The sequence below is a fragment of the Cryptotermes secundus genome, unplaced genomic scaffold, assembly GCF_002891405.2.
Source record: "Cryptotermes secundus unplaced genomic scaffold, Csec_1.0 scaffold116, whole genome shotgun sequence".
Lineage (NCBI taxonomy): Eukaryota > Metazoa > Arthropoda > Insecta > Blattodea > Kalotermitidae > Cryptotermes > Cryptotermes secundus.
In genome coordinates, this window is record NW_019732857.1 from 856,883 (window position 1) to 1,001,061 (window position 144,179).

Genomic DNA, 144,179 nt, shown 5'->3' on the forward strand with positions numbered 1-144,179 from the left:
AGGGGGGGTCTGGGAGAGGGGACCAGTGGGAACACTGAACAGCGATTAAGGCCATATATTGTCCGGGGGGGGAAGGGGGTGGGAAACCGGGCAGTGAATCCAGGCAACTTGGAGGTCAATGACACGGAGGTGGCGGGTAAACAAGAAGAACCGGTTGGCTGGGGACAGGCTGCTGGCGGTCAATGACTTCCGAACAACATGAACAAGGAAACAGGGTTTTGTCTCAACAAGTCATGGAAATCTCCCATCTCTTCCCTCAAGAGAACTCCACACAGCCACCCAAGTTCTTCATGTCACTGACCGCCAGCAGCCTGTCCCCAGCCAACCGGTTCTTCTTGTTTACCCGCCACCTCCGTGTCATTGACCTCCAAGTTGCCTGGATTCACTGCCCGGTTTCCCACCCCCTTCCCCCCCCGGACAATATATGGCCTTAATCGCTGTTCAGTGTTCCCACTGGTCCNCTTTTTAGCTCTTTTCTTTCTAAGAGAAAATTCAGAGTTTCGGTCGGAGGTGAAATATTTACGCCAAGGGATATACAAACAGGGGATCCACCAGGTTCCGTCCTGTCCCCCACTAATGCGCCCCAAACACTTGGTTTCTATCTAGGTCTCTTTGCTGACGACACCTGTATATATATGTCACAGAGAGCAAAGAGGTTTATACCCTCAGAAAGCTGCAGCGACGTCTCAGTGCTATTGAGACGTGTTATGAGCGATGGAATATAAAACTCAGGCCATCTACATTTCCCATAGACTTAGGCCCTATGAGGCTCAACTTATATTGAAGGGACGGAATATCCGCTTTGTCAATCATGTAAAATATCTGGGTGTAATTTTCGATAAAAAATTACATGGCGACTGTACATAGAAATGATTGAAGCCAAGGAATTCGGAGCATGTATCAGAATCTACTCCTTATTCAAAAGTGAGCGTTTAAGCGCCAATATTAAACTAAACCTCCATAAGGCACCGATCAGATCAGTAATGATTTAACGCCTGGGAATTAGCAGCAGACACCTACCTCTTAATATTGTAGCGTTTGCAAAACAAGGTTCTCCGCACCACTGGAAACATTACAAGATGCACACCACACCGCGATTTGCAAGTGGCTTTCAACCTTCCATTAGTATACCATTATATAACGAAATTGTGCAGGCAACAAGCAGAAGTCATATTATATCATGGGAATGTACATGTTCGCAGTATGGGATAAGGCGAAGAGACTAAAACTTGGCGATAGTCAAGCTTATGACTGTTCAAGCGAATAAGCTGCCTTTGCGGCATGACATACGTAAGATAGGCATAAGCTGTTTTGCAAAGTCTATATAGTGACAGTGGATTTTTATATTGTAGCGAGTAGAGCCATTGCTGTGCGACGACCGCAAAGTAGGCGAACTTACCAGAGACGTTTCTAGGCAACGACTCGGTAAACACGAAGAATCGACGCGCAACAATAGAGGTACTGTTGGAAACAGGACGTATCTACGTGACCCATGCCGAGGAGTTATCTTGAAGAAAACTGGGGTGACCGAGTCAGTTCAGTGGGTTCTGTACAGGAGTCTGGAAAGAGAAGACATGAGCAGTTGAAGCTGAAGAACCTCCACTGTTTGAAACCGTTGTCAGGGAACGGCTTGTGAAGACACAGCAGGCTGGAAAATGCTTAGCAGATGTGGTGATTTCTGAATTGTAGAGATTAGGGATGGCGCTGTAATTGCTTGTAGCTCCGAGTCGTGTGAGTCAGTCATGAAGAGATCTATTCATCAATTTAAATGCCGGTGAGAGTCATACATAACACGTGACAATACAGTGCAAAAAGAAGAATTTTCAATAACACGCTGTACGTGTATGTGCTATACGTACATTTGACGAAAGGCCAAACACATTCATAAGATACACACCCATTTTCTTGTCAGGTAGGATATTACATAAGGACTACGACCGCAACGGTTCAGTTAAAAAAAATCTGTGGTCGTGAGTCTCAAGGGGCTTGGCGCCCAAACTAAATTGTTTGCGATAAACCGCCAGTCGTAAATTAACTTCGACTTTGACTTGTTGCAGTTAGAAGGCTGGAGAGTGGTGAGGAGCAGTTGCAGTTGGAGAAGCGGCGAGGGAGAACGAGTAGATTAGAGAATAAATTAGAGTTTTATAGAATTTGTTGAGTATTAATCTTTAGCATCACATAGAAATACAACTTGCACAGAAGGCATCAAGTAGGTGGGGGCCTAAAGCGTGTTGTGTTTGAGAGAGATGGCTCTTGCTGCACTAACGCAGTGTGAGACACACTGGCCGGCGCTGCTCGCCTCGTTCGATGAGAGATATAAAATATTAACAGCGGACCATCAGGACGCGAAAAGGGAAATTAATTTAGTGCAAGCTTCTATAGATAAAATAGGGCAGCTTGTTCAAAATTTGCCCAGAATGGATGGAAATGGCGCAAAGTGGAAACAACAAGCGGATAGAGCTGAGGCCGACAGGTTCTACCTCTGCAAGTTTAAAGAAAGACAGGTTCTGTTTACCGGCTTATTTCACATCTGTAATTTTAAAATAATTATGGTGAATGCGAAATAATGACAACAGTAATAAAACTTACATAATTTTTTCTCAGATATTCATTAGGAATTTTAGACATCGGGTATTTTGAGAGTTCGGGAATGACTACATTTTCTATAAATAGTTGAGAGTTAAAAATATAAATCATCATCAAAATCTACATTACACAAAAGTGTGTATTACTATTATGGATATGTATGAATATATAGATAGCCTTCAGTTGGATAATTTCATACATATCCATCAACATCAGGCAGAACAATCCTTCTGGAGCCATGTCCTTCCTTAGAAGATTAAACCATCAGTTTTTCACTTCTTTGGATTTCGCAACATTTTTCTTACAGGGTAAGGTAGTTAGCCTTGCTTCCAAATCCTGGCTTGAAAAACCATGTCCTTGTATTTATGTTCCCCAGTGATAGTGTGGCCCAGTTATAACAAGCATTGGGTTTCTCTTTTGTCGCCTTCTGCGACTCGCAGAACTACGGTGGAAATATTGTAACCCGCCTCGTCAAGGGGGTTTATACATGTTCACTGAAATATATTACAAGCATATAAATATATTCAGCAGTTCCTCAGCTTCAATAACAGAGAGCACTCATACGTAGGTACTGCAGTGCCTAGAGAGAAGAATCAATAACTTTGACAGAAACATTATTTGGAAAAATAAATAAAATTGGCAGCACAAGGTAAAATAAAAAAGTAAAGTAAAGCTATTCCTGTACCAGGCCGTGAAGGCCCACAGGGTTGTGAGACGTTAAGGGTCCCACATTACCTCGACAATCGGCTCAGAGATGGCGGTAAGGTTGTCAGCCTTACGCGCCGGCCACGCTTTACTTCCCAGGAATATTCCTGGTACTCATTTCTGTTAGAGGCTGAGTAAACCCCAGGGCCTAGTGCGGCCGGAAGGATTAGGCCAATTGAAAAAATTCCAGTGACCTCATCGTGGCAGCACAAGGTGAATCTTGAAAAAGAACTAAGGTCAACAAGTACAATTATGATTGTTTACTGGTCAGCCAGTTTTCAGGGCAAACTGATAACTGCTTCACTATATAAATGAGAGCGTGTTTGTGTGTGTGTGGCAATACGGGAAAGTAAGACAATTATAACAGTTGGATTTCTTATTGGAGTCACAGTTTTTAAAAGCGAAATATGAGTGCGATATTGTTATGTTTTGTGATCTCTTTGCTAAGATATTTCTTTTTGTGTTCCTGCGACAGTATTGTTGACGGCAATGACAGATCTGGCTTACTGAAGAAACCAGATTATAAGTTATCAACAGTAAGTGTAGTGCTAACAGATTCTTTTTAATGGGACCAGGGTTAATTTGTCGCATAGTTGGCATGTGAGAAAGCAATTTTGAATAAGTATTTTACACGCTTGATAACATTTAAGCATATTATATGGATCTCCTCACCAGTTTTACATTACATGTATGAAAGTTAATAAAAGACGTTTCGACTTAGGTTCTTAACAATCCTTTAGCCTAAGCCAACATCTTCTCTAACTGTGATGCTTTCACTAACGCCTTCATGCAATAGAAATCTTTATATATCTATGACTGATATCTGAGGCCAAAAGAAACTACGGCTTAATTTAATTCCTGTTTTTCTTTCGTAAATATTAGGACCTGGTGTAGCGTCAGTGATTGCTATTTATCTGTGTAATAGTGAAGGTAATGTAAGTAAATATCACAGATCATGGTATGTGTTAAACTTAACAATGTAAGAAGTGACGCTAGTGTGGATTTCTGGAAAAAATGATAGAGTACCTTATCTGAAAGACCTTGAAGAAAGCAATAAAAAAGATTAGAAACTTGTACAGGTGTATGAAAGCTGAGCCGTTAGTATCTGATCCTAGCCCTTCTGAGGTTGAAAGTGCTATTGCGAAGTTGAAAAGGTATAAATCGCCAGGTAGTGATCAAATTCTGGCAGAACTTATTCAAGCAGGTGGCGAAATATTACGTTCTAAGATCCACAATCTAATTACTTCTATTTAGCATAAGAAAAAATTGCCTGATCAGTGGAAGGAGTCTATTATTGTACCAGTTCACAAGAACGGTGATAGAACTGACTGTAGTAATTATCGGGGGATATCACTGCTATCAACTTCATACAAAATTTTATCCAGTGTTCTTCTCTCAAAATTAAGTCCATATATAGATGAAATTATTGGGGATCATCAGTGTGGGTTTCGACGTAACAGATCAACTACACATCAGATCTTTTGCATTCGTCAGATACTGGGGAAAAAATGGGAGTACGATGAGACAGTACATCAACTATTCATAGACTTCAAGAAAGCCTATGATTAAGTTAGGAGGGAAGTATTGTACAATATTCTCATAGAGTTTGGGGTACCCATGAAACTGGTTACGCCGATTAAAATGTGTTTAAACGAACCGCATGGTAAAGACGGTATAGGTAAACATTTGTCTGATAATTTTCGTATTCAGAATGGTTTAAAACAAGGAGATGCTTTATCGCCACTGCTATTCGACTTTGCTTTAGAATATGCAATTAGGAAGGCCCAAGAAAACCAGGTGGGACTGAAATTAAATGGGACACATCAGCCTCTAATAGAAATGAGTACCAGGAATCTTCCTCAGGGTAAAAGGCGGCCGGTGCTTAAGGCCGACAACTTCACCGATATCTGTGAGTCGACTGTCTAGAAATGTCGGCGTCTCAATGTCTCACAACCCTATGGGTCTCCACGACCTGTTACAGGGATAGCTTTACCTTTTATTCATAATAATTGACTGTTAACAACCCACGATTTCATGTTAAATATGTATAATACATTGCCAGATTTTTCAATATTTCTATTTAAAGCATTCACACATTTTTTAAAAATATAAAATTATATACATCTCCCCCCCCCCGAACCAGCTAGTTCCACCGCCTCCTGTTCTTCAGTGTTTAAACAATGGTTTATGGTACTTATTTCAGCCTGAAATGGTAATGAAGAACGGATACCCTGTAGAAATTCATGAAGCAACTACTAAGGATGGGTACATCCTCAGCATGCATCGTATTCCATATAGCCCCAAGTCTAATAATTCAAGGACAAATCGACCAGTGGTTTTCTTACAACATGGCCTTTTCTGCAGTTCAATAGACTGGGTGATACTTGGACCCGGTAAAGCACTAGGTAATATTGACGGAAATGTTGAAGAGTATGAAATCCTTCCCTGTCATTGCCAAGATTCGTAAGCTTAAGTAACGAACCCTCACATCAATAGAGAATAAAACTACATTGTCCTTGAATATTGGGAGCCGTGACAGCTCAATCTTTATAGCGACAGGCTACGGGCGGGGAGGCTGAAGAATTTCTCTTGACAGCATTCAGACCAGCTTAGAGGCCCACCCAGCTTGCTAGCCAATGTATACTGGTGCGCTCTTTGGGGGTGAGTTAGGCGGCCGGGGTCTTAAAGTGGCCACCCGCCTTCATATAGTGTCGAGGTTAAGAATATGTGGATCTATACCTCCACTCCTCAGTGTGTCACGGTATGGTGCTTACTTAATTAAGCACACAGACGACTTTATCTTGAAAAATTCTGCCATAACATTGCATACCTATTTCATTTAAAGCAAATGATAAAGAATGTATGGCACAAACTCCGTCCTAAGTGCAACAATTTATTGTAGTTCTTTTGTCTTCTTTTCTTCTACACTACATGTTTCGGCCGTAAATGGCCATCATCAGGTGTATACTCTCACGTAGCTGTTACACCACAGGTAGTTTAAAATTAAAAAAAAAAAAACAGCTTTCTTAATTGTTCAATCCTCAGTTGTTAATAGGTCCCGATATATCAGGATCCCCTTGCTGATATTTGTCAGATATGTATAAAATCTTTGTTAATTTACATACGTCAATTTGATTTCTGAATTTTGGTATTTTTAACAGGATGCTTAAATATAATATTGCAAATGATAAAGAACTAGGCAAAGTTGTCCTTGAGCTTAATTAATTAAGCACCACATCATGAAGATATATGGGGAAGTGGAGGTATAACTCCACCATTCTTGACCTCGGAACTAGATGTAGGTGAGCGATCAGCTACACGGCCCGGCCGCTTTAGCCCAGGGGTAAGAGTCCCCGGTACCCATTGGATAGGAGGCCGAGTAGGCTCCGGAGCCGTCTGGACAGAAAAATCTCCCCTGCCGGGAACCGAACCCTGGCCGTCCAGCCCGTAGCCTGTCACTGTACCGATTGAGCTGTAAACAAGATCAGTATCAAGGAAAAGGGACTATAGTACTTTGTGTTCATGAGTTCAAGCCCTGGACCAGTGATATTTAATAACATAGTATTGATATCAAATTTCATGTGATTTATCCCTTGGATCGGAAGTATCGTAGACGGATCTAATTGGGATCTAGAATTAACTGAAACATTTACCATATGTTAATGCAGCCTGTCCGGCTCTAAATGACACTAAAGTAAGATATACAGTCTGGCCAGTGAATGTAAGGAAAATCTGATACCTTTTGAATCACTGCACCTCGCAAAGTTTCTTATGACCCAGAATATCTTAGTAAGGGGACCATTCGTGACATGACACACTTAACGCGATATTCAGCTCCTCGTCAAGTATCGGCAATCATCTCATTCGAGGTTTGAGATTAACCGACATACAAATAAAAATTTCTCGTTTTTATTTCTAATTTAACATTACATGTTTCGACCACAAAACAGCTGTCATCAGGTGGTACAAAAATAGTAAAAACGTCTATACTGTAAGGCAAAAATTATAAAAATACATAAAACATAAAAAAGCAGCCAGGTCGATCTTATTTAATTTTTACATCGGTATGTATATTAAAACCGAAATTAACGGCGGTGAAGATTCCTTATGCTGACCACGCGACACCCTCTATCGGCTAAAGTTGGCACTAACTTCGCAGACAAGCGGCGGTCGCTCGATCGGTATTGTTCACTTGCGGACTAAAGCCACGGCGTTTTTATGTATATTAACAGACAGTGCCTGTCACACTACACGCAGTCAATGTCATTCCCAAATTCACTGGATGTCTATTAAGTTTATAGCTCACGTCCCACTGTATAATTTTCTGCACTTTATACTCTCACGGTATACATTTACTTCTCTCCTACGCACTCTCCCCGTTATACTAACAATTTACAATTCCACGTTGTACGTTAATTTTAAGTTGGAGTGACCTTTCGACATTTTGCTGAATAGCTGAGGGGGGTTCTGAATTTTTTTAAAGAGGGGATTCATATTCGGCGAGTATATATTAATTTAAATTTTGGCGGTGGAGAATGTAATTTTACTTACAAGTGTATGTTACAGAAATAGGATGATGGAGGTTATGCGCTGGATTCGTCTTGTTCAGGATAGGAAACAGTGGCAGGCTCTTGTGAACACGGTAATGAACCTTCGGGTTCCGTATCGTGTTTCCAACTGGGCCAAAACGGGACGGAGCGGAGCTTCTCCGCATTCGCATAGAAGGTGACTTGCCCAAGCAGGTTACAAGACAAGACACTACATGAATTGTAGAGTTATGTACCAGAAAAAAAAAGTCTTCATAACCACCTCTGTGAGAACCTAAGTTCCTATAGACCTATACATGAAAATGTCCGCAGCTTATGTCTGTTTTCAATTCACATATATAATATTTCATTGGCTTTAGGGACGGACATTCTAAATTTAGCAACATACAAATGAACGACATCAAGTTTTATCTACTTATGGTTTACTGAATGCTGTCAGCAGTTTAGATTATATAGCATTGCAAGACTACATGATTAGTGAGTAACAAATTTGAAATTGTGTGAAAGCCAGTGAGCATGGGCTCATTTCATCACTTGCAACGTGAACTAAGGAAAATCACGAAGAATCTCGGTTAGAATCGTCGAAATTCAACTTGGGCATTTCCTAAGCACAAGCCAGAAGAGCTGCTTCCACTTGGCTAATCTGTTCGGTAACTGGGGTGAAGTCTATGGCGCGACTAGGCTGCCGATGTTAGAATCGTATATGCAATAACATCTAAGCGGATGAAGTATGCAAAATAGGAAAGAATTTCAAAAATATGCCCCGTGTTTGCATTCTAGCATATTCATTCATTCATCAGTTGTCTGTCAGACGACAGGTCCACAGTCTCTTCCAAAATAATTCCTCCACCTAATGCGATCACAAGCTTTCTCCTTCAAATGAAAATATCCTCTTCTATCCCAAAGTCTTCTTCCTCGTCTTCTGGTCACTTCTATCCGCCCTTCCGATTTGTTTTGCCTCCAGTGGAAACATCTCGCATACATGGTATCTCTGTTTTTGGAAAGAGACTATCCAGGAAAAGTGATAATGTGGTAGTTTTTCCATTTGCTTTCCACATCGCAGTACAGCAGCCGTTCAAACCACTCTGGTCACGCCTGTTGCTATACGAACTTGAACCATCTCGAGCATCATTTGCTCTGTGCTTCAAGTCGCTACTGATGACGCTGCTTCCGGCATCAGTTTCTGGTTTTTGATCTCTCTCTTCGTCTGATGCCTACCCTATATATATATAAGCCCGAAAATCGTCTATGTCAATATAAAAAAATTCGAATGACTTCAGTTCTATATCCTCTATACAGTGTGGTCCATACCGCTACAAGTACAGTACCCCTAACAAAGAGTACTGTTAATGACTTAATGCACTCATCATATGTTAATAAATGTAATCATGAAGACTTGTATGTGGACTCTTACAGTGTGCCATATTATGTATCAAAAGAGCTGTACTGGACAACTACTACTACAATAAGACACTCTTCCCATGAATTAATATTGTATGTCTGTTTTCAGCGTATTTATTGGCTGACGAAGGCTATGACGTATGGCTAGGTAATGCACGAGGCAACGTATATTCCCTCAAACACACAACCTTGACACCTCAACAAAAAGATTTTTGGAATTTCAGGTATCATTATGTTTTCGCATTGTAAACGCAAGCATTTAAACTTAGATTATTTGTCACAATAAGTATTTTAAAAGTTAAGTCAACATAGTAACTAGGCCATGGGCTGGGGGACCGGATTTTACATTCTGGTTGGAACAGAACATCTTCCTCTGCATCGCATACCTGGGGCTCTCTCCCTAGGGGTAAAGCATCAGAGTGAGTAGCTGACCATGCAGCTACATGTACATCTAGTGCTGCGATTGTGAAGGAATGGAGCATTACTTTAACTCCTGCATGTGTCTTCACAGCGTGGTGTTTACTTAGGCAAAGGGACACCTTTAACCTCACCTTTGAGTGAATAGAATCTAATAACATCCTAATAATGATGATCTGATCTGCATCTGATTATGACTCACCCTCAAAGATGTTTTGGAGAGAGTAACAGCCACTCTAGCACTAAAAGTATATCCTCCTGCTAGCATAAATATTCAGCAAAGTGTTAGAGGCTCATGAAAAGTTTCATCTATATGAAGTTATTTATGTGTTCCAAATACCTACATTTTTTAACCACAAAGTTCTCAATCACTAGATTGAGACTAGCTCTTTCTAACGGGCCCAACTGGGTAGGTCTATCCTGCCCCATCCGCCTGAGGACGGAGACAGATCCAGTCTCTGAAACGTTGTGGTTTTTTGTCTTATATACTAGACAATGGATAGAGTCCAAAATAAGCCTAATAGTTCTGTACAGATTTTCATAACTGTGGTGAAATTTATCACAACTTACACTGGAACCTTTCACTCTACATTCCAGTTTATACTTTCTCCTGTAACATAAAAATCAATGTCAAAAAAGTATTTTTACAATGTATCCTTAACTTACATTCGAATTTCCTGTGTTATTTCAACTGGAAATACTACTAACAAACACCATTGAGAATATTCATTCTTAGGCCGCGCCATAGCTCAAGTGGTTAGTCGCTGGCTTCCCACCTCGGTGGCCCGGGTTTGAGCCTGGGTCTGATCAAGTGGGATTTGTGGTGGACAAAGTGGCGCTGCGGCAGGTTTTCTCCGAATACTTCAGTTTCCCCTGACAATCTTCATTCCACCAAAATCCCCATCATAATAACCTGGGCAGGTATAATAGGCCAATCAGTTGCCAATGTGCCAAGTGGATCCAGCTCGACTCCACCCCCCACCCCCCATGCGAATATAGAATCTGCCAATCATGAAGCGTGAAGGCTCAGTACCATTCTCAGAGCCCACAAGTCAAACTACCATGCAGAACAAACAGGGATATAAAATACTAGATATAAATGCAGTCAGTCAACTGCAAGTGGTATGTAAAGGGCATGGAAACAAAGATTTAATTCTGTACATTGTTTCAGAGTTGAAATTTATGCAGTATATCTGCATACAATTCTGTTAAGTCTTAGAAACCAGAAAACCTGAGAGACAATAGAAAAGGTAAAGGTTAAGTTTCCCCTGTGCTTAACTAGTTAAGCACTATGCCTTGAAGGCTTATGGGGGAGTTGATGTATAGATCTGCATATTTTTGACCACTTAGCACTATTTGCGAGTGGTCAGTTTCACGTCTCAGCTGCTTTACCCCTGGGGAAAAAGCCCCTGGTACCCATTGGATAGGAGACTGGGTGAGCCCCAGAAATGGTCTCGGCGTGGAGAAAATTCTTGACCCTACCGGGACTTGAATTTCAACCCCTCTGCCTTCCAGCCTGTAGTAAGTTGCTATACCGACTGCGCTAACCCATAGAGAATAATATTAAAATTGGGGGGGGGGGGTTGGAGGAAAGTGGACTAAATTGGCCCAAATAAGGGGCCACTGCTAGGGTTTTTTAGTATTTGTAACAGGATATTTCTTGAATAGTGATAAATGATTTGGTAGGAGCCTACATAAGGAATTTAGTCAATTATTCCTTGTTTCATAATGAAACCACATGATTTGGTTGGCATCACACTGTATAATACTTCATGGAAAGAAGTTATCGTACCATCAACCCAATGATAAAACTACAAACCTACGATTCAACTATGCAGCAGTTTCAGAATTTGACTACTGGAATAAGGATGTGTTTGCAGCTGGCATGAGATGGGTACTTATGACCTACCTGCTGTCATTGACTATATACTGGCCAGGACAAGGCAACAAGATGTGTACTATATTGGACACTCCATGGGCACTACTATGTTTTTTGTGTTAACATCCCTCAAGCCAGAATACAACACCAAGTTTCGACTCACGATTGCCTTTGCACCTGTTGTTTTCATGTCAGATGTGAAGAGTGACATCTCAAAGCTCGCTGCTTTTAGTAGAACAGGGGTAAGTTTTCATATTTATGAGTCATGCTGAAATAATAAATGCATGGTGTTCCACAGGGATCAATTTTGGGCCCCTTGCTTTTTCTCCTCTACATAAATGATCTATCAAAAACCATCAATAATAAATCTAAACCAATTCTATTTGCAGATGTCACTAGTATAATATTTAAGAACTCTAAAACTGAAGACTTCAAAAATGATACAAATTTTGTATTTGAAGCTTTAAATAGATGGTTCGAAGCCAATAAACTCTCAATAAATTTTGATAAAACCCATTACATACCATTCTTAACTAAATACAGCCACCAAATTGATCTGGTCATCAGTTATGCCAACAAATTAATCTGTAAAGCACCTGATACAAAATTCCTTGGAATACATGTAGACAGTACAGTCTTGGAAAATACATATAGAACAAACTATACCTAAATTAAGTGCAGCTTGCTATGCAATGAGATCAATTAAGCCCTTTATGCCACAGGAAACACTGAAGATGATTTACCATGCCTACTTTCATTATATTATGAACAATGGATTAATATTCTGGGGGAACTCTTCACATAGTGTAAACATTTTTAAGATACAAAAGAATATAATTAGAATCATTACAGGGCGTAGAAGTAGAGATTCATGTAGAGATTTATTTAAGAAATTAAAAATTCTATCTCTTCAATCACAATATATACTATCGCTTCTCTTATTTGTTGTGTACAACAAAAATAAATTTGAATTAAATTCCAATATCCATAACATGAATACTAGACAAAAATATAACTTCCATCTACCTTAATCAAACTTATCACTATATCAAAAAGGAGTCTACTTTTCTGGCATAAAAGTGTACAATAGTCTCCCACAAAGTATCAAAAACTTGAGTAATGATACTAAACATTTTAAATCAGAGCTAAAGAAATATCTGCATGCTCATTCCTTCTACTCTGTAGACGAATACCTCAATGTAAATAGAGAATAATGTAGAATTAAGCTATATTAGTTTAAGATAAAATTACTTGTACCAGTAGGTATTATTTTAACTTGTTCTATATCCAGAGGTATTAACCTACTTAGGATCTATGGAATGCAAATAAATTCAATTCAGTTCAACAATTCCCACAGTTACCTCCAGACTCTACTGTTGCATGGGCTTACTATAAAATAACTTCCCACACTTCCGAACATAAAGTCTCATTCAATTTCCTTCTTTCCACATCACATTCCCTCGCAATTGAAACATCCAATATATTGTTGCTATGCCTCCACATTTGGTCAACTTCTCAACCTCTGACCACCTCAGCAATGGTAAATCTATTTATAATTTATTTAAAAATTCTGAGAATAGTTCAGACTATAAAGCATTGAATGGAAGGACAATTAATGAATGATGAATTGGAGAGAATGTGGAAGAAAGCAGTCATTGCCCATTTCAAGGTAGTGAGCCAGAATTTGTCTAAGGAGACTGAAGAGAACCATAAAAACAGTCAGGAAAGATGTCCCAGCCAAGATTCAGGATAATTTCTGAATGTAAGCCAAAGGCGTTGCTGCTTGAGCTAACTGGCTCGATCAGAGAAAGTCCACTTCTGAGGTAGAGTCTATTGCCCTTGGTGGCAGTGGCAGTATACGGATAAGAATTATGTTCAGCTAATGAAATATTCTTCATAATGGAAAGTAGTGTTTCAAACAGGGAATGCTTGAAGAAAGCAGTCTTCTGGGATTTGGCACCGTGTATATGTGGTGTTAACTGACGTTTCGTTTCTCACGGTGTTGTCGCTTGCAGATTTCTTATACTTTTTCTTCTACCCTGAAGATGGGGGCGATACGTTCCTCCGAAACGTCGGTTAACACCACATATACACGGTGCCAAATCCCAGAAGACTGCTTTCTTCATAGTCACCGCCGTGAAAGCCTCAAATCTTACATAGTGTTCCTCTATGGGGAGGCTACTCAACGACACATTCGACGACTCGAGACGCTACGTTGTCTGCTTTACCGTTTCTCACGGTGTTGTCGCTTGCAGATTTCTTATACTTTTTCTTCTACCCTGAAGATGGGGGCGATACGTTCCTCCGAAACGTCGGTTAACACCACATATACACGGTGCCAAATCCCAGAAGACTGCTTTCTTCATAGTCACCGCCGTGAAAGCCTCAAATCTTACATAGGGAATGCTTGACTACACATTGCTCATTAGTACGATTCTAAAGAAGGAACAGAATCCCAGGTATATTGTGCAGACACTAGTGTACCACTTCATAATTCTTTAAAAACTTAAAATAAATAATGTTATTAATATTGTAAAATGCCTGCTCAAAGCCATAATTGTGGAGTCAGAAGAGACAGCCATTGTTAGGGAATGGCCGGTAAACACATTTCCGTGGCACCGAATACATGAATGCAACAATGAATAAATTAATGGAGCTGTGTTTTCTAATAGGTATATGCAGAGGCTATATAAGGACAGCCATTCCTAGGCAACAATCAGTGAAGACATAGCAAACTGTGAAGTCTTAGTGTGTGCCATGGAAAAATGCATAAATCAGTGAGAGTACTATAATTACTTGCAATTACAAATCATAAGTGTTCAATACATCCAATTACTAATCCACACCATGTGTCTAGACAACAAGTACTGAATATTAAACACTAAATACACAACTTTGTTTTCTTAGTTGATTTAATGTTTTGTTAACTTTTTAGTGATGGAAAATGTTACAGAAGCAAGCTGATCAACTTTACAACAGTGGTATTTTCTTTCCACCAAGAACATGGGCTGAACACATTCAGGTGGCTTGTAACAACAGGACCTTCACCCTATGCAGTACCCTGATCTTTCTGGTTGCAGGTTTTGATCCACAAGAACTTGATCCGGTAAAGGACCAATAATAAACTTTTACGTCCATTCATGATAACAGAACAACACAGGAAATAATGAAACTGAGTTTCTTTTCAGAGATGAGGAGGCCTAATAAATCATTTTTTCTTTGAATCAAACTTCCTTATGTTTTGTCTATTATTTTTGTTATTCACTCTCAGCTTGATAAGTTCTGGAAAAGTACATCAGTATAATTTGATGATTTAGTGATTATTAATGCATGATGTGCATGTGAGTGTCAGTGTGACTAAAGTGAAAAAAGTGAAGTAATCATTAGCCTTTTTTTTCTCTCTCTCTCTCTCTTCTTTTCCAACATGCGTGAAGAGCAGACATCTCAGCTATGACTTTTCATGTTTGTATGTCTCTAAATAATAGAAACAATTCTTATAGTACAGGGTCTGATTAAAAAGTTGAAATTATCCAGTTCATCAAAAGATATTTTGATGGTTATTCAGTCTATGACAAAATTTCTTCCCTTTATGGAATCTGAGGTTCATTACCTTGTTCAGAAATGTCTGCCAGTGGGTCCTATTCTGAGCCAATTTAGTCTGATCTCCACATTTAAATCATATTACATAAAATAATTTTATTATCATTCTCCTATATTTGCTTAGGTTCCATAACCAAACTTCTTTATACATGTTGTACTTCCCCCATTGTGTCCTACATGTTCCGCCCATCACAACATCCTTGATTTCATTCCCCTAACAGCATTAGGTGAAGAGTAACACTATGAAGTTCCTCATTATGCAAATTTTCATCCTACCATTACATCCAATTCCCTAGGTACAAATATTTTCAGCCCTTCTCACATCCACATAAATCAACAGGTCAAATTATACACCTTGTGTATTTTATTGTTTAAGAGTTTTAGAAAGGAGATGCGAAAACAAAAGATTCTGAACCAAATGGCAATAACCATTATCCAGATTCACTCTGATCTTAATTTCAGTTCACTTGCATTTGTTATAGTTCTCAGCATTTGATCTTTGCTATATTTTCACATGATTTTTAGCTCTCTTAATATCACGATTTTCCTCTATTCTGGCAATGGGACATGAATACATACATTTCTTGGTTTTATATGCATTTATTTCTACACCACCTTCTTACTAGCTTCTAAGAGAGTTTGTGTTTTTCTCTTTATGTCATTAAAGTTCTTGCCCAGTAAATTTACATCAATACCTCTATACTGTCTTGGACTTTCCTATGGTCTGTCCTGAAAGATGAAACTCAACAGTATTATAGCATCTGCACAGAATCCACTAGAGTAAGAAGCACAATATATAATATTTACAAATACATACAGAGATTTTCTTTGGCTTGCACAGATACAAGAGTGTTCCTTTAAAGATACATATACTGTATACATGCAAATTTCTTCTTGCAGAAACTCCTTCCAGTGATACTAGCCCATTATCCTGCTGGATCCTCCATGAAGGCCTTGGTGCATTATGGTCAACTAATGAGAACAGGTATTAATTTCAGAACTGTCACCCATTAGAATATATTATAATTGCTGGGTTACACCAAACCATTCATTAAAATTTATATGAAAATTTCTCTGGGAACTGGCCATAAAACTTTAGAAGCTGAGGATTCATGAAAATCCAGTGATCACCCTGATTAAAAATTATATGTTTTCATAAGTAACATGGTTAAATTGAATAACCGTGTGCTTCAGCCACAAGAAAATCTGGAAAGACACTCTAATTCACTGCACTAAGATTATTGACATGTGATTGTTGCAAAAGTATAATAATCATTCTCCTTGTCACCTTACTTATAATTTCCCTGACTGGTATGACTAACATAACATTGCACATAACCGCTCACATGCTAACATTCTTATCATCTTGGGTGACTTTTCTACAAACTAAATACATAATAAAATAACAAAAAATTTCTCCTGGTAATGACAGAATAAAGACTGACCTCCTGAAATACGCACCAGTATAAATTAAAATAAGATATTTAATAATAATTAACATATGTTGTAGAATGCAGATGAATAGAAAGTGGCATACTTTGCCCTATTTTCAAAAAGGTCCAGTGATTGAGACTAGCTCTTTCTAACAGGCCCAACTGAGTAGGTTTATCCTTCCCCACCCGCCTGAAGACGGAGACAGATCCAGTCTCCGAAACGTCATGGTCTTTTGTCTTTTACATACCAGACGATAGATGAAGTCCAAAACAAGCCAAAAGAAGTACAGTATACACCATCGTCACAATCCTTTCAAGTCTAACAACAGATAAGACTTCCAACAATATTACTAAATTAAATTATAAACCCAGAGGACACTGAAGTATTGGACAACCCATAGCTAGATGGGACGATATATTCTCATGAAGCCACAAACAGGCCAATGACCTATATCCTGGAGGGAGGAGTAGAAGGGTGAAGAGGAGAAGAGTTTCTTACACTCCAGCCCCCTTTACTTTCAGTACTTAGAGAAAAGATTCATAAAAAAATACAAAATTTAACTAATAAATTCATGGCATATGCAGTATGAACTGAGAATTAAAACAGAGATAAACTACAAATTCTAACTAACGTTTAGTCTATTTTCTCCACCTTCCATGAACAGATGGTTTTATGGTATTATGTGCACACATGCCTGTAGGCATGTCCTAGTAATTGATTTTCATGAATCTTCAAATGAATATCATGCCATTGCTAACTAATCCATTTTCATATATTTTAATCAAACTATTTAAGTCACATTCCATATAATAATTATATGCACTTCTGCCTGACTACACTATGCAAGAGGGCCAAGATAATAATACAAAACAGCAAATAAATCCCTTCAATACTGCACTTGATCACACTGTTGATGTATGTAAATTAGAGACCTGTGTCCTGTATACCTGATACCTGTCTATAGCAGTTATGGTATCTATCATCCTTCTTTTTCAACTTACACCAAGGGCAATTCAGAACCTCATCCTGGTCAACATGGATCACTTGCTTTCCACTTCAAAAGGTCAAAATGTTAATGACATTATAATATCTTGATCTGGATTTACTGAATACATATTAAAGAGAAAAAGAAAGAGATGAGCAGAGAAATGTAGTAACATTCTTTCCTGTTATTGCAGGCAAATTCCAACAGTATGACCATGGCAGAGCTCTAAACATTATGTATTATGGAACTCTTGAACCTCCACCATATAACTTATCTGCTGTGACAGCTCCTGTCAGCTTATACAATGGTAAAAATGACTGGTTATCATCTATAAAGGTAAGAATACAAAAGATTGTAAACAGTTTCCATGTTCTTCCCTTCCATCTTTGCCTTGTGAATGCTCCTAACAGCTACAGATCAATTTCATGAACATGTTAACAATATACACTGACATTTTCCTTGACCTATTCATTTTAGAAAAGTGTTCCCATAAAATACTATGTCTAGGGCTCAAATTTCCTGCTGCTTGCAATTTTAGATATTATTACTGGTGGTTGTGGTAGCAGCAGCAATAATAGCAGTAGCAAATGTAAAATAGTAGTAGTGGTGGTGGTGGTAGGAGTGGCAGCAGCAGTGGCAGCAGCAAGTAGTCATAGTAATGGAAGAATGTTATTATTTTTTTTGTTTGGAAGGATCTTCAAATTTGCTGCAGATAACACCAAAGATTAACATCATCACCATGGTTCTGTACTTACTTACTTACTAATGGAGCTGAGCCCTTCTTGAGGAGCCACCAATTCTGCGGCTACTCAAGAATTTCCCAGCATTTTATGGAACCCGAAGGTTCATTATTGTGTTCACAAGAGCCCTCCACTAGTCCCTTTCCTGAGCCACATCAATCCAATCCATAGCATCGCATCCTATCTCTCTAAGATCCATTTTAATATTGTCCACCCACCTGTGCCTTGGTCTTCCAAGGGTTTACTTCCTTCTGGCTTTCCCACCAATATCCTATTTGCACTCCTCGTCTCCCCCATTCATGCTACATGCCCTACCCACCTCATCTTCCTTGACTTGATCATTCTAATTATAAGTACAAGTTATGAAGCTCCTCATTATGCAGTTTTCTCCAATCTCCTGTCACTTCATCTCTCTTCGGTTGAAATATTCTCCTCAACAGCCTGTTCTCAAACATCATAAGTCTATGTTCCTCCCTTAACATCAGAGACCAAGTTTCACACCCATACAGAAACACTGGCAAAATTACTTTTGTATATTATAATTTTTATGTTTTTGGACAGCAGGCGAGAAGACAAAAGTTTCTGGACTGAACGGTAGCAAGCATTGCCTGAGTTCACTCTCCTCTTAATTTCCTCCTGAATCAGGTTCCTTTTGGCTTTGTAAAAATATTTAACAATATGAAGTACTGTGTGTCATGAACCTCACTACCAAATTCCATTGAGTCCAGCAGTTCATTTGTTACCACCATCAAACAGAAAGATAAATATTTCATTCAACCATCACTTTGTCTTGTTTTACAAAAAAGAAAAACTGCATGTATTTCAAACATGTCACTATAGAAAATTTTAGGACTATATATTATTTGGCACTAATGTCACTCCCACCTCACAAGTTCATACATCCATCACATTAGAAGTACAAATTGCAGTAAATTAAGATTATGATTTTGGGGTAGATTGTAATGTCATATTGTTCATATTAAATTTCATTAAAACCTATCCAATAGTTTTTCAGTTGAAATGTATGGCCATACATGACCAATCCTAGACGCCTTAATTTTGTGCACATCATGCTAAGAATGTATTAGTGTAAAAGGGGATGTTCCAGTTGTCAGAACTTCCTAAAAATTTATGAATTAGTTAAGTATTTGCCAAAACAGCACTTAATTTAAAATTTTGGGCATATCAAATACTCGTAGTAGCTAAATACATTTTTGAGAATTATTTCACAATTTGGCATTCCTTGAGGCAATGCCATTACTATCATAATGATTGAAGTAGTCATCGTCGTCATCATCATGTCACATCCTAGCTTGAAGGCAGAAATTGTAGTAAACAGTATATAATTTCATTATTTTTCCAGACAAAATTGTTAAGTACAATACAAGCATAATTAATTTCAACGTCCCTTCATAATGACTTGTTTTCTGTTCAAAGAATGCTTTTTTGCTCAAATGTGCAGTTAGCAATTTTTGTTTGTTTCTCTTTCGTTACCACACATTGGACCCCAAAATAGTTTTCTCAGTGCTGCACAACTATTAGTTCTGTCTGCATATCTGATACTCAGTCAATTTAAAACTAACTTTCCCTTGCTCTTATGGGAAACAGCAGAGGTGGCCCAGATATCAATCCCAACCCAGCTTTGGACTAAAATTAAAATTGAGGAAAAGAAAATAAACTAAATATTAATAATAAAAATTAATAAAAGTATCTGTAAAAAAATTATTCTTGTCCTAAATACTCTAAAGCAATCCATAAAAACATTCTTAAAAGTTTGTAAGGAAAGTTTCTGGCTTCTCCCCCACCACCCAAAAAAATCCCACCAGCACCCATGCTTGCTGCTATTGTTCCCTACAGGGCACAAATAGCCAACAATATATATCAAGGGTCTCCAAACTACGGCCCGCCGGCCATGTCCAGCCTGCGAAAGAATTGTGCAGAAATGCGCCAATTGAACTAATTTTCCAATGAGTACTGGTAAAAAAATACTTGTTCATATATTTCAAATTCATTAATTAAGACTGTGTTTAAAATATATTGATATTCCATATTATGTTAATATTAATATTATTCACAATTTTACTAATTCTGGACCGTACTCTGCGCGGTATTTCTTCGTACTTGTTCGGCCTCGATCCACAGTGTCACTTCGTGGCAATGTAGGTAGCACGAGCAGAGTTTCCTTCCTCATTTGCAAATTTAGTCATTTCAGATTTGAAAGAACAATTTCGGAAGCGATTTGCTGATTTGGATGCCAGTGCTCAGGAAATTAGATTGTTTCGAAATCCGTTTGACTGTGATGCTGCAGATGTCCCAAGTCAAATTCAAATGGAAATTATTGTACTTCAGGAAAATTATCATATTAAAGACAAATACAAGGAATGAAATTTGATCAAATTTTATAAATTTCTGAACTCTGAGCAATTTCCAAACTTAAAAGAAATTTGCTTGTAAATTTATCTCAATTTTTGGGATGACATATCTGTGTGAACAAACTTTTTCCCAGATGAAGTACATCAGGTCGAAATACAGGGCAAATTTATCCGATGAACATTTAAAGTCGCTACTTGTGATCAGCTTTTCAAAATTTGAACCTCAATTTAATCAGATTTTAAGAATGCAAAAAGAGTTCCATCATTCACATTAATTGTTTTATTATAATTTGTGATGAAAATATGAGCATTTGCTGCTACTGTCTGTTGTCATTAATATATGATAATTTATTCTCACATACTTTGTATTTAGTTTATGAAATTCTGTGCTTTCAATAAAACTCATATACCTAGAGTTATTAATTTCTCATTTTATCTGGCCCGTTGAAAGTGCTGAATTACCTAATGTGGCCCGCATTTCGAAAAGTTTGGAGACCCTTGCTATACATGAAACCAAAGACAAAAATTGACTGAAGTGTTAACTGTCTCAGAAAGATTTACATGGCAGCCATTTTGGAATCATTGAACAGTGTTTGGATGATTTCCAGTGTCATGATTTTGCTACCAAAATCAACCTATCCCTGTAACAGGCCGTTGAGGCCTATAGTGTTTTGAGACAACAAGGCTCCAACTTTTTTTTAATGCTAGTGGGATGGGACTAAGTCCCTTGTACTGCGGCCACTTCTGGCCTATTGTACCAGAAGGCTCCCACATTTTTTAAACAATCGGATGATAGATGGTGGTCAGGTTGCCAGGCTTACACATCTGCCATCCTTAAAGCCCAGGGAGATTCCTGGTACTCATTTCTGCTAGAAGCTGAGACAACCCCAGGGCCATAGTGCAGCTGGAAGGGTTAGATAAAAGTAAAAGATAAAGTTTTCCTTGTGCTTAACTAATTAAGCACTTTGCCACGACGGTGTATGGTGAGTGGATGTATAGATCCATGGCTGGAAGGGTTAGGTCAACTGAAAGATCCAATGACATCACTGTGTACTGAACCCACAACCTTCCAGCTTCTAGCATGAATAACCTTGTTAAAAGTATCAAGAAGGGAACACAGTCACACATAAACATGATTTTACCTGTTTTTCACTTTCAAACGCTTAAGAAAGTGCTAACAAGTACATGTCTGAAAAGTAAAACTTAAAACTGCTTTCCTTTACAGGACACAGAAAAATTATATTCAAAACTGCCGAACATTGTTGGAATGAATCAGGTTCCATTGGATACTTTCAACCATGCTGACTTCCAATGGGCTAAAAATGCAAAGACATTACTCTACAATGATGTCATCAAGTTCATGAAAAATTACTGAATTTCATGACTCATATGTCAGTTCTAATGGGAATGTTCCAACTCCGGGCTCCACAGGGTGAGTTTATGTCAGTATTACGTAGGTGTTTCTATTTAATAATTACCATGACTAGAATTTATTTTCAGTTACCATCCACCATACAACCATATGACACTGCACACTTGATAGGCAACAGGTACACCAAAAACAGATTACACATAAAAATGAATAATACATCAAATATCTTCAGCTGCCGTATTTTTAACTTGGTTCCACAGTTTCAGGCTCAATATTAAGTTAGGCTCCGATTTTACACAATATCTGTTGGGGTAATACACAGTGTTGCCATGGAAGCTGAGAAGGCCAAACAGGAACCCTCCAAATGGCTCTGGTAAAGCCATGCTTTTTGTGTGCTTGTTTATTATTTAACAATGCTGTATCAAGCCTATATGGAATCAATGATAGGATGACTAATGACCAAGTCAGTGACATGAGAAATGACACAGGAAACCAGAGTACTCGAAAAAAAAAAAAATACCTGCCCAGAGCCACTTTGTCCACCATAAATCCCACATGACCTCACCTGTAATCAAACCCAGAACATTGCAATGGGAAGCTGGAAACTAACCACCTGAGCTATGGCACAGCCAGGTAAAGCTATGACAGGTCCAGCAAGTCAACAGTGGATTCAAGAACACTTCCAAAATGATGATCTGATTTGTATTTCTATTAAATCATCATTATAAGCAATAAGGTATTAAAGATGTTAATCCAACTACAATCTTGATAAATGTTATATTTAATTTTCAGTACAAAGGTGAACAGATTCTGAAAGTAAAACTAGAATAACATTCTTCACAAAGGTCATACAGAACACAAGGACAGATGTGATACTTATATGGATATGTTTATTATGTGGAGACCTTCAAACATTACCAATCACTTCCCATCTTCTTCACGTTTCTTTTCTTTTTCACTTTCAGCCTGTAACACCTCCTGGTACTGTGTAACCCAGTTTTTTGGATCACAACCATAAACCTGTAATAAACACATTTTTTCCACTGAATTCTTTCTTAGGTTTTTAATAACACTTTCTCAATTGTACAGGATGAGTCATACATGCATAAATGTGGAAGTAGCAAAGACATGAATAGTGGTCCCCATTTCACCATGACAGAAAACTGCACAATAGAGTCAGGGTGCTCTGAAAGTATACGAGGGGGTACCCAAAAGAAACCGAACTTATTTTTTTTAAACTTATTTATTCAAATTTTAAGCACAAACCTTCAATCCCCTTCAAAGTACTCTCCACTTACACTAATACACTTGTCTAGTCTTTTATTCCATTTTTCAAAACATTGTCTAAATTCATCTTTTGAGATGCTTGACAGCGCCTCCGTCGTTTTTTCCTTTCATGTCTCTTTTCATTCGAGGAAACAAAAAAAAGTCGCACGGGGCAAGGTCGGGTGAGTATGGAGGGTGAGGAACAGGGGTCATACCATTTTTGGTCAAGAATTATCGTACAGACAGGGCTGTGTGAGCAGGGGCATTGTCATGATGGAAAAACCAGTCACCCAACTGACACAAATCTGGCTGCTGAGCTCCAAGTCACTCCCGACAGCTCCACAATTTCTTCAATGGTCCGTCGTCGATCTTCCTTGATGATTTCACGAATTTTTTCAACATTTTCATGTGTTCGGGCCGTGGAAGAAAGACCAGAACGAGGTTTGTCATCAATCGACATTTCACCATTTTTGAAACGGGAAAACCACTCAAACACTTGAGTTTTCCCCATAGCATCGTCCTTGTACGCCGTTTTTAACATTTCAGGAGTTTCTGTTCCACTTTTCCCGAGCAAAAAGCAGAATTTCACTGCCGCACGCTGTTCACGAAAATCAGCCATTGCAAAAACGACGATCACACAAAACAGTTGTCACTATAAACTCTACTGAAACTAGTCCTTACCTTCTGAAGCAACGGTAGTCGGCCTATCGACTCAGGAATGTTAGGTCTATGCGCTCATAGCGGCAAAACGCGGTACTACAAAAGCTATGCCCACAAAAAAATTAGTTCGGTTTCTTTTGGGTACCCCATCGTACATGTGACACTTTTCACCCATCACAGGCTTTTGCTCTGCCATCTGAAGCCATTTTGTCCCTACTTTAATACCACAGTTCATGTAGTGTTTTTACAGGATACGGTTCAATTTGTCCTGTGCGGAAAACTGGTAGAACTGCTGAAGTGCAGCAGCATCCTGTAGCCAATGTGTTGTACAAAGCCTGGAGTTGAGAAGTGATGACACAAATTCCATATTCCTTGCATGTATCCCTGTGTGGCTATTTTGTGTTTGATATTTGGGAAAGATTTAAACAGACAAATTACATTAACAAGGATGTCACAGCATCACTATACTGTCTTGACACAAACAATTACAGCAACATCACTGACTGTATAATCGATGTTAGAAATCACCTTAGTGGTGATTTCACTGAGAAGAAGATAAATGCAAATGTATTGTGACACATTCTATTTATTCACTATGGCTTTAACATGGACAGTTGCATATAAGAAACTTCTGAAATGGTCCATGTAGTCTTAAATTCATAATGAGTATCATTTCTACTTATTACTATTGTTCCGTAGTACTCAGACATTGTTACACTTCAAAGGATTTAACATCAAATATAAAACAACAATAATAGTAGTAGTAGTAGTGGTAGTAAGTAACAGTAACATATAAATATGTGAGTCAAAGTTCCCCCCCAGAAAAGTCCATGACCTTCAACTTCTTGCATGTAGTTAATTGAAGTTAAGGTGTTATAATGACCAACTACTAATGTTACCACAGTATGAAACCCATAGGCAGTAGTTACTATAGGATTCTGACGATGGTGTATAACACACTGATATGTTGGGATTTTGGACTTTATCCATCGTCCTGGTTTTTAAGATAACAAATAAAAACACAACATTTCGGAAACTNCATAGGCAGTGCTCAACTAAACTTCCAGATATATGAATTGGAGGAAACTGCATATTTATGAAGAAAATGTTTACAGTGACAGATGTTCTGCAAATTTTATGAACGATAGTTATTTCTGCAGTGCCTGTCACAGCAGGTTTTGTGAGCACTGTATAGAACTTTCTCCATAAAGATCAGCTGAATCACAATCTGCAGATAAAGAAAGAATTAATTTGTTCATCTAAAACTGTTAGAACAGTCATTAAAATAAAATCAAAGAATGGATCCTAAATTAATGTAACTAAAACCTGCATGTGAAATCTGACATGTAGCAATATATGACTGGAACCAAAATCCGAGTAAGAGTGTAACTTATTTACTCACTAACATAACATTCACTGGAACTGACAAAAGAAAACATAATTTAATGAACAATGACTATGTACAATTACAAGTACATACTAACTGCTGAGTATCTATTCACCTGATCCCGTTCATCCATTTCACAGGGATGAGCCCTGAGTTGATCTGTGTAAGATAATTAGACTAACTCTGAATTATGGGTGCGCCAATCCTTGGCTAGATTTCAACACTGTAAAGACTTCTTTAAACAGTATTCTCACTGCTCTTGCTGCTATATTTAAATTGTGTCCAGCAACCAGCTTCTTACAGGTCAGTGTGGGGGGAATACATATAATTTAACTTCATACAGTTGCATCCATTGGAAATCACACCACATAAGGCAACAGTCTAATCTTACTGTTAAATGCACCATAATCTATCATCAAAGTGCTTAAACAATGTTCTGTTGCTGTCCAAAAACTATTATACTGAGTTACCACCATTATTTTATGTCCCATGTATAAAATTTGGTGGCAAAACGTATTCAGTGCTCCTGAGTAAAATTCAACTGTAGTAACAGATTTCAGTGTGTTCTGTCTGTTGTGCAGTCATTCCTCTCTCAGCTAAAAGTCCCTACATGGTCTTGTCTACAGCATGGAAAATTCAAATGTTCTTCAGAAGTAGACAGAGATTGCAGTAACTTACCAAACTCACAAAATTAAGGAGTTCACGCCGAGATACTTCTCCTTTGGCTCGATGGCCCCACCGAAACTCATACTTTGGGGGGTTCGACTCAGGAATACGAACATATTCTACATACATTTGACGCACAAATTCCTAATGGAATAAATTAAGACTTTTATTATAAACATAATATTTTTATATTTAAGAGATTCAATTGAAAATACATTCTTTAGCAATATTGTCCACTTCTCTACATAAGTTACTATTAATATTTAAGCCTGGTCAACCGCTTCATATTCTAGAGGTTCCAAGTTCAAATCTAAGCCCATAAAACTTCTATCTTGATTGAGGTTTTATGTGGTTCCCTTCAGTCTCTCTAAGCAAATGCAAGGACAGTACCTTACAACATGCCACAACTATGTCCTTCTATACCCTTTCCAATTCCTTATTCACTAAATATCCTTTCACTCAATACATATTATCTTAGCAAATGAAAATGCCATTAAACAAACTAAGAATAAGCAAATAAACAAATACTGTGGCATGCAGACCTGTTGCTAGGCAATGACCTCAACATAAGCACTCATGCAACAGCCACTGCTCAGTAATGTCTGTAAACAATAACCTTGTCAGGCAATGGCTGAGTAGCAATCATGTGTGCATCCCAAAAGATACAAACACAACAAGGATACAGAAATAGGAACAGTGTTTTCTGGTCTGTCTGATATGTTATAAGTAGGACAGCTGAGGCAATGAGTTAGTTGTGGGACAGTAGCCAGCCAGTAATAACATAATCACAGAAGCAGAGAACATTGTTGGGATCCATCACCAGGCAATAACTGGTGAATACACAGCAGACTGGGAACACATAGTACGTGCTGTAGAGAACTGCAGAGTGTGTGAATTAATCTCTGTCAGTTTACTTAAAACCATACTTCAAGCAAAAAGAACAAAAACAAAGATTTTAAAAATCTGTCGGTATATTAAGAACCAGTCACATGAAGATGAGAGTAGAGCAAACTTTCAATATATCTTACATACTACATATACTATTAGGGCTATGATATAAAACCCGAAAACCATTAGTTGTATACAATATTTTAAATTGTTACATATATTACCTTTACCCTGTCTGTATATATATCAAATTCTAGTTTACATAAAAACCAATTTCAGTGTTTTCATAACCAATTCAGGAATACACTCACACAATACGAGGAGAAAAGAGGACTTGTTCATAGTGCCATGTAATACGAGTCTATAAAAAAACAATTTCAATAATATTGGACTTACGTTAAATCAGCTGCCACAATATATTCAACAGATACCAGTACTATACAAGTTTATAAAGACTTTGAAAACATTCCTACTTGATCATAGTTTCTCTTGTTTGGGGGCAAATCCTAGTCCTAATCACTTGTAAACATATATTTCAAGAATAATTAACTTGTAGATTTCAATACTAGTAATGTTACAGGAATGCCTACTGCCATATTCTGTATTTTTTCTTACAGGAACGAGATCGAGGATACCAGGGTATTTTGTGCCGGGAGAGAAGGATAGGGGCCTTGAGGCGTACAGCAGTGTCATGTGTTAAAAGATTATATTAGTTCTATTATTAGAATCATCATTGTACTATCTTAGTACATCATTATATAATTTATTATATTATTATTCTTATTTCTTATTGTAAAGTATTTGACTTGTCCATGGATATGAAGTAAATAAATAAAAATAAACATAACAAAGACTTGGCAAAGCAATTACCAAGGCCTGACCATGTGTTTTCTGCAAGGTAAAAACCACTGGCATGATTTTCAGACAATTCTAACCACTGCAGTCATACAATCAGCCAAAACAATGAAATTAATAAGCAACCAGTAAATCTCTTTATTATCATTTACTATTAAGAGAAATGTATTTCTATTAACAATACATAATGTATAGCAGTTAGCATATCAGACATCTTGAACAGCTACAGCAATCTTTTAGTTATAAACTTTTGGACCTCTATCAGAACAGAGCAATTTTCAGAACACTTCAAAGCATCAGATGTAGAATGTAAACCTCCTTTACAGTTCTAACTAATTTACATGTGGTGAAGTGAACTAGTTCTAAATTTAAAAAGCAATTTATGTAAGTTTTATAAGTATCCTCCTAAACACAATTATCTGAATCTCTGGCAGGCGGCAGCTTTCATATAAGCTTGTTCAGAAGCACTTAACATTTGTGAACAAGCTTTCTCAATAATCAGCTAAATAAATCTACACAGTGAAACATGCAGAAAGATAGAAATCTTACATCAATTCTTCGACTGACTATAACAAACATCACACCTGACTTGGAAGCTTGGCATATACAGTGCAGGCTCAATGGTTACATTAATAATGGCATATACAGTGGACATGTGCCATGTCACAATATAATATATTTTATGGGACCACGAAAACCTGCTACAATATACTGAAGCCAGAATGTTGTTAGTATCTACAGATGCTAAATGTGTGTTACAGGACCTTTTAAGAAAAGAAAAATACATGTAACTCACCACAGTTAACAACTTCCACACGTCACCAAAGTATTCATGAGACTTTCTGCCATTCATAATACCCAGCCTAGTTAGGAAACTCGACATAACTTCTGAAAAGATAAAATGTATACTGCATATGACACAAGCAGCATGTAATTAATGACATTTTATCACAATTTAAGTTTCACCTTTAAAATTGTCTTGTATAAACAATTCAATCTATAATAAAATAAAATAAAACAGGTAGTGTCACATCTGAAAACTGTGAACATTAGTGTTGTCTGGAATGTGACATCATGCAATCAGATACATATTACAAGGCTTTTTGGAGCAATGTTCTGCCTCCAGCTTCAGGACAGAAGAATAAACTAAGTGTGAAAAAACAGATATAGCAAGGGAGACAGTTGACATAGGAGCTCAGAATAAGTTAAATGAACTAAGTAGGGCAGCACTTGTAAGGCCTATTTTACCAGAGTAGAAAAATGGGAAAATTAATGGCTCTGAGTGAGTAATGGGTTACTCTTACTGCTATACACAGTTTAGTTTCCTTTTGAACATATGTTTATACATTTTGTTGTTACTGTTACAAATTCAACTTTTCATTACATTTTTCTTTTTATGAAACAAAGAAATAAACATGCTCATGCAAGTGCATGTGTCTTTGTGCAGGCATGTACATGCTTAGAGGGGTGTCAGCTTCTAAAACCTGTATAGTAAAAAGGTAAAGTTTTCATTTTGCTCAACTAATTAGTACTACACCATGAAGATGTATGGGGATAGATGTATTGACATGCATAATCTTGACCTCAGTACTGGCAGGACGTAAGTGGTCAGCTTCACATCCTAGCTGCTTTATCCCCGAGGAACGAGTCTGTGGTACCCACTGAACAGGAGGGTGGGTGGGCCCCAGAACCAGTCTGGGTGTAATGGAGGAGAAAAATCCTGCACTTACCAGGACGTGAACTCCAGCCCATAGCCAGTCACAATACCAACTGTGCTAACCTGATTCTAAAACCTGTGCCTATTTAAAAATGAAGCTAAGAAAACAGGTATGTACTAGGGGTAAACATAACACGACTGCCCACCACAACACAAAGCTACATAGCCCATCAGACAGCCATTAACACACCTGAGGGACCCATCATCCCAGTCTCCTGGGTAATCTTCCTCCCCTACGACAGAAACTGCATACACTCCTGACCCACCAGTGGTACAATGCACCAGATGGAACTGCCACTCTGGGCCCAACAGCAGTCTTTCAGTCTCAACACTGCCTCACACCCACTAAGCCACTTGGCACATATTTCAGATACCATAATCATAGAATTACAAGCATTGTGAGAATTAATCCACATGAAATTGGTTTAAGCAATTTCAGAAAACCCACACGATGAAAGCAGGAGCCTAGTAAAATTTTACTAGTCTTCAAAATGCACATATCTCAATTCTGATGAACAATTCATATGGATTTCTATGCCATAAGAAACAAAAATGAACCTATCCACTTTCTGAATCCTACACCTCAAGTCCAGTCTCAGAACAACTATCCAGACCATATAAAATGTGGAAGAGGAAAAAAATCCTCTTCACAAAATGGCCAAAAAATCGATTTTGTAAGCTTGCCTTTAACTTATTTATATTGTCACATGTATTAGTGACTACAGACTGCATTTTGATTGGTGAATAGATTTACTGACCACTTAAAGGTTGTAACTACACATAACTATAACACTACTGCTGATTTTCACACTACAAATCACTCCACACAAGTCTTCTCAGTCTACTCGGCAACAGCTCCTAACAATGGTTATTTCTCTGCAGTGTTTTCACTAGACATTTCCTTGTAACAAATCTTAGCAATGGAGATTCTTCAGTTTCTGTTGCCCACTGGTTAACACTCCATAACTGCATTGCACTCACTCTCTCAACTCCTCCACTGAACAGCCTCCACCTACTTCATATGACTTCACTCACCTGATTCAACCGGACTCAGTCGATTGAGTCATATAGCCTTGGAGCAGACCCACAGACAATGCCGCTTGCAACATCTCTTCTACTGTTGCGTGACGTCACTGTGTAAATGTATGCTGTGAGCGTTACGTAGCAACAACCACTGTTTACAGAGTCACTGCTAAGCAACTGGTCTATACACAACAATATTTTCGAAAATTTTCTTTGCTGTAACACAAATATGATACTTCCTGATGATTTTCCTTTGCTCTACTTTGATTTTAGAGCTGAGAAAAAATCAAAATAAATCTGCAGTCTTGCGACACACACACACACACATCAGTGCTCCAGTTTTACTAGTACACATGATTGTTTATTACTCTATCTCAACAGCCCACCTCAGACTTAAACTAATTATGTAAGGAAAAAGTTACTGTTACACACACAGAAAGATTTCATGTTGTACAGCATCATCATCACAGAGTGGACTGTTTATATTATAAATGAAGTGTGAGAACACAAAAAGTAAAACACAAAACAGAAAATTATAGCAAACATGAAATAAATACATACATACACCAAGCTTTTGACATTCTCTGTTCTGATTACTAATTCATATACAGTAGAACTTGGTTATAACGTCATCAAAGGGACCTAAAAATAGTGTCGTTATAAACAAATGTCATTGTAACCGAAATGGGCACTTCCACAGTAGCCTTATGTTAGTCACGTAAAAATCTACCAAAAACCGAGTTAAAAGTTGCATTTTTTAGTGAAATACGTAGTTAAGTACAGACTAACGTAACATTAACGTGGAATTAATATGGATTCTCCATATCGTTTGTACTGTAGAATTCACCAAACCAAATTCGAGGCATACATCAGCTTTTTTCCTTCCATTTTCTATTTCACGAATCACTTTAACTTTCTCTTCAATGCTTAAAACTTTCCTTTTCGTTGCCATGTTTTCACTACTGCGCTTCTCTGAGTTTAGGCAGGAACACTATAGAGTAAGTAGACAATGTGAGGTCCTGTTAGACGAGATTCTAGGAAAGGAATGCAGTTAACAACCTGCCGCGTCCTCTTGCACTATTCACGCAGTCCCACCCCACATCCTTGTTTTCGCATAAAACCCACGCTCCTCTTGCAGCCCGCGGTCGAATTCTTATAGGACAGTCACGTCAGCAAGTAGAGAAAGTGAGGGTGGGCAGACACATCGAACTTTCCCACGATATCAGAGAAATTCAGGAATGAAAATGACGTTACATACGAGGTTGATGCATTTGTGCATGTCGTACTAAGCAAGGTATAAAAACAGTTGCTTTATGAGGAATTAGTTCGTACCATTGAATATTTGACGCAATAGACAAGGTGTCGCAGAAACCGATGTTGCTATAACCAAGTTTTACTGTATTTTAAATAAAAACTTTTGATCATTGCAAAATATCATATCAAAATTAACACACAACACTTTGTTTTCATCAGAACTGTCCTCCTTGGTATATATTTACTGCACAAAATTTAACTTCTACGGTAAACTTTCACATATTAAGTTCTTCAAATAATTAATTAAATGGTAAAAACATGCTGATGAGCAACATTAAGTGCTCCCAGTACACATCAGATATAGAACGACAAGTATAATTTTGATGATCTTCATGAAGTTACTTGTTTCTTTCTACAGTTTACTGCTACATGCTTCTGTGAGCAGGTAATGGTTCAGTTCATATGTTTATGATTTGTCAATTCGACAGTGGCAATTTGTGGACAATATTTCAGATCTCTGGATGGGAATCTCCATAAATTGTACAGATGGAACAGTCAGGAACAGAGGTTTCTCAGAATTTCTGAAGCAGTCCTATATGTACAGGACAGGGTTCTTAGGCAGATAAATGTCCAGAACCTTACATTCTGATGAACTTTAATTCAAAATTTGCATACAGCCTGTTTAAATTTCAATGGAGAACTGTTAAAGAAACATGCTTCATCAAAAATGCTTAACTTCAGTAACTTTTAAAGTTCTGGAAAAACAGCTACATTCATACTCAGGTACTAAGCTTGCCAGAATAACAATTTGTGACTCCTATCAAGATATGTTTTCAGCATAGCCCATTTACAATGGCGAACTTCATTAAAAATATTATAGCATGTAGAGACCCATTGTTAGGTAGTGACCACAGAACAGACAAACATCTGCTGCAAGGGAACAAATTTTTAATAAGCAACAACTTAACTACAACAGTGGATCAGTTTTTTCTATGTGGCCAGTGCTGAGATTTTCATGCGGGACAGTTGGAGCAGTGAGTCAGTTGTGGAGTATTAACCAGCAGACAACAATGTGAGAACAAAAGCTGAAGACTCTATTGTTAAGATCTGTTACCAGGAAATGAATAGTGAAAGCAGTGAAGTCGGGGGCCTTTTGAATGTGTTCAATTGATCAGATTTTTAAATGATAATTATGACATGAGGATACTTAGCACGAAAATCTTTTAAGATCAAATTATAATCAGAGCCAGGGAATTAACACTGTGATCACTATTCCTACACACTAAATCTAGCTTCATTTTCATACCTTCTTTCACTACACCACCACTCATGAAAATTAACGACAGCAACAGCATTAGAAGCACTTGCTGTGCTTCCACCTCTTCTGGCCACTTCAAATCACTCACATCTCTCAAAAACTGTTCATTGTTTACAAGAATATATTGCTTCATATTTGAGCTGTGCTCAATCTCCACCAACTTCATTCCAAAAATCTGTAAATGTGTCACAATTATTACTATTAACTACTATTAAACACCCTGGGGCAGTGCAATAGAATTTTTGAGGCCATTATTAGGCTTCATTAAATTAGTCCACCAAAGTAATTCCGACATCAGAGAAAGAGTGATAATTACAAATGTAGTTGAAGAGACATAAGGACAGAAACAAAACTGTAAAATACCACTTGGAAAGACATGGCCTTCCACAACTGGCATTCCATTACTGACAGAAGTGGTGATGAGACTTTGGATAACCAAAATGATGGTGGAGAAACCATCATCATTATCTTGGAGTTCACAGGACCTAACAGACCTTACCATATAGAATGTTCATGAAGTGCTAATAATGACTATGTTTGTTGTTGTTGTTGTTGGTAAAAAGTAAGTAAAGTTGTCCCTGTGCTTAACTAATTAAGCACTACGCCATGAAGGCAAATGGGGTGGGGTGGGAGGATGTATCGATCCACATTCTCTTGACCTTGGCACTATCCAGAGGTGAGTGCTGTTGTTGTTCTTATCATTATCATAAACATTTCTGCTATGCAGCATGGGGCTGCATCATGACAATTCTTGGAAGACAACAGCTGCCATATAACATCAAAATGTCAAGGACATGTTAAGAAACGTATGAATATGCAAGTATAATTTTTATAACTTTTGGCTAGCGAGACTGTAACGAAACTAGTACTAATGACAAAATTCTGACCAAGCAGATCAATTATTTACAAAAATCCATAAGTGGATAAAACAGGAGACTCAGACTCAATCAGATATTCAGGCAGAGCAAGCAAGTCTAAGCATTGGTTCCAGCTAATGGCAGATAACCCTCTGCAATTTGCTGGTGCATACACTCCAAGCTTGTCTAGCCGTTAAGATAACCTAGACATTTTTCACTATTTAGACAGAAATGTAAAGTTACGTTAACATTGAATGAAACAGCACATTCAAAGAGTGGTAGGCTAGTGAATGACAGATGGAACATGAAACTACTTAGTTGGATTTTAGAGAAGAAACTACTTAGTTGGATTTTAGAGAAATGTCTTATGGATTGTAACACCATGTAGTTTGGAGACCTGAACTACATGGCATGACAAACTCAGAAGGCCACATTCTCCATGAAAACTGCTTGCATACAGGCTCTCGCAAAACACAGTAACGTACCTCTGGGTTCTATAAAAAGTAGGAATTTCCTTCAGTAGGTGAGCAATAAGGGCTCTGATCTAGGAAGAGCAATTCGTCTTTTTCTTAACATCCATATTCTCCAATTTTGAATAAATGCATATTGTGCTTCCTTCTTTCAAACTGTGGTGTTACGAGTCTTGAGACCACAGTCTGGTAAGTGGTCACCATTTCAGAGGAACATATTTGTCCATTTTTTAGAGCAGAAGTGAGTGAAGTAATTTCAAAAGAAGCCTATCTGATTATCATGGACTTGAACTCTCAGTAAACAGTCTTAAAAATAAATTACTGAAACTGAAGAATTTCATCTTTAATTAGTACGTTACTTGAATATGGATAAATGTTAACAATGCTATTGCCTTTTATTGTGTTTAGCAAAGGAACAGGTATCTTATTTTTGCTCTGACGAGCCCCAACATTAACTGCAATTCCCTAACTCCTAACTACGCTTATGGTCATAACCTAGCCAACTGCAGTGTTCTTCAGAAACTTAATGCCCATGAGTGGCATGGAATTGCTGTATTTAAGTTCTCTTCAATCATTTTTAGGCAATCAGGGCATCAAGTGTTTAAACACTCCTGTTTTCACTCTTGAAATAAAAACTTACCTCTGTCAGTACATGTGCTGCTTCATTCATAATATGTTTGTAGTGTCTTCCGTGAGTTTTCAGAACATTTTTTACAATGTCCTGTCGCTTGATAGGATACTTGGTATGATCCTGAGATAAGATGTACAGCACTATATCACTGATCAGAGCACTCTGCTCTTGACTTGAAAGTTTACTCCCTTGAGAAGACTGGGATGCCATTCTTTACCTACAAACAGGAAACAAATTATATAATATATATATCCTAATGAGCTCGCTCAATCCATGGCATATGATCCTCCTTCAACAAGTAACACATATTAAGTTGTTCAGGAAACTGTTATTATGTAACCTGAAGGTTGGTTACTGTCACCACAAAATGTTAAAATTATGTTACATGTCCGATAGCTGGACAAAACCGAAGTAATACATACAACTGCACTGCTTAACATGATAATCACACATGTGGTCATTGCATGTGACCACGCATTTATTGCAAACAAAAAACTACATTGCTTTAAATGATCCTGGAAGATGTTCTAATTTGCAATCATTTCCACTGTGCTGCTGCAAACATAATCAGATGGGAATCTGCACCACTGGAAAACCACGTCCATAAACAGAGAGTTAACTGTATAATTATACTGATCTGCAATGCATCTGTTGTCTGGTGATCACTCACTCATGGAGCTGAGCCCTTTTTGTGAAGCTGCCAGTTATGCAGCCACTCAAGAACTTCCCAACATTTTATGGAACATGAACGTTCATTACCATGTTCACAAAAGCCTTCCACTGGCCCCTATCCTGAGCCAGATCAATCCAGTCCATACCATCCCATCCTCTCTCTCTAAGATCCATTTTAATCTTCTCCACCCAACTACATATTGGTCTTCCTAGAGAACTCTCTTCTTCTGGCTTACCCACCAATATCCTACATGTATTCCTCTTCTCCCCCATTCATGCTACATACCCTTTCCATCTCATCCTCCTTGACTTGATTATTCTAATTATATTTGGAGAAGAGTACAAGTTATGAAGCTCCTCATTATGCAGTTTTCTCCAACCTCCTGTCACTTCATCTCTCTTCGGTCCAAATATTCTCCTCAGCACCCTGTTCTCAAATACCCTCAGTCCATGTTCCTCCCTTAATGTCAGAGACCAACCTTCACACCCCTATAGAACCACAGGCAAAATTACAAAAGGTTCTGGAATGAATGGTAGTAAGCATTATCTGAATTCAATTCCCTTTAATTTCCTCCTGAATCAGGTTTCGATTTGTTATAGTCATTCCGAAATATCTAAATTGTGCCATATTTTCAAAACATCTGTTAGCCATCTTTATGTCATGATTTTGTCCTGTGTTTTCATGACTAGACAGCAACATATACTTAGTTTCCCGTGTTTACTTCTAGACAAACCTCCTTACTACCATCAATAAAAGCTTCTGTGATTTTGTTTATAGTGTTTATGTTATCTCCCAGCAGATTCACGTCATCAGCATAGGCCAGGAGCTGATGTGTCCCATTTAATTTCAGTCCCACCTGGCTTTCCTGGACCTTCCTAATGGCATATTCTACATTTCTTCTGCCACTGCCCTGAGCAAACTTGCTCTATACATACTTCTAACATTCCAAGTACCAAATCTCATGTCCATTTTCTTTTGCTTAGGTTGTTTATCCAAAGAATCCATCTGGGTCTGAGGTTCCTTGTGATCTTTCATAGCAAGCTTATTTTTTTATAGTGAAGAGTTGTTAGCCCCATCCCCAACCCCCAAACTGAAGGACCACCTCATGTCGGCTGTCCACGACCACTTATTCAATATATTCACCGCTACCCTCCATGTGTGGAGGCCGTCTCCATCCACAATCTGAGGATGCACTATGCCATGGTGACAAGGTATCCACCTAACATGGGTTGTCTGGAAATACTTGTACACTCTCATTTTGACTCCAAAAATTGCATCCACTGGCATTTTGCCCACCAAGTACAGTTCAAGATTCAGGTATGAAATTCTGTAAAGAATGTAAGCAGAAAGGCACTGTTTAAAAATAATTACACCGACATGTCTACACTATGGTCACTGTGTTAATGGTGTGGTTAATAACCGCCCAGTTATCTATTTTGCAGTTCACGTTTGTCTGTAACTTCACTATGTGAGAACCCACGGACGTCCTACAAAGACATCTGGCTGAATATTAAACACAATAAAACGAATACCTACTATTTTTGTAGAAAAAAAGTTTTCTAAGAAGCTTATAGTTTACATTGAGTAACACTGAAACTGAAACTACTATATAGAAAACCTGTGTGAACAAGGTAACAAGCAGGGCCTGCTTCACACTCGTTTCTTGTTTGACTTATTCTTCATTCCTCATGATGGAGGTGACATTTTCCCAAAGAATGTCGATTGACTTTAAACGTACTATATGGCGTCATATTCCAGAAGACAGAACTCTTCATAACTACCGCAGTGAGAACATCAAATCCTCCATTCTCTTCGTGTTCCCTCAGCTTCTTCAAAAGTTGAATTCACGAATTGTGCCTACAGTACGCAATCAGTGCAATTTTCCTGTGGTATACAGCATACGGTCTACATACCTCAGAAACTATTACATGCACCATGAAACACACATCAAATATAAAAGAAGCAAATAAAATTACTTTTCTGCTGTCCTGAATCCTTAAAATAAATTAATAACGCCGATAACGCCAGCCAATACGCTACCCACACGAAACAAACTACCAAACTTACCCGCGAATTACAACATGCGAAAAAACTAACTACTACTAATAATAATAGTGACCTCTAGGGACAGTAACACAACACAACGCCGCGCATAACCAACATAAACTGGGAAGGCGAAAATTCCCGCTGCTCAGCAAGAAACCCGCGTAAGAGGTTTTCGTTGTAAACGTTGGTACTGAAATCGGCAGGACGGATTGGGCGGATTTTCGCGGATTGCGCAGTTGTCGCCAAAGGAGACTTGGAATTCAAACCTGATATGTCCCAGAGCGTAGAGTCCCAAATACCGATCAGAGAGCCGCTTCCAACAACATACACAGGAAGAAAGCAGTCTTCTGGGATTTGGCACCGTGTATATGTGGTGTTAACCGACGTTTCGGAGGAACGTATCGCCCCCATCTTCAGGGTAGAAGAAAAAGTATAAGAATTCTGCAAGCGACAACACCGTGAGAAACTACCGAAACGTCGGTTAACACCACATATACACGGTGCCAAATCCCAGAAGACTGCTTTCTTCATAGTCACCACTGTGAAAGCCTCAAATCTTACAACATACACAGGAGATGTGCAAGCACGCCCAACAGCCTGTAATTAGTACAACGAAGCAGTAAAAATACTCTCCTAGAAAAAGGGTGACTGTAGTCTCGACTGCTGGCCTGAGAAGGAACACAGACCCCTTCCACAAATGAAAGAAAATGATAAGTAGGGGCAAAGCGTGTTTATGAAAGGATGCCTCATCAGCTGAAGTGGGATGATGAAAGCCAGAGTCAAGCCCACCTTTCCATAATTTGGGCCCCTTAGCACGGATGAACTTGAGCCAAAAAATGGCAAGCTGATAGCTGGAGCCAAGTCCATGTTTCCATGTGTTGGAAGCCTTGGTGTGGATACCACAGTTACAGGCATGCTTCCTCATGGAGAATGGGAGAGAGGGATTAATTATGTGCAAAGTACTGGTGAGAGAAAGAATGACCAAGCAGGAGCACTGGTGTACAGAATATTCCAGTTTTATTAACTATTGAAACCAGTGGCTTGAAATGGCTCTTCAGAACTAGATAGGTGCCCCTTATCAGTGGAAGAACATAGGTAATGACCAATACATGTTACAAAGGAAATTATTAAAGTGTAGGTTCAGGAATTCATTCCTACATGCACAGTTACTGGGAGCAATAGGTCATCTTCAGGCACTGTAAATAGATCTGTTAAAGAAATGTACTATGCTACAAGCTGGAAGGTCACGGGTTCAAGTCCCAATGAGGTCATTGGATTTTTTTCAATTGACCTAATCCTTCCGGCCGCACTGGGCCCTGGGGTTTACTCAGCCTCTAACAGAAATGAGTACCAGGAATTAATTAAATAATTTTCTTGGGGAGTGAAGCGCAGCGGGCGCGTATTAGGTATTCAGGTATTAAATCCAAACTGATATAGAAGTGGGAACATAATACTCACTGTTTTCAATAATTTATTGTCAAATAAAAATAATTTTACATAAGATAATCATGGACACAAACATAATGCACTCACACAGCCGCTTGGCTATTGTACATCCTCTGTAACCATTTCACTGTTAGATTCCTTAAATGACAAACAGCTTGCTCATTATCACTGCCTAAGCCACATTCAGAGCTGCCTCCTTGAGTTGCTGGTGCAAACTTACAACCATATGCCAACAAATCCTCACAATCTGAAACTGAACCCAAGATGGCTTTGCTTCGTTGAACAATTTCAAACATCTTTTGTGTGCTTATTAAACTGCAGGTTGCTCTAGAATTTTCAAATGATATTACAGCTTGCATCATATGCAGGTACTTTCTAAGGTCAGACACTGCCAACTTTGAACCAAGTTTTGGCAAAAGATCTAACATCAAAAGCAATATGTGATGCGGAAGGTGCTGAATCATGGATGATTTCTTTTTAACTTTCTTGCCATCTTTCAATTCAGATGAATTAAGCAGAATAGTCTGAAAAGAGGATATGATATCAATTGTTGTGCTGATGAGAATTGTGTCATCCTGTGAAAACTGTCTGATTGTTTGGTGCAACCAGGATAAGAGACCATATGTGGTCACAAGCAGTTCAGCTGGAGTGGGAATCTTCACAGTTGATTCAATTACTTCCAGAATCAATTTCTGGAACAGCATAAAGCATAAATATAAGATTCCATGAATTCTGAAATCTTACTTCATATTTTAAATACATATCACATATAAATAAAGAGCAAAACAATGAATTTAAAAATATCATCAGTAAATAGAGTAATTGAACGTTACATATACGAGGGGGGACCCAAAAATAACCGGAAACGACCTGTTGTGCGCGCATGCTTTGTGAGTTGTGCTGCTAGATGGTGTTAGCTGGGGGTCTCCCACGACTGTTAGTGAGCTGGCGTCAGTCTGAGTTAAGTGGTTTGTCTGTGGTGCTCTGTTGTGTGCGTTCCTGTTTCAACCCTTTGGCGATTAGTGAGATGGCCGACCAGAAGGAACAAAGAGTGTGCGTGAAATTGATGAAGATGGTCGAAAGACCATTGACCAACTTTCTGAGGAAACGAACATCTCATGGGCACGGTCCAGCAAATTTTAACTGAAGGTTTGCACATGAGACGGTTGTCTGCAAAATTTGTTCCTTGCTTGCTCGGAGATGACCAAAGAGAAAACCGCATGAATGTTTGCCGCGACTTGAAGAGTGAAGTGCAGTTTTCCCTAACAGAAAGCAAAATTTCATGCACACTCTTTGTTCCTTCCGGTTGGCGATCTCATTAATCGCCAAAGGGTTGAAACAGGAACGCACACAACAGAGCACCACAGACAAACCACTTAACTCAGACTGANCAGCAGCATTCAACATTCGGTTAAACTTGCAGCATTTATTTCATTACACTCTATTTACTGACATTAATTATAATTTATTTGCATTATATTGTCATGTTCTTACACGTGCAAAGCACTGTCAACAAACAATGTAATGAGGGTGACCACTTTTTGTTTGTGTGTGCTAAAACCTTTACAAGTATGTGTAGCAATCAAAGATAGAGTAACCACAGAGCATTACTGTTCATTTGGAATCATCAAACAGCTAGGGAGAGAAATTACATTATTTACCCCAAGTAGTTCTACATACAGGTATGGAAAATAAGTGCTTAAGTGATCACTTCCCTGAGTATGAGACCAAAGCTGTAGAACTTCATTTTTTATTTGTGCCTGTAAGTCATCACATAACATCCTGTGTTTTTTAAACAGCAAACATTCAAATCTTAATGGTGAAAATCATATTCAAAAGGTCAGAGTAATGAACCTACAGATATGCAATAACTACATTTTTTTTTCTTTGGCCTAGGCCTACCTCCATGAACTTTCGGTTTTTCTAGATCTTACACATTCGGTAGAACTCCTTGGGCAGGTGATCAGCTCATTGCAAGGCCTCTACCTGTACACAAACACAGAAAAATGCACACACACAAACTAATCATCCATGTCCTGAGTGGGATTCGAACCCACGATCCCAGTTTCCAAGTGAGTGAAGACAGTACATGCCTTAGACTGCTCGGCTACCGTGAACGGCTAACTACATATTACCCTAATATAATTTACCAACCTTGGTATCATCATCAGCAAGGACAGATGAATAGAAGCTCAGTAATAGCTTGAACACCACACATCTCTGGCTTATTTGGAAATCCAAATCACTCTTCATACCATCTCGAATTATCTGCAGTATCCAAAGGCGATACATCCTACAAATGGAAGTACAGCAGAATAAGATCTTCAACAAAATAAAAATCCTGCTTGATTTCTTTCTAACTGTACTGTGTCTATATTCAAAATAAATAAACATTAAGACTGGATAAACAAAAGTATCTTTTGAATCTTTTAGGAATATCATTTGAAATTGATGGGAACATGTATAATTAAGCTATGAAGAGATGAGGAAAGATAACATTAATGAAAGAAGAAGATGGACATTTATTAACCCTTCATTCTACAGATCAGGCCGTGCCTTTGAACCTTTCCTGCAGGTGGTAACGTAGTGTGATTAATGACTGAGAAAAAAAAATTTGCACTTAATCTTGTGATTACAAGTTTTCCTTCAGGTGATAAATACGCAACAAGCAAAAGAAGAAATTTACAACTTCCAGAATCCACAGAACTTACATAAAAAGAAAGAGAACTGGATTTGCTAGAAGAAAGCTATGTTTAGAGTATGAAGGAAACAATGGAAAGAAAACTTTAGACTATGGTGTGGTGGAAAACATTCCTTGTGGGACACAGCAAATATTTCTGTGGAACCCCTACTTAATATTCCTAGATTCTAAGTCTTCCTGCATTTTAAAATTCAATGTCAGCAATCTCATCTCAATAATCAGGGCATGTGGTAATGCAGTTGGTTGAGGCACAATGCCACAAGCTGGAAGGTCACACGTTTAATTCCTAATGCGGTAACTGGATTTTTTCAATTGACCTAATCCTTCCAGCTGCACTATGGCACTGGGTTTGACTCAGCCTCTGATAGAAATGAGTACCAGGAATCTTCCTGGGGCCAGCACATAAGGCTGACAACCTAACCACCATCTGTAAGCCAATTCTCTAGAAAATGTTGGGAGCCTTGACATCTCACAGCCCTATGGGCCTACACAGCCTGTTACAGGGATGGATTTACCTTTTATCTTTTTACATGTCAATAACCCCGGCATTACATACCCTCCATTTTAGGTTTTCCACAGTTCAGTGTTCAAAACTGCTGCTTCTTGGGAAAAGTGAAAAAAGGAGTTTCACTGTTATGTAGTTGTATTCGGGGGGTGGGAATTTAGATATTACAATAACTCTCATACATGTGGTAAAGCAGAAATTACACAGCATTAAATCCATTTTTAATTCATTTTTGGGGGAACAGCTCTTCTTAAATTGCATCAAGGTATTCACTAAATGGCAGTTATACAAAATTATACCAAGAAAATGTTCATTTTCTTATAAAACTACTGTATATAACTATAAAATAATTAATTATATAACTGGGTAAACTGCTGCTACAAAAAAAAATAATAAAACATATAATAATATCAAATCACTTTCTAAAATAATGAAATATCAAAACAACACTGAGAAAACCTCAGTCGAGAATCAAAGCAACTATGATCACATGCAGCAGGACACTCTGACAGAAAGAAAACGTACCAATTGCTATTTTTACCACAAATTCCATTAAATCAAGGCAGGGTTCTGGAAGATCAAAGACTTCTTACACTAAATGAAGATTATTTATTAAATTGAAATTCACAAAATATGGAAAAATAATACAGTGTCCCAGGACGAAAGATCAGTATTCTGGGAGGTCATGGTATCTGTCATTTGAAGCAAAAAAAAGTGTATACCTACATGTATCCTATTCCAAATGGTTTCTGAGATAAAGTTATTTCAGGAGATATTACGTACTGTTTCTGATTAGATAAAGTTGTCCCTGAGATTAACGAATTAAGCACTATGCCATGAAGGCGCATGGGAGAGTGAATGTATAGACCCATGTTTTCTTGACCTCGGCAGTAGCTGGAGGTGAATGGTCAGCTTCACACCCTGGCTGCTTTAACCCTGGGGAAAGAGGCCCCAGTATTCACGGAACAGGAGGTTGGGTGGACCCCAGAGCCAGTCTGGAAGAGATCAAAAAGTAAAAATTCTTGACCCCACTGGGACTCTAACTTCAACCCCTCGATCATCCAGGCCACAGCCAATTGCTAAACGAACTGCACTATCCCGGCTCTTTGCTGTTTCTGATACTGGTATTTATTGTTCAAGTGACAAAGTTGGTACAGTTTACCTAACATAATACTGTCATGTGTAGGGAGGCGCATGTGACGATAATGATGGGTTCTAGTTGAGATGATTGGATTTATTAGCACCTTGGTTATAAGTTCTTTCTTAATTACAATTTGTGCAGCGCTATCGCTGTTTCTGCACTTTATAGTTCACTGTTACACACACATTACACCTCTCCTGGTAATGCAATTAAAACATAGGAACTAGCGCTTCAAATCACTCCAAATATTACAGGTATATAAAGTCTTCTAATTACACTTCAAGTCTTTACAGGTCGATTTCAACTACGATTTTCCCGTGGCCGTCTCCTACTGAGAACTCAGAACTGACTTGTAGCGCTGTTCATCTGTAAGATAACTCCTTTCTACAGACCCCACGGAAAACACCATCTCCCATTGTTGTGGATGCAAGTTTTCCACTGCATTGCCTGGTAAAGGAAACATTTTGCCAAGAATTTGCCTTCGCAGGAACATGTTTACCTAGCTGTTCCCTAGCAATGGATAAGCATGTCACAATATATTTCTGAAAATTCTACCATCAACATCGATGCATTTTGCAACTTGAGTGAAGACATGTATGTTGCTCATTTGAGTGCATCTTGACGTTCCTTTATGCAGGTGATAACATTCATTATGTGACTGAGCAGTTTGTCTCATGTATCCACCTTTTTCTATACACTTCATAGTATACTCTTCATCCAATCCCATAAACAAAAATCTAATGGTGTTAAATGTGGAGATCTTGGTGGCCAGTTAGTGATAATGCCACAACCGATGCACTGATTGGAGAAAGTGTCATTGAGATGCTGCATCACCAGTTGTGTGTAATGAGAAGGGGCTTCCATCACGCTGAAAGTGTGTAGCAATCTGTGTAGCCAAAGGAACATCCTATAGTTGTTCCAATAATCCATTTTTCAGGAAGTCTAAGTAATTATGTCCTGTCATAATATCGTCTAAAATAACAGGACTAATCAACATGTCATCAATCACACTGATAGAGAAATAACACTAAAAAGTTGTTTCCACAGTACCATTTGCATCATTGTGACACCATCGATGGCAGTTATGTATGTTGTTGGTTGAATTACATGTGAAAGTAGTTTCATCAGTGAATAGTATTAATGGAAGCAATTGTGATTAGTATGTAACCAATGACAAAATTGTAGATACATGGCACTGTCCCCTGGATGTAGATTGTGCACACACACTGTGGGTGAAATGAGTACAAGCCATCATCATGCAGTGTGGCCACACATGTGATCCTGTTCCACCACATGTTGCTGATGTGCTTGTTCAGATGAAACATGAGCAGTGGGAAAGGTACCACATTCATGCAATGTATTGAACACCTTGGAAAACACTCTACAATTTGGATTTCTGAGCAGAGGAAACAGCCAATGGTATTCAACAGCACCAGTGGTACTACCATCGCAGAAGCCATAAACATACAGCATATCAGTATATTCAGCATTTTTCACAACACTCCTACAATGTCACTATCAACAGTCACAACAGACACCTGACACTTCACACCGATTCACATGCTTCAGACAGTTGCGCAGTATGGCAGGAGGGAAGGACAATATTGGGTACCAAATCCAAGGAAACCATTTGGAATAAGACACATGTACAAATACACTTTTTTGCTTAGAATGACCGATATTATAATCTACCAGAATATTGACCTTTCTTCCTGGGACACCCTGAATATTATTTATACTGGGCCTGACAGGGATCAGAAAGAATACTAACTACATACAGGCTTTCCTTAAGTGTGGGAACAACAGACTGGGATTTCACTGAATATGAAGAGAAGCGGAGGAAATATAATGACGTAATGACTCTATATGCTCATGTTTCTGAAGTCTAGATTTGGTCCACTAACACAGAGAAGACTATCTCAATGCTATTCTAACAAACTAAGGAATGAGTCTGACCTCCTGTTCACAGACTAAGTGGAATTCACATCTGAAGTCTCAGTAATCAAGCCACTCAATTTCATGACACCTAGTCACATCATTCTACAATGAATAGTGTGACGTGTCGCGCTAGCTGGACCCCACCCCCCGGGATCTAATGCGCCGAGCGGAGCCGAGGTTAGCCGAGTCCCCGCATCCTGGTAGCTATGCAACGCGAGTCAACAGCGGTGACGTCACCAAGGGGTACCGCGGTTGCTAGGCAGCGCGGGTAAACAGTGATTGCGAGAGACGACAGTAGTAACAGTGGTACACAGCGTTTCTAGCACGATGGCACCAGACATAGTGGTGCTTATTACGTGGCCGTTTTCTGTATTGTCCGATCGAGGCTACATAAGGAGCAGCGAAGGCTATTCACAGTTAGTCCTCGAGCTACCTCCGAGTTAGTTCCGAGTTAGCCAGCAACCAGCCAGTTGTATTCTGGCATTTGGAGTATAGTATTTGTGATACTGCAGATAGCAGTAATTGTGAATCTGTAATTTGGGTGATTGTAAGTGCGAATGTGAAATAAAATTCGCTATATCAAATACGGTGTGAAGTTATTTGTCGCGTTATACGCCCAATACGTGACAATAGTAACAGAGGGCTGATAATGTATGCAATGGACCTGGAACACATACACATGAAGTACACTAAACGTGTTTGAGAAAGAAATCAAATTCACCTGAATTCAACTTCTGAGCTATGGAAGAATGTGAAGAACTCAGGTACAGTATTCAGATTAAGTGATAATTTGGCTATAATGAAATTCTGCAATGGAATGTACATCGCATGATGCGTCTGTGGCAGAATCAGCGAAGTTCTAGCAAGAAATGTAGCTATGATGCAAGCAAGTTGTGGGTTTGGCGTCTTGTTCTTCAAGGAAACCACTCCATTACGCAGAGCATCTAAAAACTGCAGACCCAGCAATCTTTCTTTGACATTTCTGTAACAAAGTAACAACATTAAATGGTATAAATATCTCTAAATCTTCCAAACCCCTGTTTATATTTGGGATAATACTGTCTTTCTGACAAACTGTACTTAAAAATAAATATTTTTTATAAAGGGAACCATATTTATGTCAGCAGCATAACTGATTTATGAATCATGCTTTTCAGTTACTGATTTTCCTAAACATCTCCAGAAATGAAATCCTAGGTACCACGTGTTACTGTCCAGAGCAAGAAAACTATAAGGATGGGTCTTCCTTAGCTTTCTTTAGGAAATATTTAAGGCATATATTCCCATTATAAATAACAATAAGACTTACCTACATGCTTCTACATGGAAGTACAATCTTGCTATGACATGATATGCAGCAGCTCGAGTATCCTCACATGTAGAACATAACGCTGCTAAAGTAACAGCCAATCCACCTGAACTTATGAACTTGTGGGTATGTACAACTGCTTCAGGAGCCAGCAAGTGACTGAAGAGCGGCAGCAAGAAGGCTGGGTCATACACTTTATGCTCATACTTGGCACATTCAGGAGCCTGCAGACATGGCAAGTAAAGTCTCACTTATGCTAAGTATCACACTTCCACACAAGTAAAAATGCATGTGGGGGCTCGGACATAGAGCCCCACCTACTGTGGACCTTGGGACTACAGAAATGAGTGATCATCACCACATTTTGCTTCCTTTACTCCCAAGAAGATGGCTCCTATAACCCACTATACTAGATGCTGGATGGACCAGGGAGATTTTCTTTACATTGTGGTGAGGAGAAAAATACCAGCAAAGAAACCCCAACCATCCAGCCCACAATCAGTGATCTTGCCAACTAAGAAGCTATCCTTGTTCAACTATATGAAATTAATACAAGATCTAATGCTGAACATTGAGAAGTTGCAACTGTTACTTGAGAAAAAGTACACATAACTAATTATGGCTGGATTAATTGGCTATCATTATTACTAAAAGCAAAAGGTTATGTAAAATAAGACAGCCAAGAAGAATGCAGAAGATTCTTGCTCATCATATGAATAACACATATACAATAATACACAGCTTGGCAATACCATAGCTCAGACAGTTAGTCACAGGATTCCCATTGCAGCCTGGGTTAGATCATGGGTCAGGTCATGTGGGATTTGTGGTGGACAAAATGGCACTGGGGAAGGTTTTCTCTGAGTACTTTGGTTTACCCTACAAATCCTCATTCCATAAAATGCTCCATACTCATCTGTCATCTGGGGCTGGTATAATAGGCCAATTAGTGGCTGACATAGTCTCATGCCACTATAAGAAATTAAACAAAAAAATAAAAACGTTTCTTGTCACAATGTGGATTCAAATATACCATGAAAGCATGAAAATAAATTTTACAGTTTAAGATGAGATAAAGATGAGAATCTTGTAAAATCTGGGGACTCAAGATTAGAATGAGAACTTTCTCTAGCAGACCAATTTTTCACTGCAACTGCAATATGTATCAGTACCCACTTTTCAAAATGCACTAAAATGTACTTCTTATCCCTTCTGACACCAAATATTTCTTCAATAAAAAACTGTCATAAAGTACTGTATTAAGAAAACCAATTCTATAGCCATGTCCTTTTTCACCATGGGCATAATAAATGACAGAGAGCCAGACTGTGTTGAAAAGTTGATTTGCGCTAACAGTGGATCAGTTAATTTGTTCTACTGTGTAAAGAAAAGAGTTATCTGAAAATTCTTGAAGTCTGAGACTGAAAATCAGTGTTCAAATCACAAGACTTTTTATCCAAAGCCTGAAGAAAAAAGTTCACCTTTGAGACCTAATCATAAATGCTGTGTAATATTAAAATCAATACTACAGAAGGGCATGAACTTGATTCAGATACATGAGGATTGGTATTGTGGTGGCTCTCATTAACACAGAATAAAAAAGAAACAGGAAATTTCTAGAAAGACTAGGCAACTATAACTTTCCAAAGAAAAGTCTGTACCATGGACTGAGCTGGTTAATTAGTCAGCAATATCTTATGACCCACTTTGACTAGGCATGTTCAGTTTGGTACAGTGAAAAGTGAAGAAACATAACCACAAAATTTTATATAATGTTTCTTTGTATTTAAAATATCAAACAGGCAACAGCAGGAACCTTTGATATTAAGTTGTTTAAATACTGATACTCCTGAAAATTCCACATGAAGATACAATAATATGTTGTACATTTATTAACCCATAGATTCTACTGGCCCCTCTGAGCAAATTAAAAAAAATGAGCACAAAAACTGCTTCCCAAAACGTTTTGTTAATGTAATACATATACCAGGTATTCATGTTACAATGCATCAGGTTATCTAAAAAAAAAGATCAAACACATAAATGCTTCATAATTTGATGAATATCCAGAGTTCTCCTTTGAATAACATACTGCACTTATTTTAAAATAAAAAATTAATAATTTTCACCAATATGCTCCAAGCTACATGAAAGGCGTAAGTACTACAAAAAACCTACAGGAACAATGATAAAAGATAAAACGTGCTCAACTGTAGGGGTACCTTACTACATCCTATTGCATAATACAATTAATTCAAAACAAGTAATACTTAAGTGCTCACGTTTAAACCTCTGCTGAGGGGAAAGTTCTTTATGGTTTCTAATATACAATCCTCATCAAGAAGCTCCAAAACTTGGTTTGCTTGTGGCTGTCTCCACAGGGACATTCCCATATCAGATTTTACACTGTAGTAGCTGACTGCTGCTTCACCCCAAAGATATGGCCGACACTCGTACAAGCTTACTCCTCCAGCCTCATACATCTGCAGTAGCTGTAATCAGTTACATTAAATTAATTACAAATGCAGTACACAATGCAGATTTTTATACTAAACACAGTGTAAATTCTGATGCTGATGGAAATAAAAACCATGAAGGAGCAGCATCTGGAAACCAATTATGAAGAAATGAGAGTTTTTCCATGTATCAGTCTCCTTTTCTCAATGAAACAGGCTCAAAAATCACACTGAAACACCAATACTTGTAGTAATTCAGAGTTTGTGGCAAAGAGAAAAGTTCCTGCACCTTGCATGAATTCAACCATGACCACCCAGCTTGTACACACCTGAGTTCACAGAGTGGGAAGAACGGGTACAAGAAAGAACATGAGCTATGTGAAACTCATGAATGAGAGTAAGGTTACCATAATAGTGTCATAATGCACAATGATCATGAAAAATCTCATATCTGAAGGATCAGTGAAGTTTGCATTATATGTGAAGAAGCTGGTCTCCCTATATAAGAGCAACAAAATTTGAAAATTATAATATAACAAACAAAATTATTTTTTATGGTCAAGTATCTTAGAAAACATTTCTAATTAACATTCCCTCCAGATTATTGTTCAATTCTATTGCTTCAAAAGAAGCAATTGAAGAATTTCAGTATACTACAAAAGCGGTCTGAGAAATGGATCCATGATGATTTTTAAAATAACTGATATCCAATTACTAAGGACTTCTTAACAGCAAGACTTACTTGGAGAACAAGCTGATCAGTCATCTCCAGTGTTGCATTGTATGAGCCCAAAAGAACTGGAATGTGGGAAGATAACATTACTGATGGATCCTTCTTCACAAGCAAAAGTAGTAGTTCTGTAAGTTTACCTGAAATCCAACAGATAATAAACAATGAGAAAAGTCTATCAAACAATATTTGTGAGTAGAGGTTCCAAACAACTATAATTTCGATGAGGAAGAATCATGATAATTAACAAATGCAATCAGATTTAATTCCAACTAGTGATTTTAACATTTTGACAGCAGAGGAAACTATATTAAATGACCAAGTGAACTCCAGTTATGTCATTAAACACAATATCTTCCATTCATGACATAATGAAATAGCGAGTTAAATACATTACTGTATAAACATCTAGTTGCATTTTTTTTTCTCCTGAAAAGTGATGTTTCGTTATTTAATTATGATTTTCCACATCATTACAGAATTACACATAAATGACCATTTGAAAATGTTTAAAAATGCATCTGGGTATAACAATGACAAATAGAAATGAGATTCAATACAAAATTAGGAGAATTCAAGAAATACTATTATTAATTTCAAAAGCTGTTATCATCCTATCTGCTTTCCAAAGTGCTAAAATGCCATAATTTCTTTCTGGTTGTTCTATATGGCAGTGAAACATGATCTCTTATCCTTAGAGGAAGACATAAATTGCAAGCACTTGGAACAAAACTGCTTAGGACAATATTTTAATGTAAGGTGAATTAAGTGACACACTTAGGACAATACACAACATGAAGCTCTCTGATTCATGCATTTACCTAGCATTCTCTGACTTGTGAAACAACGGCTATGATAGGTTGTACATTGCTTAGCTGTGAAACAAATGCAGATGGAGTTTTTTCTTTAAGCTTTTTTATTTAATGATGCTGCCAGTATCAAGACCATAGTGTGTCAATGATAGGATGATTAATGAATATGGAGCAGTTGGCAGAATGGGAATTAAACAGGGAAAGTGAAATACTCTTGAGAAAACCTGCCCCAGTGCCACTTTGTCTACCAAAAATGCATACAGAATTTTGGTCCATAAACATCAGGCAAATTAGCCATTTGGAAGACCAAGGAGAAATGCAAATAATATTACACTGAACCTTAGGGAAACAGGTTATGAGGATACAATACATATAAAATTCTCTCAGATTAGTGATCAATCATGGGATTTGGTATTTACAGTACCAAGCCTTCAGACTCCTATTGCCATTTAGTTAATGTGTTGTCAGTGTCATACAGTATCTTCATCTTGCATAAACAGAAGTATGAATAAACAAAACAAGGAATGAATAAATAAATTTTATATAAGTCATGAAGAGCTGTGGCAAGGTTGCAATAAAACTTTACAATTACCAAGACATCAGCAGTTAATAAGTTAGCAATGGTTCTAAACTGAGTGGCTCAGATTAAAATTCCACTACCTGCAAGAAGGCAAGGGGCCAGAATGATCCCTTATGCCACTTCTACATTAATCTGATCTTACCATGGCAGGATATGCCATGCTTTCACAAGTGAGATCCTGGAAACTGTCAGGGCAGTATAACTGACCACTCATTGCAGTATGGCAGAAATGCTGTGATTATATATTATTACTATTAGATTCAAGATCAGCTGTTTTAAATAATACCTATAACTACTGTCACATAATTAACTCTAACTATATCAGCCATTTCCAATCCCTTGGGATTGATTTCCTTTCAGCAACTATAGCTCACAGCACCTTTCGTCAGACTTAAGCCTGAAGCAAGTCCATGTATGAAACCAATCATTCACTTCCTTCTATGTCAAGGCCTAGGAGTATGCCAAGTTGCACATATTTTGACAATTTAATTTATGAATAAAAGATTCTACTTGAAAGTTATTTGAAGACATTTTGTAGGAGTTGCTTTCAGATGTAATTCAAGTCCAATATGATGAATTTACACATCATACAATGACATGCAAATTATAATAAACTGCTGAGTAAATAAGTAAATATATAAAGGCAGAAAAAAGAATCAACAGTAATGCAAATATTAATTTAATATCAAGAACCAAAGGTTAAATTTTTCATATAATCTTTAAAAACTTACATTTTTTTGGTGTTTTCCCAAGCATAACATTGAGAAATTCTGAATGTGACAATGTCCACTGATATACTTCATTTATTTGTGGTTCTTCAGCATTATTTTCATAAATTATGTCACACAGCATAGCCAGAGTACCAAGTAACTTGCCACTGGTATCTTGGTGGGGCTGTAGACCAAACTTCAGTGACATCTTAATGAAAGACAGCCATACAGTGCTCTTCTTCATAGGTGCTGAGATGCCCTGTTTTCCATCAATTAACACCACACAGTCTTGTAATGCTTGACACATATTTTCCATCTGCTTCTCATCTAATACATTTTCTGTTGGCAAACTGACCAACATCTCAAGTATCAATAACATAAAATCAATCTGACACATTTCACTGTCATTTGGATTTGTTGCCATTTTTGTAAACAAGCATTTAACAATATTTATGTAGAAATTCTCGTATCTGTCCACCTTTGCAGCAGTTGACTTCATTTTATGATAAAGGTCTTTACACACATCAAAATCTGAAATTAACACGTCATGACTGTAATAAACACAAATATTTTTGCTGACAGGTTATTCAACTAACTGATTAAAATACTTTCATAATGCCTTTACTGCATTTCAGTTCTACAAAGATATGGGTTAGCATCTACATGTCACAGTCTTGAACCTCTGCACTATCTACATGTCACTGTCTCGAACTTCTGCACTAACTGATTAAAGCAGCAGTCTCTAGACTACACTCTACAGGCAATTAAGTGATAAGAACTAACTGCATAGGTAAACAGTCACTCAGGAAGTCAAGAATTTCCCCATCTTCAATACAACCAGAAGGTTACTCATCATGTTCACAATCTACATGAAAGCAGCAACATCCTCACATCCTGTTTTCTTTAACATCTATTTTAATATTATTCCATTAGCCTTCCATCTAGATTTTTTAACTTAAATTTAGTACACATTTCCTATCTTCCCATGCATGCTACATGTCCTGTCAATCAGATCCTTCTTAATTTCATTACCCTAATACTATCAAGTGAACCGACTGAACAGTGTACCGACTGGCTATGGACTGGACGACCTAGGGGATGGAGTTTGAGTCCTGGTAGGGTCAAGAATTTTCTCTTCTCCATCTTGTCCAGACTGGCTCTCAGGATCACCGGCCAAGGCGTGAAGTTGAACACTCACCTCCAGCTAGTGTCAAGTTCAAGAAAATATGGATCTATACATCCACTCTCTTACGTGCCTTCATGGCATAGCGCTTAAGTGGCGAGTTGAAGAAAATGAGGATCTATACATCCACTCCCTTCTCCCTTACATGCCTTCATGGCATAGTGCTTAACTAGTTAGCACACAGACAACTTACTTGAAATACCATCTGGCAAAGAACACAAAACATAAAGCTCCTCATCAGGTAATTTTCTTCAGCCTCCTGTTACTTCATCATAGATCTAAATATTCCCACAGCACCATGTTCTCAGGCTTTACAGGGAGGGACCAAGTTCCACACCCATACAGAACAACAGATATTAGAATCATGTCAGAGAACAGTATGAACAATGGCAATATGCGAACCATCCAAAATGGATAGTTCAGCTAGGTGAGAGAAGATAAAAACTGGTTTCTGCACTGCAGCAGACATTTCCAGACACTGCTATACACAAACATTTCTCAGAGTCATTGGGGCATGTATCTTGCCACTGCAGGTAGACCTCAATTGTCACTGTTGGCATATTAGAGTGTGCATGAGGTACTGTAGAAGCAACTGCTAAATTGTGAACCCTGTGGAACAGTTGAAAATGTAAAAAAAAAAAATATATATATATATGCCAACAATAAAACAGAAGCCTGACTTAACTGCGAAATCTGAAAACAGTGGACTTGATGACAAGTTATGTATGGACTATACATGAAATAAAGAACATGTCTAAGTTCACAATATTGGCAAGAAACTGTGCTAATAATGTTGGACATTCTGTATGTATGATTATGAAAGACTGGTGGGAAGCCAGAAGAAAAGAAGTAACTAGGAAGCCCAAAAGGTAGGTTATATTAATATGGATCCTAGAGAGACACGATGGGGTGGTATGGACTTGATTGGTTTGGCTCAGGATAGGGACCACTGGAAGGCTCTTGTGAACATGGTACTGAACCTTCAGGTTTCATAAAATATTCAGCAGTTGTTTAGTAGCTGCACAACTAGCAACTTCTCAATAAGTACTCAGCTCCATGAAGATAGTTAGTGATGATTATGAAAGAAGCATCATACAAAGAACTGGATGCTGTACTTTTACTGTAGTTCATACAGAAATTATTTCATTCCATTTGCATAGTATTTCACAAATTTGTGCTAGAAGCAAATCTGAACATGCACACTCCTAATGAGTGTGGATTATGTTGAAAAGGCATTCCCATAAGAACACCTGCTTTTGAAAAAGAAAGGCATCTGCCCAGGCATAAGTCACATAAAGCACATCTTATGATCATGTGCTGTGCAAATGCAACTGGAAACCTACAATAAAACTTGTAACTGGCAAAGCCAAAACCTATAATTACTTACAGACACAAAATCAAGGACTATCTGTTCAATTACAGTCAGAAAGAATAGAGACATTTCTGAAAATTGGTTCCATAAGATGTCTGTACCAGGAATTCACATTTCCTGAAAGAAAAAGCATTTCCTCAGAAAATAGTTTTGCTGCTCAGACAGTGCCCTTCTCATCCCAGCTCACTGCCTTCAGACAATGACCTCATCATTGTAAAGTTCTCTGCCTCAAAATGAGAATCATAATGCAGCCTACAGATCAAGATTTCATTGCATCAATGAAATGATACTACCAGGATGGCTTTTTCAGAATTCTTGTCAAGAAAGATGACATTATGACAATCTGGTAAAAGGTGACAGTGATACATGGTGTGACTGGTATCTCAAGTATTATCTTTAGTAGAAGAGTTAACACTTGCATAATCATAGAGGAAACAACTTCCATATCCAGAAGAAGACAATTTTCAAGGTTTTTTAAATTACTGATTAACTGAATGCTCTGCAAGGGTATGAAAACGGTGATGAATTAAACTTTGATGAATGGCTGCAAAGTTACACATATGAATCTAATTTCTAGTACATGACCAATACAGGTATCGTCTCAGAATTCTAAAAGAACAAGAACAAATACATATTACTAATTTGTCTGTCAAAATAAGAAACAATTGTACAGATCTAGTATATAAATAGTGAGTAAGTGATTCATGATATGCTATAAGAAAACAAAATATCTTTGATTATCAGTGGTTTTCACTTATTCATAGAACTTATCTCCTTCATTTATCTGCTTAATTGGGATCTGACAGTATTTTGTTGAATAACAGAAGAAAGCAAAATAAGTTATTAAAATTCTATTTGCATTAGGAACAAAACTTTATGGCACTGCCAGTAATGATTCATCAAAGACATGGTTCTAGCCAATTTGTGTTCAATTCATTGGTTTTAAATTCACTTTGAATTAACAGATTCTTCATTTGTTTTTATATGATACATTTCCAATTATTATTTTTTGAAGCTTACATTGCAGGGCTAGTGCTGAAAAACATGTTATATGCAACACACAGTAACAGTTCACAAGATGTACAATAATGAGTAAATTTCTTCTGTAGTTCTGTATAAATGACAAATATATGAAGGCTCTTTCTTCTTTTATAAATGCATGAATAAATGCAATTCAAAGAGTATGCAGCTTGTACTGGCAAAGTTTTATTAATATACAACTTACCTATGCATTTATGCATAAGCTGCACAACAACAGAACTGTAAGACTTTAGCCAATCTGCAGCCTCAGAAGGACTCAACAGCGCTACCTGAATTTCAGCACTATATTCACTGTACATTTTGTTTAGAATGTTTTGTTCAATTGGTGTACTGGATTTGAAAGCAGCAGATAAGAGTGGTAAGACAATAGCAGCATTCTGTCTCAGATTTTTACTTTGTCTTACAAGTGATATAAAGTCATGAATGAGAACTGGTCTGCGACTAAGCAAGAGTGAACACAACTTTACAGAAGAGCTGCTAACAGCTTGCTGCTGAAGGAGACACTGGAGCAATCCTGAAACACAAAACACGATGCAGTGTCACATTTGAAGTTTCAGATAGGAAAGATCCAGCATTAATCGACGTGGGAGATGCAGTAGGGAATAATTTCCTGGAGTAACTCATCTGACAGAAAAAAGCTATTTCCATTGCAAAATTAAATTGGCAAACTCATGATGGGTGTCAAACCCCATAATTCTTGTACAGATCTATTTAAGAGACTAGAGATCATAACTCTTCCATGTAAATATATATTTTCATTAACAACTTTCATTACAAATAAAGAAGAACATTTTCAGACCAATGCAGGCATACAGTGTTGTTGTTGTTGTTGTTGTTGTTGTGGAAACACACTTGTAGCATTACATAGTAAGGTTCCGTGTAGATACTCAGCATAACATCTGAGTTACATTATCCACTACCTTGGTCAGTCACACTTTGGGGGGAATGTATTATCTCTTCCTTGGAAAACAAACTGAGCCATTCAGGAAACATGACTTATTACTAAATGTCTAATAAGATTAATGATCCATAATACTACAAAAGTTATGCTGTCTTCAACATTGTAAAATGTAAACATCATCTACCTACATTAATTGAATGTTACTTGACAAATTGTCACATGGAAAGTTTCTGCCGCTTTGAAGTGTGTATTCAATTTGTATATTTTATAACTCTTAATTTCTATGTATATATTAGACACATTAATTCTATATTTCCTAAATAAACTGGGTCAAGATCATGGAGAATGCTAGAACATGAAGACAACAGAAACAGTTCTCTTACTTGTCTGTATATGTTCAAGATGATGTGGAAACTGCTCCAAGTATTGCAGGAAGTGTTCTTCCATCAGCGTACTATGAAGTTGCTCTTGTTTTGCCAGCTGAGCCACATGGTTAGCTACGGCAGTCACCATGACTGCCCTAAGAGGTTTGTGCAAAGTTATGCAGCAACCCAATAGTTGCACTAAAAGACATCCCCACACTGAGAGGGAATGTGAATCATCACTTATACATATCAAGACCTCTGTTGGCACTGCCACAAGATGGTCCATAAGTTTTAAGACCTCGGGAAAACTCAGCTCAAAGAGTTTCACAAATGGAATGACATTTTCCATATTCAAGCACAATAATTTGTTTTTCTTTAGTCTTCCAATGATCTGCTGGATTAGTTTTTGTTTGAATGGCTTTAAGATACCACTCAAAGTCATCATATCAGTTCTTGAAAAAGATGAAAATTTCAGCAATTCTAAAACAAGTTCAGTGACCAGTTTCTCAGTAATTTGTTTCTTTCGATATATGGGAGTGAAAGACTGCAGAAGAATTGGGTGGGTAAATGTGTGCTTAAGGCAATGAAGTGACAGCTGTTCTTGGTCTAACAAATGAGCCTTTTCTTTCCAGGAAGCTTCAGCTACCTCATCTTGATGTTTCTTGTCTAGATGAGAGACTACAAGCAATAATGATAACAGTGCCTCTTTACAATTATCTTTCAGTTCCTTAGTAAGTTCTCCATGGGATGCAAGCTGTGTCATGTGAAAAACACACAATTTGTAGAGAAGCAACATGTGTATTGAATCTCTGATGCAAGATCTATCACTATTGAAATACTCTGTGGGGTCCATCATTGGATTTGAAGCATTAATTTCATTAATTATCAAAGAAGGATCCATATCTAAACCCAGAATACGACTGATAGAATATTCAACTGGCTGTAAAAGGGCTTTACTGATTTTACTCTCAGGACTCTGACTTCCAAATGGTTTCTTGAGTGGCTGTGGTGATCTTTCAGACGACCATCCACAGACATACATCATGACAGCAGATGGCAATAACCCAGACCAACGTTGGATAAGATGTAGCAAAATTCCTGATGAAGTCTGGCAATGGAGCAGATGAGTTACCACACATGAAATAAAGTACTTAATGCCCTCAAAATGATCATTATCACTCATAGCAGCTGCAGTTTCTAATACACCTGGCAATAATGGACTCAAAGTGACAGCAGCAGGCAAAGCATTTTCAGATTCTTTCATCTTTTCTCCATCAACCTCATAATCTGAGGCTTCCAGCAGCTCTGAAAAGAAATCATTACTGATATAATAAGAAGCATAATTTGATCATCAATGATGCAGACATTCATAGGTGTCCTACATACCTGAGGCAATAACAAACTGAGTTAAGTATGTGCTAATTTCTTATTGCAAATGAGGAATATAATTTTATTTCAGATAATACTTATTACATTTGTAAGATAGCAAACTCCACCTGCTGGAACAATGTTGTGTTGACAGAACTATCCCACAGAGACAGTCCTGGGATTTAACCCATGCTCCAGTGTCAAGTCTGAGGTATGGCAAGATCTAAAAACAAATGTTAATAAAAAATCTATTTATCCTCACCATCAAAAATATCTTCTAGTCGACTGCTCTCCAGTACTTGCTTAGTGTCTTCTGCTGCTTCTTCACACTGTGCAATGAAGTCTATATATGTTTCTGGGTTCTGACTAACACGTACAATTGCATCAACTAGAAGCCTGATAACAGATTTCCTATGTTCAGCAGGGACTGTAAGGCAACAGTGAAGCCACACAAACACTTCACTCAGAACACCCTCAAACAACCCTGTGTTGATCAAAAGGATACACAGGATATTCCTGGCCTGTATTTTGGCAGAAGGGTAGTCAACCAGGTAAGAAAGACGCTCAATAGCATCACCAAACATTTCCTAAACAGAAAGAAAAAACCATGGCCAATCTTCATACATGTTCATTAACTTGAAGATAATAAAGGCATACAAATGTACAAGTGCCTAGAACATAAAGTGCACACGGAATCTCGGAGAATCCCTTGCCATAATGCTTCTGCATGGACCACTCCATTGAGAATATAACCCAACATGCAAATTGGCAAAACCCCATAGATGGTGTACAGAACACTCTAAATAAGCAAGAATGAAATAAAGTATATATCAGTGTCTGAACTATAAAATGGGCTTGTGTTTTGAAAGCCCCCTTAAGAAATTTCATTCTACAGCATATTTTAAAATTTCTCGTAAGTTCATATATTTAATGCTTCAACTGGTATAAAATTTCTTTGGTATAAATACAATTTCATATTCCCCATACTTTCTTCAACATGTACACAAATTCTGGTGGCTACTGGCCATGAGAATTGGTGTATGAATTTATGTTGAACATTGCTCATGTACAGATCCAACTGACAGTAAAGTAGAAATAAAAATATTACTGCTTTTCAGTGCATCCATGTGAGGACCAATGACCAACTTGGACAGTTAAAAAGAATGAAAATGATAACATTTTAATGAAACTAAAGTGCTGAAGAAATGATTTAATTCCCTGGTACAAGAGAACCTAAAGGTTATACTCCAAACAACAAACTTTCATTAATCCCACTAAATTAGAGTTCTTCAAGGCTTCCTTCCGACAACAATTTTAATGTAAGTGCATCCTGGACATCCAGGCAGCCTTTCATCACATGGTTTTAAATTCAGTGATTATTCAGTAATACTGTTTCCCCACACGTTTTACGAACTCAGTCCGTACAATTTCCTTGCCACATGTGCAAGGACAGATGGCCACACATACATGCATGCATACACACACAGATCTCTAGATATACTTCCCATATTTAAATACAAATTATCATCAGACAAAATGGTCTTATTTAGAGAACTAGTTATGAAGATTTAAATGATATTAACCTTATCAGGAGTAAAGGCAAAGCTGTCTAATGTTATCAAAAGTTGTAAAACCCTCTCCTGTATGATAGCCACAGCTTCACAATCTTCTTCATTTCCCAGCATTTGTTCAATATCAGCTAAGAAATTGACAGAACTTGGAATGTCCAAAATATGTGGAAAACATTTATTATATAGCAGAAATAAATCCATCACTGCCAAAAGATGTGATCTTAAGTTCTGCTCAGGTATACTGGGACCAAATTGAGAGTCCTCTTCCTCTTCACTTTCTGCAGGTGGTGATAATGCCATGTTCCATAAAGACAACAGCACTTCAGCATTTGGAAGTTCCTGAAAACAGAAGTAAGACAAACATTTAGGTATTTCCAAAGACATTTTCTGTAACAAGGCTTGTTTAAATTATATTATACAATTAGGGATTGTAAATTCTTATAATGGGAAAGACACATATAACAATTATGCAATGTTAAATCTGAAAGTTATCATCTTATAAAAACAGTGATATATCAAACTTTTATGAAAGGAGTAAAGCCTTACACTAGGAAAGAGAGGATGAACCAATGGCACTAATTGAGATATCAGGTGGCACTAATAATGACAGGTTTTATCTATATTAATATCTTGAGCCACCTGGCAATTTAACAGTTCCCAAAGCTGTAATCCTCTTTTGTAAAACACACTTTTGCTACTACTTTATGCATCCACCATGAACACTAAGAAGGTTACCTCAAGAAAGATAGCTATATATATATATGTGTGATGATTCTTGCATCTCTCATTCTAAGCCACCTTATTTTTACCAGATATAATGTCAATAAATGGAATAAGGAAATATCTTCTATACTTATGAAAATTATTGCATACATTATTACATACCTTCATAATGCTTTGCTTGAAAGAATTTTCAACAGCTTCATCAAAAAGATTCCATTGTTCTATGGAAGTAATAAACCTACTGAATTGCCTCATCATAGCAAGCAGTAAGAGCAATGCCTCATGTCTGATAACCAATTGTCTATGTTGAAGCATCCCCATGCCAATAGCTCTCAATAAAACTGATGGCATAGTCAAAGTATGTACCACATTTTTTATTTGATGCACTGTCAGACAATCAGCATATGGCTTCAGTGTTTGTTCTGGATTCATATTCTGTACCAGCTGAAAGCAAAAAAAGGTAGCCAAGTACTGAATGTATATAATCACTGTTAAAGCATATACAACTTACTCCATGGAACATACTCTTCCTAGAGCTAGTAACACCACAGTTTTCACACATTCAAAATAATACCTGCTACAGATCTAAACAGTTCATCACCCTAGCCACAAAAGTCCTCTACTAGATCCTATGATACATAACACATTATTATTCTGCTGTTTTTACATTCAGAACAAAGTAAAATGTGACCAAGACTATGGCTTACATACTTAAAAAATAGCTTAAATAACCAACTATTTTCCTAAAATCAATTCATCCTAAGGAGCCCTGTGGTAACTAATGTATGGAATATTAACACCACATTTAAAATATGATTGGCAGGAACTGATGCACATCACCTTTAACCATAAACTTTTAAAAAATATTATGCATATGGTGACCATATGAGTTCAGATAATTCCAAATCAAAGCTTTTATTCCATTGAAGTTCGCTGGCTTGTTAACAAGTCATTTATCAACATATTTATAAAGAAAATGCTTCTGTCTCACACTGAAAATTTTTTAAAAGGTAACATGAAAATTCACAGATATATTCATTAGCTGACATCTATTTTGTGTAGTTTGGACAGAAACTTGCTTTACAGTGAAAGGGAGATATCAATTTTATGACAATTAACAATTCACATTTTGAATAAATATCACCTAACGGTACAGCTGAAATGAATCAAAACATTCTCTGATAATTTTACCTGCTTCACAAAGTTAACTGCTTTCAACCACTTGACAGAAACTCGAGGCTCCAAATATGGTTCTGTATTTAACAAAATACATTTCATCAAGTCAGGGCAAGCAATGAGAATCTTAAGAACCAATTCAGCTTTCTGTTCGTGTTCCCACGGTCTCTCCAGGTTCTGTTGAAATGATAAACAAAATACATGATTCATTCCATGATTTGTGTTTCAAGAATAAGTACAGATGTAATATACAACACATACAAGCAAAATAGTCAATTCCTCAGTAAATTTACTTGCAAAATTTGAAGTCAATTTAAAATGGGCAGAGGTCAAAATAACAAATGCAACCAATTCCTCAGGGCATGTCCTTCTTAACAAGCTAACAGTAGGTCACCTACACAAGAAATCTCCTCCTTTAAACATATAAAAGAACCTTATCCTGGGCCAGACAAATCCAGTCCTCACTCTATTTCTATAAGTACATTTCAATATCATGCTCCCATCTATGCTTGGGTCTTCCATAACATCTCTTCCCTTCCACCAACATTTTTACCCACTTCTGATCTCTCCCACAAATGCTATTTTCTATATTCTAGTCACAAAAAGCCCAAACACTATCACATACTCCACTGGATTGAAAACGCCAATATGCAGATGAACACACAGCCTTCATTATAGAATAAATACAATTCCACACAGTCATAAATAGAAATCATTATAAGGCCATCACCACATTCTTCTGCTGTTAACATAACATGACCCCTTTAACTTATTTTAACAGATAATTCCCTTAAATGACATTCTAATAATTTATGTTTGATATTACATATGTAATTATTTCCTCTATAATGTTTGCTTGCCTCCTGATGATGGCCACAAGTGACCAAAACATGTAAAGAAAAATATATTTCACATAATTAATCATTAAATCGGTTACACTTGATAGATTTTATTTTTGATGCATTAAGACAGTTTAATGATCAAGATGTCCTTCATAGAGATTCTTACACTAAATGTGGTTATTTACTATATCATATTCATTAAATATGGAAAAATAATACACAGTTTATTGGTTTTGGCTAAGACCAGAAAAAATATTTATTAAATATGAGATTTCATTAAATGACAGAACTCCACACTGGGTTTCATTCTAACTGGTTCTTGAAGCTCAACTGTTTATCACGTGCAAATTCCACCAATCTGATGTTTATAATCTATGAAGATGCATGATATGACACAGACCACATGACAAATATGTGGGAGGAAACTTGTAATGAAAGATTAAAAACTGAAAGCAATGTACTTGCGCATAACTGTGTTGTGGTGTTGTCAAGTTACAGAATGGTTATCCGAGGAGAACTGTTTGTGTTTTGCTGCAAGCTACCGATTTGTCAGCTACATTTCTCCCAGAGGAGCACATTCAAGTTTCCTCATTCAAGACCCAGTCCACAACTGGCAGCACAACTGAGAACTTAAAACTAACTGAAGACACTGCATTCTACTGCAAGAACCAAATTCAGTGATGCTACTTAACCTTCCCTTGAATCAGTCTACATCATAATTTGGTAAGCTACAAACTGTCTATTTACCTAAGCACCATGCCCTAAGTGCTTCCCAGATGACTCACCCACAGGGAAATTCCCTACTAGATATAGGATTTGTGGACCAAAAAACTATTCTGGACATGTAAACAAAGAAGAAATTTCAGTCCCTGCTGGAAACTGAATCCCACCTGACCAGCTCACATTCAGTCGTTCTACTGACCAAACTATGAGGGTTGGAACTTTAATAGTGCCAACACTGCTGTAGTGACACCATGCAAAGGAATCAAATAATAATGTCACTCATACCACACGTTAGTTACATACCTACCTTACCTCAGAGCAAATGGACTCTCCCTTCCTACATCACGCGCATGTGCAGTGATGAGAAGAACAGAGCCTCGTGTTAGCTGGCAGTCTAATGTAGTGTTGTCACGATGTTTTTGAAACAGGAACAACAGAGTTGGATAAAGACTGAATGTGCTAGAGGCTGTACAGCGTGACAGTGTTATCAAGGTCTTCAAGAGGCTTGCAGGGAATCTGCATTGCCTTACAGAACAGTGGCAAGGTGGGTAAAAGCCTTCAACGAGGGATGCCAAAATGTGGCAGACATGTGTCGGCCAGGTCATCCTAGTGTCAGTGAAGAAGAAGTGTAACCTCTTTCCGCGTTACTGGAGAGTGATTGATGCCATACGATTCATGAGCTGGCCCGAGAGACAGGATTAGCACATACAACTGTGCTTCACATTTTGAAGGAACGCCTGGGCATGAGAAAAAGTGCATCACGATGGGCTCAGCATGATTTGACAGAAATGCAGAAATGGCAAGCTGTGGCTGATTTGTTCGATCAATGGTGCTGGGATGTGCTGTACCATCCACCAAACTCCCCAGACTTAAGCCCTTATGACTTCAACTTGATTTCTAAGATGAAGGAACCACTTGTGCTTCACATTTTGAAGGAACGCCTGGGCATGAGAAAAAGTGCATCACGATGGGCTCAGCATGATTTGACAGAAATGCAGAAATGGCAAGCTGTGGCTGATTTGTTCGATCAATGGGGCTGGGATGTGCTGTACCATCCACCAAACTCCCCAGACTTAAGCCCTTATGACTTCAACTTGATTTCTAAGATGAAGGAACCACTTGGTGGCATTCGCTTCAGAACTGTTCCAGAGATTCTTCAGGCAGTAGACAACTCCATTCGAACTATCAACACAACAGGCACTGCTAAATGTATCCTACGTCTTCCACATCACTAGCAATGGGTTGTACACAATGCTAGTGACTACAGTGAAGGGCAGTAAAACTTTGAAACATGCATCTATTTTGTATCAGTTGTAAATAAATAGTTCCAACCCTCATATTATGCCTCATATATTGAGACTTACTCACTCCTAGTAACAGATACAAAAAAGTATTTAAAAGAGCATTTACTTCCAGTACAGTTTGCAGTAACTCATTATGCTTCTTGCCAGATGTACCAATACTTCTGTCATGAAAAATTATACCATATTTATGAGATGTGCACAGAACTTGAAGGAAATCATGAACTGCATCTGCTACAATCTGCTTTTCCTCCTCTTGTTGCACATCTTCATTCTGTAACAAAATACAATACACTATTATGCTTTTCTTTTCCAATGTAATATATATAAGAAAGTAAATGTGGTGGTGAAAAAATCAATGATGAGATTTTGATGGATTTACATATTTTCAGCCCTCATGTATATGAAAGGGTGGTCGCAGCATGCCAGGGGTTTTGTGTGTGCGTGTGTGTAAGGGGCTGTTTCGAAAGTAACCTCTGTTTATTTTAGACCACTATTGCAGAAGCAGTGGAGGGCTCATATATGCGAGGTAGTGTCACATGACTCATTGCCTTGTAAACCATCACATAACTGCTCGCCTAGTGCTTGTTCTTGTCTCTACAGAGAGAGTTATGATGTGTCCTGTGATTGATAATCCCACCAGCTTCGAAATTCGTGCTATTAACCCCTTTCTTCTCACTAAAAAACATGAATGCTGCAGCAATCCTTCATGAATTATGAGTGGTTTACAGCCAAAATGCAATGAGTGAAGGAACTGTAGGGCAATGGCATAGAATGTTCAAAAATGAACAAACAAATATTCACGATGAAGAGGAAAGTGATGATCTGACCATCTGTAGCGATCTTGTTCAAAATGTTGGCCAATAAATTTGTGAAAGACAGCACTTCACAATATCCTAACTTTTACATGGATTTCCACAAATTTCACGCACTGTCCTCTACAAGATTATCATAGTTAGGCCAACCTAACACAAGTTTTGTGCAGTACAGTTTCTTGCCTTTGGCTTTGACTTTTTCTAGTGCAGTACCACATAGATGATGATGAATTTCTCAGTCACATCGTACAAGTAACAGGTGATGAAATCTGGGTTCATTGGTGAATGTTGACGCCAAGGAGCATTCAAAGCAATGAATGCACACAAATTCACCAAACAAGCCAAGAAAGTTTAAACAAACGTCATCTGCCTGCCAGAAAGATCATGGCATCTGTTTTCTGAGACAGGACAGGGAAGTAGTGCTAATGATGGAATTCCTGCAACAAGGGGCCACAATAACGTTAGAAGTTCACTGCGAAACACTAAAATAAACTGTAGGGCCAGCCATTAAGAACAAAAGGCATGAAATGATGACATCCAGTGTAGTGCTCCTCCATGACAATGTACATCTGCATACAGCTACTCACACTCAAGCACTGCTGGAGAATTTCAACTTGGAGTTATTTGACCACCCTAGCGGCCTCCGTAGTCTAGAGGTAAAGTTCCCACCTCATGACTCGTANAACAATGTGCATCTGCATACAGCTACTCACACTCAAGCACTGCTGGAGCATTTCAACTTGGAGTTATTTGACCACCCTTACAGCCCTGATCTCACTCTGAACAACTACCACCTGGTTGGATTCACAGCGCTTAACTACTGAGTTGATGGAAGGTATCAAAATGTGGCTGAGCTCACATGTGGCAGGCTTCTTTGACAGAGTCATATAAAAAATTACTCCCTGATATGACAAGCGCCTCAATTCTTACAGTAACTATGTTGAGAAGTACCTTATGTAAGTATTTTTATATATAATAATTTTTCTCTCATTGCTTGTTTTGTTAGTCCACCAGAGGTTACTTTCTGACTAGCTCTCATATGTACCTATTTATGTTATGTATGCATGGATGGATGGATGGATGGATGTGCTAGCTCCAAAATAGTTAGGACAGATTTTATTCATATCTGGTATTCAAGGGTTTATCCATCATAGGTCCACTGTTCATGAATATGAACAAAATTAGCAGCTCTCAAGACTGACTGCAAAACATAAAATCGTTATTTTCTTGAAAATAGCTGTAATGATTTTGATGAAATTTCAGTAATTTATGAAGATAATCTCCCTAACTAAAGCTGCATAAGTGATATTCACTAGCTGCCCAAACATGAGATGATGATTTTGTCAAAATGGTTTCACTAGTCANCAAAATAGTTAGGATAGATTTTATTCATATCTGGTATTCAAGGGTTTATCCATCATAGGTCCACTGTTCATGAATATGAACAAAATTAGCAGCTCTCAAGACTGACCACAAAACATAAAATCGTTATTTTCTTGAAAATAGCTGTAATGATTTTGATGAAATTTCAGTAATTTATGAAGATAATCTCCCTAACTAAAGCTGCATAAGTGATATTCACTAGCTGCCCAAACATGAGATGATGATTTTGTCAAAATGGCTTCACTAGTCAGCTGGATTTCACTGTTTACTCAGTAATCTACAACTAATGATGGTCTATAGAGCAATGGTTCACTTTGTTTACAAGATAATGCAGCCCAAATCAATTCCATAAGAGAACGTATGTGCAATGTCCTTTTACTGATATTTTACTTCTTGATTTCACATGTTTCACAACTCTATAAATGCGTATTCAGAGTTACAACCTTGTCTATCACTTGTATGTCCTACATATACACTATATACACTTCAACACCACATATTTATATGAAAACTGAAATTTTTAAGGCACAAAATCTCTATATTAGGTAAGTAGCTTTCACCATCTGAAAGTCACAATGGAACAATCTGTTTAACAGTTGGAAGTTCTCATATTAAATTCCAATTCTGAGCTAACTATTTTACAAAAATTATAAATTACAGTACTTACAACTGTGTTTCACTTTAAATCTGTATCCTTCTGGTATAATTTACAGACCACCTACTTTTGCTAAATCACTTCCACTGTATTTATTGATATCAAAGTTATGCTATACTCATTTGTCAGTTATTTTCACACCTAAGGCAGGTGATAAAACTGAATATGAATAATCAGATGGATTCTGCATAACCTGCATAGGATAACTAGTGTTTTGCACTGTGTTTACGAACAAGAGCATGCTTACATAAAGCTAACACTTTCTTACCTCATTTGTACCAACAATTTCATCATTTTGGTTCTTCCTTGTGGGGTTCCACTTCAGTGGCCCCTTCCAGTCATAAAGTGCAAGAAGAGATCTCACAACTGCAGTGTTGAATGTGTGCAGCTTTGCTGTCTTTGATATTGACATATTCATCAGTACTCTATCTTGTAGAGTTGTCAGCACAAGATGAACAGTATCTGAGCTATCATACAATAGTCCAGGTATTATACTTGTAAGCAGACCTGTCACAAGGATTAAGGATGTCAGTTTCCAACACCAACAAGCTTATAAGACACACTATCTATATTGTGCTGTATCTTGCAGCTGTAATTCATTGATTAATCTTCTGTGTTATCATGGCCTCATTCAGAGCTGGCTACTAAAGTAGCTGAACACTCAGGAAGGCAACAACAGTAAGTGCAAAAATGTCAGCAAGTGCAATGGAAAGTCCACATTATAAGGTTTTCCTTCACTTAAGATTCAATTTCAACTATCCCAAATCAGTCATCTCAGTGTTAATTTTTATGCATTGAAGATGTTCCTTATTTAGTGCTCAAAATCACGGCTCCCCCAAAAAACCTTAAACTTTTGAGTCTGATTAAAAAAAACAACAAAAAGGACTGGAATGAGATGAATCTATGCACCTGTAGGAAAGACACATCTCTAGATAAACAACAAATATATGTGTGGGGCAAAGAGATTCAAAAATGTTATTAGGTGTTTCACTGCATAACTACAAGATGCAGGCACAATGCAGATGGCCTAGCTTCTCATGTGGCTTGATGTCATGTCAACTGTTCAGCAGCTTTTCTCTTCCAGTGATTAATACTGTAATAATGTATATGAGGACTTCCATTTAGTAAATTTCATTACCGTATTCATTATATTATATACTTCTCCACCTCCTGAAAGGACAGATTATTTTCATGCAACTTCCACATCTCATCTATCAGTAAGAAGCTAAAAGGAAAATTTCAACCTAATTACATCACTATCAACACCTAGGGGAAAACATACTATGAATTTCTTTACATTCTCTCCACATAAGCACAGAAACAGACTCAATTTCTGAAGAACTGTAGTTTTAATATAAACAATTAGATGATGGGCAAGTTCAGTTAAACGCCCTTAAATTAGTTTTTGTTTATAATTTTATTATTATTATCTAAAATATTGTGCAATTCTGTGCTTACCTTTAATTTCTAGTAAAGGCCGAATGATGGAGACACAGCCATCAAAAAGGAATGCCAGCAGAAAATGAATGAAGTTTGTGCGCACACTCTTGTCCACTGGTTTTGTGTGCTTCACCAGCACAGCCCATAACTGAGGACTGATCTTCACATGGCTTAAAATCATCCGTGCCAACTGAGGACTAAGTGTCACTATGGCTATACAAAGTAATTAAATTTATTTACTTACACAAAACACACACACATATATATTATATATACTTCTATATATACACGGAGGATTTTTACTTAGTTGACAAGTTCACAACTCTGTGCTTCATGGTGACCGGTGCACTGCTGGCTGCAAGATGCATACAAATTCTGCCGATGAATCAGATGATAACATTTGGAACGAAGGGAAGTATTAATTTGTAGACCGCTTCACAGCATTATGTTCCGCAGCAAACAGTGCAGTTCATGCGTGGGAGTTTGGTTATAATTTGTCAGCAGCAGGCAGCAGTTATCAGTTCCATTCGTCATCTGTTCTGTTACAGTTAATGAGCAGTGTTGTGTATCATGGTGCGGCATACTTTAGAGCAATGTGTATTTCTGTATGACACCTATGTTGAATATGGATCTGCTGGAAAGTGTAGGCAAAATTTTTTATGTAAATTTCATAATGAAAGAGTTCTCAGCAGATAAACAGTTCACAATTTGCTGAATAAACTTAGAAAAACAGGATAATAGACAAGGAGTAAAAACATAAGTGCCGAGTGCTTACTGAAGAAAAGTTAGATGATACAGGAGCCAGACTTGAAAGTACACATAGAAAATCATTGAAACTTCAAGCTCAAGAGACTGAGGTGTCAAAGTCTAATGCAAGAAGGGCAACACAATTGCCGAAGCTTAGACCTCTGTAAAACAACAGTAATCCATGCCTTGCAGCCGGATGATTCAGATAGCAGGGTTCATTTTCAACAACTCTTGTGATTTATGAACAAAGGCAAGAACTTCCCTTCATTCCAAATGTTATCGACCATCAGGTATCCTGATTCATCAGCAAAATTTGCATGCACCTTGCAGTGGGCGGTGCACCAGTTGCTGTGAACTCAAGTAAGTAAAAATATTCCCTATATATAAATATACATATGTATCAGTCAATAAATTATATACCTGAGTATGACTGTACTTCCAGGGACAAACCTAACATTTACTTTTAAGTATAGCTTCCCTTCAATGAACTAACATACTTGTTCTATGTTGACTGTAAGGATACAATTTAGTATTCTAAACATAAGGCAAAATTTTGAAAACATATTTCTGCTGAATTAAACTCAATAACATTTTTGGGTTTACTTTAAAAGTCCTGCAGTGTAGAAGAGTTATTGAACTGAATGATTATGATCACTCAAGTCATTAATTACAATAATAAGACTAATCATTTTTCCATGGATTACATGCTGATTTTTCATTTTTATTAATTTTGACAAATTATAAATAATATATCAACATACAATGGAAAGGTCATTCCTATTGTGCAGAGGTGGAACAAAAACCATCTTTTTGTAATATTATATTTAAGCATCCTCTTGCATTTATACATCTTTCATGCACAATATATTCAGTCCTCAATGCAACTACTCCCACTTTTATTTCTCCTCCTTACAACATGTTTTTGCCTCAGACGGCCATCATCAGGTGTTCTGTCTATGCCAAAACTGTTGTACTGTACAAAATATATAAAATGTTCATTTATTTATACACTTGCAAATATGATGTTTCTTGTTCAATTTACTTGATGTACACTTGATATTTATTTGCATTGATTAATTTCACTCACTTTCTAGTTTAATTTTGGTTTGAAATTTCTTAAAATTTCTTACAATTATATAATTCTTGCACATCTATTAGGGGTGTCCTTCACTTGTCCAAATGATATAGTTCTACATAAATTTCTTTATTTCATTTAATTTCATTTATTGACCTTCCATAAATCCTGTCAAGAATACATTCTCATGCAGATGTGGAGATCGTCCTTGTTACAGTCACAACTAAGGACTACAGCTGTCATCCAATAGCATGCACATTTGTATAAAATACTGATAAACATATACAATAAATGAGTTAATTTTAGTAGTAAAAGTAATGGCAAACCTTATACAATTTGTACAGTTTTATGCAAGTCTATTAATTAAAAATTCAATAGTTAAAACATAAAACAACGGATTTATTAAAATCCGTTGTGGCATTGAGGCTTGGTGTTGCTTGATGTTAGTGTGTTGCTTCTGTTCATAAGACCCTTCTCTGCATTATCATTTATCCCTATTTGTGTGTTGTTCCCTGCCCCTGTATATGGCGCTGTCATTAACTCTTGTGTGTGGACAAACAGAAACAACATACAAACACCAAGCAACACAAAGCTGCAACATAGAACTATATCATTTGGACGAGTCAATGATGCCACTAATAGAAATTCAAGAATTATATAATTTTAGAAAATTTGTAAGAAATTTCAAACCAAAATTAAACTAGAAAGTGAGTGAAATTAACCAGTGCAAATAAATATCAACTGTACATCAAGTAAATTAAACAAGAAACATCAGATTTGCAAGTGTATAAATAAGTGAACATTTTATACATTGAAGATCCTCAAATCTTACATTTTATACATTTTTTATTGTGCGACAGTTCTGGCATAGACAAAACAACTGATGATTGCCATTTGAGGCCGAAACATGTCATATGGAGGAGAAATAAAAGTGAATATAGTTGCATTGAGGACTGACTACACGTATATTGTGCGCGAAAGAAAAATAATCTTATATTATTAAATTTCTTGCAGTGAGAGTTTAAACTCATTCCACAATTCACCAGGAACTCTCACAACCCTTGACCTTCAATTCTTTCCTTGTATTTCTCTACCAGCATTATTCCTTACTTTCAAAAGATTCTGACATGAAATAACAATTTCTTCTACAAAATCACATCAATGAAACACGAGTTGCCAGATTTATTGCAAATGGAACATCTATATTTCTCAATTTTTAATGCACACTTCTCACGTTCTTTCTTCAATACTAAAAGTCTGTCACACAACTATAAATTTAAAGTTTTCACTTTCACTCAAATAGACAAATGTTTATATTCATAACACTCTAAACTCTTCCTCAGCAAATCAGGAACCTACATAGAACTTCAAGGAAGGAAACCACATGAGATACAAAGGCAATGTAAGGAAGACACTATTAAAATATAATAGAATGAAAACTGACTGCAAGGAAGTGAACTGGATTACAGAGATTTGCAATACTATCTTATGGTAGCAATGATAAACCTCTGAGTTCCATAACAACTGCTGATTTCTTATGGTAAATATAATATGTATGGACTGTTTAGGGAGTCAGCACATTATGGTCTTAACATGACCATCCATAATTTGCATGGCTTTCAATGTTGATATAATACTTATACATGACTTTTGGACCAGTTTCATATTCATGCATCTAAAGGATACTTCAATTACCACACAGAGTATGTGGCTTTCATTAAGGCTTTACTTTAACACTCAAAGTATAATTTGTATGATGTGAGAAGCCAGCTCACAAGACAGTAAGAAATGAAGTTTTGAGTTTTTAGCTATAATAAAAATTATGCTTGCTCCTGAGTTATTTAACTCACACTCAATGCCATAATGGCTTTAAAAAAGCCACTGACCTGCCAGCAACTTAAGTACTATTTGTCTATGCTTTGGGGTGCTCTTCAAGGACAGCATGTTGTGTATGGTTGACAGATGATAATTCAGAAGATGTTTGCATGCTTCTTCCACACTAAGCCTGTATTTCTGAGCTTCAGTAAGGGTTCTGAAATATGATATGAAGACAAAAAGATGAAAAATATGTGGAATTTACATGTGACACAAAATGACATCCAACATTAAAGAAATCAAAACACAGGATTTTGAACTAATTTTTATGCAAAATAAAACAAACAGTGTCGGTCCTGCTTTTGGGCAATGGTGTTGTATGGATGTGGGTTGTGTTACCAATGTTTCAGCAGAACCTATTATATCCTTCATAGAAAAAGAGTAAGCTGGTTGGGGAAGAATGGCCACTGATATAAGGAAGGCCAGACCAGGACTGAAAGTTTGAGCAAGACAGTGAGAACAGCTGGCCCTGAAAAGGCGGGAACAGGGAGTGTTTTCTGAATGGAGATGGAAGGTGTGTAAGAGGAAGGAAGGTTGATGTGAGAGGTTGAAATAAAATACAGCAGAAACCAAACTAAATAACTAAGAAAAAGAAAAAAATACAAAGAAAGGAATAAAGGAAACAGAAGGGAAGGAAGAAAACTGGAAAAGGAAGATGGGAGAGATGAAGAAATGCAGGTGAAATCCTGAGTCAGAAGTTTTCTTTAAATCAATAAACAGATGATGTGCTGTGCCAATACTCCCATTTCTTCTTCAGGTTCAGACAAATGCAAGACGTGATGTTTAAATCCACACTGATGATTCCAAATAATGTCATCTACATATGAATCAAAGTTTAGAAAGGAATGCTAGATAAAACTTTTATGAAACCAATAAGAATGATGAAGAGTTCTGTCTTCTTGGATAAAATACCATGCAGTCTGTTGAGAGTCAACCAACGTTTTGAAGGGACATACCACTTCCATCTTTAGGGTTGAAGAGTAAGGTAAGAAAGGAACTACCATGAAGAAGGCAGTAAATTTACTACTCTAGTCTAGTCTAGTCATAGAATAAACCACAAAAATAGCTATATTTCAAGTTACATTAATCACTTTCATATGATGTTTATTTTATTATATCCTGCACTTATTATATCCCTGCAAAAAAGGGATTCTTTCAGAAATGTCAATAAGCAAATCCTTTCATTTAACTGCATAGTCACCCTTAAATGTCACAGAAGCATCTGATATCACTGTTTTGCATGCAGTGAAATGATATGGCCCATTGACTCCTCCTTTCATGAACCATAACAAAACAAGAACAAAGATCTGTCACTTTCTATAATGGAGTAACACAAAGTGGAATAACAAAAAAATATTTTAATTGAAAGATAAAAGTATCACCACTTTGGCACTGTCATATCAGGCTTTCTAATAATCAGCCTCACTGTCAATATCAAATTTCAACAGTTTACTTAATTTTTCCCCAGCACTACTTACGTGCACTGTACACTGATGCTAATTCCAAATTGAAACTTCACATCATTTTATGGAACCTGAAGGTTCATTACCATGTTCACAAGAGCCCTCCGCTGGCTTCTATCTTAAGCCAGATCAATCTAGTCCATACCATCCGATCTTATCTCTCTAAGATCCATTTTAATATTGTCCACCCATTTATATCTTGGTATTCCTAGTGGTCTTTTCCCTTCTGGATTTCCTATATGCATTCCTCTTCTCCCCCATTCATGCTAAATTCCCTGCCCATCTCATCCTCCTTGACTTGATCATTCTAATTATGCTTGGAGAAGAGTGTAACTTATGAAGCTCCTCATTATGCAGTTTTCTCCAACCTCCTGTCACTTCATCTCTCTTTGGTCCAAATACTCCCCTCAACATCCTGTTCTCAAACATCCACAGTCTATGTTCCTCCCTTAACGTTAGAGACCAAGTTTCACACTCATACAGAATCACAAGCAAAATTATGCTTTTGTATATTCTAATTTTTATGTTTTTAGACAGTAGATGAGATGACAGAAGGTCATAATCCCCAATAATTGCATCTCTATATGGGCTTAACCTTGAGGGAATGACATTGGATAATATTTTGTATGAAGTTGACAGCAGTGATGTCCCACGATAATTACTACAGTAAGTTTTATCGCTCTTCTTGTGAATTTGTACAATACTAGACTGCTTCCATTGATCATGCTATTCTTTTTTATCCCAAATAGAATTAGTGAGTTAATGGATCTCAGACCATAATGTTTCACCTCTTGCTGAATTACTTCTGCCATAATTTGATTACTACCTGATGATTTATACCTTTTCAATTTTGCAATAGAAATTTCAACCTTAAAAGGACTAGGATCAGGTACTAATGACTCAGCTGTATCTATCTGCCTAACATCACTGACCCTACGTACATTCAATAACTGAGATAAGTAGTTCTTCCACCTATTCAAAATGTTGTGAGAATCTGCAAGCAGATCACAATTCTCATCCTTCACTAAGTTACTGCTAGGTTGGTAACACCTCTTAAAGTCATTTATTCCTCTATACAGGTCTCTAATGTTCTTCTTCTTACTGTTCATTGCAAGCTCTTCAATTTTGTCTTTCAGGTATTCTCTTTTTCTTCCTGAAATTGCTGCAGGTTTCACATCTTATATTGTTCATATTATCCCCATTTATTCTGCTTGGATGTTGTAACCAATGCAATCTGGCTTGTTTCCTTTGGTATAATAATTCTGAGCATCCTTCATTGAACCATGGCTTATGCTTCTACAATTCATAATAACCTAAGACTCTCCTTCGTTGAAATTTTTCTGTTCTCTCTGAGTTTCCCAAGCTCTATTAATATCCGCCTCTTTGTCTAAATTTTCCAAACCTGCGAACCTATTTGAGATTTCAACACAATACTGCTCCCCAGCCTTTACCTCGTTTAATTTATTGTGACCTCGCTGCACTATTTTTAGATTTATACATGTGGAAATATATACTTGAATTTAGTATTTACTGCTTTCCCACTGCAGTATATAGATAGCTGAAGCGTGCTTGCACCAGTTCAGCTGAATCAATATCGAAAAAATTAATACAGTTGAAAACAATGTCCATAGAACAAAGAACTCAAACACCTTCTCACTTCTGGGAAGTAGGCTAATAAAAAATGAAAGTCTCACACGTAATACCGGCATAACACCCTTCCATTGAAGTGTTACAAATTACAGTTTTAGTGAGGATTATCAGTATGTCTTGTTTGAATATAGTAGTTCTCTAATTCTTTTTCTTACTTCATGATGATATATTGCAAGGCAGAAAATACTGGCACAATATAACCCATATTCTTCTTGTGCTCAGACTGCAAAAGCCCAAGAAGTTCCTGGGCTCCTCCTCCTGCCTCCAGATATTGCAGGATAACATTCTCAGCCTCTGGTGACTTGCAGAGACTTACAAATTCTTTCATGGCTGAAAACATAAAAACAAAGAATATATGCTATTTCATCTAACTCGGTGGTACACAAAAATCAACAGATATTAAAATATTTAACAAATTCCCTGCAATTATAAAATCAAATGATTGAAACTCACAACAGTTTGCCAGAAAATCTTAGCTAGGACCACCTCACATCTCCACATTCCATTTCCCCTTAGGTCCAGTTAAATATTTGTTTCCATTTACATATCTTTCAAGTGATCTCTTATTAAAAAGGTTTTCCAACAAAATTTTAGTACACACTATTTGTTTATCAAATATCTAATATTCACCCTATCAATTCAACTTGCTTAATTTAAAACCCCTAACAATAATTGGTAAAGGAACCGAGATAGACAGTTGGTACAGCAACTTGGCTACATGATGGACAACCTAGGAATCTGGGTTCAATTCCCAGTAGGGGCAAGGGAGTTTTTGTAACATTCAGATTGGTTCTGTGACTCACCCAGTCTCCTACACAATGGGTACTGGAAGCTGTCTCCCCAAAGTTAAAGTGGCCAAGGCATGCTGACCACTCACTTCTATTTAGCACAGATGTTATGAGTGGTGGAGTTATACCTCCACTCCCTCATACATCTTCATGGTGTAATGCTTAGTTAATTATGCCAAAGGATAACTTTAACCTTAAGAATATTATGTGAAAACTATGGGGAGGATATTTAGTAAATGTGTTGGAACACAGCGTTTCCACTAAGAATGCTCATTACATGGGTTGCCACCATTCCAACTGTGTGACAGAAGCAACATCCTAGAGTGAAGGATGCTGGTCTGCATCCAGTATCTGCATTATATATCTGAGTCAGAGTCTTATGTTATGACCAACAGTCAGTTGGCCAGTCTGCCTTGGAATAAAGCACCCATCTGGGTCTTACGACCAGATTTTTATTAATGTCAGACAGTTGCAGGTTTCTTGATGTGGGATGAGAGGAAGGGTCTACTGTTTAGAATTCCTGCTGGCCCTCACCAACGCAGTCATTCTCGGGTTCAAGTCCCGCGGTACTAGTGACCATATTTTACAGTCTCAGATTCGAGACTTCCTTATGGAGACAGGAAGGCGCAGTATGGACTGGACTGATCTGGCCCAGGACAGGGACCAGTGAAGGCCTCTTGTGAACACAATAATGAACCTTCAGGTTCCATAAAATGTTGGGAAATACTTGAGAAGATAAGCGGCCGGTGGCTACACAAGAATAGCTAAACTCCATGTAGTCAGTCAAAACTATTTTTACGGATAGCCCTGGAATATACGGGATAGAACAATGAAAATAATACCCTTAATTTTTGGTATTAATACTTGGTATAGTTCCTTCATTTTTCCACTTTATTTTTTTAAACCAACGTGGGGATGCCTGCATTCGTGTCCTCATCCAGGTACTATACCGGCATTCGTCTGGAGGGATTGTGTCAAACAATGAAAAAACTGAAGGCAAAATGACAGGTTTCCCTATAGAGATTCAAATCATGCACCTCCGGAATACGAGAAGACTCATACCTGTAATGGCATCCTCTCCTTTAAGTCTTTTTCGAAACACACTTGCAGAAAATAAATGTGCCCTTTTCGCTGGTGGGTCTTCTGAACGCTGGTCTCCATAACCTGATTTCCTCTTCTTTTTCACCAACATTATTTAACGTAAGTCTGCAACTTTAACAGCCAGTGTACTCAATTCCGAGAAATAAATGTAACATTACGGAAGTTTTAAAAGTAAGGCTACTTTTGCTCCACCTGATTTGAATATACATATATCCTAACATAAAATAACAACACCAGGGCACGCATTCCTCAAAATCCAACACGAGGAAACATGAGCACATGGATAACGAATATACAATGGATACACGTGTGGTACTCATTGCTTTCAGTTCACAGGACGCAGAAGCGTCATACGTATTGTGCTGTCATCTCTGAACATAATTAGATAACAAAGCTGCTGGAAGCGGTAGCTCACTCAGTAATAGTAACTGCCATTCGACTACTATTTGTTTCTCTATCTTGTCCTCTTGTAAGCGAAGTTTATTTATGCCACATCCATGAAAAATTTGCAACTCTAACAATGCAAAAGGCATTGTCATAAAAAATATTTTTTTGATTTTAGATATGCAACCTCACAACTTTTTTCACCACTAATCTTTGAAGTCATCACTATGGAAACTTCAAATCTTGCAACGAAAAATATACTTTGACCATAAATATTCAACCATAATATTCACCACATACTCTTGAAACCGCATAAATCATTTCTTTATATCCATTCATTTGAATTTAATGTAAAACAACAAAGTAAAACTTTATGGATATTATAAATTATTCACATGCCAGCTTCACACAAGATAAAATAAGTTCCTGAATAATAATCATCTACAAAATGTATAAGAAACATATCCTTATCGCCACTGCTTTACAACTTTGCTTTAGAATATGCCATTAGGAAGGTCCAGGAAAACCAGGTGGGACTGAAATTAGACGGGACACATCATCTCTTGGCCTAAGCTGATGACATGAATATACTGGATGATAACATAGATACCATAAAGAAAGACACACAGGCTTTAACTAGATGCATTAGCCAATATTACAGTCACAACCACTCATCAAAAATCAAATTATCTGAATTGTTTTCTAGTAACACAGCAATCTCACAAGCCACAATAACTTATAATAACCTAAAATGGACAAATGTACAGTTACTGTACTGTATGCATGAATACCAACAAACAAAGCAGGAAGTTAATCTCAGAAGTAAAAACTACAGGGAGGGTACCTGATGAGCCTACACTGGCCATGGCCTTCTGACTACGTGTAATCAATGTGTGAGTTGCTACCTCTCTCTTCTTCCAGCTCTGATAATAATGAGACAGGAACACGAATGTCCAATTGCATTACCTGCCTTACGTATCTCTCAAAAGTAATTGTAATTTATAAAGTACATGGCTCATAATCTTCCGCTTGCACAAAATGAGGAAGTTAAGATAGGACCAAACCCAGGCTGATTGGAACTCTAGGCCTTGAAAAGGCAACATACTCCAGGACAGGAATGAGATAAAAAGTTACACTTGTATAAACAATGAAGAAAGGGATATTAAAAAACTGCAAGGATACAGGCACAGGGAGCATGCAGTAGCATAGTTGATTGAGGCACTGTGCTACAAGCAGGAAGGACACATGTTTGGATCCTGATGAGGTCACTGGATTTTTTCAATTTACTTAATCCTTCCAGCCACACTACACTTACCACTGACAGCACCAGCTATATTTGTAAATAAGGTTTGTTTTTTTTTCTTTGGCACTACAGCTCCAGTGGGCCTAGGTCCACCTCCATGAACTTCTCCGTTTACAATTAAGGTTTATTTATTATAATAATAAGGCATAGGATGTAGTAAGGAACATTCAAGGGTGACAGCCCCATTCTTGGTTTCAAGAATAGGAACCTGCTTCACTGCTACAAAGACCAGACAGGAAGCACGCCCAGAGATTTCCTGGAAATTCAGTTTGAAAGTTGACCGGCGGGATCATTTGGTAAAGTTACACTTGACAGGTTTTGAGCCCTGTAAGTCAAAAGTTGGAAGGTCCTCAACCCATGCTACTGGTATAATTTTTCAAGCAGCTGTCAAAAATGACGTTAGGGCTTTAAGGTCCAAAGTCCCAAACTACAGCTAGTGTTCCAGTCAGCCGAAATTAGGGTAGTAACTTGCAGGCGGGGCTGAAGCTGTGAAGATTTCTTGCTTCAAAGCAGAGTCAGTCTGCTAAAGTAGTCTCTGAACAACTCTCCAAGTGTACAGCCGAAAAATTAGCGTCACCGGCAGTTTGGTTCAAAAGTCAAAGTTAAAAGCAAAAATTAATTTTTAAGTGTGTTACTGAAACAGTCGCTGAATAACTCGGCAAGTAATAAGACGCAAAGATTAGTGTGAATCTTAATTTGGCTTAAAAATTTAAGTGAAAGTGTAATTACTTCTAAGTGTGATACTAAAAAAAAAAGAAAGCAGTCGCTAAATGCCTAACCAGGGATCCGGTCGCAAAATTTAGTGTGATTCCAAGTTTGGTTTAAGTGAGTAAGGACCGATGTTATTAATCGAATATCATAAAGTGCTCATTAGACAGTGTTGGGTAGTGCCTAGCTATAAACACTCTTATCTTTCCCGCTAACAGAAGGCCTGTATACACCCTGAGACTGAATCTCATCGTGCTAGTGAAAATGCAGTACCTATCACCTGTAGTTTCTGGTTCATTCCTCCTTTTCCTCGAAGAGTGAGCCTTTATAGTAAGCTTTTTTTTTAATTGCTAGTGGAGTTGGACTAAGTCCCTTGTACTGCGGCCACTTCTGGCCTATTGTACCAGCCCCAGATGATAGGTGAGGGTGATTGTGGAGCAATTGGTGGAATGAAGATTGGCAGGGGAAACCGAAGTACTCGGAGAAAACCTGCCCCAGAGCCACTTTGTCCACCACAAATCCCATTTGACCCGACCCGGGAACGAACCCGGGCCGCCGCGGTGGGAAGCCAGTGACTAACCGCTTGAGCTAAGACGCCGCCTTTATAGTAAGCTTACTGGCGCCCAGCATTCATGTAACCCATATCCCGCAAACAACCAATATCCACAACAACAAAAAAGGGGAAGAAGAACTGGATAAGAAGGACGCAGCAGCAACCTGCAAACTCGGAATACCAACAGGCGAGAGGGAATGGCTAGAGGAGAAGCTGCAACCCGCAACGTAGGCCCATAAGACGGTTAGAGAGGACGTGGCGTCAAACGTAAGGGCTGAACGGTTAGAAAATGTTGCGATTACCTTAGTATTCTTATTTACTCGTACATGGATTCTACTACATAACTAAAGCCTCTACCAAATCTTTATCCTGAATGAGTAAATTTTTTAATGTATTGCTGACAGTATTTAATATGCACGTCATTAAAAATATAATTATATTAAAATTATCATTAAAATTAAAATTTATATTTGGTCGAATAATATTCATACTCACAATTAAAGACTAATTTGCGTGAAGACCTACTAATTAAAATATATTGTTACAATTTATTTAGAAGTCATTTCTCTATTTATTTTGCTTCATCTCAAACCCCTTACTTTTCCGATGCTTACTAGACGTCATATTCTATCATGCAAGATGAAATTCTTATCTCACTTCAGCCAGTTCATAGTACATAATTTTACTGGATAATACTGGCTCAGTAAATAAATATGTTGCAATTCCGTAGTGTGTTTGGAAGTCGTCATACAAACAGACGTACTGGCAAGATAGCACTTCGCATAATCAAATATACAGATCGAAGTAGATGTGTTTGCAATGATATAAAATTTTATTTCTCCATTTCGACATTTTGTTATGTCAGTAAACTATGAAAGACTTGTACAGTCTCTTGGAAAGTAAACTGACCGCATACTTGTATCTTATACTCAAGTAAAAAAGTAAAAAAGGTAAAAAAGTAAAACTATCCCTTTACCAGGCCGTGAAGGCCCATAGGGTTGTGACACGTTGAGGGTCCCACATTATCTAGGCAATCGGCTCAAAGATGGCGGTAAGGTTGTCAGCCTTACGCGCCGGCCGCGCTTTACTCCCCAGGAAAATTATTTAATTAATTCCTGATACTCATTTCTGTTAGACGTTGAGTAAACTCCAGGGCCTAGCGCGGCCGGAAGGATTAGGTCAACTGAAAAAAATCCAATGACCTCATCGGGACTTGAACCCGCGACCTTCTGGCTTGTATCGTAGAACCTCAACCACTACGCTACCGCGTGCAAAATATTAAATGAGGATAGAGAATATTTCAGCATAAGTGGCCCTGACGATACTGACAAGAGAATATATATTTTTTTATTGCTAGTGGGGTGGGACTAAGTCCCTTGTACTGCGGCCACTTCTGGCCTATTGTACCAGCCCCAGAGGTGAGTTGTGGAGCAATTGGTGGAATGAAGATTGGCAGGGGAAACCGAAGTACTCGGAGAAAACCTACTCCAGCGCCATTTTGCCCACCACAAATCCCACTTAACCAGATCCGGGATCGAACCCGGGCCGCCGAGATGGGAAGCCAGCGACTAACCGCTTGAGGACCAGAGAATATAACGTGGCCTATGAAGGTGAAGACGCAAAGCTGAAGTTCACGACTACAACTGATTCTTCGATTGTCGCTTCAGATCATGCTGCCTTCTTCGGCCCCTCGGAATCCTGATATTGTGCTGTGAACCAACGAACATAGAAAGGAGTATTGAAGACATTAAATTTTCGTATTTCTTAAAGTTTGTATGAACGTCATACGATTTCAGGGCACTGAAAATTGATACTAATGAGCAAGTTGGTTCAAGCGGCAATTCTTCTTACTTTCATTCTGGTGGTGTCCGGTTTAAATCCAGACCAAGATACTGTCACGTGTAGGGGTGCGTGACTATTAGAAGGGTTTTGGTTTGGATTATTGGATCTATTGACACCTTATACACTCAACTCGTAATTACAAGTAATACAGCCCTATCGCTAATCTACACACTTTACAGTTCACCGTTACACATGCACTAGGGTTCTTAGTCTTCACTAGTTTATATCCTGGCAACGGATTTATAACAGTCTCCTTTCACTGCAGCACACTATGAAGTCTTTGCACGGACTAATTCTTTTCTTGTTAGTTCTTCTAAATTATTCTGCCAACTGCCAACTCCTGGTACTTCCTTAATTCTCCTTCTAGCCACGTGACATCCTCGTTAGATAGCCTCGGGTAGGCACCCACACAAAACATCGCTGCCTCTATTGTTGTGTGTTGATTCGCTTATACAGAGGTATGTTTACGGCACCGTTGCATAACAATGACCGTGGTGCGGACCACAGAAGTCACCGCTCTTCTATTGTTGCGCGTTAATTTAAGCGGGTTCGTTTACCGAACCGTTGCCTAGCAATGAACTATTCTGGTTTTCAGTGGTCATGTCACAATATAAATTAACATAAGCGAGATATTTAATGTTTCTACTAAGTTATTGCAGGCAAATACTGAGATAGTACCTTAACATTAAGTCAAATCTGCTTCTTGCTTTGGTGTTCATTATTCATTATCTTCCAAATATTCGATTCGATGTGGTCTGGGTTGTTGAAAACCTGGTTTAGTTAGCTACTAATAAATAAATACTGGTCCATCTTTAACTCCTGCCTTAAACAAAACCAACAGGGCGACTTTCGAACTTGTTTCAATGCAGTGATACTATAAAATTTAAAGTAAAATCTTTAAATATTCCATGCTAACAGATCTGCTTTCATTAAAATGATTTTAGCTTATTTCTTTTCTTAAGGAAAGAAAATAGACATTTGAGATCACAATATCACCTCACGTTTAATGAATATATATATTTAAAATACTCACAGCTTTTAATAAACGCTTTAATTTTATTCATAAAGAAGTTTCGTTTATTTAAAATATTTTAATTCTTGTACAGTTATCTGTCTTTCGCACTTCTGAGCTACTGCGCTGACTACATATGCATGTTTCCCTTTCAACTTTTGAGCAACTGACTGATTTCTCCAGAATTTTTTAATTTAAATTGTGCTCTTAAATTAGGCCAACAAACTTCGTACTATCTAATTTCGTACAATCAATATTAACAAGATGGCTGGCAGTCAAAACTGTGAGATAGTGACAAAGTTACCGCCATTCAAATTAGGGTTCTGAAATGGTGTATAATAACAGACTTTGGAAACTATGTCTTCGTCAAATAATATTTTGTGGAATACATAATACTCGTATAACAAGATATCAGTGCGTTCGCTGTGGTGACTATTAGTATTGAACTAATAATTTCAGGCATGTGAAATATGTTATGGAAATCATAAACGTATTTACCGTATTTACGCATGTATAGGCCGCGTGCGTGTATAGGCCGCAGCACAATTTTCAGACAGAAATTATAGAAAAAATAATTTTCTTGGAATATTATTTCAGGAGTATTACACCCTGTATTACTAATTATGAATATAATTTTTTTAATGAAGTGTGATTTCGAATATTTCGAATATAAGCCTCACCCCAGTTTTCCTCTTGAATTTTTGGCGGCCTATACATGCGTAAATACAGTATATATTTTAAATAAAAGTAAACGATTACGGATTCGACTACAGTGCATATCTTTAAAGTGCTATCAGACAGCTTTACCGTGAACAAAATATATGTTAAGTAACAAATCCTTCATAAAAGTAAAATACAATACCTGCAAAAACAAAAGTAATCGATCCATGGGGCTAGAAATTTATGAGGCAGGGTAGTTGGCTTTATCTCCTCTGATCCAAATTCTTGTTTCATAGAAACACAGACGTCACGCTGCAAGGATTAAAATTCTACATTCCCCGAATTATGTTAAATGTTTATCTCCCAAAAATATTCCAAATAAATAAATGATATATATTTAAATCTGCATTTCGCATCACACACATACTTGACGATAAGTCGTTCGAGAGCAAAGATAAAGTTCAGTTTGAGCTAAAAATATATCAGGAGCTATACGGGATAGTTATGAATTAAAATTAGGATGAATGTTCAGTGTAAAGCTATAGTAAATTTCATAAATCCCAGATCATAGTTTTGGAGATGAAACTTGAGAGGGGAAAGAGAGGCAGACCCCATCTCTTTATTTTGTGTTCATTTCATGAGCTTCAAGCAAACAGAACTTAATAACATAATTATGGATATAATTTTAATTTAACGGAAGATCAAGAGAAACTAGTACAAAGTGTCTGGGCTACCAGTTATTTTATTAACTTTACTAACTTATGCAATTTCTCATTTTGTAAAAAAAAAAATCGAAGGCCAAATCCTGTGTTCTTGTAAGACAACAACTGATTACTTGTAAAGAGAAACGTAGGCAAAGGTATAAACTCAAAGGCACATAATCTTGTACAGAGCTGTACCTTGACAAATATGAACAATTTTACTAGTTATGTAGCATTAGCAGCGGACCTAATACATCAAGAAATAGCGGCCGTGGGTAACTGAGCAAATAAGCACTTAAGATTCTGTAAATTGAGTTTAATTTCTACTCCTAATATCCATACAAAGTAATTTACTTCAGTTTTCCTTCACTATATCAATAAACATAAAAAAATTTCCATCACTTTACTTTATCTAATAACATATTATTGGACTATCGTTCTCTATATGTGTCCTTCATATTTCTGTACAGTGAAAGTATAAAGCCAGACTTGTCTATTGACGCTGTGATAAATAACGTAATTAATTTATATCTCCGGGATTGGGGGAGGGAAGAACCTTACTTAGACAAATTAACCACTGAAGTGTTTATCAAGTTTAAGACAAAGACAAAGCGAGAGGAATCTCACAGTTGCTTCCAGAAGGGAAATGCTTACTTTCTGTTTCTAGTTTTTGTGAATGTTGCGTGTAATTCGTATGAGAAGTTTTCTGATATTTCCCTATTGGATTAGTGGTAACGGATTTTAACATGTGCCTCTGTTCGTTCCAGAGACAGTGTGTGTGACGTGCTTACACAGTGATAGATAGATACCCTGGATTTGGGGCGGGAAGCTTAGGCCTTCTCCTTGAGCTTCGTCTGGCGATTAACTTAATCATATCCTTGTTAGGATTCTTATATATATATCTAAACAATAGCCTAAATAGGACCGTAACTACGTTGATCGTTTGCCTAATAACAAAAACCTTCACTGTCCTAATTTCATTTTCATTTAACAATAACTCATGGTATTTGAGATAAAATTACAAAAGCTTAAGACACAAAATTGAAGCCAATATAATTTTCTGACAATGAAGAAATTTCTTAGTATGCTACTGATTGTTCTGACTTTTACGTGGGTTCATGTAACTCATGGTAATATCAATGGGGAAATACCAATAGAATATGTTAGTCAAGTTATTGCAGATCTTCAGAAACTCTTCCACTCCAGGTGTGTTTACATACTTCAAGCAAGTGAAGAGGAAAATTTCGGTAAGACGAAGCTTTAACATTTTTCTTGCACGGTTTTGTGGGCCCATTATTATACTCGTTAGTGAGCGAGTCTATTACTCACAGATTCTGAACCATGAACCTCAGCATGAAGTACAGAGACTGTCACATTTATCAATAAAACATCTACATGGCTACCACATTCTCTTTTATGTCGTACAGAAAATATTGTCCGGTAGAAGCTTAGAATATTGTGTGCAAACACCTTCGCAAGGTATGCATGTATGGAGGGGTAATTTTTGGAGGTAATTAAGAATAGAGCCGGTCACGGTAGCCGAGCGGTCTAAATCATGTACTGTTTTCACTCGCTTGGAAACCGGGATCGTGGATTCGAATCGCACTCAGGGCATGGATGTTTAGTTTGTGTGTGTGCGTTTTTCTGTGTTTGTGTAAAGGTACAGACCTTGCGACGAGCTGATCACCCGCCCAAGGAGTCCTACCGAATGTGTAAGATCTAGAAAAACCGAAGTGAACGGAGAAGTTCATGGAGGTAGGCCTAGGCCCACTGGGGCTGTAGTGATAATGAAAAAAAAAATAAGAATAGAAACTTAAGAGTGAAAGAATAAATTCAGTTTTCGTTTAGAAATTCAGCAAAAAATGTTCTTATATATAATTGAAGATTCTGAAATTCAACACCTATAGCCGGAATGTAATAGTACACAACGTACAAATAACAGGTAGACATCACAGAAGGAATTACACAAGGCAATCAAACATCCATAATATTCAAATTACTTAGACCTATGAGAAAATTAAATGCAACTTATGTGAGAAAATCAAGTGATATTCTGAAAATCCGGACATAACTTACATTAGATATACTACATACTTAAGGCTGCGACGGAATATTCCTTTACAAAAACCACGCAATCGAATTCGCATGGAACTTTTCACTATCGTTTAGTGCTCATGCCAAATGGCAAGAAGTAAAAATAAACAATTAATATTAAGGCTTCACTGCCCATTGTGACCATATATGTATTTTATTTATTGTATAATTCAAATTTATATTGCAATAAAGCACTAACTTTACTTGGAGACATATAAATTCAGTTGGGAGGAAACTTAGTTTAACTGTTATCCAGAATAAGGCATTTCAGTAAACTTCGCATGCATTTGAAACCCCAGTGTTGACTCTTCTGTAATTTTCGTGTGTGTTCCGAAGACCATTGTTGAATGCTAAATATAAAAGTAAGAAAACCNTGTAATCTTCGTGTGTGTTCCGAAGACCAATGTTGAATGCTAAATATATAAAAGTAAGAAAACCAATGGGCAGAATCACTTTTGTTAACTTAGTTCAAAAATAATTTGAATTTCTTAAAACAAATATTACAAATAAAATCGGTTTGATTTTCCTGTACAAATTTTCTTNACATTTTTAATATTTAAAATTTAGCAATATATATGACGAATATATATTTTAGTTATATTAGTATAAAGACAACAGGGCATGCAATGCAGTAGTTCGACGTACATCGAAAAGCACCTGAAAATGGCACTTTGGTACCGAAACATGTAGTGCAAGAGAGAAGAGTAAGGTGAATAAATGTGTGCACTGTAAGACGGTCANAGGACGCACGGACAAAGTTTATTTAATAGGCTCTCAGCAGGCTTGCGAAAGTGCCTAAATTAACCAATGTGTCTTTTCAAAAGAATCAACATTTAGGAATCGAAGTACTGAATACCTCTCCCTCTCTCTCTCTCTGTTGTAGCTCAGAGACGGAATCTGTTGCTGCAAAGGCTTCTGGCTGGACTGGACGTGCAGACCTCGGTACTTCAACTAGAGACCTGTAACTCTATTACCCAGTGCAGATGTAATCGTCCGTTGTACATCATATTCTACAGTAACAACGAAGTATTACAGCAAGTAAGTTAGACTCCAGGGGTGTTGAGCCTTAAGGATATAACATCATGTCGAAATTTTAAGAATTTTGGAAGAACGTGTTACCTTTTACTTTATTAATACTTCGAAATTTATGCCCACAAGTTTCTACAAGCAAAATAACTTGCTACAAAATATTTCCATGTATTAAATGTGACTAGAGACGATGTTTGGATTGGTAATTGGATTTACTAGGCACTTACACTCCTAACTACCAATAACTACGACGAACTTCTGGTCCTCGTTTTATAGTCCTGGCAAGCACCGCACAGAAAACATCTCTTCTGTTATTGCTTATTTTCACATAGCCGGGGATACAATGTGCCCACAGAGCTGAGCTATAGCAACGGATCTTGTACTGTCACCTGTTTACATAGCTGTTACTTTGCAATGGGTCTACATGTCACACAACTTATTTACGAGTATGTGAACAACTCAAGTNTGTGACTAGAGACAATGTTTGGATTGGTAATTGGATTTACTGGGCACTTACACTCCTAACTACAAATAACTACTACGAACTTCTGGTCCTCGTTTTATAGTCCTGGCAAGCACCGCACAGAAAACATCTCTTCTGTTATTGCTTATTTTCACATAGCCGGGGATACAATGTGCCCACAGAGCTGAGCTATAGCAACGGATCTTGTACTGTCACCTGTTTACATAGCTGTTACTTTGCAATGGGTCTACATGTCACACAACTTATTTACGAGTATGTGAACAACTCAAGTGTTTTATAAGGATAACAGTGAAATTTAAATTAAAATATTTATTGAATATATCGTGATATGACAACAAAAAGTACTGTGATTACAAACAGTGTAGTAGCTTTCTTTTAGAGTTGGGGTGGGGGTGTATATTTTCTCAATGTGAGGTCCGTTTGGAGCATGGCACACTGGATGAGACTGAGCCTATCACGTCTGAGGTTGTGAGCACCCATCACACATACACCTTAGGAGTTCCAGACTTACGCTGTGTGGATTAAATCACAAATTTCAATATTGTGCCCACTTACAATGCCTGACATGCGCAATGATGCACCGTTAGAAAATGCTGCTCTTCCCGGGCAGTCATTTTCCTCTTCATCTTCATAAATATTGACGGAGCAAATTCAAAACCAGAGGGTCCTCTGCTTCAGTGCTGCAATGTGCCACCTGCAGTTTCTAACTCTTGCATCCCACTGCTTTCTTGATCCACATTCAGAACAGATCGAGCAACAGTTATTTCAATTCTCATTTCTCTGTGCTGTGAAAGTGCTTTTCGCGAGTACATTTAACTGTGTCCTCAGGAATTACCGGTCTTCCTTTACAGTCAAGCTTTCGGGCCTTCGAAACACTTGAAACTGATCATGCTACAACATTTATCGCCAGGCAGCTTGATATTATACATAAAGTAGATGGGAATAGCTGAATTGTAAGGTTTAATGTCTGTCGACCTGCAAACAGAACTCATGCGAATGAACTCATATATCAAAAATGAAATTCACTAGAGTGATAAGTCATAGTTTGTTTTGTTCTATATTATTACTTCATACAAATGTTTACATTTAAAGACCCACATTATTTTTTAAACTTGTAATCAATGGAATCTCTGAGACATAGATTTGAATCTAAGATAGAGCGAATAACAGGAGACCGAATACAATTTAATTAAAAAATAAAATTTGTAACTTCTAATCATCATGAGATGGTTATAAAAAGGTAAGGTTATCCCTGTGAAGACCGTAAAGGCTCAGAGGGTTGTGAGACGTCGAGGCTCCCACATTTTCTAGACACTCGGCTCACAGATGACAGCGATTTCGGAATTATGCAACGGCAGCCCTTTGCCCCAGGAAAATTCCTGATACTTGTTTCTGTTAGAAGCTAAGTCGTCCGCTGGGCCCTAGTGCGGCTGGAAGGATTAGGTCAATTGAAAAATCTAATGACCTCATCGGGCAGAGAACCCGAGACTTTCGGCTTGTAATATAGTGCCTCATCTACAGATTAAAGTGATTTGGCACAGGTTTAGGTAAAATGGTGGCCTCTTATATCAATGGTTCTTTATTACCAACGATTCTGTTCCTTCTTCATCCATCAATAGGTACCGATAGCGACAATTCGGTATATAATGAAACATTTTGCCTGGATGTAGGCCATTTAGTTTCAGTGTAAGTTCAGATTATCTGTACTCTGTTCAGAGTAAAATATTATATAACGAGATAAGTGAAATAAACAAATAATTGCAGTTAAAACATTGTTCTATTCGCATAGATATACAGGTAATTACTTTAAAATTTCTGCTTGCAAGAAGTGTTTGAAAACCCAATGTGGGGTCATAATGTGTTTCATCTGTTGGCCATACAAAAATCAATAGAAAAGAAAAACCCAAAAATATGGGGAAAAAAACCAAAAGTGTAAGCAAAGGAGAAAAATACACTATCTTTACGAAATAACTTCTACATATAAACATTTATTTAGTGATTCGTTGGATTATTAATATATTTAATGTTGATGACCCTTGTTAAAATATATCGACCATTTTGGTTCATACTGTACATATGACTATAATCAGCGTCATCAGCTATAGCCTTTTTGCTCTCTTTCGACTTACTGCCTACTTAATATGTGAAATAGTTGTATTTATACAGAAGAAAACTCCTTGGCATAACCCTCCAAGAGACAGGTTAATAACTATTTTAAGAGAATTTGGGAATGCAAATACAATTGAATATGAGATCGAGTGATTACCTTAATGGTAATATCCATAATATCACTTTAACAAGAGTGACTGGAGTATGGTGAACACATTTCAAACAGCACGAATATTTACTGTTACGAAATATTAATAAAGCTGGACCATCTGTGCCTGGCGGCTGTTGATAATTCATCTACGGAATGTGCAAAAATCGTGAAGACCTAACAAAGATCGTGGTAACAGAACTAAAATCTGAGCAAAGGTTATTTTTCTCTAAGAAATGCAACTGACTGGTGTCTTCACATTCCTTTTTATCACGAGAACGAGANCCAAAAATCACGAAGACCTAACAAAGATCGTGGTAACAGAACCCAAAATTTGAGCAAAGGTTATTTTTCTCTAAGAAAAGCAACTGACTGGTGTCTTCACATTCCTTTTTATCACGAGAACGAGAAAGTGTTCCGTTTCCTAAACGTTTCTTTCTGCTTGGAATACTAGCAGATGGGCAAAGCTAGGAAAACAAGTATTGCATGTAGTACATAATTGTTAGTATTACTCATAATTGAACCTCAGTCAGTTTTATCCACCCTTCGTCCCCATAAGACATCTCCGCAATTTTCGACTTAATGTTATCGTCCCATCTCCTCGTCGGTCTTCCAAGTGGACGTCTTGAAAGAGGATTCCATGCTAAATATATCCATGCATTCCTAGCCATTTGCTCACCGAGTCTTTAACATCATTCTTTTCATCTCATCTAATAGTAAAAAGTTACCTACAAAAGTCACGAAGATCCACGTCCACCTTCTTCTGTCTAAATATTTTCCTGCTCATCTTTTTCCAGGAACTTTTAAATTTTTAATTTGCTTTCTTCTCTAAATGAAGAAATCTGCGTTTCTTGTTTACGCAAAAAAAAAAATGCAAAATTTTTGTTTTGTACTTCTTTACTTCTTCGGCACGCGGTAGCGTAGTTGATTGAGGCACTGTGATACAAGCCGGAAGATAGGGCGCTCGATTCCTGATGGGGTCATTGGACTCTTCAATTGACCTAATTCTTCTAGCCACACTATGGGCCTGGGATCGACTCAACCTCTAAGAGAAATGAGTACCGTGAATCTTCCTGGGTGGTAAATGGCGGCCGGCACGTGAGGCTGACAATTTCACAGCCATCTGTAAGCCGATTATCTAGAAAATATGAGATCCTCGACGTCTCACAACTGTATAGGCTTCCAGGGGCTATAACAGGGATAGTTTTACCTTCACTGCCTTATTTTAACACTGTAAAAATTGGTTTAAAACATAATATATTGAATATGAAGAGAGTTTTTCTGTATCGACATCTTTACAAAATGAGGCTAGGCACAGTCCCTGTAATACAATTCTAGATTTCATCAAGGACAAGCTCGACAAATGCAAGATGGCTGTTCTTTCTTCCGCATCCGAATTCCTTGGAAGATACTTTCAGGCAGGTGAATATTCCCCTGAACTGCGAGTTCCTGGTGATTCAGCAAGAAGACGAAATGATACAGATCACTGAGGTGTACCGCGTCAACGTTACTTTTCCACTGGAAGTGAATCGAGTCGGCAACTGGTCACGTGTCGAAGGACTCCAGTGGTCGAATTCACCCTTGTACAAGAGGAGGAATAACCTCCGTGGGCTGGTGTTCAAGGCGACTATGTCAATCGTGAGTTCATCATAGCACTTATAAGATGTGATCAGACACTCTTTAGCCAAATGAAACTTCGTAACTTAAGTCTAAATATAAATTCACATATGTTGCCACATGTTAGTGACTAGAAGCGGGGTTTCGATTGATAATTGTATTTATTGAAAGCCTATAACTCCTACAACAAATAACCGTAACGGTCTCACTGATTCACACAATCCAGAGATCATTAACGCTACAGCACACATACAATCTTCAGTTTTTTCACTAGTGGTTGTTAGGTAGCGGTTGCTAACAATAGAACTCAAGACTCGGGTAAATTGCTGTTGGTGCTCGGCAACACAGTCATTCTTAGTTCCGAGTCCCACGGGACTCATGGCCTTATTTTACTGTATCAAGTCTTTTGGAGTCGTGCAGATTGTTCTCTTTCCTGACTGACTGACTAACTAATAAATTACTGCTGGTCTTCGCCAGCAAAGTGATTCTAGGTTCCGAGTCCCACGAGACTCATTATCATATTTTACTGTCTGACGGGTCTAGAAGCCTTACGACTCATGTATCTGACTGGCGACTTTCAGCCGTCAAGTCACTGCATGTAGCATTAGCTGATTAATTGCGGTTACCACTTCCTTGTTTAGGGAACAAGAAAGTGTGACAAAAATATTTAAAAAATGACCTATAAAATTACCTAAAGAATCCAGAAAAATGACCTAAAGGAGAAAAGAAAGAACACTTCGCTTCCATACTATTCACATTTCAGAAAACATATGAAGAAAAATTCTCTAAAATGGCCAAAAATGACAAGAAATACCCTTAAAAGCCCAAACATTTACCAAAAAATTACCCCCAAAATAAAAAAATGACCTTAAACCTAAAAATGTAAAAAAATGACAAAAAAACTACCTATAAAATTTATATTTCTGTAACCAGCAGCTCATATCCGAGATTTATATATTTAAGAGCATCGCATAAGATACAAGGAAAAAAAGATGACATGTTATCAAAATCCGGGCGCTGATCATTACCTTCGGAAGACTGTCCCTCTGCAGTCTATCAGCACGGCAAATTAAATTCGTTCATTAATCCAATATTTCAGCCAGTGATGATGCGGACGTGTTACTTTCAGAAAATTCCTCGTCTTTACTCAGGCAAGCCTTTGTCTTACCACTGAAATATATCATCGTGTAATGCACTTCTTCAAAAGTAAATTTTGTGACAATTCATTTATCCAGTTTTGTAGGTGAAAACTTTCTTTTCTTTTTATAGGCGGAACCTGCAACCACTGTGACATCATTGGGCAATAAACATTATTCAGTTGAAGGTTTCATTGGGAAATTGTGGTCCGCGCTGGCAGTCAGATTGAATTTCAGGTGAGTTATGTGCCGTAACCTTTCAGAAATGGTACATAATTTATTCAAAATCAGGAATCTCCCTGTTCTCTTGTAACAGTAAAATGAAAATGGGTAAATATATCCGGAATATTCTCATTATAATTTTACATACGATAACTTCATTGGTCTTAATCTTCGCTAATTATTGACGCAAAATTACAGATTAATTGACATTTATTTTTCCATACCAATAAAAGTGTCATGTCGTTGATTCACCTAAAAGTATTTATGCATTTAGGTACCATAATTATATCTTCGTCATATTTTATTTTAAAATGATAGATTTTGGACACTAATCTGACAAATAGAGTAATTTACTGTTTCTTCGGAGCCCTATATTTGGGATGTGATCTTAGATTTCGAGGTTAGCTAAAGCTGTTGACTTTCACGATTCTTATCTTCTTTGATATAACATCGTCTACTCCGTGGAAAGTCAGCTGAAGTTCCAGAATATCATTTCCCATCCATATTCACCGTTCAAAAGTAAACCAAGTAAGAAACAAAAAGGAAGTCTGCAGAGAGCAAATTCTATTTCATGCTGGTTCCCTGCTTGTCTCATTTTTCAACCTTAAAACTTCGGTTAGCTTTCAGTGGGCCATAAGACATTATATCTCAGAAAATGGAACTGTTCATAACCACCGCATTGAGAAATTCAAATCCTGCTTGTTTGTTATTTTTATTTACTTCTAATGGTATCTAGAGCAAAAGGCAATATGAAAATAAATATTTTTATAGTTAAGCACCTGACTGAAATGAGCGCAAAAGAATTCACAAACAGTAGCTGTTTGAATATTTGAAACCATTCACGCTATTAAAATTTTGTTCATTTACGCGTCCAAAGTCAGATCCAACCCCTCTTCAAACTTCTAACTCCAATGTAATGACAATATCCAGTTTGATTAAGAGACAACGCAAATAAATATTTCGACCACTGCCGGCCGTCATCTTACAATGCTAAAGAGACGCTTTAAGTTGTTTAATCAGGAAGCCTAATGTACTACATTGGAAACCTGATTCTATATTTCAAACCGAGATCAGTTTACCTTATACCGAACCTCAAGTCCAGTTTACTGTTTCAAGTCGTGCCCAATTTAAAACCACCCATCTCAGAAACCACAATTAAAATCTCAAGTCTCATATATATATATATATGCTTTAAATATTTGGGTAACTTGTTAACAGATGATAGAAGGTGTACTAGTGAAATTAAATCCAGGATTGCCATGGCTAAAGCTGCATTTAGCAAGAAGAAGAATCTTTTTACCAGCAAATTGGACTTAAATTTGAGGAAGAAACTAGTGAAATGCTACATTTGGAGCATAGCTCTGTATGGGGCTGAAACATGGACACTTAGGGCAGTAGATCAGAAACATCTGGAAAGTTTTGAAATGTGGTGTTGGAGAAGGATGGAGAAGATCAGTTGGACCGATTATGTGAGAAATGAAGAAGTGTTAATTAGAGTCAGTGAGCAGAGGAATATCCTACATGAAATAAGAAAACGGAAGGCTAATTGGATTGGTCATGTTTTACGCAGAAACTGCCTTCTAAAAGAAGCTATCGAAGGAAAGATAGATGGGCGGATAGAAGTGACAAGAAGACGAGGAAGAAGACGTAAGAAGATGCTGGATGACCTTGGGAGAGAAGAGGATACTGTCATTTGAAGGAGAAAGCTCTAGATCGCATTAAATGGAGGAATTGTTTTGGAAGAGACTGTGGACCTGTCGTCTTGACAGATTACTGATGATGATGACTGTGGCTTACAGACCGGTTGCTGGGCAGAGACCTCGAAACGGACAACGAGCACAGCCGTTGATATATAAATTCGCCATTTCAAAGAAAAATATTGGCCTATATAAATCATCAAGTTCCTTATGCCTAAATATTCGTGTACTAGAAAATTTCCAAATAATTTCATCTTTTATATATCCAGGTTATATGCACCCATACTTGCAGTTCTCTTGTGTTAACCTAGTGCCTATGTTTCTACTTCATTTTGCAGCACGCAATTTTTGGAACCGCGCGTACACTGGGGCACTGAGGTAAATGGGAAATGGAACGGTATGATTGGAGTCATTACAAGGAATGAAGCAGACGTCGCAGTTGCAGCTTTCAGCATGTCGCCTTTTCGAATTCCAGTATTGGATTTTCTCACACCAGTGATTGTGGGCAAGTGAGTGCCAGATATAAGTAGGATTACGATCTTACGGGTTGTGGGGTGCTGTAGCTTGGTACAGGGGCTCTATCGGGCAAAGATTGCAATATTAATATTCACCACAATGAATACCACAAAACATCACTCGATTATGGAGCTGAGCACTTCTTGAGAAGCTGCAAATTTTGTAGCTACTGAAGAACTTACCAGCGTTTTATGGAACCAAAGTTTCATTACCGTATTCACAAGACCACTCCACTGGTCCCTATCCTCAGCCAGATCAATCAAACCCATACAAACCCATCTTATCTCTTTAAAGTCATTTTTAATATTGTCCACCCACCTATATCTTCGTGTTCCCCGTGGTCTCTTTCCTTCTGGCTTTCCTACCAATATCCTATATGCATTCATTTTCACTACCATTCGTGCTAAATACCCTTCCCATCTTATTCTTCTTGACTTTATCATTCTAATTATACTTGGAGAAGAGTACAAGTTATGAAGTTCCTCATTATGTAGTTTTCTCCAACCTCCCGTCACTTCATCTCTCTTCGGCCCCAGTGTTCTCCTCGACACTCTCTTCTCAAACACCCTCAGTCTATGTTCCTCCCTTATTGTCAGAGACCAAGTTTCACACCCATACAGAACCACAGGAAAAGTTATAGTTTTGTATATTCAAATTTTGATGTTTCTAGACAGCAGACGAGAAGATACAATTTTCTGGACCGAATGGTAACAAGCATTACCCGAGTTCAATCTTCTCCCTCAGGATATAAGCTTGTAAACAATTTGTTCCTTCAGTGCGATAAATTAAGAAACAAAGAGCTTAGAAAATTTCTAGTAGAAGAAGATTATCTTTACAAAAATAAACATCATGCCATTGTAGTTTGCATTCCTGCTTCATATTCGGGACATTTTGATTTTGAATTCCGATTGGAGACCCACTTTCATGAGTTAATTTATAATGTCCCCAAATTATCCTGTAATTTCTGATATTTTACCTTAGAATTTGCTTCATTACACATATTATAAACTCATCATTCGCTTTTTTCCTGACATTCGGAGTTACATAAATCTACACAGCAGAAGATGGTTTTACATAAACTAGGAAACATCAAATTACATTGTACGTGTATCTGAAAAATATGACGAAAATGTATAGACCTAGACATTTATCAGATTGCTAACGACTTGGCGTAACTTTTTCTGTGTCACAGGGCTATGCTGTACATCCGCAAGCCAGAGAAGTTTTGGCCCAACTGGACGAGTTTCTTCTCGCCACTGAAATTCAAGTTGTGGATAAGCATAGCAGGAGCTGTACTCTTTCTTTCCGTCGGTCTCTCAGTCACTAGTGTTCTGGGAAACCGTTATGAGAACGGAGGAGCTCATTGTTATACACTCTATGATTCCGTCTTGTGTGTGTTTGGCAGCTTCTGCTCTCAAGGTGAATTAAGAAGAATTATACTTCTCACTTCTCTGATAAGAAATTAAGTTTCCCTGGAGTCATTATTACTATTGGCGTCAGTTAATATGAATTCAAAGATCTTGTATGATACTGGGGACAGGTATCTGATTTCTACGCTAATTCTGTGCAGCAATATATCGCATAGTTTTTGGCACCGTAAAACTTTTCATATTGTGACATGACGCCTGAAAGCCGGAATATGACCATCTGCTAGGCAACGCTTCTCTAAGCATATTCCCGTGGCAAAGCGGAATAGACCGTTGCTGAACAACGGCTAAGTAAACACACATTCACGTGCAACGGATATGCAGATTTCAACAGAAGAACCGTTCAAGTGTGTTTTGTGTTTGCGGTCCGCACAGGGTCGTAAACAGGAACGTAATTCATTTGGGGAGTCGAATACACCGTAACCCTGCCAGTCGTAGGAGAAAACAAAAAGAGAAGTCTCCAATCTAGACAATAAAGTATGGTCTCGAGTCCTACGGGACTAGGACACGAGAATGAGTACGTTGGCGAGGACCAACAGCAATTTAACCGACAAACCCCTCCTCTCGTCAGAGAGAGCGCCCCACATCAACAAACCCGCAACTCTCTGGGGGTAATAAGAACCTGGTCGTAAGACTCACATGGGTGCTTTAGTCCAAGACACACTGGCCGACTGACTGTCGACTCGCCTCTACTCGACTCGTAGGAGTCAGTCTTTCTGGAGCAGAGGAGATCAAAGAGTAGCAAAGATCAGTGAGGGATTCGTCAGACATGAGGCATTTAGAAAGAGTTCAATATGTGAGCTGTTATAATCAACCGTAATTGCAAAGAAGTGCCAATAGACCCAACAGTCAAATCTAGAACCCATTATTATTCATCATGCAAACCCCCTAATACGTGACAATATCTGTCTGAAAGCATTGAAAAACCTGAAATCCTTTCATTACAGACAAATTAGAGAGATGAGCCACTACGTTCTTACGAAAAGAGAAACATACGAATAGCCATGACAATTATCTAATTCAAGTAAGAGTAAGCACAGCGTTTATAATTTACTTCCATTACTTAATATATTAAAATTTATAATTAAATGTGTGATTTTCATTATAATTTTATATCTAAGAACGATAATTTTTAATATAAATATAGGCTCGATTTAATTAGACTCTTGGACGTTTAATGAGCTCTAAAGTGATAAAACGGCTGGATAAAGAAGTAAATTTCTCCGATATCCATACGGAATTCCATGTCGACTGAAATCCACAATAATTATTTGTCTAGTAGAAACGGATACAAATTTGTGAGCTTACTAAATTAAAAACAGCGTTGTATGATGCCCTGCTCTTCTGACACGGTCATGGTAAAATGGATCGGAGTACACGAAGTAAATAAATCATATTTTTAATAACAGGTCAGGACTCCACACCGAAATCCTGGCCATGTCGTGTTGTGTACCTGACGTCGTACCTAGTGGGCGTGGTACTCCTGGCCTCCTACTCTGCAGCCCTGATCTCGTTCCTAGCCGTCAAGCGAACTCTGCTGCCGTTTCAGACTCTTCAGGAACTCGTACACGACGGAACCTACAAGTTATACCTCTCATCCGGCGATCAACTTACTTACTTCCGAGTACGAACATGTTCATGAGTTTATTAGGGGATAATACACGTTATTAAGGGAGAAGCAGTTCCATTGCTAAAATGTTATGGGAAGAAGTTATGCTGCAGAAATCATGAATTAGTAATTAGTAGGCAACTCAAGGATATAACTAGAGAATGACAATTGAAATGAGCTATAAATTGAAAGTATTATTACCTAAATAATATGTTCTGTATTTACAGAGTATGTCCAGGTCCTGTTAGGACTGTTTTCATTAAAAATATAAGACATGAATTGTTTTCATGATTTCACTTATTTTCCAAAATAGTCTCCTTCTGAATCAACACATAGCTTTCGAAAACAGTCACTGTACTCCTTTTGCGGAATCACTTTTAAAACTACGGTACACTCCCTTTGGATGTCCTGGATGGTGTCGTGACGGTCTCCTTTCATCGCCAACTTAACTTTTGGGAACAACTAGAAATCTGCTGGAGCCAAATCAGGCGAATACGGAGAATGGTCAAGGACTGTGATCCCTTTTCTGGCCAAAAAATCGCGCACGATCTTCGATTTGTGGGGTGGGGCATTGTCGTGGAGGAGCGACCATGAAACTTGCTCTCGATATTCAGGTCGAATTCGAAGAATTCTCCCTCAAAATTATTGAGGACCCCGAGATAATAATCAGATTTCACTGTTTGACCTTCTGGCAGAGATTCCTTATAATGATTCCTTTGGAATCGAAGAAAACGGTTAGCAGTGTCTATACTCGACTCTTCTGCATGCGCACTTTCTTTGGTTTCGGCTTCTTTGGGCTCAACCACGCTGCAGTCTGCAGCTTTATGACAGGCTCATATTGAAAAAAAAAAACATGTCTCGTTACCAGTAACAATCGATTTTTTAAATGTATCACTTAGGGCCGACCATAACATGCCTTTGCAGTGTTCCACTCTGGCATGTTTTTCATCGCCTGACAGCACGTGCGGTACAAACCACGCCCAGACCTTCCGTTTGCCCAAATCCTCCGTCAAAATTTGATCCACAGTACTTTTTGGTATTCCCAAAAGCTCCTCGATGAGTCTTGCAGAAACACATCTGTGTGATGCAAGGATTTCGGTCACTTCTTTCATATTTTCTTCAATGCGTCTTGTTCTCGGCTTTGATGCACGTGGAGCGTCTTCAATGCCCTCCCTGACGTCACGAAATACAGCATACCATGGAAAAATGTTCGAGCGACTCAAACAATCACTACCGTACACACTTTTCATCATTTTGTACGCTTCTCCGGCTGTTTTGCCTAACTTCAAACAAAAGTTGATGTCGGCTCTCTGTTCAACCGCCATTTTCCGACGAGCGTCAGAACAGTACTGTTACATTCAAGATCAGAACACATGATGCAGCGATGCTTGAGCTTTGAAATTATAGACAGCCACAGCTGAAACTTCAAGAATCTTAGCGCCACAACTCGCTAACAGATGGCACTGCAGGTCAAAATTTCAAAAAATGAGTCTTAACGGATCCTGGACACACCGTGTATATCCAAACAAAGATTTGTTACTCCATAAACACCTCGAAATTTAATTATTTAGGCGAAAGAGAAGGATGCAGAGATTAGTTCTTAACATTAACCATGGGGTGCACAGGTTTTTTCGCAAGGAGACACTTTTCTTATATTAATGTCAGGCCGCGCCATAACTCAAGCGGTTAGTCGCTGACTTCCCACAGCGGCGGCCCAGGTTCGATCCCGGGTCTGGTAAAGTGGAATTTGTGGTGGACAAAGTGGCGCTGGGGCAGGTTTTCTCCGAGTACTTCGGTTTCCCCTGCCAATCTTTATTCCACCAAATGCTCCACAATCACCCTCCCCTATCATTCTGGGCTGGTATAATAGGCCAGAAGTGGCCGCAGTACAAGGGACTTAGTCCCACCCCACTAGCAATAAGAAAAATATATTAATGTCAAAAATAATAAAAATAGTGTACGTTTGTTCTGGTTTTGTGGCATACCCACAACATCAATTTCATATATGTTCAGTTCTGAACTGATTTCTTTTCTAGCTTGTAAAACAGTCGTGTGTTTCCTTTTCACTACATTTCTATTCCCTCCCAACTAACAGATGTCAAAATGAAACACAATGACTTATACGCCAACACAATTTGGGGTATTTTTTCTCTGTCATTCCTGTCTCTCTCCGACAGCATATTCTAAATCAAAATGGAATGTACGTGGATAATATGTATTGTAATTAGATTCCATTACTAATATGTAATGCATAAAACTAAATTGTAGCCGTATTTTTTCATTATCTAGGCTCGAGTGTCCTGAACAAGATAGAAGGTATTATTATTATTATTATCACATCATTAATTAGCTTTTGAGCTGTTGATAATTACATAAATCAATAAATACATAATTGAACTAAAGTGAATAATACGTATTTCATTATATAAATTTTAATATCTTTTGTGTATTTCAGAATTCACCAACAGATTTTGCAAGAACAGTTTATACAAAGATGATCGCTCCTATAGAAAGCTCACTTCCCACTCCACTGGAAGGCCTACAGACACTCTGTTCTAATCCCAAGTTTGTCTACTTAACATCTACATACGTCGTGGAATACGCTGAGGGGCGTAGGAGAATAGGTTGCAGAATCATATCTCTTCCTCAGTCTGCTGAAGCGGACACACTCTGCCTTATCGTCAAGAAAGGAAGCCCATACAAAGATATTCTGAACTACTAGTTAGTATGTTATTGTCTCTGGGATGTTTATACTCCTTATTTACATGTTGCAGAAGCGTATACAGAAACTAATACATCAACATATTGAACACAATGTGGCTTCCCAAATGAGTGTTACTGACACGCCTTTGTGTTGCAGTTCGATACGTACTTTGAAAAAGTTTATAATTTATAACATTAAAATAGAATTAATATTTAACATTCTTATATTGAAAACCATCTGTCAAATTTGTTAACACCCGTAATAACAATACTACTATGACATCGTCATCATCATCATCATCATCACTGGTAAAACATCCATTTCGAGCCATAGCTTTCCATAGAAGATTCTGCCAGAAGTGCCTTCAATTAGACCATTTGGTTTTCGCTCTTGAGATTTCGCAACAATAACATTTTATGGAGCCCGTTCGTCAACCTTGCATCCAACCCCCAACTTGGGGGCCATAAGTATAAGGACTATAAGTGTAAATTAGCTTTCTGCAATATCAGAGGAGCAAAAGTTTCATTGAAATTTGTGGATTGTATTTCTGTTTGTATAGACCTCGTGGCGACGTCCTGGTCGCTCCACCTTAATGGACCATGGAAGGCTATTCATTTTGTAGATAAGAAATGAAATTTTCTCAGTCCATGCTTACAAAATCACTATGGTATTTAACGTTCCTATACAGACTCGAACTACATTAACTTATCCCTAATGTTATCTCACTAATTTTTTCTCTGTTACAGCATACAAGAAATGAAATACAATGGAGAGCTGAACCGAATTCGTGAGTTATATTGGTACAGAGATTTGCATGATCCAGAGGAACAAATATTCGAAGTCGACATGAAGACCGTGTCCCCAATATTCATCATTCTGATGAGCGGTGTCTTAGTGGCCACAATGTTCCTGATATATGAAAGGGGAAGAAATCTCCTGTTATATAACTTGAAAATGTTTGCGTGTCGGATGTTAAAGACAAAAAAATACTTTTGATATAAATACTTAGGTTACGTCTAAAATTTAATTGATTTTCAGTCCGTTTTAGAATATTTCAAAGAGACAAAATGCATTTAATGCTAATTCAAAATCAGTCTGCTTAACGGATGTGCCTTTGTTTTCCAGCGTTACTACAAATTTTTCTGTCTAGCAATATTTGCCACAAATGGTTTTGTCGCATTCTGTCTGAAGATACCCTCATTTTCTCGTGGTCAGGATTTCACACACACACACACAAGGAAGAAATATGTTCAATACACACAAACACTTGCAATATCTCGCTTAGTAATGTAATCTGAGAATTTGAATGCACAAACAGTAACATCAACAATTTACCACTGGTCGCAGATAATTACAAAATGAAGCTCTCAATGTGCTAAGAATGGTAACAGTCTATATGTTCTGGTGTATGAACTGCAAAACCTTATAGTGTCAGCATGTCTTAAAGGAGGTCACCAATATAGAAGAGCTCTTGGATTACAGGAATGGAACAATCCCTTGACGTTAGGCGACTACAAGTGGATACTACACTTGTCTTTGCCCATTCATTGACTAATATAAAAAAAAGACTGGAGAGGTAGCCTAATTTCGAGGGCACATATTTTTCAAATATTTGCTTACAAACTTGCACGGCCAATTCATCAAGTTCATCGTTTGTTACTGATGTAAATATTATAGCTGAAATATTAAAATATTATTCTACTTCACGTCATTAAATATGTAGCCTGAATTACCTAAATCTTAAGATGCCCCTCTGAAACACCTGTGAAGCATCTCACCACTTCTCTACTGGAACTATTGTTTTATTTACCTTTTCGGGTAATTATATGCTGCAACCAGTATTGAAACTTTTCCTCTTAGCCACAGCGTCCAGACCGACATAAGGGCCCATTCAGCCTCCTATCCAATAGGTACCGGAGGTAAGGTGGTAGGAGCTTATAGCTGATCACTTACCTCCATCTAGTGTCGAGGTGAAGAAAGGTGGAACTTTACCTCCACTGCTCATGTGATTTCAAGGTACAGAGTTGAACTAATTAAGCACAGGAACAAATTAACATTTTTACTTTTAACCATTAAGAAGAATATCTATGGCATTTAAATATGATCGTTTGGAATTGAATTAAGTGCAGACAACTCAATTTCACGTCGAATTCATGCCCTACTCCGTGCAAGGTTACATTTCTATTTCAATATACGTGCAGTTTCCCCCACGGCGGACCAAACTCATCTTCAGACATAAAAGAAAACTGAAATATGCAAAATAAGAATAGAACTTATATGCTCTGTTCTTTACAGTCAAGAGGAATATGGCATGTAGTTGACCACTCAGTCCAATCTACAATGAGAAAGGTAAACGTATATTTGCCGATGCTTAATTAATTACGCACAACGCCATAAAGACAAACGAGGAAACGGATATATAGCTACATCATTCTTGACTTCGGCCACCTACTCACGCTGGTTCCTGGCTCGCTGATATTTCTTTTGTTTATCTACCCTGAAGATGGAGGCGATACGTTCCTCCGAAACGTCGGTTTATACAATATCTACACGGCACTACATCCAAGAAGATTGAATTCTTGTAATAAACAGTCTTTAATTATTATTATATTAGTTATAATAATATTGTTTAATCATAAACACAAAAAAAAAATTTAAGGAAATGTATGTGCTCTTGTTACCGTTTACTTTTCGGCCGGGACAGGGATTTGAATTTCCAAATTTTCATTCTAAATCACTCCGTTATTTTAGTCCTCAAGCCAGCTATACGGACCAAGTGGCAGCTGCTTGTCATCGAAGTTCGGTGCCAAATCTGCGGATAGAGGATGTCGCCGAAACATGTAGCTAAGATTATATTGACCTCGACCATATAGTTGCTGTGTTGCAACGGACTTTAATAAATTTTTTTATATATGACTTATTCTTGAAGCCATGAAAATATCAAATTTTGGTCAAATTCGATGTGAGGCACCTCTGCGTAATCTTAGTTCACCATGTTGATTTTTACATAAATAATTACATAATCGACATAAACTGTTTCACAGATTTGGTTTTATTTTTATATTTAAAACTATTATACCTTTGGAATACCAATATTTTTAGCTTTTGTAGACCTAATACATTTCGTAATTTGCTGAAATGTCATTTATAAATTACTCTTAAGTAAACGCAATAATCTGAAAATAAAGACATTGGAAATTCTGTATAATAGACTGCAAGACCACGGTTTCCAATCTTCTTCATGTTTCTGAGATAAGTTCCCCGAAGCTGGTGAGATATCTTTTCTTGTTCTTACCGATATCCGACACTGTAAGGATACTTCTCAACAAATTTCAGTCTCGTTGCTTTCCGCAGCTCCTTCAGACAATCCTTGATCTCTCGTTACTTTTACTGTTAGTGTATCCTCACTCTAGGTTTCTCCTACTCAGCTACATCTCCGGCCCCTGCCATACCCGATTCCATCGTCTGACGTAATTATTATAACAGTAATTGTATTATAGATTAGTGTATGTATGTGTTTTTTTCTCTTCATACTTCATAATGATTGGCATGAGGGCACTAATAAAAATATTGCTGTCTAAATAATAAAAATAGTTTGTTTCCTATTTTTGTGCATATACACGTATGTTATTTTCTTTTCTTCCGTATCTCCTGTTTATTTTAAAATTGATCTTAGGCGTATTAAAAGCATGTAAATAAATTAAGAACATTACTGAATTGAACTCCGCCTGAAGTTCATACCAGTAGAATTTCACGGGGAATGTGTACGTTTTGTATATTCTTCCTCGAATATTTTTTTCATTTTCTTACAAATTTACAGCTACAGGCTAGCAAAGAATTCATATATATGTGGAATGACAGAAGTGAGCTTCAAAAATGCCTGCTATAATTAGAAGACTAGTTAGCTAAGTGTTCTATTTTATTTTCTAGCATGGAATGTTTCTAACAGAATGGTGAGTTTGGATATCGAATATTAGTTTCTCATTGCACTAATGTGTTGCATTAGTTGCCATAATACTAATATTATTCGAAAGCTGTTACCTCCATGACAGGTTTAAGCGCATGTACCCCATACAGAATAAACTTGTCTCCTGTCATCCATACGTGTGGCTGTGTATGAAGCCTTTCTTTAGCTTGTAAAATATTATGGAAAAAAGGGTGTCCATAGCTTATACACGGAACGTGTAAATTTTAGACGATCTTTTTCTGGGTTGTGGCACTGTGTATTTTCGCTTGTCGTTATTAACGTTTCAGAGGAACCAAATGGCTCAGTTTTAGGGTATAAGATGAAAGCGGAAGGTACCTTTAGTCTCATCTGGGTCTAAACATTCTGACAGTTTTAATTTCATGTCTCTTCAATTTGTCCAGGAAGGAGCCTCTTTTGTTATCCTGTCTTATCATACTCTGTGGAGTGTCCTTACAATTTTCCCCGCAGAAGGACTCAGCATCACAATAATAAAGTCTTCAGTCACTTCATTATAACATAAAAATCCTAAACAATACATTTCCCCTTTTGGCTTTACATTTCCCGCAGATGTAAACTGCACAAGCAGACTAAAATTACGTTGGAAAATCTACGTTCGTTGTAAAATTAAATATCATAAGGAAGTTAATTGTAGGTAACATTTATTTTCTCGTTTGATGTAAAGTACTTCACAATCTCTGGGGTTTAGATAAATATTGTTATTCTGATGCGAAATAACACCAACACAATTCGGATAAATGTAAAGCATTTCAAGAGTTTATTTCTAACATCGAATAATTTTTAGTACTTTTCACTTGTATTTCCATCTTACGATTTTAAGTTAATAAAGCAGGATAATGTGTCAAGTTTACTACTTTATACAAGATTTACGGTCAGACTGTTGAATTAAGAAGCGCTCTTTGAACCTAATGCGTCAGTTACAAGACTAATTATACAGGCTAAGAAAGAATTGAGTATACGTATTTCAAGTACACACGAACTTGCAGTACTCTATTAATATACCGTTGGTTGAATATTATTTCCCGCACACTGGCCAGCCAGTCGTATACTGCCCAGCCTGCAAATATATTTATTTCCTAGAGAATGTAATTTAATTTAACGATTGTGGAACCATAACAGACTGCACCGTCAAATTTGGCTTTTAATTCAAAAGCAGTGGCAGAATGGATATACTTATCGTGTCAATTAATAGAAATATTATATTAATGGTCAGTATATCGAGTCCAGTGAGATAATGGAGAAGAAGAATAATGAAATAAATGTAAACGGACAAAACATATCTGAGTCGAAATATGAATTCAAAATATTTCACTTGAGACATATCTGCCATTATCTTTGTACACATTGGAATGACAAGCAGTCCAATGTAAACAAGTTATATTTTTAATAATCCAGTTATTTATATGGCCTTACATGTTTCGGCCCTTCGGGTCTATCTTCAGAGGCTTTAAAATTTCTAAGGATCTTAGCACAATAAGTTATAAAGCCATGCCGATAAAATAAGTTAAAATTGTAGATTTTAAATATTATTGGTAGATAGTTTCTTATTTTATATTGCATATGATTGATATATTTTTGTTGTTGCTTCTTAAATGTCTAAAATTTTAACAAAGGAAAGATATTGTAATATTTATCATATGATGTCCAATATTCGTAACTAATAACAGAGATATTTCATACTTAGATCAGCTCATTGGCAGTGTGTGTTGGATCGAAGGCTGTTCAGGTGATGCGGGGTGTGGGTTTGTACAATATTAACTCCATTGGTAGGCGCATACATGATGTTACGTGTTGTGGCTATTTTGAAAAGTGTGTTTGTTTCGTCTGCTGTTTTATTTTATAAGTAAATTCAATTTTTGTATAAATATATGTAGATATTTTCCTTACATTCATGTTATTCTCCGTTTTCTTTCGAATCTATTACATACAAGTAATTCCATTTATTCAGAATATTTACATCGAAGTACATCTGTCAGAACAGCCTCCAGCGATCGAAATTTCAACCAAGTCCATTCCATATTAAAATAAGTTTTTCCACCAATGAACTAATCTACTCGGTCAGATCGTAACATATATGTGATACAGGACTTCATGCACTTGGCCAACCCTTGATAAAATGATAAAGAAGATTGGATACGTATATAAGTATTATAATACGACAGACTGACAAGCGTGTAAACATCACGCTGTGGCTCGCTCCTTCTCAGAGCAAGTTCAAGTACATTAGTGTGTCAAGCAAATGGCTCTCGTGACGTGGATTACAGTATTCATGTTACCAACTGTAATTGTAGGTAACAATAATGAATCAATTATGATTCCTTTACAGTCCATTGCGCAAGTCGTCAAAGAAATTTACCAAAAACTCCACTCCACTTTCGTCATATTACTCTACGAATTTATGAACAACGAGGGGCGTAAGTATATTAATATCTGATATTTGTTGCTATGGTGTTCATATCTATTCATTCATACTATCTCAAACCATATGTTACTAAAGGAGAGGGGAGAGTGATAATGAATAATATGGATTTCGAACGCAGAAGTCATGACAATATGACAATATGACAATATCCTGGTAAAGGCCAAGGAAACCCATGAAAAAACTTTAGTGAGAATAGTCTAGCCTATGCTATAAACCTGTAAATAAAAAATAAAGTTTTAAGGCATTATCACAGTATCAAATGCCGATGATGTTAGGGCAAGGTCTTTCTTATTCTTTAGTCACACACCACAGGCTAGAAACTGCGTAATTTGTAAAGAGAACACATATATGGTAGAAGTAGTGTGTAGTACACTCATATTCACTACAAGCACGCAGATCAATATAGAATTCCGTATCGATATGGGAGGCTTTCATATCGATATCGGATCGTCTATTCGGTTTAGGTTTCTGAAATTGATCACAAATGCCTAACTGAATTCAATTTTAAATACTGTATGTCGTTTACACTTGCATTATATAAACACCGTGATTAATCACCCAACTCCGTAAGTTATTGGCAATGGTCGAAATTCCGGTGTTACAATATTTCGAATAAACATAAGCAATTATAACCTACAAAGATATTACGGGATGTATCTATATTGACATTGAATTCTTGTTCTCCAGAAATTAAATCGTATCTTCTTACTCATATTAATATATAATGAGAGACGCGGTTCACACGAGGGCGTGTACGGGAATGTAAAAGACGGTCATAATTACGTAACCGTCCAAAACCGGACACATGTTTATATGAACTTTGTTGATCACAAAGACCAGGAAATCACCTCCTGCAGTTATGCCCTAAAGTCGTGAAACACCTGCATATTCCGGGCCCTAAAGTGAATTCTTTCCTAGTCGTGTATACACATTATACAACTTCCATCTACAACTTCCTCCACTTGTGTACCAAGGCTTGGATGTAACCAGTCCCATCATAGTTACAAGCTGCACAGATAACACCTCCACCACTGTATAATTTACATCACTATTTCACTGAAAGTTCTCGCTATTAAGGATGAGAAATTATTTTCGACAATACACTATCCCCTGGTGGTCAATCTCATAGCTTTTAATAACCAGTCGGACATTATTTTGAATGGTCTTAAATGCAATTACAATCGAAATAAACAATTCCAATCTCTAATTAGAGCCTTGAAGGGTGACTCTCCATTGATCCTTTACTCTACAAAACAAATCACCATGTCACTGAATATATACGCTGTCAATAATGAAAATTTGTTTTCAGGAAAGCTCGAAACTGACTGTCGCCCTCCGGTTGATCTCTGAATACTTCCACAGCTTTGAATTGTGGATGTTCTCTGGACATCCTAGTTAGCGCTGGGCTTTTATACACGGTCTACAATTTATGACGCTGCAAATACCACAATTTCTCAGCTACTCAACTGGGTTTATTCGAGAATCTTTCGATGGGTTTAATGCTTTAATCTTTAGTACACAATTTTTATAGCTATTTACATATTTATTTCTTCCTAAATGCCTGAAATTCTTCTCCAAATGTTCGATAATGTTTCAACTTTCCGTGCTTTATAATAAGTAAGAATACTTCTATGTTAAAAATTATATATATACTCGTATATAACATATATGAATACGTCGGATTCATATCTACCTCGAAGGCTTCTTTCCTAGGCGTAGTATCGTACCGATGTATCAGTACACTTGAAATTTCTGTTTATGCCAATACATTCTTTGTACAAAACACATAAAGTGAACTCATATTCGGTAGGTCATGTCCTTCCGTTCGTTCGTTAATTTTGGAGTCTGCTCCACGAATTTCTGCGAAATTATGTTTTGCCGATCTTTACTAAAAGATATCGAGCAAATTTCATTTCGTTTCATGTTGGTCCCGTACAACTGCTCTTTACACGTTGCTCCGAAAAAGCTTAATGACTTTCTAAAGACTATTTATTGTGCCAGAATTGTTCCATGTCATTAATTCTACATTAATTTATCTGTAATTTCTTCCAACTCTATTCAAGTTTATGGATGATGACGGTCTAGAGAAATCTAAGGGAAGCATTTTCTGAACCTAAGAATAATATCTTGGAGCTGAGATAACGCAGTCGGTATAGCGACTGTCTACGGGCTGGAATTCCGAGGGATCGGAGTTCGAATCCCAGTAGGGGCAAGATTTTTCTCTTCTTCACGTCCTCCAGACCGGTCCTGGGGATCAACGAGCCTCCTAATCAATGGGTACCGGAGGGGTTCTTTCTCAGGTGTAAAACGGCCGAGACGTGAAGCTGATCACTCACCTCAAACTAGTGCCTAAGTCAAGAATACGTAGCTCTGTACAACCACTCCCCCATACGCCGTCATGAATAGTGCTTAATAAGTTAAGAACAAGGACAAATTTACTTTCAGAATGATCAAATCTGCAACAAGAAATTTGTGCAAAATCACGAAGAAACAGTCTAGAAGATAAGCCCTGATCCCCTCTCCGGTAGATCCTTTCTCCATGGCGTATCGTATTACGGGTTCTACTTCTCACACAATGGCATCGCAATTTGAGCCGAAACTACCAGAATAATTGGATTGCGGGATCTAGTTCAACTGGCTAGACCCATGTCAAATATCCACTTTTTTCATAGAGATATTGCGTTTTAGGACTTTATCCATCGTCCTGGTTTTAAGATAACTATGAAAAACACGACGTTTCCGAAACTGGATCCGTTTCCGTCCTCAGGTGAGGGAAAACACCTATTCTGTTACGTCCCTTAGAAAGAACTAACCTCAACCACTGGACCTAGTCTTTCTAAGGGACCCAACAGAATAAGTGTTTTCCTTCACCTGAGGACGGAAACAGATCCAGTTTCCGAAACGTCGTGTTTTTCTTAGTTATCTTAAAACCAGGACGATGGATAAAGTCCGAAAATCCAATATCTCTATGTGTTATACACCATCGTAAGAATCCTGTAGTAACTACATCCACAATCTTCCTCTGTGGATAGAGACCTTGCAGCTGAATTATTAATTAATTAGGACTAGTTGTCATTTAACAATTGGATATAATTCTGAATCAGAGAGTCTAACCCGTAATCTAAAGAAGAAGAAACCAGTTGTCTGAGATCTGAAGTTCTCACTGAGATAAATATGGATAATATGATATTCTGGCATGTGACGCCGTGTGTTATAGTAGAAGTTTACCCACATTTCCGAAGGATTATTCTGCTTGATTTTTGTTTGGTCGTCGTCCTCGATCATGAAAGTAGACTTCGCGTGTTCTAAATGTCGCTAAGCTTCTAACAGACTACATATCCCAGAAGATTGTATTGTTCAATGTGAATACTTATTTCCCTTTAATGCAAGAGAATTCAGTGCAATTGAAACTGTTTTACAGAACTCATACTTCTGAAGAGACTGCACACGCTAAAACAACAGCTGACAGAAGCGAGAGTGTACACTGTAGTACTCAAGATACACGCTCTCAATAAAATTCTGGAGGAGTTTTCTATGGATCATCGTCCCCCGCTTGTGGTATTGCCAATGGATAAACAGCTCGTTCATGAGGTAAGTGCATGCTAGGGTCTAATAACAAAAATAGAAACATTAATAATTCCATTGATGGTGACTATTGTGACATGACGCCTGAAAGCTATGATCTGTCAATCTGCTGGACGGGGCTTCGCTGAGCACAATCGCGTGGCAACATGGAAGGCGCCGCTGCAGGACGGCGAATTGTTGGAACACGTTTCCACAGCAACGAAAACGACTGAAGGACCAATGCATTTCACACAGGGTCACATCGATTACTAGGCAATGCACACAGAGACGTTCCCGTTACAACGGATAGGCAAAGGCTGCTCAAACGACAACGAACCTGTTAAAGCACAGTAACGGCTATGGACGAGAGAACTCTACTGTTGAATGAGGTGATCTCCACTCGGTTCGACCATAACCTACTTCAGGTGGAGAACTGACCAACATAAGACAGAGACGGTAATATACCAAGGGACTCGGACCCGAGAAAAACTGCTCTGGCAAGGACCAGCAGCATATATAAAAGACATACCCGTCCTCTCGTCAGAGAGGTCGTCCACAAAAAAAAAAACCGTAGCTGTCAAACAGTAATAAATATCTGGTCATGAGGCCCAGGAGCGTGATCAACACCAAGACTTAATGACTGACTGGCCGTCAGTCGCAAAGTGACTTTGACTTAACATAAGACAGATTACGACAGAAGACAGGCAGAAGTCAGAAGTGACGTCTTAATTTTATGTGGTCTAGTTACAGTAACCTTTAGAGTGTTATCATTGTTCGTAGTTGCGAAGTGTTAATAGTTGCAGTAAGTTGTGTTACAACTAATTGTAGTTCCGCCTGGTGAAATTGTATAATAAATCGATTCATCTAATCCGGAACCCGTTAATAACTTGTCGCGTTACCAGGATACGTGGCACTATTAATATTAAGCCGTGCATAACACAGGCGGTTAGTCGCTGGTTACCCACCGCAGCGGCCCGGGTTCGAGACCAGGTCAGGTCATGTTGGATTTGTTGTGGACAAAGTGGCAGTGGGGCAGGTTTTCTCCTAGTATTTAGATTTCCCCTGTCACTTCTTATTCCACCGACTGCTCCAAATTTATCATCATCCGGGGCTGGTACAATAGGCTACTCTACTGTACTCCATAACATCCAGACTGGCTGTGGGGCCAACTCAGCTTCCTATCCAATGGGTATGATGGTGGTAATTTCCCCTTGGAAAAAGGGGCCAGTGCGTGAAGCTGACTACCCACTTCCGTCTAATATCGAGGTAAAAAAAAAAATTGAATTTATATTCCGCATAATTCTTCTTATCGTGGTGCTTAATTATCATAAGGATAATTTTACGTTTAGAGTTTATGTTTAATATAATTCGTAAATTGAAAGTAATGTAACAGTAGTGTTTTAAAATTGAGCTTGCAGGCTTTGAATTCTTTACACTCTAGCTAGCAGCCATTTAGAAGCACAAAACCGTTCTGAGGTTGCGCACTGCTCATAAAATCTCACTTTGTGAAGTCAGATCTGTGTTTCGAAAGAGTGTGTTTTACTATAAGCCACAACCCGTTGCTATAGAAACACTGATTTGTGTAGCTGGGAATGATAAACTTTGAAATATCTGTCAGATCAATGTTATAATTCACATTTTCTTTTATGTAATCTTCAAGGTATTGGCAACAGTACAATTGACAATGGCAGAATGGATACTCTTCTTACCGGAAGCCGGCGCTATGGATGATATCTTTCAGCGTCTTTTCATTCCTCTGGACTGTGAATTCCTGGTGGCTCGCTGTCTAAAGAATGGAACTGTGCAGCTGAAAGAGGTGTACCATATCAGCAAGGTATCCACTCTGAAAGAGCACATTGTTGGGAACTGGTCCCTCCAGCAGGGCCTGCAATGGAGAACCATCGGTTTCTACAAACGGAGGAAGAATCTCCATGGCCTGCAACTTCGAGTGGTAGTGTCGGAGGTGAGATCTCCTTAGTTCCCGACCAAGCTTTGCTCTAACGAAGATGGGGATGCAATTAATCGCAGAGTGGATAATACTGATGCTGGATTGTGAACCTAACGAAGATGAACGCTATTTTAGGTTAACAGTGTCGGTTATTAGTACTGAAAAAATCCAATGACCTCATCGGGACTTGAACCCGCGACCTATCTGTATCTATGTTAATATTATCCCTAGTTGTTCCATATGAGGCACTAGTAGTATCGAACATCGTTGTTATTAATTAAGTATTTCTTAAGAATTCGTCTCTATATTTTAGTGCAAACATCTATTTCATGTAAAATACAATGACGTTTTCGTCTAACAGATGGATGTTCCCACGACACTGAAAAGAGACAAGCAGGGCAGAACTTTTGGAATCACCGGGTTTTTTGGCGAGATTTGGAGATCATTGGAAGAGCGTCTGAACTTCTCGTAAGTTTCGTATGTTTTAGTTGTGACAAATATGGCAGCATCAGTTCACTGTTTTCTCGTATTTACCAAATAAAACTTTAGTTGACAAGAGGTCAATAACGTGAGCCTTCGGATTCATATGCATGCATTCTGATTGACTTCATAAGTGTTCAATTTGCAACTATTCGCTCTTATTCATATGTTGATTGCAGGTGTATGAAATAAGTACATTCGAGTGTCGTCCCCGAGTTAATAATCATTCTCCTCATTTTTGTTTATTCTAGCGCCTCTTACTTGCCAGGAACTGCATCAACCCTACTAACAGGGATCTCAAACCCCACCTTCCATATGTCTCCCATGACACAGTAAATTAATCACAATTAATTACGAAGAACCGTGAGACTCGCACAAACCAGCAAATAAAGGGGTGAAAGTCAAAAGAGATTAATGACATGACTGGCTTCGAACATATAAAATTTTTGCTTGAATGTTTAGGAAGTTATTTCCAAGACCTAGTCACCTGAATTTTCATTAGAAAAAATTTCCTTGACTTGTAGGTTCCACATATTTTTTTTATTGCTAGTGGGGTGGGACTAAGTCCCTTGTACTGAGGCCACTTCTGGCCTATTGTACCAGCCTCAGATGATAGGTGAGGGTGATTGTGGAGCAATTGGTGGAATGAAGATTGGCAGGGGAAACCGAAGTACTTGGAGAAAACCCGCCCCAGCGCCAATTTGTCCACCACAAATCCCACTTGACCAGACCCGGGATCTAACTCGGGCCACCGCTGTGGGAAGCCAGCGACTAACCGCTTGAGCTATGGCGCGGCATTAGGTTCTACATGCTAGCATAAGTGTTTAGTTTACACCGGTCTGCGGCTCGTTTAATTTATTACTTAGAACGCAGAAGATAAACCCGCGGATTATTCATTCAACCCAGGAAATAAAGTGGCGGAGAAATGGTTTAGATCGGTTCAGTACATAATGCATTTTATGACTCAAGCGGTGCACTTTTTCTGTTCCCCAGCTCCAGGTATGTCGAAACCAAAGAAGAGGATTGGGCCATGCAATCGGAGAATGGGACATGGTTTGGAATGGTTGGAATAGTTGCCAGAAGAGAAGTGGATGCAGCTGTTGGGGGGCTGACAATGTACCCCAGCAGAATGAATCTGGTGGACTTTCTTATACCAATAATGATAGACAAGTACTTACGAATATGATTGATTAAATTCATTAAAATATGTACGTTTCTGACACGATTGCTTTTGTTTGTTGCTTCATCTCACAAACCGTAACTAATAAGGAAAAATTGTCCTGGACAAAATGTGTTCCATTTTTCTATAAATTGGTTCTTTACTTTTCTTGAAGTAAACTGGGTTTCCTCTGTGGATATTACTGAGAAGCAGTCTGAAATATTATGGTTTCTTAACGATATGTGAAAGTTTTAAAAGTAGCAAAACAATTAAGGGATTTAAAAATGTTGGGAGTGTACGAAGAAGAAACAAAAGGTTAAGAGAAAGTGAACGCAGCAAATATTGTGACAAAAACGTGGTAGATGAAGGGACGGCCAAATTGCCTGAAGAACTAAACATAAGGAGCTAAGGTGATTGAGTTAAAAATATATAAATTATGATTTAAAAATTATGAAATGAAATGTGAAGATAAAAGGGACTGGCGCAGGAAATGATGATTTGTACAGGGCTAAATTATAATGGATTTAAAAAACTAGCGGCTTCTTGCGACGTATAGCCGCTACAATATAGTGGATAACTAAAAACTATGACAGAAAATACAAAAAGTACTGAGGTTTATGGAGCATGGTTTAAATACTGGGAGCTGGCAGGAAGTGAGTGCATGTGATTTTAGGTTTTAATGGGTCTAATATTGCTTTCCCAGTCAAGTAAGTTTGATCTGCCATCTCGACCGAAACACAACTAATATTTTTTTTTTTTCACTGACATTCTTAAGAATTTGTATGAGTTACATTGTCTTCTGGGGCCGGCTTACTAATGAATGCATTAGATGCACCGAATGGATTCCATTTCTTAACCCACTTTTTCATCCAATTACATCTCTTCTTATTCTACTTATATTTTCTAATACAATTGTTATTTTCCTTGGTAAGACGGAAACAGATACATGAACACAGACACGCAATGACGCCTTCCTTTTGCTGGCATTCAGCACAAGAAAGCACATATAATACGTAGTATGTTATTATTCTGAGTTCACGTATTATATATATGTTATTTGTATTGGACATATCACCAGCAATTAACCTATATTCCTCACTTTAAAAAATAAAAGAAGGCTTATGAAATCACCTTGCTGTCTGTCTCTGCATCTCTTTATTGTTGCTAATCAATGGCTTGGTAACACTCTCCCACGGCAGCGAATAAGCAGCCAGCAATAAAGGAGTTTTTAACAAGTCGTTTTCTTTCTGGACCGTTTCGTATTAAAGGAAAGTATGCTATTAGTTCTTCACAGAATTTCTTATAAAAATGAAGAAGCCCATGATAGTCATGATGGAAAAAGAGCTACTTTCAGATGCTTCCACAATTAGAACAAAAAAACGTGGTAAGAATTAAGCACAAGGTCAATTTTACCTTTACTGGCTATGTTTGACTGTGGGCACGGTTAGCCCTTAGGTACCATTCGGCATGTTTACGTATTGGCGGCAATTTTTACGGGCTCAAAAAAGAAAGGATATAATTTTTCAAATACGTTAATTCTAAAACTGTTTATTTGAAATTTGTAAAAGAGATTTGTGATCTATTCTAATCTCTATAGACAGCGCAAATAATCATACAATAAGACCAACATAATGCTTCTGATGTACGTACTTTTGTGCAGCACTAACCTATACGTCCGTGAGACGGAAACACTGGAGTTACACTGGAGCAGCTTCCTCGCTCCATTCAAACTGCAGCTATGGTTTGCCATAGTTGCAGCCATCATTTTCCTGACCGTGTTACTGCTCACGTCCCATAAACTCAGAAGTTACTATGGGAACACTGACTCACAAGATGAGAATTTATGGGAGTTAATTTACTGCGTATATGGAGCTTTTTGTGGTCAAGGTAATATATAAATGTTATACTTTCTTTAATATTCTTTTGTGATCAATAACAAGCAGATAATACTATATAGAACAGATTCAAAACATAGTGATCACGTGTTTGAACCATTTTTTAAAACTTACTCACATGGAAATATTAATATTTATAACAAAAATTATCTATCGCGATAAATTATATCTCAATCTTCTCGTCTTTCATTCCGCGAATTTGTCGCCCGTCACCTACCATAATAATTTTCTGCTTCCCTGTAATTTCTGTCACTGCTTTTCTTGCTCCTCTCTTGCTATTTCCTATTTCAAGTATTTCCTTTGAAATATGTTATATAAACTTTCATTTATATGCGGTTCGAAACAAGATACAGATCAAGAGTTCTATCTTGTGGAATAAAATGCCGTATAGTTCGTTGAAAATCTGCCGACATTTAGAAAGAATATATCGTCTCCATCTTCAGAGTCGAAAATAAACCAACCAAGAAACTAACATGAAGCAGGCAGCAATTGCAGTATCCCACAAGACTCAGAAAGGGACTAGGAACCCCTGCCAGAGGAGGGACGACCTCGCTGACAGAAAGGGACTAACTATTAGATACCACTGCCAGTAAGAGGTTGGAACCTCGCTGGCAGAAAGGGGCTGATAGTAAGCACCAGTACCGGTAGGGTATGGAGACAGTAGAAATTAAAGGGGGACGCACAATGGACCAGTAACCGGTCTAAGTGCATGGGGAAACCCACCCCCTCAATACGGAATACGGAATCCCACAAGACAGAATTGTTTACATTTAATGTAGGCCCCATCATCAAACATTGCTGAAATACTTTTAGTATTTTCTCAGCTGGAACTGACAGATATATATGTCTGCAGGTCGAGAATCAATCCCACGATCTTGGCCTTGTCGCATCGTGTACTTCACGTCCTATGTAGTGGGTCTGGTGCTTGTCGCTGCCTACTCTGCTGCCTTGGTGTCCTTCCTGACGGTGCAGAGAGGCGAACTGCCCTTCAACAGCTTCCAGGGTTTGCTTGAAGACGGAACGTACAAACTTGGTGTCACAAAGGGCGCGGAAATATCTTACTTCAGTGTAAGGACCAGTACAATTAACATTGAAAGGAATGCCTGAACATTTTACATCTTACGTCAGTGGTTACAAGGTTCACCTAAGCTCCACGTGCGACGAATCAGGGACAAGACTCAGCAGTTTCTCCAATGACAAAGTGGAATAAATATCTTACTATTAGCCCTAATATTACAAACTGAGTTCAATCACAACAGTCGGTAACGTTAAATATGTGATGGAGACTGCAAACGACACTTTAAATTCACATTAATATTTCTCACTAACTAAATCCATGGAGCTGGTTCCTTCATTAGAAGCCACTAGTCATTTATCTAAGTTATTACTGACGCTTTCATAAAACCGTATTAATTTAAGATGAATCCAGGGCGCAAACTTCCGAGATCCACTTTAATATTACTCTGTCGCTTACGCCTAGATCATCTGATGGGCCTCTTCCCAACAGCTTTTCGACCAAAACTCTGTGTGTATATCTCTTCTGTCCCGTGCATGCTAAATGCCCGATGAACCTTATCATCTTTTTCAGCAAAGTAAGCAATTTCATTACTTCAGTGCTGTTTATTTTAAGAAAACCCAAATCGAGTATTTCACTATCAGAAATAGTATTTATTTCTCTTATAATGTCTTCGGACTACAGTGTCAGATGACCATCGTACTTCTTTTTGGAACTTTACCCACATTTCTTTCACAGGAATCAAGAAACGCTGTAATGAGAGCGCTGTATCTTAAACTAATAGCAAGAAAGAAAGACCATTTCCATGACAACGCACTGCAAGGCTTTGTGCGTCTGTGTGCAGAAGATAAGTATGCACTCGTCACTTCAGACATGTGGCTGATGAGGCTTCGGAGCGGTGACGTACCGTGCAACATTCAGAAGGTACCCCACACCACTCTCCCTGGCAGCGTATCAATGGCCCTCAAGAAAAGGAGTCCTTATAAAAACCTGTTCAATCACAAGTAAGAAAAATTCAGTTTCTAAGGAAGACAAGTCCCAGTCAGTCGGTCACAGAAATCAAGTATAACAATGTCTTCATAAAATCGTCATAAATATAAAATATGACAGATTTTTTATTATTTATTTAACGACGCTGTCGGTTGTCAGACTGCTTAAACTATACTGAGGCCACGGAAAGATGTCCAACCGATCGACCTTACTCCATATCTCCGTCTATTCGTTATGCTTCCCCCTTCCAGGGTAGTTCCCCCTACACCCTCTTAGTCATATGGATATTCTGTTCAAACGAATGTTTTGCTAACAAAAAGTACATTCGGCTAGTTGATATAGGCACGGGGGGTGGGGGGGGGAGGCAGATGTACTTCGGTTTCCCTTACCAATCTTCATTCTACTGACTGCTCTACAGTCACCATCATCTATCGTCTGGGGCCGGTTCAATAGGCCAGTAACTGTGGCCGCAGTACTAAGTGGACTCAGTCTCATCCCACTAATAATAATTATGATGATGATAATAAATATGTATAGTACTATTAAAAGGATTTACTGTTGTTCCAGCCTGAGACATATGTTGCTCAGTGGCGTGCTGCACAGACTACGTCAGCTCTACTGGCAAAGTGACGTGCCCAGAATAAACAAAACGTCTTACGGCATTACTTTCACAGCAATGGCGCCAATATTCACGATTCTTGCGTCTGGTATTCTGATCGCCATTTTGATCCTGCTGTTGGAGTGTGGCCTTCACACTTTATTGCAAAAGCTACAGGGACAGGCATACTAATCGATCGAAAAGTGTGTGGTATTAAACGCACGGTATCTATTCCAGGCACATAATTCTGTATATTATCAAAGTGTGTGCGTGTACAGCCAAATGCGCACGTCTAAAAATGTTCACATTATGTTAGGGAATTTGTAGGAACGAATGAGAAGGCTCGCAAGGTTCACCAGTAAGCGTTCTTAGACTCAGAATTTTAACGAATTTCCCATGTACCTTCAACATACAATATTTTCTTCACAGCATAATGGTTAGCGTGATTGAACGTACTGAATTCTTGTTATTGTCTAAACGATATTTGCTTTGTTCTGTCCTTGCTTGTGTATATGTTTCTTGTTTTTGTTTCTCTTGCTTACTTAATAATTAGCCTTCGGCTGTTGAGTAAGCACGTAAATAAATAAACAGTTGAATCTGAATTATTATTGTTATTACATCAACAACAGCTCAAACAGTAAGCATTACCTCCCTAAGCATAGGCTTCCCATCAAGCAGATTACCACAGCAGTAACGGTTTGTGTCACACTATAGGGGTGCAAGTCGGAAATTCGGCCTGCAACAGTCTGTCTTCACTAACACTTTTTGTTTTCTCACGCCATTCAGATGATGAATTTCCTCTTCTAGGATATAATCCGTGTAGTCCCTTGAAAGTCGTTTCGGAAGAGCATGTCGTCTCATTCTTCAAGGTCGAAGAATAAACCGAGTAAGAAACCAGCGTTAAGCAGGTGGCAAACAGGGATCAATTTGGTTTCTTATTCCGTTTATCCTTGAACCCTGAAAAAAAGAGGCGACTTACACCTCCGAAATATAGGTTGACTTTCAACGGACTACACGGCGTTATAGCCCAGAAGACAGATATCTTCATAACCACCCCTGAAAAAAATGTCAAATCCTACATCCAGATGAAATCCTGTATAGCATCTAAAAATTTACCAAGATCACTTGTTCCCTAAAAAATAATACTCAATTCAATGCGGTAGCGTAATTGATTAAGGAAGTATGCTAAAAGCCGGAAGGTCGCAGGTTCGAGTCCCAATGAGTTTTTATTATTTTTTTTTTTCGATTTACCTCATCCTTCCATTAGCACTATGCCCCTGAGGTCTCAGCCTCTAACAGAAATGAGTATCTTCCTGGGGAGTAAAGGGTGGCCGACGCGTTAGGCGGACAACCTTACCGCCATTTGTGAACCGACTGTCTAGAGAAAATGTGGGAGCCTAGACATCTCACAACCCTCTGGGCCTTCACGGCTTGTTACAGGGATAGTTTTTCCTTACTTTACCTTTAACAGAATTATTCATAATCATCCTACCGTACCCACTTTCGATGCCACATAAATACAATGTTGTAAAGTAACCATGGTCACCACCTGGATGTTTTTCCAAGGGGTGGAAGCCAGGAAATTTGCTAACAAACTTAACTCTAGATCGTGTAATACTCTTTTTAAAGATCGTCGTAGAGTATTCATGATAGAAAATTTTAATGAAAATTTTTCATTTTTGGTATTAATATTTGGTTCATTTCATTCTTTTTTGTTAAAAAAATAATGGGGAGGGCAAATGACTATCTTGCCCCTCCTCTGCCTGCGCCCATAAAAGTAACAATAAATTACAAGGCATGTGGTTCAAACAGTCGTCCGAATGAACCTTAGATGCAGTATATTCTTCAAAAAATGTCTTGAGATTTAACTTGTAATTTATAATTTATTTCATTTTTGAAGCAGAAGAAAGAAAAGTGGAAACGAAGAAAAAAAAAAGGTATCGGTCTGACTATGTTGGCTAGGCTGCCACACAGCTCCCACTCCCGAGCGCGATCCCACTACTGCTCAACACGGGGACTTCTGGCTGCTGGGTTTCCCCCCTGGCCCTGTACGCCCCTCATTAACCAACCTGGCCGCCTCAGGCTCCCCCAAGGCGCCCATATTGATGCTGAGCTTAGTGCGGACACCCAGTCACCGTGAGTCACTGAGCACCAGAACTCCCAACCTCAAATCATCCTCGATACCCGGCTTCCAAGTAGCTGGATTACAGGAGCACGCCACGACTCCCAGCCGACATCAGCTCGTTTCCATAAGCTACATATAGTTACACATTTATGTCATAGTCTGCATATAACACGTTATTGTAACATTTATAGTAACAATTATGCAAATATATTGTTGTAATTGAAATAATATAGTTATTTCTCTATAAATATTAGTAACAAAGATATGCAGTAATATAGAAAACAAACTTTAGAAAATGACAAATAGATGGCAGAACGATTTAGTTTGCTTCTCACGCCACAACTCTCTCTCTCTCTCCCTTCCACCCGTTGTCAACAATCTTTATCTTTGTTGATACGTATGTTTATCTGTATATAAGAGGATATATATTCTGTAATAGTTTATGTGGTAATTCTCGATATAAATTAACGCCACTTTAAGTTATATAACGATTTTTGTATAAATATACGTGCAAAGACAAGCAAAGGCAAACTTCTACAGCTATCGGACAGATGCCAGCACGATTCAGTTCGCATTGAAGTATCGCGTTAGTTCGGAGTACGGAGGTAGTCAAATGGTAGGAAGATGGCAGTGTGGTCCATATATCGTTCCGGTATCGTGTCCCCAGTTTCTTAAAATGGTGGACAGCTGGCAGCAACAGTGTAATTTCACGGTGGCAGGGAAGTTATTGTGACGTATTGCACGGGAATGACGAAGACGACGAAGAATGCAGTCTGAACTAGTAGTCTCTGGTTCGAAATTAAGACACGGAATGTTCTGAACGCTCACTCTCCCGCAATGTTCGATGAAATTAATCAATAGCTTAATGGTGATTTAGTATGAAATTGGCATTATATCCTAGAGCAGTGTTTCCCAACCTTTTTGATGCCGCGGACCCCCTGTACCGAATGTTAATTGACCACGCCCCCCTTAAAACCCAAAATGGAAAATTTTACTTACAATTTTACAACACTAAATGTGTCATTTCTGACAATAAAATACTTTTATAAATGGAGCTTATTCGGAAGATCACGAACATGTCAATTAGGCCTAATATTATGAATTTAACACTCACCTAATCAACGATCCACACTTTAACCACCGATCCATATCTAAATAAGATCGTGAACAAACTGAAAACCAGAAGTTTCGTTGTGAACTCAATTACGTGTACTTGAACAAGAGCAGAAAAACTGAATATTAAACCGAGAAAAACACACTTGTATAATATTATAAAAATCCACTGCACAAAAACTAAAGACACACGGGTTGTTCACTCTGCCACTGAAATTAATTAGAAACGTGGTCAATGGTCCCAGCTTCATTCCCAAGGAAAGAGGGATGGATTTGGGGGGGGGGAGACTGGTTAGACAGCAGATAAGGACAACAGTCCACCCTGAAACACGGGTTCGAGATGTAATGGGTCGACCAAAAGAAAATGTCCTTGGAAAAAGCTACACAAATCGTTGGTTATTCGCCTCTGCTTTACAAAGGGAAGGTACCGTCACGGTACCAACAGTCCCGTTAAATTTTACTTCAACCATGGGCCTCAAGAGCCAGAGATATACACTGCAAATATCCCAGGTGGGAGGAACATGATAAGATAAAATTTAATGAAAATAAACTATCCCGCGGACCCCTTTTGAATTACTCGCGGACCCCCGGGGGTCCGCGGACCACAGGTTGGGAACCACTGTCCTACAGGACAGAACTCCGCATAGCCAGTGCTGTGGGGACTTCAGTACGTACTAGAAAAGGTGTATTCTCTTATGTATTACAAAATTATCAGTGGTGCTCTTATACTTAATAATAGAAATAATTACATGCAAATTAGTGAGCATGTCACATCGAATTTCAACAGGATCTGTAGATAAAGATAGGTAACAGATGTTTTGAAAACGTGCACACAGTTCAGATATTTGGGAACGACTATAACAAATCGAAACCTGATTCAGGAGGAAATTAAGAGGAGATTGAACTCGGGTAGTGCTTGCTACCATTTAGTCCAGAAAATTTTGCCTTCTCGTCTGCTGTCAAAAAATATAAAATTACAATATACAACACTGTAATTTTTCCTCTGGTTCTGTATGGGTGTGAAACTTTGTCTCTGACATTAAAGGAGGTACATAGACTGAGGGTATTTCAGAACAGGGTGTTGAGGAGTATATTTAGACCGAAGAGAGATGAAGTGACAGGAGGTTGGAGAAAACTGCATAATGAGGAGCTTCATAACTTGTACTCTTCTATAATCGTAATAGAATAATCAAGTCAAAAAGAATGAAGCAGGGAGGGCATGTAGCACGAATGGGGGAGAAGATGAATGCATGTGGTATATTGGTGGGAAACGCAGAAAGAAAGAACCACTGGGAAGACCAAGGCGTAGGTGGGTGGGCAGTATTAAAATGAATTTTAGAGAGATAACATAGGATGCTATGGGTTGGATTGATCTGGCTGAAGATAAGTACCAGCGGAGGGCTCTTGTGAACATGGTAATGAACCTTCGGGTTCCAAAAAAGGCTGGGAAGTTCTTGAGTAGCTGCACAATTGGCGGCTCCTCAAGAAGGGCTCAGCTCCATGAGTGAGTGAAGTCGACTTCAAAAGTTTAATTTTATGTTAGAAATTAAGGAGGGTGAGATACAATTTTGCCACTCACATCCCTGTGAAGACCTCAAATCACCCTTCTAGACCCGCCCTGGCGTCTAGCTGTTGGCCGCTCAATTTGTATGTGTGTAGACAGAAGTAAGCGTCTTGCGCAAATCAGCTGGACAATTTGACGTCATTGATACCGGAGCGTTTTTATGTTTCTGATCCTCCTTATTATCATATCCAGGACAAGATGAGAGCGCACTGAATTACCTGCTTAACGGTACAGGATCGACCGAACAGTATAGGTTATGCTGCCGGGTGTTTTATCGAATGGGTGTCAGAACGAAACATCAGTCTGGCCACTAAATTACCTGCAGAGAAATATACGCAAAATCCTTGGCGTCTTCATGTTATGTCAGCCTACTTATAGGCAAAAGACACTTTTATTTTCTGTGTATCGGCCAATCTTAACTTTTTAACCTACTTTCCTTATTTTCAAGAAAAAAAGTAGGCGTATGGAATCACCTTGCTGTCTGAGTGTCCGTATATGTGTCCCCCCTAACAACTTTTGAATTCCTAAACCAGTCTTTGTGTAACTTGGTATTATATCATGGTGCCTGAGCCCATATAAACGGTGTAGTTTATAAATCCCCCCTTCCCATCAGTAACACCAGTATTACGGCCTCTCGAATTTCTGAGGCAAAACCTTAATATTTCTTGAACGCCTGTACCAATCTTCATTAAACTTGGTATGTATATCATGCCATATGAAGCCATGTCAAAAGTGTACTTCATAAATCACTTCGATCAGTAACACCCGCATTACAGCCTCACAAATTGTTGCGGTAATAACCACAATGTTACTTAAACGCCTGAACCGATCGTCATGTGACTTGGTAGCTATATCATGCTACCTGATCCCATTTCAACGGAGCATTACATAAATCTCTCTCATAGGTAATACAAACATTAAAGCCTTTCAGACTACTGAGCCAAAACTTTAATATTGCTTGAAGATCTGCAACAGTCTTCATGAAACTTGATATGTATATATCATGCCATCTGAGACCGTCTCAGCGGGGTACATCATAAATCTCTCGTCGGTAATACCGTCGCTATAGCCTTTCAAATTGTTGAGGTATTACTCTTAATATTACTTGTACCCGAATGCCTGAACCGATCGTCATGTGACTTGGAATGTATATCATGCCACCTGAGGTCATTTCAACGGCATACTTAATAAACCCTTGTCATCAGTAGCGCCAACACTACACGCTCTCAAACTGTTGAGATAACATCCTTATTATTATGAAAGCAGTCTTCTGGGATTTGGCATCGTGTATATGTCGTGTTAACCGACGTTTCGGAGGAACGTATCGCCTCCATCTTCAGGGTAGAAGGAAAAATATAATCTGCTTTTACCGGTTCTCACGGTCTCTTCGCTTGCGGATTTCTTATATTTTTCCTTCTACCCTGAAGATGGAGGCGATACGTTCCTCCGAAACGTCGGTTAACACCACATATACACGGTGCCAAATCCCAGAAGACTGCTTTCTTCATAGTCACCGCCGTGAAAGCCTCAAATCTTACATCCTTATTATTACTTGAATTATTGAACATATCATCATGAAACTTGAAATGTATGTCACGAAACCTGAGATCATCGCAACGGCATACATCATAAATCCTTCTCATTAGTAACACCAACACTGCAGCCTCTCAGATTGTCGAGGTAATAAACTTAATATTACTTGAATGTCAGAAACAGTCTTCATAAAACTTTATGTCCATAAAATAGTACTATCTGAGGCCATCTCAACTGTGTAGTTCATAAAACACTCCGATCAATAACACCAACATTGCAGCCTCCCAAACTTTATTTCTCTTTTAACTTCATTGCGCATGCATACTAAAGTTCTCTTTCTTCTTGTCCTATCAGATACTAAAATAGCATTGAAAGGAAAGTAGGCGAGTAGTTCTTCCAAGAACTTCTTGTTTTATTTGAGGTGTGTTGTGGCACAGTATTCGTTGGTACTGAGGCCTTTGAAATGAGCATATTTCACCAGTCTCTAATTATACATAGATCACTATGAGGCACTGGTAAAATGGGAAATGGAAGTGTAAAACAGAAACTGTAGAAGAAAAATCTGCCTCAGTACCACTTTGTCTATCATAAATCCCACATAAACTAGCCTGGAAATAAACCCGGGTGTCAGTGGTGAGAAACCGACAAAAGACCGTCTAAGCCATGCTGAAAAAAATGTATTAAGTATCATAGGACAACCAGGTGTTAAAATTATAAGTATTCAAAAGAGAAAAATCGATTGATATGTAAATGTCGATAAATGAAAAAATTCGGGTTGTCGAGACACGTAATACTTTCAGCCGTCGAACATTTCCAGAAAGGCATTCAGCTTGATGCATTATGTAGCCTTTTAATCAACGAGGAAGTTTAATTCTGTTTCGAAGCTATAAGAATTCTATGAGTAATACAGATTTATCGTTGTTACTGAACAACTGAAACGAAACATACGAAGAACCTCGTCCAATCGTGGAACTGTGAAACATTTTGCTTCCTGTGATATTTCTATAGACTGACGGTGTTTGAGAACAGGGTGTTGCGGAGAATATTTGGATGAAAGAGAGATGAAGAGACAGGAGGTTGGAGAAAACTGCATAATGAGGAGCTTCATAACTTGTACTCTTCTCCAAGTATAATTAGAATAATCAAGTCAAGGGGGAGACGAGGAATGCGTATAGGATATTGGTGGGAAAGCCAGAAGGAAAGAGACCACAGGGAAGACCAAGGCGTAGGTGCGTGAACAATATTAGAATGGATCTTAGAGAGATAGGATGGGTTGGTATTGATTGGATAGATCTGGCTCAGGATAGGGACCAGTGGAGGGCTCTTGTGAACACGATGATGAACCTTCGGGTTCCATAAAATGCTGGGAAATTCTTGAGTAGCTGCAGAATTGGCGGCTCCTCAAGAAGGGCTCAGCTTCATGAGTAAGTGAGTGAGTAAGTAAGTAAGTAAGTGATATTTCTATATTGCTAGTCACAGATCAGAGATTTTTCACGTAGATTGACCACTATATTGTCTCACCTCACTTCTCTTTCTCGCCCATTCAAATCAGCTTATATAATCAGTGTCACACATATAAATTTTATATTTTTGAGAAGTAATCAAAACATGAAGAGCTTCAAGCTGAATAATAATAATCATCATAATAATAACTATAGAATGCGCTTCCACTCGTAAGCACTTGAAGCCTGAAATTCGTTAAAATAATATAAAAGGAGCTAATTCCTACGCCGTACATAGCCCAATTCATCTTCATTATAAAACCCAATAAGTTAATATTGTTTAGAAAATAACCTATTCTAAGAATCATACGAAAACCTAAGTTCACTCTGTAAACAAAAGTAGGGATTTTGAATAGAAAAGCCACTGGTACGTATAGTGACCATTGTGCTTTAAAGAGATGAGTCATTACAAATATTTTAGTGTCATTTCCTTGTTTCAGAATCAAGGATATACTCGTAGTATTTACACTATTGTGCCCATGCACGTGTAGGCATATGTTCATGTATTCGTGTTCGTCATACTAATAACTTCTGGACCATGTGAAGGTTTTTAGTAAGTTTGATATAAACATCATTCGGTTAGAAACCATTTTTACTTCTCAAAATCCCGACATTAATTATATTAAGATGCTAGTTGTGTCAACTTCTTGAGTGGGAGTGACATTAAAATCACATAATATAGGGTCCTGAAATTCTGCTGTAAAGAATCTTTGAAAATTTTGCAAATTTATTAAGAAAATTTCCTTTATATTCCATTCCACATTGAATGGCGGTATAAATGACTCTTATCAGTTGGAATGTACCCAAAAGCGTCGCTTGTTAGGTGCAAATTCTTGAACAATTGCTGCATTATATAACACTTAAGGTAATGGTCAATGCTAAAGGAGATTAACATCAAAATAATAATTTATGGTGATTTGTTGCAATTACCTGAACAGTAGCTCTTAACGACTTGACGGATTTTCCTATTAAATATCGCTTCTCTAACAGAAATTTTAAAGTGTCCAACTTTAATGGCGTCTTGGAAAATGTCCTATGAACTGAACCTACAAACGAGGGTAAGTATTTGGCTTTATACTTCACGAAAAATAGTTTCACCTTACACAGCATATTATAACGGATTTGATCAACGCGTTGCCATGCAACAGCTCTGTAAACACGGTCCAATATGCAACAATAGAGGAACCTGTGTTTTCCGTGTTCGCGGTGACGTTACACTACAGTGGATAGAGACCACGTGACGTGTATTCAGTAGATCCGGCCGACTAGCCAATAGACTGGCTGGTCAACAATAACGTGATATGTGTTTACTGTAGGTCCACCAAGTGACACCTGATAATGGCCATGTCGGCCGAAATATGTAGTGTAATTTAAAAACTTAATAAACTTTTAAATTTGTAAGGATGATAGGTTTTATGGAACGTAGTGTTGCACGGAAGACGGCTAATGATCGACGCAAATAAAATATCCCAATTATATGTGAGTTTAACGACAGGAATAAAGTCATAACTTCGTGTCTTAAAACTTAATATACGTGGTTACATTTATTATATCTCCTAAAATGGATAATCTGTCTTCGCATCTGATAAAAGTACAAGGTATCCTCATGTCAAAAATAGAATAAGATTTACGACAGTGACTTTCAGAACAAATTAAGATTATTACAGATGATACATCATTAAGTGAAATCTCATGAGGATCCTATTCAGAGACACCTTGAACGTCCACGCTTGTAAGAAATAGTTCAACTTTTAATACAGCAGAAAAATTCCCCTGTGATTTTATTCCTTATATGCGAATGATCATTCTAACAAATTTGTTAGTATAATTCGGTCACACTTAATTCAATGTACGTCACGATGAGAGGAAACCCTAGATTTATATCTGATAAGGCATGAAGTTCACAACAAGCCCACTGCATTCATACAGTTAGATGGTGGTCCTCTCCAATTTTGTGCCATAAAATTTAAAAGCTACTCATTATAGTACTACACTTTTCATATGAAAAAAGAAGCCGGATTTGCCATGACCAATTGGATGTTATTATGAACCCTGAGAGATTTCTCCGAAACACTCAGTCCAGACACAACATCACATCAGAAACCACCGTCATTAAAAAAAATATACACTGTAAAAATAAATACTCTATCATTAGTTCCACAAATCAAACCTTGAATGATACACTACTTAGCAGCATTCAGAAACACAGAGATGAAATTTAACAGCCGGCAACTTCATCAGAACAAATGATATCAAATTGAAAGACGCTATGCCTGTATTAAATAACAACGTTCTTTTGCAACAAGTATTTAAGCGTTCCTTACACGAATAAAAAAATTTTTCGATATTTTAATTTGTGTGAATACAGTATACATCACCGGAAGTTATGTAGAAAGAAATAGGTTCCGTAAAAACTTATAATATTTCTGGGGTTGTCAGTTATGTACGGGAGCTGAAGATAGAGTTTGTTCCTTAATTTGTATAACAACGCCTGCTCAACTGCATTCACTGTTAACTCCGAACTGGGTTATGACTGTGGTTTGTAAGGAAGCAGATTTGGTGTGTTTGAACACAAAGTTCCTACGTAAGCTTGGAGGGACTGAGCAAAGCCACGAAACATCTGTCAAGACAGCCGGACTCTGGATCAAAATTGTAATCCGTGACCTTCCGGGTACGACGTAGGAATGTTGACAATTTAACTCCAAATTTCGGTTAGATCAGCAAGATAGACAGATTATTTTATTAAGTGTCTCCATTTTGCTGAGTCATAGTTTTCTTACGGACGGCTCGTCGGTAGGTAAAGAAATACTGGTATAAGGCATAAAATATACAGATCATTATTGCACATAATTTGTGTTTGGAGACTACTTCAATTTGTAAATATTCAATTAAATGCAGGGGAAATTGTAGCTGCTTCTTTTCAATGTAATATTTATAGCGATTGGCTTTTAAGCGATAGACTTTCACCTGAAGGAATAAAATTGAAATTAAAAACGTGTAATTTAATATCAGAATGATAAAGTATTCCTTGTGCTTAACTAATTAAGCACTATGCCATGAAGGCGTATGAAGGAGTGGATGTCTTGATCCACACTTTCTTTATGTTATCTACATAAGCTATACAAGACATTTAGCTAAAGGTAAAAGTTGTCCCTGTGCTTTACCAATTAAGCACTACCGTATGAAGACGTATGGGAGAGTGGATGTATAGTTCCATATTTTATCTTCGGCACTAGTCGGAAGCCCCAGCCGCTTTTACCCCCATGGAAAGAGCCCTCGGTACCCATTGGATAGGAGGCTGGGTGAACCCCACAAGGCAAAGGCCCTAATTGAGGCTGTAGCGCTAAAGGAAAAAAAATAGATTGGGTTTCCTGATTTGGTTTCTTAATTTACTTGCTTTACATAAGAGTTTATTACGGCTCTAGAGAATCCATGAAGTCTAATAAGAATATACATGTACGAGTATTGCATATTTTCTAAACGGAGGTTTAAAAGTTACGCCGAAAATATCACCGAGCCAGGATTCCACACCCGGAAACTCAAGAATATGAAAGACGAAAATTAGGTTGTAACCGAAATGGTTATCATCAGTAATGCATCCGATCCGGAAGTACTTTGTTCATACCAGGGGATCGGCCATCCTGGATTTATCTATAATTCTTTTAATCCACATATGGAAGAGCACTTATACTGTGCCCACGGAATGACAGGTTTGTTCACTATGCGTCCCTTCTTACACTTGTGATCATCTCAACATAATATTCTTCGTTGTACTCACATGACCTCTGCAGTTGGAACGACATTTCTAAACAACAGATATCTGTCATACATGCAGCTGCACTACAGCTTGGATAGGTAGCTACAAGTTGTTTCCATGAATAATTACTCGTTTTATTTTCAATGAAAACATAGATTTATCATTCTGTTTCGTACATCTCACATACGTATGAATTAGTCAGTATTCTCTTATGTTTAAAGTCGTCATTAGACATTAATTTGACATTAATTTGGTCGTGAGCCTTCAAATATATTAATCTATTTTATAAATAAATGTGATGAAACAACATTCTCAAAGCGATTTTTTTTTTCCTGTGGCGCTACAGCCCCAATTTGGGCCTAGGCCTACCTCCATGAAACTCTCCGTTTCACTTCGGTTTACTAGATCTTACACATACGGTAGGACTCCTTGGGCGAGTGATCAGCTCGTCGCAAGGCCTCTACCTGTAGACAAACACAGACAAACGCACACAAACATCCATGCCCTGAGTGGGATTCGAACCCATGATCCAAGCTTCCGAGCGAACGAAGACAGTGCATGCCTTAGACCGCTCGGCTACCGTGACCGGCTCTCAAAGCGATTAGCAGAGTAAAAGATATTATCATCTCACTGTGACATATGGTATATAGAGAAGCTAATAGCTAATAACACTGAAAGTCGAAAACTCCGGTTCGATCTGTAACAGATCTCACAAACTGCTTACAAGAATCAAAATAACACACAGCACAAACGATTTCTTGTAAGTTATACAGCAACGTTGTTTGAGAACTTACTAAAACATAAATAATTTGATTGTACGAGCATGAAAGACGAGTGAAGTAGATTCTAATGGCTGCACATATCCTATAAATGTGAATTCTGCTCTGAACCCCTCTCATTGTAAAACAAAATGGGTGGAACTGTACTTCCTATTTCTATTCTTTAAACGAAAGGAAAACACATACCAGGTTCATTTGTAGATGGTTTAGATTCCTTCGGAAAATGTACCAACACGCGTAAAACTTGTTAAGGCTACAGTTTTTGCTAATCAGGTATTCTATTTACCTTCTGAAAGAAGTGTGTGTATGCTGATTTACTTTTTGGTGAGAAGGTTTTTGTTTAGAAACGTCCATGTCTTATTTAGTGATGTCTGTTTTGCTTCCGCGTAAGTTCCGAAGAGAAGAAAGAACTGTATATGAACGCAGTATATANTATTTATGAAACTTATACTCAAAGAACACAGAAGCGCTAAAGGACTGGATTTTAATTGATAATAAATTTATATTCGAGAAAAATGAAAACATGTGAAGGTGATAATAAATACATTTCCAAGAGTTATGGATGCGCAAAAAGGCAGAAAAAAGTCAGGTGTTATTTTATTACTGTCGGACCAGCTAAAGACATTGTGACTGGAACAGCAAGTGCCGTGATATACTGAGGATATTTATTCATTTCAGAGCCCAAGTATCGTAATTATTTCTTTCGGAAGAGGTAGAACTTATTGAATTTACTGAACGCTAAAGAAATCCACGGAGTAGATATATATATGAGTGGGGGATATAAATCCTCATCTGATCAACAAATTCTCCGCCCTCTATTGAACCTGAATATCTAATATCGTACACACAGCAGCCCGCCGTTGGACCTCATCCTGAGTCAGTTGAATCCACTCCAACCCTCACAGCCTAATCTACTTCAGTACTATAATCCAATATACGTCTAGTTTTTACTCGTTTGGGTTACTGGTCTTAAGTTTACGCAGTTCTCATCCCTGCCACTTGCATGGTACATACTCGCCCAGCTCAACTTCTTTGATTTTGTCTTAGGCATTTCTTAAAAATTCTACCCAATCGGAGGCCTAGGCAATACCACACGAGTTACATATACGGAATATTAATTAAATCATTCATTCATTTCTTCCAACTCTAAAACTTATGTGGGGCTATGCTACAAGCCGGAAGGTCGCGGGTTCAAGTCCCGATGAGGTCATTGAATTTTTTTCAGTTCGCCTAATCCTTCCAGCCGCACTAGATTCTGGGGTTTACTCAGCCTCTAACAGAAATGAGTACCAGGAATTAATTCAATAATTTTCCTGGGGAGGAAAGCGCGGCCGGCGCGCAAGGCTGACAACCTTACCGCCATCTTTGAGCCCTTTGTCTAGATAATGTGGGACCCTCAACGTCTCATAACCCTATGGGCCTTCAGGGCCTGGTACAGGGACAGCTTTACTTTTACTTTTTTTTTTTACTAAAACTTATGTGACGATTCTAACAATACAGAATTTGGAAGTAAAGAAGAACATTGCGTTGGAGAGAAACGGTCGTCGAGCCTAAAATGTAGGTTCTAGAATTCCGAAAGCTTCGCATCTTTGATTTTAATATACGTAGCTAAATGTTGTCACTTGGATGTTTAGTTTGTGTGTGTGTGTGTTTGTGTTTTTCTGTCTTTGTGTACAGGTAGAGGCCTTGCGACGAGCTGATCACCCGCCCAAGGAGCCCTACCGAACGTGTAAGATCTAGACAAACCGAAGTGAACGGAGAAGTTCATGGAGGTAGGCCTAGACCCACTGGGGCTGTAGTGCCAAGGGGGGGAAAAAATGTTGTCACTGGTTTACGGCTGTTTCTTAGCATTCAAGGCCAAGAAGACTGGGACTGTATCTTCATATGCGCCACTATTATTCTTTGCCAGTATATCCTGACGATTCTGACCTACCATTCATATCTCGCTACAGATATCACAAGTCCCTATCAACTGATATTTCGTAGGCTGCTAGTGTCCTTGACTAAACAGCATGGGTTATATAATGTCGAATGGAACAGAAATGACAGGCAATAATAATTTGGAACAATACTGCCGTGGTATATTTTAAAGAGCAGTTCCAGTATTCTCATGAAGGGACTGAATAAAATTGGCAAGTTGATGCTACTGAGCTAAATACAGGGTGTTTAGCATAATTCGATTTTGAATCGCTACCTTCTGAAATTTTAACTGAAAATATCTGTGTGTCGTAATCGCTGAAAACATATTTCAGTATTTGAAGAGTAATAAATGAACCAGCACAGCGTCACACTATAATTAACGATATTACATTTTCAATACACTGATTCTTTGACATGTACATACTGTGTTTCAGTAGTCCAAAAGTTAAATTTTAATTCTTTCCTTTTTGTTAATAAACGTATTTTAAACGACAGTGACTGAGTAATACAGGCATTTTATAATATGTAATTAGTTTATATAAAATACCACAACATTGTTTTGGTAATTTTCTTAGGAACCCTCTGTTGGTAACAATAAAGATAAACACGTAGAGCAGCATACTGCAATGTTTATTATTATTATTATTATTCAGTCAACACAATTCTGATATAAACACAACATACGACTGTATGTACTACATATTTCGGGTTTTGCAGCCGTAATCAGGTACATACAGCTTTTAAAATCGCCCTTCTTTCTATCTGCTATACCTCCTTACACTGGTGAGTATTTATACGTTGAGAGCGCATTGTATGGGTATGTTGTTTATGTAGTGCCCTTGTATTATAAAATGTATTTAAAAAGGCTCATAGGTATGTGAGACGTCGAGGCTCCCATATTCTCTAGGCAATCTTCTCATAGACAGCAGTGAGGTTGTCAGACTTATGGTTATATAATATACACAACCTATATTCGCATTATGCTTAATGTTGTCGCGTCCCTTTTATTATACTTTTCAATATTTTTAGGTGGTGTTCGCCAGTGTTTGTCCTTGTTTTAGTGGCATTCTTCCTATAATCTGAAATATGAATGTGTTATTGGTGCGTGTATTATAAGTCTGTATGTTTGGGTAGGGATATATGTCTGTTTTGTTGATACTGTGGTTCTATTGCCCGTTGCATATTACAAATTTAATATACCATAAGTTGTATGCGATGGTTAAGATAATACTAATATTAAATTAAATCTGTCTGGATTCTGCCCGTCTGCATTTTCTGCCTTAGCAGCTCGTGCTCCAAAACGTCCATCTAAAATGATTTGCTTCAGGTCCATAGATCCGAGCGCCTACTGGATCCTTCGGATCTCCTCTCAACAGAAATCCATCAGTTCCGGTCCGCTGAATATAACAGTTATGCCACGTGTCTTCCACGTCCACCCTATTGTCGGCTTACGAGACACGTACACTCTCCTGCAGTGCTCGTGCGCGACGATGTACATGTGGCCAACAAAATACTTTCCTGAAGATAAAGTATTTAAGGGGGGGGGGATTAGAGAGGGAACAGTGGAAGTATGAAGAGCCGAGATAGCACAGTCGTTATAGCAACTGTCTACGGGCTGGACGAGTCCTGGTAAGATCAAAAACTTTCTCTTCACCACGTCCATACCGGCTCTGCGGCCCAACCAACCTCCTATACAATGGGTACTGGGGCTCTTCCCCCGGGGTAAGGCGGCAGGGGTTGAAGATGACCATTCCACATCAGCTAGTACCGAGGTCAAGAAAATGTGGATCTGTACATCCACTCACCCATACGCCTTCATGGCGTAGAGCTTAATAAATTAAGTACAGGGACAATTTTACCTTTTTCTGCCTCTTTACAGTGCAAATATGCGACACTTTCAGCATGAAGACAGAGAACACAAAATCATTCACACAGACACTGGAACAAGATACACAGCAGTGCGCATTTGGTTGGCAGAAATGTAAAGAAGTTTTCGCACGGCCGACTAAAACCCGAAAACTCGCTGTCAAGTACAGATGTGCTTATTGCAATTTGTGCAAGCACTACCTGGCATATTCACGATATCCACTATCGGCTTGGATGATCTTGAACAATTTCTGTTTGTAGACAGCGAAAAACGTTATTTAGTTCGTCCGCAGTTCCGGCCACAATCATGCAAACGGTGACACCTTCTGGCGTACTTCTCCTATCCACGTATGCTCTCCCTCAGAGCAAACGGAATAGTACTTTTTTTCTCATAAAAACATAATAACCGTCTCGACCCTCAATTAACTGATTTCACGGACGGCTACATTCCAACCAGTAACGAAACTCTCCGAACTGAAGTGTGGACTGGTTAACGACTTTATAATTATGTCACATCTCGGAGGGAGGCGGATATGTTGCAAGGACTGCACACATGTACACCCCCCAGACTGGATCTTTCGGTGCCCTGCAAGTTCCACGCGGAAGAAAAACATTTTTTATTGCTATAAATAAGGATTTCTGGTACATTTTTAAAATGAAGCAGAAGGAAACTCAGTTGAGCGAGATCATTGGATTAGCAGAGCGTTGGTGTTTGGTTAAACAGTGCGACGACATGCAAGTCTGTGGATACAAGGTGAAAGAGAGAATAGTGTAGTGCAGTAGCGTTCGAATAGTAGTGAAAAGAACGTACTGGTGTCAAGGTCGTATGTGTGGTTACTGACATACTGAAAATAACCACTCCAAGTGGTAGGGGACGCGGTAGCGTAGTTGGTTCAGGCACTGTGCTAAAAGCCGAAAGGTCGCTGGTTCGAGTCCCGATGAGGTGGATTTTTTCAATTGACGTAATCCTTCCAGACGCACTATGGTCCTGGTGTCGACTTAGCCTCTAAAAGAAATGAGCAGCAGGAATCTTCCTTGAAGGTAAAGAGCGGCCGATGCGTAAGGCTGACAACCTTACCGACATCTCTGAAGCTTATTGTCTAGATAATATGGGACCCTCAACATCTCACAACCCTATGAGCCTTCATGGCCTGTTACAGGGATACCTTTACATTACCTTTACCTGTTTAATCACTCCAACATATGAAAACTTCTGAAAGAATTCTGCCATAAAGCATTATGACTCTTGAAGGACACATTCTTCTGTGTTGTAATGTTGTGTATTTCGGGGAAAGATGGATATCGCGGAAAATGTTATTGGCCTCTATGTTCAAGGTCCAAGAATAAGCCAAGCAACTGGCAAGTGGAATTCAGCTCAGCATGGCATTACAATCGAGAATATTGCGACACCTTCAGACACAACTTACCACATATTGTGGTTACTGACTACTATATTTCGTATTCAGAGCTATGCGATGGTAACGAAGGCTCGGAAAATGCTGAATTATAACTGTTTAACTTAAAATAAATCAAGATTTTAAAGCGCTGAAAATTTTCCACGTATATAGAAATCTCATTTTTGAATCTGACAAGTGTTATTTATGTTTCCAGTATTTTGCTTCCAGATATTAACATGGCTATATATGATATCTGCCGGTCACGGTAGCTGAGCGGTCTAACGCATGCACTGTGTTCGCTCGCTCGGAAGCCGGGATCGTGGGTTCGAATCCCACTCAGGGCATGAATGTTTGTGTGCGTTTTTCTGTGTTTGTCTACAGGTAGAGGCCTTGCGATGAACTGATCACTCGCCCAAAGAGTCCTACCGTATGTGTAAGATCTAGAAAAACCGAAGTTAACGGAGTTCGTGGAAGTAGGCCTAGGCCCACTGGGGCTGTAGTACCAAGGGAAGAAAAAATATATATGATATAATTTTCAGATTGTCCGTAAGTAAAAAAACACCTTCTATATGAAGCGATTCAAAGTATCATACAAATTTTCGATCTGGTATAAAACATTTTATCCTATACCGAATAGTCTACATTACACCATGGTAATGCAATTTAAACCTGGTAATATTTATGAAGAAATCAAGCGCAGTTTGGAAACTCGTGTGTCTGGGTTTAAAGAATTCACATAGAAAGGAAAGGAAGTTCATAATAAACAAGGATGATATTGCAAGATTGAAGTGGATTATACTGCAGCAACGGATGTGTGATCCTGTCCTTGTGCCATTAAGGTTCCACCTGTTTCATTCATTGAGGAAGGAACTTCCTGGTCACCATCCGAGTGATGACAAAGCTGCAAAATGTGTACATCAAGAATGGCTACCTGATGCTGACCTATCTGCCTATGGCGGAATTGCTGATATTTACTCTTCAGCCCTGAAGATTGAGGTGACACGCTCCTCCGAAACGTCGGCCTACTTTCAACAGACTGCACGGCATTATATCTCTTAAGATAGAACTATTCGTAACCACCGCTGTAAAAATTTTAAGTCCTATATTAACATGATTTTTTTTATCTCGCCTAACGATAGGATTCGGTTACATAGATGACCGATATAGCGTTAACGTATTAATTAACTAACTAACTTACTAACTAATCAACTAACTCCATAAAGTTGAGTACTTCTTGAGAATCTAGTGGTTGTTCAGGAACTAAAGAATTGCACAGCTAATTCCAATACTGGTTTCTGTCTTCAGCCAGGTGAATCCTTTAGTTACTTACTTAACCGTTCCTCTTATATGTTACGGTGTCGAGGTTTTTTTTCCTTCTTCATTTTGGTCATTTTACAGATGGTAGGACTACATGAACGAGTGATCAGCTCGTCGCAAGGTCTCTGCCTAAACACAAGACAACACAAACACACAATAAACGCATACACACACCAAACATCCATGTCTTGTGTGGGATTCGAATCCATGAGCCCGGCTTACGAGCGAGCGAAGACAGTACATACTTTAGACCGCTCGGCTACCGTGACCGGCTCAGATGAATCCAGTCTATATAAATGATCCTCTCTTTTAAGCTACATTTTAATATTGCCCAGTCCAAGTCCACGTATTCCGAGTGGCGACTAGCCTTCACGGTTCACTGCCAAAATTTTGTATGCAGGTCTCTTTGTTCCTTTGCGTGATAAATGTTCTGCCCATATAACTATTCTTGATTTGATCATTCTATCAATAATTTGCTAAGAGCACTAATTATGAAAATCTTCATTAAGAAAATTTATCCAGCTACCAATCACTTCGTCCATATGAACTCTGAATATATGTTCAGTTCTCTATGAGTACCACCCTGAGTCTTTGTTCTTCCCTTACTGTGGGAGGCCAAGTTTCACATCTATACAGAACTACAGACAAAAATACAGTTTCTTACATCTTGACTTTAACATATTTTATGGGTGAGAAAGTAAATATTTCTGAAGTGAATAATATTAAACCTTCTTCAAATTTAATTTTCTATTTATTTATTTATGATATTTCGAGCTTTTAGTGTCATTAAAAACGTGAAATTTTCCACATTTTCAAAATATTTATTAACTATCTTCATTTCATGATCTTGCCCTGCATTCTAGTGACCAGACATGAGCCCATATATCGTTTTCTCTGTTTACTACTAGACCAACCTTCTTATTATCACCTATCACAGTGCTTTGTGTTAACGATATTTATGTTGCTCCCCAGTAAATTAGTACCACCAGCGTACACAAGATGCTGATCTGTGTCATTCTACGTATTTTGATTCCATCATGTTTTCCAAGACCTTCCTAGTCGGTCATTCTAAAGCAAAAGTTGAAAATCAATCACGAAGATGTTTCTGTTTGTTTCAGACCATTCTGGATACGAAACGTGCCAGACAAATTTCTACCTATATGGGCTTTACTATAGGTTTAATTTAAACATTTTAATCAACCAGCACCTTCAAGTATGTCTATGTATTCATACTGGCTGGCAGAAACTATGAATTTCCAGCTACAATCCGCATGATACATGTTACAGAGAGTACATGTACGTTTGTCTATAGCTTTCACTGGATATATTCCCAAGAAATTAATTTGTGACACAGGTTTTAACCTCAGTCTTTAGCACTGTCGCCATGTTTGTCATTTATGGATATAATAAAGAAATATTTATTATAAAATTCTAAGTTACGCTCATACTCTCCCTTCATTTAAAAATATATATCCTTGTCTGATAATTGATATACGAAAATTTTATCAATGCACAGAAATTTGCCCATACAGCTCCTCAAAGTCTCCTCTCCTCCTATTTCGGACAAACCAAGAATTCTGGTAACCGACATTACGGACATTTAACAAATTAAGACCAAAAATTTACGTATAGTCCTAAGAAACAACATCGGTGGCCAATTATTTGTCGCTGTTAAATGGAAGATTGAATATAAATTTCGTTTGACTACAACCTCATCTTACATTCTACAAACGCATGGCACGTAAAATTTGGAATTTCCATTACCACACAACATTTCAGGACAATATGAATGTCGCTGATAACGTCGATATTCTTCTAGAAGTTCGCATGCCTTTCATGTTGCTAGGCAACGGCTCGATAAATACTCTGCATTACACGCATGCAACAATAGAATAACGGGGTTATGCAACCCGTTTCTAGGTAAGCACACTTACGCGTAGGCTGTGACCTGACGCAACAGTGGATACAGACCACGTGACGTTGTTTCTGTAGGTCCTTGCCGAAGATTTGTAGGGGACAACAAGGTCGTTTGCGGGCATTGATAAGTTTGAGAAGTGAGTAATAGACGGACTTCACTAGAGTTCCGAAGTTCCAAGGGAACAGCAGTGTGACCAGAAGAAGAATTATAAGACTTAGTGTTTGACGTTACATATGCTGTAGTATATCGATATCCGGAGTGTGTAATTTAGTGAGGCTTTTATAGTTCCTGTGTTATAAATCCATTACCAGGAAGCGGATATTGAAGACTAGTGGATATAGACTGAGAAGATTAGTGTGGAGTGACTGTAAATTTTTTAACTTAGCAATAGAGTAAGAATAAATTGTAGTTAGGATCTGTAAGTATTCAATAAATCCAATTACCAATCCGAGCCCCTTTATTAGTCACTAAAGCATATGACAATATCATTCACCTCTCCTTTATGCTAAACTCCACCTTGCGTATTACTTCTCACTTTAATTCTTAAGAATTCCTCGGATGAAAAAGGAGCTTGAATTTAAACACGTAACTACAACAAGTTCTTTGCGGTTACTCGCCTTGTGTAACTTCCTGAGCGTGTTTATTATGGGGGTTCGCTTCACAACGATTCTTTGGAACATAGTAATTTAGAAACTGACAACTGAGGGCCGATAGTAACCATTGATGCCTGTGCTTGATATCATAGCATGATTATAATCTGAACGATGTTAGGACAAAATTAAGTGAAAGGCACTGTTTATAAGACATGATCCTGTGGAAATATTACAAGACATATAGCACTCTCTGCAACAGAAAACCTTCAACGTTGCTAACGTCTGGTACAACAAAATGTGTCAAGATCCATTGAAAGCAGGCAAATATTAAAATAAATATAAAATATTTCAATTGTGAAAACAGCAAAAACAAAAAAACAAAAAAACAAAAACACAAAAAAAAAGCAGACATTTATATTTGTATCAACACATCCAATATATCCTTAGATGTTAGGTGTAATATATGGTCTGACCTGCAAGAACCAATCAAAATAAAATTTAATATATGTACTGTAATTGTATATCTTAAAACAATAATTGAAAGGGATTTATGAACTGTGTCTATAAACCGCTTCCACAATTAATTCTTAGTGATAGCTTCAAGTATAGCCTGGCATGCAATCAGTGGCCTGGACAGACCTAGTATTCTGGAGAGTATAATGAAAACTGAAGAAGCAAACTATCAATTTGGCCAGCGACTGTACAATGTATCGTCTTTCTGAGGCATGTAATAGTAAAAAAAAAAAAGCCTGAGGTGTTCGAAGCTGGTTTTCTTTCGGTGTGTGGGAGGGTGAAGGGGTAATAGGAGGTATAGGAATTCCTGAGCCACCGCCTAATGGTTTCCCATTGGTGGACGACTCGTGACGTGAGCACATCACAAGATGGCACCGGTTGTTTTTACCTCGCTCAGGTAACCGAGTCTAAAGAGGCGAGTAAGCGGTCGCGTCGCGTTGTGTTGGATCCGGGAATTTCTGAGTTGCCCTTATTTTGTTGACATTAAGATAATCATTTTCTTGATCATGTGGAGTGTTTGGAGTTAATTGTGTGCGTGGTGTGCCGAACGTGGTGTGATATTAGTGGAGTGCTGAATGTGCCTTTCCAACGCGACTGCTAGAATTTTGTTAAGTGAGTTAGTGTTGTGATCGCGCGTTAAAATCTTCGACCGAGTGCGCTCTACAGTAGTGTCCGGTGGATATTTGGCTTATTACTGTGGATATATATTTACTCGGCGATCATCTGCTGCCAAAAGGATATATATTCTGAGCTATGTAGGTCAGGTAAGATTTATATAAACATAGTTTTACAGAAGTTTATTCATATATCAGCTACTTGCAAAATTGCCAAAGTATATTGCATGTTTAGAAGCATTGTACTTAACTGTATATACACTTGCACGGAAACGAAATTTTCAAAAGGCAAAATTGCTAACATTAATTTTAAACGAAAACCATTACCCACCAAGCAGTAAAATACCAATAAAATGGAGCTATAATTTATAATTATATGAAGTCTTGCCATGAATTAATTTTTAATTAACCTCTACAGGCATAATAAAAAGTCGAATTAGAGAACACGTACTTTAGAAAATCGCTTAAAGAAAAACGGTATGCCAAGACCGTCATTTCAAGGGGTTCAGAGGAAAGGCTGTGATAGGCCCGACGTCCGAGGCTTCATAGAATCGGCAGAAACTGACGACAGGGAGCAGATTAATGGGACGGTTGTTATCTCTTCTTAAAAAATTCTAATTTAACCCAGCATCTAAGAAGGGTCGAACTTGTGAAGAAATGTGAAACGAAGGAGGGAATATATTGAGGGAAGGATTTGATTTAGCAAGGACAGGGACCTTGCATTCAATTTAAATATTATAGATCAGTCCGTAAAGCAACTGGCTGTGAACATGGTAGCCGTGGTTCGATTCCCAGGAGAGGAAAGTGATTTTTCTCTTCTACACAGCGTATAGACTTTCCCTGGGGCCCACACAGCCTCCTATGTACTAGTAATTGTACCGAGGGCTTTTTCTCGAGGTGTAAAGTAACCAATGCGTGAAACTTACCATTCCCATCTAGTACTGAGGTAAAGAATAATGAAACTATACATTCACTTCTTCTACGTCTTAATAAGCACAAGTAAGATTTTACATTTAATACGATTTGAGTATAAAATTTTGTTTTGTATTGTTTCCTTATGTTATAGACTGTCCTTGTCTGTATCAGTGTAAGTTCTACTGCCACCGGGTTAATACCAAATTGCAGTCAAATAATAATAATAATAATAAAATATATAAAACTTTTATTCTTTTGAATCTAAATTTTTACATTTTCTGTTCCCCTTCGTGTTCATTTTATAACGATTGTAGTTATCCATCAAGATTAGAAATGTATTAGCGATTGATGTACAACATGACCTACAGGATGTTACTGAAAGACTATCACCGGGAGACTCATATAAATTAAGAATAACCAACACCCTACACAAAAAGTATAGCAATCCAGTAATCAGTTGTTTATCATACTCTACTTTTTCAGGAAGATATTTGAGACTGGATATGCATTACTTTAAACAAAATAACATTTAAAATTTGACGTTAAAAGAGTTTCATATATAAAAACAAACACGAAATATTCAAGATCTCAAAGAAGAATCCATAATCTTGTCACGCCCTTTGAAGCTAAATAGTTTTGCAGTTGACGCAGAGCTGATGAAGAGTACAATATGTGATCTAACCTTACCTTACTTATGACCCTAGCCAAATGGCTGACAAAAACGTCAGTACCACGAAGATCGTGAAAGTAATAAAGGGATAAGAGATATAATTTCCCTCGTACGTAACAAACACTTATCAAAACTCTGAAACATTTGAAGAGCTCAGCCTTCTGGGATATAACTTTGTGTGATCCATTGAAAGTCAGCCGACTTTTCGGAGGAACATTTCACCTCCATTTTCGGGGTTGAAGAATAAGAAAAAGAAGGAACCAGAACGAAGCAGGCAGCAAGCTTTGCTGTGAAATGCTTCACTTAAACATCTCCTGACTTTCAGCGGACTACGCGGCATTGTATCCCAGAAGATAGAAAAATTCATAACGTCCAGTGTGAAAATCTGAAATCCTACATTTGAAATATCTACACCTGAGGTGTGCCCCGTATTACTA

The 144,179-nt window shown here is 37.9% G+C and overlaps 5 protein-coding genes across 16 annotated transcripts in view; 3 read left to right on the plus strand and 2 right to left on the minus strand.

The window, feature by feature from the left end:
* Positions 1-3,475: 3,475 nt before the first annotated feature.
* Positions 3,476-27,824, plus strand: LOC111867758 (lipase 3). Of its 5 annotated transcripts, none has more exons than XM_023857894.2 (10): positions 3,492-3,504; positions 3,767-3,827; positions 5,495-5,696; positions 9,349-9,463; positions 11,537-11,777; positions 14,489-14,641; positions 16,036-16,120; positions 17,748-17,890; positions 21,892-22,098; positions 27,523-27,823. In XM_023857894.2, the coding sequence occupies exons 3-9, from the start codon at positions 5,501-5,503 to the stop codon at positions 22,039-22,041; spliced, it is 1,083 nt and encodes a 360-aa protein (XP_023713662.1). In that variant the 5' UTR covers positions 3,492-3,504; positions 3,767-3,827; positions 5,495-5,500; the 3' UTR covers positions 22,042-22,098; positions 27,523-27,823. The 5 variants fall into 5 exon arrangements, with proteins under 5 accessions (XP_023713663.1, XP_023713662.1, XP_033608693.1 ...); XM_033752802.1 differs by lacking the exon at positions 3,492-3,504 and adding an exon at positions 3,511-3,640 and having other exon boundaries at positions 27,523-27,824; XM_023857895.2 differs by lacking the exon at positions 3,767-3,827 and having other exon boundaries at positions 3,476-3,504; positions 27,523-27,824.
* On the minus strand, positions 22,797-37,839 carry LOC111867760 (non-structural maintenance of chromosomes element 3 homolog). Of its 4 annotated transcripts, none has more exons than XM_023857899.1 (6): positions 37,771-37,839; positions 35,040-35,247; positions 33,061-33,247; positions 28,557-28,648; positions 26,030-26,161; positions 22,797-23,058 (listed from the first exon to the last, which is right to left on the minus strand). In XM_023857899.1, the coding sequence occupies exons 2-6, from the start codon at positions 35,238-35,240 to the stop codon at positions 22,960-22,962; spliced, it is 711 nt and encodes a 236-aa protein (XP_023713667.1). In that variant the 5' UTR covers positions 35,241-35,247; positions 37,771-37,839; the 3' UTR covers positions 22,797-22,959. The 4 variants fall into 4 exon arrangements, with proteins under 4 accessions (XP_023713667.1, XP_023713666.1, XP_023713668.1 ...); XM_023857898.1 differs by lacking the exon at positions 37,771-37,839 and adding an exon at positions 37,680-37,764; XM_023857900.2 differs by lacking the exon at positions 37,771-37,839 and adding an exon at positions 37,617-37,763.
* Positions 37,840-39,203: 1,364 nt separating this feature from the next.
* On the minus strand, positions 39,204-116,867 carry LOC111867771 (nucleolar pre-ribosomal-associated protein 1). Of its 2 annotated transcripts, XM_023857919.2 has the most exons (20): positions 116,799-116,867; positions 113,271-113,446; positions 75,902-76,076; positions 72,645-72,790; positions 68,955-69,149; positions 67,765-68,003; positions 64,753-64,917; positions 61,793-61,954; positions 60,764-61,045; positions 59,891-60,217; positions 58,570-58,894; positions 56,958-58,244; positions 55,858-56,187; positions 52,099-52,608; positions 49,988-50,115; positions 49,072-49,281; positions 46,790-47,013; positions 46,202-46,462; positions 41,350-41,488; positions 39,204-39,887 (listed from the first exon to the last, which is right to left on the minus strand). In XM_023857919.2, exons 3-20 carry the CDS (start codon positions 76,072-76,074, stop codon positions 39,279-39,281), a joined length of 5,712 nt encoding a protein of 1,903 aa, XP_023713687.1. In that variant the 5' UTR covers positions 76,075-76,076; positions 113,271-113,446; positions 116,799-116,867; the 3' UTR covers positions 39,204-39,278. The 2 variants fall into 2 exon arrangements, with proteins under 2 accessions (XP_023713687.1, XP_023713686.1); XM_023857918.2 differs by lacking the exons at positions 113,271-113,446; positions 116,799-116,867 and adding an exon at positions 77,597-78,214.
* A 66-nt stretch (positions 116,868-116,933) lies between these two features.
* On the plus strand, positions 116,934-120,157 carry LOC117282578 (glutamate receptor ionotropic, delta-2-like). The gene is made up of 4 exons (XM_033752801.1): positions 116,934-117,035; positions 117,897-118,111; positions 118,797-119,062; positions 119,616-120,157. The coding sequence occupies exons 3-4, from the start codon at positions 118,815-118,817 to the stop codon at positions 119,836-119,838; spliced, it is 471 nt and encodes a 156-aa protein (XP_033608692.1). The 5' UTR covers positions 116,934-117,035; positions 117,897-118,111; positions 118,797-118,814; the 3' UTR covers positions 119,839-120,157.
* A 21,797-nt stretch (positions 120,158-141,954) lies between these two features.
* The window catches only part of LOC111867780, a 202,846-nt gene continuing 200,621 nt past the window's right edge, over positions 141,955-144,179 (plus strand). For 2 of the 4 annotated variants that reach the window (XM_023857926.2, XM_033752799.1), the window contains exon 1: positions 141,955-142,307. The gene's annotated coding sequence lies outside the window, so the exon portion shown is untranslated. The remainder of the gene's footprint in view (positions 142,308-144,179) is intronic. The other 2 variants (XM_023857927.2, XM_033752800.1) reach the window with 1 other exon arrangement.

Bases quoted from the DNA above. Each gene is read 5' to 3' on its own strand.
- LOC111867760 (XM_023857899.1), bottom strand. From the start codon at position 35,240: ATGGCATCCCAGTCTTCTCAAGGGAGTAAACTTTCAAGTCAAGAGCAG. The intron at 33,248-35,039 runs GTAAGTTTTTAT...ACACATTTACAG, and splicing joins CAGCACATGTACTGACAGAG to ATTTTTGGAATGAAGTTGGT. The intron at 23,059-26,029 runs GTAAGTTACTGC...TGTTTATTACAG, and splicing joins TCCTTAATTTTGTGAGTTTG to GTTTATGGTTGTGATCCAAA.
- LOC111867771 (XM_023857918.2), bottom strand. From the start codon at position 77,726: ATGTTGGTGAAAAAGAAGAGGAAATCAGGTTATGGAGACCAGCGTTCA. The intron at 61,955-64,752 runs GTAAATGCTCTT...TCATTTCAACAG, and splicing joins TACTGCAAACTGTACTGGAA to AACCTGGAGAGACCGTGGGA. The intron at 47,014-49,071 runs GTGAGCACTTAA...CCATGTCTGCAG, and splicing joins CCCTCAGCAGAGGTTTAAAC to GCTCCTGAATGTGCCAAGTA.
- LOC111867758 (XM_023857892.2), top strand. From the start codon at position 3,699: ATGAGTGCGATATTGTTATGTTTTGTGATCTCTTTGCTAAGATATTTC. The intron at 3,828-5,494 runs GTAAGTGTAGTG...TACTTATTTCAG, and splicing joins CAGATTATAAGTTATCAACA to CCTGAAATGGTAATGAAGAA. The intron at 14,642-16,035 runs GTAAAGGACCAA...TTCTTCTTGCAG, and splicing joins ATCCACAAGAACTTGATCCG to AAACTCCTTCCAGTGATACT.
- LOC117282578 (XM_033752801.1), top strand. From the start codon at position 118,815: ATGAGAGCGCTGTATCTTAAACTAATAGCAAGAAAGAAAGACCATTTC. The intron at 119,063-119,615 runs GTAAGAAAAATT...CTGTTGTTCCAG, and splicing joins AAAAACCTGTTCAATCACAA to CCTGAGACATATGTTGCTCA.